We start from the raw sequence: 144,179 nt of genomic DNA on the forward strand, positions 1-144,179 counted from the left end.
TTCTGCCGCTAGTTTAAAAACGGTGGTGTCTAGGAAATCGACTTTCTCTCTACTCGTGATGGCCTTCACTGTTACGGAGGGGTGATGTGTGTTCAGAATTTGGATGAATTCTTCTAACTCTCTCTCAGAATGTGTCCAGGCACCCCAGCTGTCATCCAGATATCTGTAGAGGCACATGGGTTTTATGGGACATTTCGGGAAGACTGTCTCTTCCCACTTTGCCATGTATATGTTGGCATAGGCTCAGGCAAACTTCTTTCCCATTGCCATGCCTTTGACCTGTGGGTAGAACTCATCATTGAATTCAAAGTCAATTTTGTCAGGCTCAGCTGGAGGAGTTTGATTGAAGCCTCATCTGCCCTCTTCGGATCTGGGTATTTCTGTAAGACCTCTCTGACTGCCTCTATGCCCCTGTCTCTATATTTGTGTATAGGCTTTCAATGTCCATGGTGAAAAGTATGGTGTCAGGGTGTACTGAGAGGGAATTGACTAGTTGGACGAAGTGTCTTTGATGTAACTGGGGTGTTTCTGTGACAGTGGATTGAGGAAGGAGTCAATGTATTCTGCTATCATGTAGGACTCACTGCCACAGTCAGACACGATGGGCCTTCCCGGAGGTACTTCTCTAGGTACGGTCCAAGTGTCAGGCTGCTTGTGTATTTTGGGGAGAATGTAAAACTTTCTCGCGCGTACTTGTGTCCCTGACAGGTATTCAAATTGTTTCTGGTTGATGCGCCTACACCTTCTGAGCACCTACAAAACGTCTTTAATCTCCTGCTGTGTTTCCAAATACATGGGCTCTGTCAGTTTAGTGTAGTGTTCTGTGTTGTTTAACTGTCTGTGTGCCTCTGGTAGGTATTGCTGCCTGTCCATGATGACAATGTTGCTCCCCTTATCTGCTGGTTTAGGGTTAGGGTTAGGGTAGGGTTACCTTGTAAGCCTCTTCTGCACCCTGTAGAGTGTTTGCATCCTTCCTGTAATGAGGCAACCAGAATGGAATGCAATATTTCAGATGAGGCCAAATCCCAAATAACTCTCCCCATTTCCTGCCTAGTAATCTCATAAATTTTCCCTGCTCTAATTTAATACTCTCCCGCAAACTCTATGCTTATCCTTATCTATTGTTATTTTAAAACTTATCGAATTGTGGTCACTGTTCCCTTACTGTTCTCCCACTGAAAGGTCTGTCACCTGGCCAGGCTCATTACCCAATACAAGGTGCAGTATGGCCCCTCCTCTTAATGGACTAGCTACGTATTGATTAAGAAATCCTCTTGGATGCAGCTAACAAAATCTGCCCTGTCTAAACCTCTTGCACTAAGGAAGTCACAGCATGGCTTTGTGAGGGGCAGGTCATGCCTCACGAGCTGGATTGAATTCTTTGAGGATGTGACAAAGCACATTGCTGAAGGTAGAGCAGTGGATGTGGTGAACATGGATTTTAGTAACGTGTTTGAAAAGGTTCTTCGCGGAAGGCTTATTCAGAAAGTCAGGAGGCGTGGGATCCAGGGAACTTGGCTGTGTGGATTCAGAATTGGCACGCACATAGAAGACAGAGGGTGGTTGTAGATGGAGCGTATTCTGCCTGGAGGTCGGTGGCCAGTGGTGTTCCGCAGGGATCCGTTCTGGGACCCTGCTGTTTGTGATTTTTATAAGTGACTTGCATGAGGATGTGGAAGGGTGGGTTACTAAGTTTGCTGATGATACAAAGGTTGGTGGCATTGTCGATAGTGTGGAAGGTTGTTTAGATTACAACAGGATATTGATAGAATGCAGACCTGGACTGAGAAGTGGCAGATAGAGTTCAACCCGGATAAGTATGAAGTGATACACTTCGGGAGAACGAATCCGAAGGCAGAATACAAGGTTAATGGCAGGACTCTTAGCAGTGTGGAGGAACAGAGGGATCTTGGGGTCCAAGTCCGTAGATCCCTCAAGGTTGCCACGCAGGTCGATACGGTTGTTAAGAAGGTGTATGGAGTCTTGGCCTTCATTAGTCTGGGGATTGAGTTGAAGAGCCACGAGGTGATGTTGCAGCTCTGTAGAACTCTGGTCAGACCACACTTGAAATATTGTGTTCGGTTCTGGTCGCCTCATTATAGGAAGGATGTGGAAGCTTTAGAGAGGGCGGAGAGGAGCTTTACCAGGATGTTGCCTGGATTGGAGAGCATGTCTTATGAGGATAGGTTGAGTGAGCTAGGGTTTTTCTCTGTGCAGAAGAGGATGAGAGGTGACTTGATATAGGTGGACAAGAGGTTAAGAGGCATACATCGAGTGGAAAGTCGGACTTTTTCCCAGTGCGACAATGGCTAACACGAGGGGCCATAATTTTAAGGCCTCCCCCTGCATGTACCCATCCAAGTGTTTCTTCAATGATTCTGTTGTATCTGCCCCAACCACTTCCTCTGGCAGCTTGTTCCATATAATCCAGTTCAGAAAGTGGTACAGGTCAACCCTGCCACAGAGGCAGTTCCAATGATCCAAGAACCTGAAATCGCTTCCAAATGCCTCTGAAGCACCACTATCATGTCCAGTTCCACCACCACTGGCAACACATTCCAGGCACCTGCCACTTACTAAAAACACTTGCCTCAAATCTCCTTCAAACATTCTCCCTCTCACCTTAAAGCTACACCCTTTAATATTTGACATTTCCCAATTAGGAACATTTCAGGAGGCATTTAGAAAGGCACATGAACAGGCAGGGAATGGAGATACAGAACATGGGATTCATTTCATTTGGCACACTGATCAGTACAGAAATTGTCATCAAAGGGCCTGTTGCTGTGCTGTGCTGTTTTATGGTCTGGATAACAATGTGCTCCCTTTTGTTCTTCCAGTCAAGAGCAACAATTTCATATTTTCCCCATGTTACAATCCATTGACCAGAAGCACAAGTTACTGCACACATTAATATATAACACAGACAATTTTATCAAAGTACATGTAGGAATCACCAGGCACACCAGTCTGGCAGAAGGAATAGTAAGAAGAAACCCCTCCGAACACAGTGGAATGAAATGTTGGAAGTGGAGTTCACTATACATCCAACTAAACAGGAATGATGTCATTTTTCTGCCGTTTCCATAGCAGAATAAAGGATCTTCAGCAAAGATCCTATGCTACCATCCAATGACAATCTTTTTTAAAGCTTTGATGCCTCCTGCACATAATTCCTGAGGGCAGTTATTTTCTTTCAAAAAGTCAGGAAAGATTAGCGCCATAAAAATTGAAATCACCAAATCATGTGTTGAAACCATGCTCACAGAGGAATATAGGGTGCAAGATGCAATTCACGGAGTCCCGGCTTTTTCATCGCAGCTAGCAATAATTTTGGGTGTACAGTTTGTACAATTTTAAGAGTTGTGTAAGAACTTGCAAGTGTTATCTCCTTCCTTAGCAGGGGCACCTCAAGTAGAGAAGCTCCAGAATGGCCAAATAGGACGTCATGGCATGGGAGATCGTCACCCAAGGGTGGAGATGGGGGAGGGGGAGGTGGGTGATAGTGGGCTGCCTGCGACCAGCGTTCTCTGCTCGGAAACAAAACCTTACCAGAAACATTCTGCGTCTTCCAGTCTGTTGCAGAAAACTCCATCATCTTCCTCTATGGTGAAGCCACCAACAACAGTTCAGATAAGCGGCGCCCTTTATCAAGAGACTGAGGATGGCTTCATTTTCCAATCGAAACCCACTTGGCATTCTCCAATCCCCCAAGAGAAATGTAAAACTCAGCCGACACCAATTGAAGTCACTGCTCCGTCGCCAGAAGCCTCAACGTGGAGTTGGGTCGTGAATGGTTTGGTCTACAATTCGATTTTATATACGGAAATGCAGATCGCATTCTGTGATCCATTTCAATGATATGGGGAAGATAATATTGTGATGCCCCACAGAGAATCCAGGCGCTGAAGTTCCATTACCACCACAAATTAAAAATTAATCATTGTTTATTAACATAATTATTTGGAAATATCGTGCATGGTGTCCATTTTAAGTATGCTGCTGGCGATCATAATCTCTTTAACATGTAAAGGCACAGTCACGAAGGGACATCCAGATGGAAGGTCTCGACCCGAAAAGTGGATTGTCCGTTTCTCTCTGCAGCTTCCGCCTGGCCTGCTGAGTTCCTCCAGAAGTTTGTTGTTTTGCGAAATAACAGACGACATTCTTCGCTATCTATGTCATGCACCACAGAAACAGACCCTCCAGCCTAACTGGTCCACACCGACCAAGATTCCAGTCTGAGCTAGTCCCATTTGCCTGTGTTTGGCCCATATCCCTCTAAACTTTTCCCATCCATGTATCTGTCCAAGTACCTTTTAAGTGTTGTTAATTTACCTGCCTCAACCACTTCCTCTGGCAGCTTGTTCCATATACTGACCACTCTCTGGCTAAAAAGGTTGCCCCTCAGTTTCATATTAAATCTCTCCCCTCTCACCTTAAACCTATCTCCTGTAGTTCGTGATTCCCCAACCCTGGGAAAAAGACTGTGCACATTCACCTTATCTACGCTTCCCATGATTTTATGCAACTCTATAAGATCACCCCTCATTCTCCAATGCTCCAATGGAAACAGTCCCAACCTGCTCAACTTCTCTCCATTACAGTCCCTTGAGTCCTGGCAACATCCTTGTAAGTCTCCTCTGCACTCTTTCTAGCTTAATGGCATCTTTCCTATATCAGGGTGAACAAAACTTAACACAGTATTCCAAGTGTGGCCTCACCGATGTCTGATACAACTGCAACATAACATCCCAACTTCTATAATCAATGCCCTGACTGATGAAGGCCAGTTTGCCAAAAGTTTTCTTCACTACCCTGTCTACCTGGTGACATCACTCCTAGGTCCCTCTGTTCTGCAACACTCTCCAGAGCCCCACTGTTCACTGTGAAAATCCTACCCTCATTTGTCTTCCCAAAATGCAAAACCTTGCACTTATCCAAATTAAACTCCATTTGCCATTCCTCAGCCCAGTTACCCAACTGATCCTCTGTAAATCCTGATAACCATCTTCACTGTCAACTACACCACCTATTTTACTGTCATCTGCAAACTTACTAACCAAGCCTTGTACATTCTCATCCAAACCAGGTGGCAGATAGCAATGGCCCTTGCATCCAGCCCTGGTGAACACCGCTAGTCACAGGCCTCCAGTCTGAAAAACAACCTTCCACTATCACTCTCTGCTCCCTATCATCAAGTCAATTGTGTATCCAATTAGCCAGTTATCCCTGGATCCCATGCAATCTAACTTTCCACGGCATCCTACCATGCAGAATCTTACCAAAGGCCTGACTAAAGTCCATATAGTCTACCGTCCTGCCCTCACCGACCTTCTTGGTTATTTCTTCAAAAAACTCAGTCAAATTCGTGAGACGTGATCTCCCACACCAAAGCTGTGCAGACTATCCCGATTCAACAGCTGTCTTTCCAAATGGTTGCATGTCATCCCTCAGAATCCACTCGATAACTTAGGTACCACAGATGTTAGACTTACTGCTCTATACTTTCCAGGTTTTTCTTTGCAGCCCTTCTGAAATAAAGCCACAACATTAGCCACCCTCCAGTCTTTTGGCACTTCACCCATCACTGACAATGATGCATATATCTCAGTCAGGGCTCCCGCAATTTCTTCTCCAGCTTCCCACAGTGCTCTTGGATATACCTGATCAGGCACCGGAGATTTATCGACCTTCGTACATTTTAAGACATCCAATACCTCCTCTGCTGTAAATGCAGACTATCCCCAAGACCTCCACATTAACTATCTCAAGGTCCGAGGTCTTTATGTCCTTTACCCTGGTAAAAACAGAGGAGAAATATTAATTGAGGAACTCACCCATCTCCTGCAGCTCCACACAAAGATGCCCACTTTGATGATTGAGGGGCTCTATTCGCTCTCTAGTTACTCTTTTTTCCTTAATTTACATAAAATCTCTTTGGATTATGTTTAATCTTCTCTCCCAAAGCTATCTCATGCCCACTTTTTGACCTTCTGATTTCCTTCGAGTACACTCCTGCATCCTACACTCCTCCAGGGATTCACTTGATTCCAGCTGCCTGTACCTGACCCGTGCTTCCTTTTTCCTGAAGAGTATCAATATTCCTCATCATCCAGGGCTCTCAGTGGGGGTTTCCCTCCCACTGTTATTGATGGAACACTCACTCCACCTCATCTATTTCCTGCACTTCTGCTCTTACTCCATTCCCCCCGTTCCCCCCCCCCCCCACCCACCCAGGGAGAACAGAGACAGTTTCCCTGGTCCTCACCTATCATCCAACTGTGCATCCAGTACATCATTTTTCACAACTTCTGCCAGCTACGTCATCCCGCCACCAACTACATCTTCCCCTCCCCAACCCTTTCTGCTTTCCTCATGGATCATTCTCTCTGTGACTTCCTGGTCCACTCATCCCTCCCCACCCATCTCCCTCCCTCCACAGGCACTCTCCCCTGTAACCGCAAGGGGCGTTACACCTCTACACCTCCTCCCTCACCACCATCCAGGGCCCGAAACAGCCCTGTCAGATGAGGCAGTCTTCCATAAGCATATCCTTCCGTGTTAGTTATTGCCTCCAACGTGGCCTCCTCTACATCGTGAGACCAGACGCAGACCGAGCGACTGGCTTGTCGAGTACCTTTGTTCCATCCACAATGGCAGGCTGGATCTCCCAGCTGCCAGCCATTTTAATTCTCCTCCCCATTCCCACACCAACATATCTGTCCTTGGCCTCCTCTAAATTAAATGCAAACTAGAAGCACAGCACCTTATATTCCCCCTGGGTAGTCTACAACCCAATGGCATGAACATTGAATTCTCCAACTTCCGGTAAACTGCTCCCCCTCGTCCCCTTTCTCTCTCCTCCTGACCTACCCAGCCCCATCACCTCGTCTCTTTTCCCTCCTCCACCCTCTCCATCTGCCCATCACCCACACACCCCTCCCACTGATTCCCTTCCCCCACCTCCCACCACCCTCCCTCTATTCCATGCTCCACCTTCCTCTCCTGTCAGATTCCATCATCTTCTGCTCCGTATATCACCTCCCAGCCTCTGTCACTATTAGAGACCTAATAATGCATTTTGTAGATGGAACAGCTGCAGTTATGATGAGCTGCTGGCAAACCTTTAGTGTCATATGAAGGATAAATTGCTGTGAACATGAACATACGAATTAGAAGCAGGACTATGCTACTTGATCCTTTGTACCTGCTTCCCCATTTATGAAGGAAAACCTGCTGTTCTTGGTGACAATATTAAAACACTAACTAACAAATATTTATATATGCTCCAAGTTGTCAATGCTTCTGCCAAGTGAAATAGGTCTTTATTGTTTGCTGTGGTCAGGCTCCTCATAATTTTATACACCTTGGCTAAATCTCTCCTTAGTCCAAAGAACACAAAACCAGCTTAGATGTTCTCTCTTCTTCACTGTCATTCTCCAACTTCAGTAAGGCCCTCCAGTGCAATCATGTCTCCCCTGTAATGTGTGACCAGAATCGTACGTAGTACTCAACATATAACAAGGGTTGTGTACAGTTTGACCATAACCTCACTGGTTTTATATTCGTTAATAAAAGAAAGCATTCCTTTTGCCTTTTTAACCACCTTATTGTCATGTCTTCTTCCCTTTAAGTTGCTGCGGAAAGAATGGGGTTTATTCCAAATGAGCGATCTGGAGTCTCAGAGCACAGAAACAGTCTCTTCAGCCCACCATGTACATGCTGCCCATTTTATTCATCCCATTTTCCTGCATTATCCGTAGATTTCAATGCTTTGGTGACTCAGGTACTTATTTAGATACGTATATGTTGTGACAATATCTGCCTCCACCACCTCTTCAGGCAGCACATTCCAAACTCCAAACATCCTCTGTGTGAAAAAATTCCCCTTCAGATTCCTGCTAAACCTTTTGTCTCCGGTCGCCCCATTACAGGAAGGATGTGGAGGTTTTGGAGAGGGTGCAGAAGAGGTTCACCAGGATGGTGCCTGGATGAGAGGGCATGAGCTCTGAGGAGAGGTTGGACAAACTTAGTTTGTTTTCTCTGGAGCGTCAGAGGCTGAGGAGAGACCTGATAAAAATATATATAATTATGAGAGGCATAGATAAGGTAGACAACCAGAGTCTACCTTATCTATGTCAAATACTGGAGGGCATAGCTTTAACGTAAGAGGTGGAAAGTTTAAAGGAGAGGTGCAGGGCATTTTCTTTTACAGAGAGAAGTAGGTGCCTGGAACATGCTGCCAGGGGAGGTGGTGGAAGCAAATATGATAGTGATGTTTAAGAGGCATTTAGACAGGCACATGAACAGGCAGGGAATGGAGGGATATAGAACATGTGCAGGCAGATTGGATTAGTTCAATTTGGCATCACGGTAGGCACAGACCTGGTGGACCAAAGGGCCTCTTCCTGTGCTGTACTGTTCGATGTGCTATGATATCTGGAGTGCACTGCCAGAGGTGATGGTGGATTTAGATACAATTACTACATTTAAGAGGCATTTAGATAGACACTTAAATATGTCAAGGCATTGAAGAATATGGTCCGAATGCAGGCAAATGGGATTAGAGTAGATGGGCAAAAAACAAAGGTTGGCATTGATGTGGTGGGCCAAAGAGTCTGTTTCAGTGCTGTAAGGTTCTATGACTCTATGACTACCGCCTCCGCTCACACCAATACCACAACTTGCAGGGCAACTTAATGCTGCTCAGTTGGCCTATGCCTGTCAGACTCCCCCAGTTCTCCCACTACATCCCCAAAACCCCAGATCCCCAGTTTCATTGAGCGTAACAATTGCTAATCCCACAATAGGATTAAATTAAGCATCTTCCTATCATGGCAGAGTGGTAGGCCTTAGGTGATATGAAGGCCTCAATTATTCAAGCAACTTAACACCAAGGGAATCAAGAGACTACTTTCGGCACATGGTCCCAACATAGTATCTGTGGCATGAACAGTATACAGTAATACGGTAGGCCTGCAGAACAAAGCCTGTCACCTTGGTAACGGCTGCCATTTTATTTGGATGTTATACAAATGTGAAGACAAGCTTCCAAAATAGATCAGCAATCTGTAGGAGAGTACATAGAATAAATAGCAATGGTAAAGGGAGGTTTGTTTCAAGTCCAGTTAACCCTATACCCACCCTCCTGCAGTTTCCATCATGTTTGGTTCAAACCATCATAGATCAGGCAACCGCTGGCTATCGCCATTGAGGTGAGTCAATATCAACAGGATTTAAATGGTTGGTGACTGCTCAAGAAAGTAAAGGCCATTGGAGACATATTGAATGGTGGAATACAGAAGGTTCCTGCAGGTTATACCTATAAAGACAGAAGCAGGCCACATGGCCATTCAGGTCTATGTCAAACATGAGGAACGGCCACTAATCCTATTCAACGGTGTCACACTTTGCAGCTGGGCCGATGTTTTGAGCCTAGAAAGAAAAAGTAAAAACCATGAGGTGCGATCTGAGAAAAGGTCTGGGCAAATATGACGTGATATATAAAGAATACAGAATATGAAATATTAAGGACTTAGAGTGAATGTCTCTTCAAACTTTCTGCAGTGTTCCATCAAATATTTCCAGTGCACAGGCAGCGTGGGTTAGACATAGAGTGAAGCTCCCTCCAACTATCCCGTCGCACACTCCACGGGCATGGGTTAGACACAGTGTAAAGCTCCCTCGACACTGTCCCATTAGACTCCCAGGGCAGGTGTTAGACACAGAGTAAAGCTCCTTCTACACTGTCCCATCACACATTCCCAGGAAAGGATAGCATGGGTAGTTGATTAGGGACACCTTATTCCAATCAGTGTGTAGGAAGCTGCACGACAGAATGTGGGAGACCCGGGAGCCAGAGAGAGCAAATCTGTTTTGACAAAAATAATAAGAGCTTTTCCATGACTAAAGAAAGGCCCAAGCTTCTCTCTTCCATTGTCAACCCCTATTAACATTGTTCTTCAGAGGGTCCTCTTCTAAAACTAAGTGGGGTGGGTGTGATTCCTGACCTCATCTTCCCTCAACAGTTCGGGAGCAGTTCACTGAGAATGAAGTGCAAGGACAACTGACCAATTAACCCACGTGCAGTACCCTCCACAGGGAGAAGCTATCTGATGAAGCCCTCCTTCAGGATTGGGAATACTCACTCATTTCTCAGGAAGAAAGTAGCCTTCTCTATGTTTTGGAAGCTGCAACAATGGCTGAGGAGCTGATATAGAGGATTGGCCTGTACAGGTGGCTCCTATGCACTCTGCACTTCCTCATCAGCCACCTCACAGCAAGGTGGGTCCTCAGTCAAGTTCTCTCTGCATTGGGACCAGGAGTAGATGGCATGGTTACATGCAATCAGTTTTTGAGTGGTTCGTGCACCATGAAGCTGCCTGCTATTTCTGTCACCTAAATGCGGTACAAATGGTTGCAGCCTCTCTTTGTAACGAGTCAAGTACCCCAGGGATCAGGCCTTTGTCCTCCGTTATTTACTGCGCATTTCAGTCAGAGGAATCAAATGGTAGATTATTATCTAAATGAAAAGGGACTGCAAATGTGTGAAATTCAGAGGGACATTGTGCACAAATCACAAAAAGTTCACAAGCAGGTCCAACAAATAGTTAAGAAGGCAGTTGGGCCTTTATTACAAAGGGTTAGAGTTTAGAAATAGAGAATTTTTGTTACAATTGTACAGGGTGTTGGTGAGGCCACACTTAGAGTACTGTGCACAGATTTGGTCTCCTAATTCTTGGGATAAGAAGATTGTCCTATCAAGGAGGCTAAACAGGTTGCATCTGTGTTCCTTGAGAGTTTAGAAGAATGAGGGGTGACCTTACTGATACATGTAAAATCCTAAGGGGCATGACAAGATAAATGTTGATATGCTTTCACTCATGGGAGAGTGTAGAGCACAGTACGTGTCCTTTGGCCCACGATGTACTGCCGACATCTAAATACCTACTTCATGATCAATCTAACCCTTCCCTCCTACACAGCCCATAACCCTCCATTTTTCTTGCATCCATGTGCCTATCGAAGAGTCTCTTAAATGTCCCTATTGTATCAACCTCTACCACCATGCTTTCAGGCAGTGTGTTCCAGGCACCCACCACACTCTGCGTAGAACACCCACCTCTGACAACTCCCCTTTCCTCCTCTGACCTTAAACTGATGTCCTCCGATACTGGCCATTCCACCGTGGGGAGAAAGTGCTGGCTGTCCACTCTATCCGTGCCCCTCATAATCTTATACACCTCCATCGTCACCTCTCATCCTGCATTGCTCCAAAGAGAAAAGCCCTAGCTTGCTCAACCTTTCCTCATAAGACATGTTCTCTAATCCAGGCAGCATCCTGGTAAATCTCCTCTGCACCTTCCCTAAAGCTTCCACGTCTTTCCTATAATGAAGCGACAAGAACTGAACACAATACTCCAAGTGTGGTCTAACCAGAGTTTTATAGAGCTGCAACATTACCTCGCAGCTCTTGAACTCAATCCCCTGACTGATGAAGGCCAGCACACCATACGCCTTCTTAACCACCCTATCAACTTGCGCGGCAACTTTGAGGGACCTATGGACGATGACCCCAAGATCCCTCTGTTCCTCCACACTAAAAGAATCCTGCCATTAACCTTGTACTCTGCCTCCAAGTTCATTCTTCCAAAATGTATCATTCACACCTTTCTGGATTGAACTCCATCTGCCACTTCTCCACCCAACTCTGCACCCTGTCTATATCCCGTTGTAACCTATGACAACCTTCTACACTATCCACAACACCCCCAACCTTTGTGTCATCTGCAAACTTACTATCCCATCCTTCCACTCCCTCATCCAAGTCATTAATAAAAATCACAAAGAGCAGGGATCCCAGAATAGATCCCTGTGGAAAACCATTAGTCACTAACATCTGGGCAGAATACTCTTCATCTGCTGCCATCCCCTGCCTTCTCTGTGCAAGCCAACTCCAAATCCACGCAGCCAAGTTTCCATAGATCCTATGCCTCATGACTTTCTGGATGAGCCTACCGTGGAGAACCTTGTCAAATGCCTTACTAAAGTCCATTCAGACCACATCCATTGCTCTGCCTTCATTAATTTGTTTTGTCACCTCCTCGAAAAACTCAGTTAGGCTCGTGAGGCACGACCTGCCCCTCACAAAGCTATGCTGACTATCCCTAATAAGACCATGCTTCTCCAAATGCTGGTAAATCCTGTCTCTAAGAATCTTCTCCAATAGCTTGCCCTCCACTGACATAAGACTCACTGGTCTATAATTCCCAGGATTATCCCTATTACCTTTCTTGAACAACGGAACAACTTTTGCCATCCTCCAATCCTCTGGTACCACTCTTGTGGCCAGAGAGGACACAAATATCATCGTCAATGTCCCAGCAATCTCTTCCCTCGTTTCCCATAGTAACCTGGGGTATATCCTGTCTGGCCCTGGGGACTCATCTATCCTAATGTTTTTCAGAAGCTCCAATACTACCTCTTTCTTAATGTCAACATGCCCCAGCACATTAGCCTGTTCTGCGCTGACCTCACATTCATCAAAGCCTCTCCTTAGTGAACACTAAAGGACCTCCCCTACCTCCAGACCCACTTCCCCCTTTATCCCTGAGCGGTCCTACCCTCACTATAGTCACTCTCCTGTTCTTCATGTACATGTAGAACGCCTTGGGGTTTTCCCTAATTCTACTCACCAAGGCCTTCTCATGTCCCCTTCTAGTTCTCCTGACTCCCTCCTTAAGCTCCTTCCTGGCTACCTTTTAATTCTCAAGAGCGCTGCCTGATTTTTGCTTCCTAACCCTTAAGTATGCTTCCTCCTTCCTCTTGACTTAATGTTTTACCTCTCTTGTCAACCATGGTTCCTTCACCCTGTGATCCTTTCCCTGGGTCAGTGGGACAAACCAATCCAGAACCCCATATGTGTTCCCTAAACAGCCTTCACATTTCTGCTGTGCATTTCCCTGAGAGCATCCATTCCCAATTTACGCCCCTGAGTTCATGCCTAATACCATTTTAATTAGCCCTCCCCCATTTAAAAACTTTCCCATATCATCTGCTCCTGTTCTTGTCCATGGCTATGCTAAAGGTCAGGGATTTGCGGTCACTATCTCTGAAATGCTCGCCCACCGGGAGGTCTGTCACCTGACCTTTAGCATTGCCATGGACAAGGATGGCTGACGTATTATTCCATACATAAGTACATCAAGGTAGTAAAAAGGAAACAGAATGCAGAATATTGTGTTACAATTGCAGAGAAAGGGCAGTGCAGGCAGACAAATAAAGAGTAAGAGCTTCAGTGAGGTACACTGGGAGATCAAGAGTTCAAGTTTATCTTTTACCATATGAGAGCAGCTGATAACAGAGAGATAGAAGCTGTCCTTGAGCCTGGTAACATATGCTCTCAAGCTTTTGTATCTTCTGGCCAACAGGAGAAGGGAGATGAGAGAATGATTGTGGTGGGAGGGGTCCTTGGTCCATGGTCATCGATCTGTTCTTGGACCTGGTCAGGGTGGCCATTCATGGATCCAGAAAGTAGACGGTCAGGGACTCTGCCTGTATCGACTGCCTGCCCCTCTTGAGGTTTGATTGATGCCTGAATGTCCCTGAAGAGTGAATATGCAGTGTTGCAGGCTTGCTGCAGCCCTTCCAGGACAATAGGCATTCCAGAAACTCTGTGCATTCTGGACATCAAGAGCACTTTCATTTGTTTCTTTTTCTATTAATAAAGCTCCCTCCACACTGTCCTGTCAAACATTCCAAGGGCACAGACCAATGTTACATTCCCACACCAAGTTCTTTTGTTAAAGGAAATGCAGACACAAGAGGTCGCAGACGTTGGAATCTGGAGCAACAAACAATCTGTTGAAGGAACTGCTGCAGCTGCTTGCCCCACTGACTTCCTCCAGAAGATTGCTTGTTACATGGAAATGCAAGTTTTTATCCTTCCTTACAGCTGTTCATAGGTACAGGTGAATGAAAACAGCTGTCTGTTGATCCAGGTTGTAACTGTGCACCTACCAGATATCGGATGTTGTTCAGAGATGGATGTCCTGCACATCATCTTCCAGACTCTCAACCTCTTCTTTCAGCACTGCAAGAGAGTTAGACACTGCCAGTTACCTTTCTTTAATCCAGCTCATTTCAAATTTCTTACCTACAGTGTTGCTATTACCACTCCTTTGGGGTTATTAAGCTGGCAGATCCTAATAAATGGCACTTCCCTGAAGGCTGATCTAAAGGAAACCACAAGTTATTTCTCAATCTTTATATGTTAAACAGCCTGCATCCACACCTGCTGAGAGTCTCACCCCTCCAGCACTCTCCTGACATGCCTTCCTTTTTCAACCCTCTGCAGCCATCTACCTCAGAGTTAGGTTGCTCCTTGAAACCATAGTTTCAGTTTTGGTTATCGACAGGCCAGACTTGTTCCAGCATTCTTCTCTAAATAGGAGAAGTAGGTTTCGATAAGCTGCTAAATTAACTACAACCTAACTTCCTTGATGGTAACCTTTAACTTAAAGAGCAGGTCAGCTCATGCACACTCATTTGGAAAGCTAACAAATTATTTGTTCTTTGTGAGGGGAAATGTATAAAAAATTTGTGAGGTGATGCTTCAGTTACACAGGGGATTGATGAGACTACATCTGTATACTTCATACAGTATTGGTCTCCATATTGAAGGAAGGATATTAATAGATTGGGGAATCAGTTCAGAAAAGGTTTATTACCCTGATACCTGGAATGGGCAGGATGTCTCAAGGGGAAAGGTGGTCCAAGCTAGGTTTATATTTGCTAGTATTTAGAAGCTTTTTTGAAACGTATAAGATCCCGAGAAGCCTTGATAGATCTATGTGGAGAGCATATTTCGTCTTGCAAGAACCTGCAGCTCAGGGTTCCTATTTAAAAATGAGGGGTAAAACAGAAACAAGGTGAAATATTTTTCTCTCAGAAGGTTGTGAGTTTTGGCAACTCTCATGCAAAGGGCAGTGAAAGCAGAATTGGAATATCTTGAGGCCAGAGACAGATAGTTTCTTGGTAAGCAAGAGAGTGCAAGGTTATTGGGACTATATGGAATCGCAGAATTAAGGTTACATTCAGATCAGCCACGATTTTATAAAATGGCCAGGTGCCCTACTCCTGCTCCTATGTTTATGCATTCATAAATATCAATCTCACCACATCAAACGGCTACCCTGGCGCACTACGAATGTAGCAGTTAGCATAATGCTTTACAGCGCCCGCGACCCAGGTTCAATTCCGGCCACTGTCTGCAAGGAGTTTGTATGTTCTCCCAGTGTCTGCGTGGGTTTCCTCCAGGTGCTCCGTTTTCCTCCCATGTTCCAAAGACATACAGGTTAGGAAGTCGTGGGCACGCTACATTGGCGCCGGAAGCGTGGTGACATTTGCGGGTTGCCCCCAGAACACTCTATGCAAGAGATGCATTTCACTGTGTGTTTCGATGTACATGTGACTAATAAAGATATCTTAACTTATCTACAAAATGACCAGGCTATCCCAACAGCTCCTCCCAAACCCACAATTTCTCCCAGCAAGGACAAGGGCAGCAGACGTAAGGAAACGCCAAGCCCTGCAAGTTACCCTCCAAATCCATAGCTCTCTGAAAGTGGTGACGCAGGTGGGTACAGTGGTGAAGAAGGTGTTCGGTATGCTTGCCTCCATAGACCGAGGCATTGAGAATAAGAGTTGGGACGTCATGTTGCAGTTGTACAAAACATTGGTTGGACATTTGTACTTGAGTATCGTGTAAAGTTCTGGTCGTCACACTACAAGAAAGTTGCAGTGGCAATAGAGAAAGAATCACAGAGTCATAGAGCAAAACAGCATGGATACAGGCCCTTCAGCCCAATGAGTCCATGCTGACCACAGTGCCCACCCAGCTAGTCCCAATTTCCTGTGTTCGGCCCATATCCCTCTTAGCCCTGCCCCTCCATGCACCTATCCAAGTTCATCTTAAATGATACTATTGTACCTGCCAAAACCTCTTCCCTTGGCAGCTCGTTCCATATACTTACCACCCTCTACTTGAAAAAGTTGCCCCTCAGGTCCCTTTTAAATCTTTCCCCCTCACCCTAAATCTATGTCCCCTAGTTTTGGACTCCCCTACCCTGGGGAAAAGACTGTTACCGTCCACCTTATCTATGCCTCTCATAATTTTAAACATTTCTATCAGATCGCCACTCATTCTCCCACGTTCCAACGAATAAAGAGCTAGCCTGGCCAACCTCTCCCTCTAACTCAGGCCCTATAGTACTGGCAACATCCTCATAAATCTTTTTCCGCACTCTTTCCAGTTCAACCATGTCCTTCCTATAACAGGGAGACCAAAACTGTACACGGTATTCCAAATGCGACCTTACCGACATATTGTGCAACTGCGACATAATATCCCAACTCCTGTACTCAATGCCCTGACTGACGAAGGCCAGCATGCCAAACGCTTTCTCCACCTACGACACTGCTTTCAACGAACTATGCACTTGTACTCCTAGGTCCCTCTGTTCCATTACACTCCCCAGTGTCTTACCATTCCTATGCTGGTTTGGTTTTTCAAAATGCATCACCTCACATTTACATGTATCGAAATCCATTTGCCACTCCTCGGCCCACTTCCCCAGCTGACCAATTCAACTCTGTAATGAATGTTAACCTTCTTCATTACCAACAACACCTCCTAATTTCAAGTAATCCGCAACCTTCCTGATCAAGCCTTGTGCGTTCACAGAAAGTGCAGGAGAGGTTCACCAGGATGTTGCCTGGAATGAAGGGCTGTAGTTATAAGGAGAGATTGGATTGGCTGAGTCTATTCTAACCAGTACATAGAAGGCTTATGGGTGACCTGATAGAGGTTTATAAAATTATGAGAAGCATGGATAGGACAGATAGTCATTTTCCCAGGGCAGGAGAGTCTAGAAAAGATAAGTTAAGATATCTTTATCAGTCACAAGTACATCAAAACACACAGTGAAACGCATCTTCTGCGTAGAGTGTTTTGGGGGCAGCCCGCAAGTGTCGCCACGCTTCCAGTGCCGACATAGCATGCCCACAACTTCCTAACCTGTACATCTTTGCAATGTGGGAGGAAACTGGAGCACCCAGAGGAAACCCATGCAGACACGGAGAGAACGTACAAACTCCTTACAGACAGTGGCTGGAATTGAACCTGGGTCACAGGCGCTGTAAAGCGTTACGCTAACCGCTACACTACCGTGGCACTAGAAGGCACAGGTTTAAGGTGAGGGGAGAGACATTTAAAGGAGGTCTGAGGAGTAGGTTTTTCCACACAGGGAGTGCTGAATATCTGGAATGAACTACCAGAGGATGTAGTGGAGGCAGAAACAATTGCAACATTTAAAGGTCACTGAGGGATATGGGTCTAATGTGGGAAAATGGAAGAAGTGTAGACAGGCATCACGGTCGGCATGGATGAGGTGGTCTGAAAGGGCCCACTTCTGTGCTTCATGTTTTTATGATTCTATATCACCTTTCTTTCATTATTTCTGGGTCTAAATCCCGGAACTTCCTCCCCAACAGCACTAAGATAACACCTTCACAACACAGAGTGCAGGAGTTCAGGGCAGTGGCTCAGCCCTGAGGGCTCTCAGTGATGTGACGAGCTGCTAAACTGATTATCCAGCTGTTTGCTGTATCTTGTTGTCTGCATATATGCTTCCAATATTACAACTGTAAAGCCACTTCAAAATTGCTGGCTTATCAATATTGCAAATGAATGAAAATCAGAGGGGTTAGGTTGCAAATATATAAAGTACAAGTGTTCTTGTGCGGGAGTAACAAAATGTTAGCAGGCAGGTGCAGCAAGTAGTTGGGAGGCAAATGGCATATTGGCCTTTGTGGTAAGGGATTGGAGTTTAGAAATAGGGAGGTGTTGTCAAAGCCACCCTTCGAGTACTGTGTACAGTTTTGGTCTTCTTAGTTAAGTGAGGATATACTGGCAATGGAGGCAGTCCAAAAAAGATTCACTGATCTAATTTCTGGGATGACAAGGTTGTCCTTTCACAAGAGGCTAAAGAAGTTCTATCTGTATTCTTTGAAGTTAAGAGAACGATGGGTGACCTCTTAAGATCCAGAGAGGACATGACAGGATGGAGGGCGAGATGTGTCCACTAGTGGGATAGTCTTGAATGTAGGATGCAGTTACAAGATTTGGGAATGGTCATTTCAAACTGAGGTGCATAGGAATTTCTTTATGTGGAGGATGGTGCATCATTTGAATTCTTTACCTCAAGGGTTGTATGAGCTAGATCATCAGAGATATTTAGAGGAGTGGGGTACATTTTTCAAACATCAGGGAAATTAGAGCTTTGGAGAACTGGCACACAAGAAGAGATGAGGCCTGAATGGTGAGACAGGCTAGTGGGGCCAAGTGACCTCCTATTTTCTTGTGTACTTCATTAACTGCAGAGTGCTTTGGGATCACTTGAGGACAAGAAAATTGCTACTTAATTATAAATCTGTGCTTTCCCTCACACATCATCACTCTCCTGGTATCTGGGCAAGTGAGCAGCAGTTGGCCAAATACTGTGGGGGCATTTTGACTTGGTCTGTTCTGCATTCTGGCTCCATTCCCAGGTCCTGTGCGTGAGGGGGGGGGGGGGGCGGGGTGGTGAGGGGTAGGGGAATAGTGGGGAGGGCCACTCTCCAGTTGGCAGGACTATTGACCCAAGCTGATGACTAGCCCCTTACAAAGTCAACAGGAAGCTTACAGGTTCCTCACAACCATCAACCCAAGATGGGTCAATATCCTGGAGATCAGTATGGGGGTTCAGCTATTTCATGCATCTCAGTTCCACACACCATCTGACAACTCCACAGCAAGGCGAGCTCAGTGGTGCAATGTGTTAAGATGTAGACTCACAGCTGCAGAGTCCTGAAACCCTGATTTCTGGCACTATGTGAAGTTTGCACATGGTCTTCCACATGGGTTTCCAGCAGTTCTGTGGTGAGTTTAAAGAGGAAAGGATCGAGAGACGAGATTCCCCTCCCTCGCTTTCCAACCCTCCTTACTCCTGCCGTTCTAACCAACTGCAGCTCATGGTCACATGGCACACTGCCACCCTCTGGTGTCAATGATTGAAACTACAGCTTGAGCTCAGACAGGTTGCTGGAGACAGAAGAGACTGCAGATGATGGAAATCTGGAGCAACACACAAAAAGCTGGAGGGACTCAGCGGGTCAGGCAGCATCAATAGAAGGAAATGGACAGTCAATGTTTCAGGTCGAGGCCCTTCATCAGGACTGGAAACCTCTGAGATACCCAGTATAAAATGATGAAGGGAAGATGTGGAGCAAGAACTGGCAGGTGACAGGTGGATCCAGCTGAGGAGGCTGATAAACAGGTGAGGTGGGTGGGGGGAGAAGAGTGGGAATGATGTAATAAGCTGAGAGGTGATAGATGTAAGTGACAAAGGGCTAAAGAAGATGGAATCTGATAGGAGAGGACAGTAGACCATGGAATAAAAGGAAGGAGGGGAACTGAAGGGAGGAACGTGTGGGTGATGGGCAGATGGAGAGGGTGGTAGAGAGGATTGAGAAGGGGTGATGGGCCGGTGGGATAACGGAAAACAAAGGGGGGACAAAGGAGAGTGGTTACCGGAAGTTAGAGAAATCAATGCTCATACTGTCAGGTTGGAGACTACTACGGCGGAATACGAGGTGCTGGTCCTCTAATCTGCACCTCGCCTCAACTTGGCAGTAGAAGAGGCTGTGGACAGGCATGCTGGTGAGAGAATAGGAAGTGGAATTAAAATAGCTGGCCACTGGGAGATCCTGCCTGTTTCGGCGGATGGAGCGAAGGTGCTTGACGAAGCAATCCCCCAATCTACGTTGGGTCTCACCGATGTAGAGGAGGCCACACCAGGAGCACTGGATGCAATAAATAATACTGATGGATTCACATGTGACAGATTGCCTTACCTGGAAGGACTGTTTAGGGCGCTGAATGGTGATGAGGCAGGAGGTGTAGAGACAGGTGTAACACTTTGTGCGTTGCAGGGATAAGTGCCTGGAGGGACATTGCTGTAGAGGGACGAGTAGATAAGGGAGTCATGGAGAGCACTAGCCCTGCAGAAAAAGAGAGGGGAGGGGAGGGGATGTGCCTGGTGGTGGGATCCCATTGGAGATGGCAGAAGTCGTGGAGAATGATATGTTGGATGCGTAGGCTCGTGAGATGGTAGGCAAGGACTAGGGGAACTCGATCCCTGTTATGTCTGGGGGGGTGGGATTGGTGGGAGGGCAGACATGTGGGAAAAAGAAGATATACAGGTGAGGGCTGCATCAATAGCAGTGGGGGAGAACCCCATTTTCTGCAAAGTGAGGATATCTTGGCTTTTTACATCATTCCCATTCTCCCCCCTCCCTCACCTGCCTATCATCCCCCTCATCTGGAAACACTCAGCACAACAGACAAAGAGAACCAGTTAAGGGTTCAATCTGGGACTTTTTTTTAAAATCAGAACCAGGAATGAGAGAAGACAGATTGTTAATAGTTGCCTTTTCCACAGATGCTGCCATAACTGTTGAGTGTTTCCAGCATTTATTGTTTTTTTTTCAGATTTCCTGAGTCTGCATTTTAAAAAAAATAATTTACTGTTTAACCTCGATGTCCCACGGATGCATGGCCAATCATAGGCACCTCACCTTCAGAGTCAGGAGTTGAGTGTGTGGCAGGAACGCTGAAAGATCTCCTGAGCGCAGGAGTCGGACTGTCCAAGCTAATACTCTTGGTGCGTTTCCGACACTCCTTCACCAGCAGGTTCTTGCACTGTTTGTGACAGCTGATTCCACAGGCTGTGAACACAAGACAGTGAAGGCTAAATATCAATGGCAGCAAACTCCCCTCACTCTCCCCCCTGGTCAGACCATCCTGAAGAGCACCGAGAACAGCTCTGGACTCCATGTCTTAGCCAGGAGAGATCATTCTAGAACTTAACTTACAAAGAGAGATCCCACATCCTGAGTTGTATTCCCTGGATTTTCAAAGGTTAGGGGGGAATTAAATGGGAGCTTCTGGAATTTTAATGGCAGCTGACAGGCTGGAAGGAGAGAAACTCTTCCCATTGGTCAGTAAGTCTTCAACTGGGAGGCAGAGTCTGGGAATTAGAGGCCAGGTTCCAGGAGTGAAGTCGGGAAATAGTACTCGAAGCAGAGCACGGAAGGGAGTTGGAATTCACTCCTGCTGATGGCCATTGATGTCATGCCAGCAGTTAACTTTAAACCTGAGACCAGCAGATGCATGTTAACCAAGGGGACTGAAGGACTGGGGAAGAGACGGGAAAAGGGATGAGGGCCCAGATCATCTGTGACCTCACTGAGTGGCAGAACGTGCATGAGCAGTTGGATGATGTCTTCGACTTGGCTGGATTAGATCTATCCCAGGGATTCACTCACCTTTACACTTGTAGCCTTGTTTGTATAAACCCCAGATCTGTGGGAGGAAATAAGAGTATATCAACATGAAACAAGGCACCTTGTGTAATATATGACTAAGTCTGTACAGTGTGTGCCACCTACAACGCAGACTCGGGTCAATGAGGTAAGAAGAGACGACCACTATGAAGGGTAGTAGGCAATCCCTATGGCTCACTCCCAGGGTTAGCTGGAGTTAGCCAGGCCGCCCATCTATCACTCTGGGACTTGACCCTTAGTGAAAAGAGCTGGGACTGTGCAAAGTGTGGCAGGTGGGCTCCAAACTCCCCCAGCCCTGAGAAGCTCACTGCCCTCTCCCTCAAACTCAGGAGCCCTTAACATATTGCAAGCAGCCTGCCTGAGAACTCAAGCAATGCAGCTAAACGTACAAAGCTCTTGCAGTGATCACAGAAGGTGGGCTTCAGGTAAGTGGTCTCCATGAAGTTATGAATGAATCCCATCTTGCAGTTGAGAAGTGAGTTTGCCTGCTTGAAGTACGTTATCATCTCATCTCTGCTGATCTGACCATCTCTGGAAGACAAACAGAGAAACCATCCAAGTATAGTTAGAGTACTCACAAAAGACCCAGGCTCATTAACAAGCCTGTCAGTTTCCCGTCAGCTATCTCCTGTCACAGGAACAGCAGGACACCATTCAGCCCTTCAAGTTGGTTCCACTATTGAATGAGATCATGGCTGGTCTTGGTTCCACTGAACTAAATGACCCTGAGAACGCAAACTCTCATCCATGTGACTACACAGGCACTTTATTCCTGAGCCCTGTTACCTTTTCAAGGGAATTAGGTAAACTCTTTCCTTCCCTGTCCCCATCCCTAACACATTTATCTTACCACTGCCTTCCTGCCTCAGTGGGATCTGCCAGGACTAAAGATGTGCAGTTATCCACAGTGTGGATGCTTCACACATTTAATGAATGGAGCCTTTACAGAATTGGGAGAAATCTTCCCCCTCACTGAGGTCTCATATGGGGTGAATCCAGGCCCTCTATCAACCCCTTCCTGTCCCCTCCGCACTGATTTCAGATCAGCAGGCGATGGAGGTCCTACTCTACAGGGATCTTGCCCTTTAGGTCCTGTTGGGCCTCAGTGGGCCCTCCCCCAATCACGGTACTTCCTCACACTGATGGGAGGATTGTCTCCTCCAAGGTTCTTGTGCCAAAAATGTTCCCCAAAACTAAATCAAGTAGTTACACACAGCCTCCACCCAGTAAGGATAGAGGTGACTCACATGTTATGGCCATATGGGTAATGGAAATTCACCCTGACACAATTCGTAAATCACTACCCAAAAATTTTGAGAAACAGAATAAAATTCATGGGATTTCTGTGAAAAAAATAAACGACTTTTTTCCAGCTTGCATCTCTTGACACATGCACAGATGTGTTACGGACATTATAGACAGTTTTCTCGGAATGCAACCCCTCCATTACGTGGGAGTCAACCCACACCTCTCTCTCAATTCTTCTCTCTCTTCCTCTCTCCCTCTGCTGTTTATCCAACTTCCCATTGAACCCTGTTCACCTCAGTTCCTCCTGAGGGAGTGAGTTCCTCATTCTGCCCTCCCCACTCCACTCTCCAGGGAACAGGGCTTTTCCTGAATTCCCAGTCCAATTTATTAGTGACAATCTGACAGTTATGGCATTAGGGTCACAGTGATAAAGTTATACAGCATGGAAACAGGCCCTTCAGCCTAATTCATCCATGCTGACCAAGTCGCCTACCTGAGCTAGTCCCATTTGCTTGCATTTGACTCATAACGCTCTGAACCTTTCCTTTCCACGGACGTGTCCAAATGTCTTTTGTTGAACAAAATTGCAACATGCGAGAAATAAGGACAATGCAGGTGACAGCAAATGACCAGTACTCACTTGTTCTCGTCCAGAACACTGAACCTGTCCAGATAGGGGAAGTTGGAGGATATGATGTTAAACTCTTTCTGTGAGATGTAGCCATCTTGGTCAACATCAAAGTTCCTGAAGACAGACTGGAGCCAGTGAACAGTAGTGAGGGGGTAAAAAGAGAAGAGAGAATATCAGACAACTCCAAATGGATCCAGGATAAAAGCACTTTGAAATGTGACCCTACCAAAGAGATACTCCCGTCAACCTGTACACTTCTCTGTAAACACACCCAACAACCTCCTTGCATCTGTAATTCTTCCAGCACCTACGGTCCTCCCTGTCCCTGTAACCCCTTACAGCCCCTACACACCTCCTCCAGCCCCTACACCCCTCCATATCTCTGAAACCCACTCCAGCCCCTAAACCCCTCAATGTCTGTATCCTCATGCAACTGGCACACTCCTTCCTATCTCTGCAAAGGCTCACATTTAAAGATTGAGCCTAGGAACAGTTATACATTTCTTTCTTGGGCAGAAGGGAAAGGGTTAACCATGGCTTACAAAGGATATTATTAGATCCAAAGAGGAGGCATATGAATGTGCAAAACAAAAGCTGTAGACCTGAGGATTTGCTGCAGTTTAGAATTCATTAAAAAAAGGACTAAGAGTTTGTTTAAGAGAGGAAAAATAAAGTATAAGCACAAACTTGCAATCAACATAAAAGTGGACTATAAAAGCTTTTACGTGCATAAAAAGAAAAAAAAGTGAGGATAAATGTAGATCCCTCACAGTCAGAGATGGGAGAATTTATGCTGGGATACTTTGGTCTGTCTCCACAAAAGAGGACACAAATAATGTCCCTGAAACACAAGGCAGCCAAGAGTCTAATGAAAGGAGGAGTTAAAGGGAAGTTCGTACTAGTGAAAGAACCAGTGCTGTGGAATTTAGTGGCAACAAAAACAGACAGATCCCCAGGGATTGGTAACCTGTGTCCCAGAACACTAACAGGGGTAGCCACAGAAAAAAATGGATGCATTCGTTTGTCATTTTTCAAAATTCTACAGATTGTGAAACAGTTCTTGCAGGTCAGAGGGTGGCAACTGTTACCCTCCTGTTTAAAGAAAGGGGACAGCAAACAGTAAATAGCTTTCAGTCTAATGTTCACAGCAGGGCTATGATAAAAGATATGATAAAAACAAATTTAAAAATATCAACAGGATTAGACACATTTTTGAGGATGTAATGAAAACAAAAAAATGCTGGAGACACTCAGTAGGTCAGGCAGCATCTGTGGAAAGAGAAACAGTTAACAATTTGGGTCTGTGACCCATCATCGGAACTAAGACCTGAAATGTTAACTGTTTCTCTCACCACAGATGCTGCCTGACCCACTGAGTGCTTCCAGCATTTTCTGTTTATATTTCAGATTTCCAGCAGCTGCAGTATTTTTGATTGCCATTTATTTCTGAGGATGAAACAGGTATCTGAGATAAGAGAGAACCAGTGAACGTTGTGTATTTGGAGTTTCAAAAGGCCTTTGATAACATTTCACAGAAGAGTTTCGTGTGCAAAATTAAAATGCATAGAATTGGGGGTTAACACATTGGAAGGATCTGGAAATCGTTGACGGATAGGAAACAGAGCAAGAATAAATAGGACTTTATGATGATGGGGGGTGGCAATAGTGAGATAACACAGGTGTCAGTGCGTGGACCACAGTTATTCACAATACCAGTCAATGATTCAGATCAGGGAAGTCAATGTAATGTTTCTAAGTTTGATCATGACATGAAACTGTGTGGGATTGAGAGTTGAAAGGACAATGCAAAGAGGTTTCAAGTGCAGCAGTATAAATATGATGTTATCCACTCAGTAGACAAAGAAAGGGAAGAGTAATATTTAAGTGGTGATAGGTCGAGGGATGTTAATGTGCAAAGTACCTGGATATCCTTATATACTAGTCATGGAAAGCAAACACGTAGGTTCTGTGTGCCGTTAAGAACAGTATATTGACCCTCATTACAAGTTCTGGATACAGAAGCAAGAAAATCTTATGACAGTTATACAGGGCTTGGTGAGACCACACATGAAGTATTGTGTGCAGTTCTGGTCTCCTTACCCAAGAAATGATGCAGTTGGCATAGAGGGAGTGTAGCAAAGGTTCATCAGACTGATCCCCAGGATGGTAGGTTTGCCAAATGAGGAGAGATTGAGTTCATTAGACCTGTTTTTTTTAACAAAACATTTAGAAAAATGAAAGGAGATCTCGTTGAAACATACAAAATTCTGACAGGGCTCCACAGACTTTTTGGGGTGGATGTTTCTCCTAGTTGCAGATGTCTAGAACCAAGGGAACAGTCTCAGGGTACAGGTAGGAGATCTTGGATCAAGCTGAGGAGAATTTCTTCACCCAGAGGGCGGTGAACCTGTGTAGTTCTCTAGGGAGACTGTGGAAGCCAAGTCACTGAATGTATTTAAGAAGAAGGGAGATAGATACCTGGACACAAAAGCACCGAAGGATCTGGGGAGAGCACAGGAATTGGTATTGTGATGGGTCAGTCAAGATTATACTCAATGTTGGAATACACAGGAAGGGCTGAATAGCCTCGTCCTGCTCCCATTTTCTATCTAACCCCCTGCAGCCCCTACACCCCTCCCTATCTCTGTAAAGCCTTCCAGACCCTACACCCCTCCCTATTTCTGTAACCCCCTCCAGCCCCTACATCCCTCCCTATCTCCATAAACCCCTCCAGACCCTACACCCCTCCCTATCTCTGTAACCCTCTCCGGATCCTACATCCCACCTAATCTCTGTAAACCCTTCCAGAACCTACACTCCTCTGTAACTCCCTCTGGCTCCCACACCCTACCTCAGTAACCTCCACACCCCCCACCACTTGGCCCCTACACCCCTCCCGATTTCAGTAACTCCTCCAATCTCCACAATCTCTTCATTCTTCCAGTTTGGGCTCTTGATCACCCTCAATTTTTTTTGCTTTGCTAGTCTCTTCACATAATAGTCCCTCATCCTAACCCTAACCCTCATCCATAGAACCATGTTCACAAATCACATCTCAATCTCTCCAAAGTTGTCGCCTCTAAATCCTAACACTCACCTCCCTCAGCCACACACGGACTTCATCACCCAGGGTCCTGCTCCTTGAACATTTAGCTCCCTGCTCCTGCATTCACTCAGTGTTATGGTGCAGACTTGGTACAGAAAGCTTCCTTACCTCAACCATCTTGTAGATGTGCTTGTTAATTAAGTCGGGGTCAGTTTTTGGTTTGACGGCTGATGCCCATTCATCAATCACTGAGGGTTTGGGTGGAGTCGGACTGGATGGCTAGGGCAGAGAAATGCTCATTAGTTCCAGGGACCTATTACTCAGGTAAACCCCTGAGCCAAAGGCTGGAGTAATTGTTATTCTTTTAATCATTTTGACTGATGTCTCTCTCTCTCTTCTGATGTGGCTCAGTGTTGGATCTTGCTGTTGACATGTTGGTGAATTAAAGGTAGTTGATAATAAGGGTAGTTGATAAGGACCAAACCATTAAACTAATCCACAAGATGATAAGAGGCATAGATCGAGTGGACAGTCAAGAGATTTTTTCCCCAGGGCGACAATGACTAACAGGAGGGGACATAATTTTAAGGTGATTGGAGGAAGGTATAAGGGGAATGTCAGGGGTAAGTTTTTTTTTACACAGAGAGTGGTGGGTGCGTGGAACGCACTGCTGGCAGAGGTTGTGGGGGCAGATACATTAGGGACATTTAAGAGACTCTTAGATAGACACATGAATGATAGAAAAATAGGGGGCTACGTGGGAGGGAAGGGTTAGATAGATCTTAGAGCAGGATAAAATGTCGGCACAACATTGTGGGCTGAAGGGCCTGTACTGTGCTGTAGTGTTCTATGTTCTAATAATTTGCCAACCATGGATGAACTTACTCCTGCAGATTTTGTCACAACTTCCTGTCTCCAACCATCCCACCTCTGGACTTTCACCAATGGTCACCAGATACATAGAACATAGAACACTACAGCACAGTGCAGGCCCTTCAGCCCACAACGTTGTGCCGACATTTTATCCTGCTCTAAGATCTATCTAACCCTTCCCTCCCACGTAGCTCCCCATTTCTCTATCATTCATGTGTCTATCTAAGAGCCTCTTAAATGTCCCTGTCCTACCATTAACTCCACCTCCCCCATAGCTAATGGAAAACCACTTCATTGCATGGTTTGATAATTCTGAACTAATCAGTGATGTGGTCTTTCATTCCTCCCTCCAATATTTTGGAATTTAGAAACAAATGCATTCAAAGAAAATTTAAGGGAAATATGCACAAGTTTCTCGAAAATAAATCCTGTTTGTTTTCCCCATCTGTGTCCTGGAGATGAACCTTCCATGTCTGCAGTTAAACCCTGCGTCACTGCTAAAGGATGAATGTGTCTAAATTTAACATTGTTATACTTGTTTTTCATTCATGGACGCAGGCATGGCTGGAAGTCACAACATTTACCACTCATCCCTGACTGCGCCGTGAGAAGGTGGGGGTGAGCTGCCTCCTTGAACCGCTGCAGTCTGTGTGGGGAAGGTACTTCCATGGTGCTGTTGGGGAGGGAGTTCCAGGATTTAGACCCAGTGAAGGTGAAGAAAGAGTGATATTTTTCCAAATAAGGATGGAGTGTGGCTTGGGCTGACCTTATCTTTCTACACGCTGAAGGTTGTGGGTTGGGCATGTGCTTTCAGAGATGTTTAGGTGGTGGGAGTCTGGAGTCAGGGGGGTGGACAGGGTGGGATGGGCCAATCAAAAGGACTGTCTCGTCCTGAATAGCATCAGGTTTTTTCATCACTGAACTCTTCCAGACGAATAAAGAATATTCCATCACACTCCCGACTTGTGCCCTGCATTTGGTGAAAGGCTTTAGGACAGCAGGATATCCGGCCTCTGACTTGCTCTTGCGGCCATTTTATTCAAGTGGTTAGTCCAAATGAGTCAGTCAATGGTTCAATGTTTAATCCAGGTTGACAGGGGGGTGGGAACCTGAGCAGTAGGGAGGCAGATGAGGAATTGGGGGGCAAATACTGCAGTCAACAAGAGCAAGCTAAGTAAAGGATATGCAGCATCATGGCAAAGGGAGAGGAAAGACCACTGGTTAAAACCACATTTATTTCAATGTTGGAGGCTTAACAGGTAAGGCGGATGAACTCGGGATGTGAATTGTCTCTGGGGACTGGGATATGATAGCCATAACAGAAACATGGCTGAGAAAAGGGCAGGACTGGCAGCTCAGTTTTTCAGGATATAGATGCTACAGGTGTGACAGAGGTACAGGTAAGACAAGATTGTCTTTTTGATGAGGGAGGACATAACAACAGTCCTTCGAGAGGTCTTCTTTGGGGGGGGGGGGGGATTGTCCAGTGAGGCTATATGGGTAGAACAGAAACAAGGAGATGCTCACTTTGATGGTACTGTATTATTGGCCCCCCAGTAGTCAGCAGGAATTAGGAAACAGATTACAGACAGCAGTAGGAATAATAGTGTTGTATCAGTGAGAGATTATAACTTCCCTAATATTGACTGGGCCACCCATAGTGCAAAGGGCTTGGATGGGGTGGAATTTGTTAAATGTGTCCAAGAAAGTTTCCTTAGTCAATATATAGAGGGACCTCCTAGAGAGAGAGCAACACTGGACCTCCTCTTAGGGCATGTCACCGGTGTCAGTTGGGTAGCACTTTGGGACCAATGATCATAATTCTATTTGTTTTAAAATAGATATGGAGCAAGATAGAACGGGTGCACAGGTTAAGGTCCTAAACGGGAGCAGGGCCAATTTTGGAGGAATTAGGTGGGATCTTGCAGAGGTTGATTGAAGTATGTTTGCTGGTAAGGTGATGACTGCTAAGTGGGAAGCTTTTAAAAGTGCGATATCAACAGTCCAGGGGCAGCACATTTCTGTTAAAATGAAGTTTGAGGAGAGATATCGAGGCTTTGGCCAGGAAAAAGGAGGAGGCATACATTGGGTTTAGGCAATCGCAAACAAGCGAATGCCTTGATGCTTATAAGATGTGTAGGAGCGCACTTAAGAGGGAAATCCAGAGGGTAAAAAAAGAGCATGAGATGGATCTTGCAGGCAAGGTTAAGGAAAATTCCAAGAGTATATGAAGAGTAAAAGGGTGGGTAGGGAGAGCATAGGTCCCCTTAGAGATCAGCGTGGCGGTCTACGTATGGTGCCACGGGAGATGGGCGAGATGTTTAATGACTGCTTCTCATCCGTTTTTACTATGGAGAAGATCATGGATGCCAAGGAACTGAAGCAAATGAGTTGTTATGTCTTGGACCACTTACGAATTATCAAGGAGGAGGTATTGGCAGTCTTAAAGTACATTAAGGTGGATAAATACCCAGGGCCTGACCATCCTCAGACCTTGTGGGAAGACAGGGAAGAAACTGCAGATGCCCTTGCAGATATCTTTAGCCACAGGTGAAGTTCCAGGAGGTAACTAATGTGTGTACCGTTATTTAAGAAGGGCAGCAAAGACAAGCCAGGGACCTACAGTCCAGTGAGTCTGATATTCATGGTGAGTAAGATACTGGAGGGGACTCTGAGGGACAGGATCTACCAGGATTTGCATTGACAAGGTCTGATTAAAAACAGTCAGCATGGCTTTGTACATGGGAAATCATGTCCGTCAAATCTGTTAGAGTTTTTTGAAGATGTGACCAAGAGGATAGATGAGGGCAGGGAGCAGCATTGTGTATGTAAACATTAGCAAGACCTTTGACGAGGTCCCGAATGGTAGGCTAGTCTGGAAGATTAGGTCGCATGGGATCCAGAGAGAGCTAGGTAACTGGATTCATATTGGGCTCGATGATGGGCAATAGAAGGTGATAGTAGAAGGTTGTCTCTCGGATAGGAGGCCTGTGACTGGTGCGCCACAGGGATTGGTGTTGGGGATTTGGTTGTTCGTGTTTTATATATATATAAAAATAAATGATTTGAATGAAAATATACAAGACATGATAAGTAAGTTTGTGGGTGATGCTAAAAAAGATGGTATCACAGACAGTGAATAAAAATAACAGGAGCTGTCGATCAGCTGGGTAAGTGGGCTGAGGAATGGCAAACAGTCCTCAATCCAGATAAGTGCGAGGTGTTGCATTTTGGGATATAAACTAGTGTAGGACAAACAGTGAATGGTAGCGACCTAGGGAGTGTTGTGGAACAAAGGGACCTGGGAGTACAAGTACATAGTTTGCTGAAAGTGGCATCACAAGGAGACAGGGGTGGTGAAGAGGGTGTTTGGTATGTGGGATTTCATCAGTCGGAGCTTTAAGTACAAGAGTTGGGACATTATGTTGCAATTGTACAAGACGTTGGTGAGGCCACACTTGGATTATTGTGTACAGTTTTGGTCACCCTGTTATAGGAAGGACATCATTAAGCTAGAAAAAATTCTGAGGAGGTTGGGAAGGCGAGGTCTTTATTCCTTGCTGTGTGGGAGCCTGAGGGGTGACATTAAAGAGGTGCATACAATCATGAGAGGCAAAGATAGGGTGAATGCACACACAGTCTTTTTCCAGGGAAAGGGAACCAAAATCAAGAGGGGAGATTTAAGGTGAGAGGGGAAAGATTTAAAAGGGACCTGAGGGACAACCCCTTCATGCAGAAGGTGGCACATGTATGGAACGAGCTGCCAGATGAAGTGGTTGAGGCAGGTACATTAACAACATTTAAAATATATTTGGATAAGTTTACGGATAGGGAAGGTTTAGAGGGATATGGGCCAAATGGAACTAGCTTAGGTGGGCACCTTGGTTGGCATGGATGAATTGGGCTGAAGGGTCTGTTTCTGTGCTGTATGACTCTGACTCGAATGGGGACTGTCCAGGATGCTGATGATGGGGAATTGGCATTGGCATTGCGAATAGAATGACAAAAGGAGGTAATTAGGTTCTCTTATATTGCAGGTTTCTGGCACAAATGTTATTGTTATTTCGTTGGTCAGCACTGGTTGGAATGTAGCTCAGATCTTGCTGCATACAGACTGGAGGTAATTAGATGTTGCAAAGTAGGATGACCATTGAAATCATCAGAAACTACTTTCTTCTGATGATTACTGGGGTGATTCAGACGTAATTGGTACTAATTTCACTGGGCATGACGGACAAGGGGTGACAGATTGCAAATTGTTTTTTTAAATCAGTACTCACTGTGGACTTTGAAGTGCGAGGTTCCCTTAACAGAGAAAGTTTGTAGATCTCGTCATCTGTGTGGTACTGATCAAGGGAGACCTGTAAAGATATTGACGCCCACTGTTTGTCAGAAGACTTGGTATTGATTTCCTCAAGATCAGTGAAGGTTCAGCTGCAATTTAACGTAGTAGTGAGGAGTGTAGATAGGAATAGATCCCTGCTCTCACTGGTATCAGCTGCACTCACCTCTACACATTGAACAACCTTAATTTCTCAGGCTGAGGTAAATAGATACTTGATAAGTGGGACCACGAAAGGTTACCAGGGGTGGACAGGAATGCAGAGTGAAAGTTACAAACAGATCAGTTGTGAACCTGTTTAATGTATCCTCTTGCCCCATAACACCTACATCCTTGTGCTCCTCCAAATTTGGGATCTTGCATACATTATTCCCGTTACTCTGCCATTGGTGGCCATGTCTTCAGATGCCTGGGAACTGAGCACTGGAAAACTCTCTTCCCTTTCGTCCTTAAAACCTCCCTCTCTGACTGAGCATACCTATTTGTCCTGTTATCTTATTGCAATGGGAAAGATCAGGTTTGATGCCAACTTTCCATTGCCAAGGTTCCTGTGGGATAGTTTTGCAGCTGTATAAACGTTGCTGCTATTGGAGATGTTATGACTACAGCTCAAGGCCACCCACCGTCAGAAGGTTGACAAGGTCCTTGTTGGGCTCGATGGGTGGAGCAGTGGCCTGCACCTGGCTCAGCTCATTCAGAATGGTGTAGAGCTGCTGCATCTTGACCACGTTGATCCGACCCTCCTCGCACCAGTCAGGGAGTGCCAGGTGCACTGCCAGCAGGTCCTTCAGATGGACGCCAAGGATGGGAAATTTGAAACCAGACCCTTCTGCAAAATGCTTCCGGTAATTTCCATAATTGCCACAGGTGGTGACCAGCTCTGTCAGCTCATCTGAAATCTGAGAACCACAGACAAACAGGTCAGTAACGCTGAACTAAAGTTAAAGAGAAGCCACTGTTAATCATGTAGCTGGTGAATCTGTAAGTAATCCTGTCCCCTCACCTTTATGACATCAGCACTGATGTAGTGGTACGTCTCCTTCAGACGCGAGATCGCACTGTGACTCAAACCACCGATGACCGCCATCAACGTGTTGTAATTCTGCAGTTGAAGGAGTCTCTGTAGGGAAGAGAGGCCAAAGAGAGGGAGGAGCAGAATATTCATCATACCTCCTATCCAGCATGTTTTCTTTTAATTTTCATTCATCAGATTTTGTGGGCTTTTTGTTTGTTTGCTTTTTAAATGGATGTATTTTGCACACATATTGTATTATCCTTGTTTTCCAGATTCAATCTAATCCCTGCAATGCACGTAATCCTAGAAGGATTGATTAGGTCAGATTTAGAGTATTGTGTGCAGTTCTGGTTGCCCCATGATAGGAAAGATGAAGAGGCTTTTGAGAGGGTGCTGAAGAGGTTCACCGGGATGTTGCCTGGATTAGAGAGTATTAGCTTGAAGGAGAGGTTGGACAAACTTGAGTTGTTTTCTCTGGAGCATCAGGAGGCTGAGGTATGACTTGGTATAAGTATGTAAAATTATCAGAGGCATAGATTGGGTAGATATGGGTGGAAGTGTCAAAAACTAAAGGGCATAGCTTTAAGGTGAGGGAGGGGGAGTTTAAAGGAGATTTACGTGGCAAGCTTTTTTTTCGCAGAGTGTTAGGTGTCTGGAACATGCTGCCGGGGGGTGGGGGGGGGGGGGCTAGTGTGAGCAGATTTGACAGCAACATTTAAGAGGTATTTAGACAGGCATGTGAACAGACAGGGAATGGAGGCATATAGACCATGTGCAGGCAGATGTGCAGTTTAAATTAGCACCCTGGTCAGCACAGACATTGCGAGCCTGTTCATCTGTTCAACAGAACAGAACATCAGAACAGATCAGGGCCTGTTCCTGTGTTGTATTATTCAATGTTCTTATGTTCTATGTATGTCTCCAGCCAGTGCACTCCATCTCCAGAGACATCTGTGCATGAATGTAACAGCTCCTTCAAATACTCGAAGAGGGCCTGCATCTCAATTGTTTTCTGTACCTGGAAAATGGATGCCCTCAGACCATACAAATGGCAGGCAGCCCTGGCGCTCATGGACCACTTAAAAACCTGTTGCATGGCACTGCTCTGCGCAGCACCCTCCACCCCAGGTCCCAATGTAAATGGGAAGGGATCCTGCACAGAGAGACCTCCGACTGGGCATCTCTTCACCACCAGATGGCATATGAGAGTAAGGATGGGAGAGCGTGCAGCAGCAGTCTATACAACAAAGGCTACGGAACAGCATTTCCAACAGGTAACTCCACCAATGGGAGATCAGATTCTGAACAGGCTGCAATGTACGATTCTGACCAGGATTACCCCACACTCTGGAGCCTCTTGACACCCACTCTGATGGGACTGCTGGATGCTTTCTTATAGAACACTACAGTGCAGTACAGGCCCTTTGGCCCACAATGTTGTGCTGACATTTTATCCTATATAACCCTTCCCTCCCACATAAACCCCTATTTTTCTAATCATTGATGTATCTATCTAAGAGACTGTTAAATGTCCCTAATGTATCTGCCCCCACAACCTCTGCCAGCAGTGCGTTCCATGCACCCACCACTCTCTGTGTAAAAAACTTACCCCTGACATCCCCCTTCTACCTTCCTCCAATCACCTTAAAATTATGTCCCCTCCTGTTAGCCATTGTCGCACTGGGAAAAAGTCTCTGAGTGTCCACTTGATCTACGCCTCTTATCATCTTGTACACCTCTATCAAGTCACCTCTCATCCCTCCTCTCCAAAGAGGAAAGCCCCAGCTCGCTCAACCTATCCTCATAAGACATGCTATCCAATCCAGGCAACATCCTGGTAAATCTCCTCTGCACCCTCTCTAAAGCTTCCACATCCTTTCTCTAATGAGGTGACCAGAACCAAACACAATACTCCAAGTGTGGTCTGACCAGAGTTCTATAGAGCTGCAACATCACCTCGCGGCTCTTGAACTCAATACCCCAACTAATGAAGGCCAACACCCTATACGCCTTCTTAACAAGCCTATTGACCTGTGTGGCAACCTTGAGGGATCTATGGACATGGACCCCAAGAACTCTCTGTTCCTCTACACTGCTAAGTGTCCTGCCATTCACCTTGTATTCTGCCTTCAAATTCAATCTCCCGAAGCGTATCACTTAACACTTATCCGGGTTGAACTCCATCTGCCACTCTTCAGCCCAGCTCTGCATTCTATCAATATTCTGTTGTAACCTACAACAATCTTATACACTATCAACAACACCACCAACCTTTGTATCATCAGCAAACTTACTAACCCACCCTTCCACATCCTCATCCAAGTCATTTAAAAAAATCACAAAGAGCAGGGGTCCCACAACAGACCTCAGTGGAACACCACTAGTCACCGACCTCCAGGCAGAATACGCTCCATCTACCACCACTGTCTTCTATGGGCAAGCCAATTTTGAATCCACACATCCAAATTTCCCTGGATCCCATGCCTCCTGACTTTCTGAATAAGCCTTCCATGAGGAACCTTATCAAATGCCTTACTAAAATCCATGTACACCACATCCATTGCTCTACCTTCATCAATGTGCTCTGTCACATTATCAAAGAATTCAGTCAGGCTCGTGAGGCATGACCTGCCCCTCACAAAGCCATGCTGACTGTCCCTAATCAGCCTATGCCACTCTAAATGCCCAAAAATTCTGTCTCTAAGAATCTTCTCCAGTAATTTGTACACCACTGAAGTAAGACTCACTGGTCTGTAATTCCCAGGGTTATCCCTACTTCCTTTCTTAAACAAAGGAACAACATTTGCCACCCTCTAATCATCTGGCACTACTCCTCTGGCCTGTGAGGACGCAAAGATCGTCGCCAAAGGCGCAGCGATCTCTTCCCTAGCTTCCCGTAATAACCTTGGATATATTCCACCTGGCCCTGGTTACTTATCTATCATAATGTAGTTCCAGCACATCCACTTTCCTGAGATCGACATGCCCTTGCATATCAGTCTGTCGTATGCCATCCTCACAAACGGCAAGGTCTCTCTCTCTCTCTCTCTCTCTCTCTCTCTCTCTCTCTGGTGAATACCGAAGCAAAGTATTCATTAAGGACCTCCCCTACCTCCTCCGACTCCAAGCGCATGTTTCCTCTTTTATCATTGATCGGTCCTACCCTCACTCTAGTCATCCTCTTACTCTTCACATACGTGTAGAATGCCTTGGGCTTTTCCTTGATCCTACTTGCCAAGGACCACTCGTGCCCCCTTCTAGCTCTCCTCAGTCCATTCTTAAGCTCCCTCCTGGATATCTTGTAACTCTCCAGAGCCCTGTCTGATCCATGCTTTCTAAACCTCAGGTAAGCTTCTTTCTTCCTCTTGACAAGATGTTCTACATCTCTCGTCAACCACAGTTCCTTCACTCTACCATCCTTACCCTGCCTCAATGGGACAAACATATCCAGAGCCCCATGTAAGTATTCCTTAAACAACCTCCACATTTCCACTGTGCACTTCCCCAAGAACATCTGTTCACAAATTATGCTCCCAAGTTCCTGCTTAATAGCATCATAATTCCCCCTCCTCCAGTTAAATACTTTCCCATATTATCTGCTCCTGTCCCTCTCCAAGACTAGGGTAAAGGTCAAGGAGTTATGGTCACTATCTCCAAAATGCTCTCCCACCGAGAGATCTGAAACCTGATCAGGCTCATTGCCTAGTACCAGGTCCCGTATGGTCTCTCCTCTAGTCAGCCTGTCCACAGACTGTGTCAGGAATCCTTCCTGTACACACCGAACAAACTCTATCCCCTTTACACTAAGGAGGTGCCAATCAATATTAGCGAAGTTAAAATCACCCATGACAACAACCCTATTATTTTTGCACCTCTCCAAAATCTGCTTGCCGATCTGCTCCTCAGCATCTCTGCTGCTATTGGGGGTTGGGGGGGGGGGGGGGGTTTCTGTAGAATACTCCCAATAGAGTGATCACTCCCTTTCTGTTTCTGACTTCCACCCACACTCAGTGGACGATTCCTCCAGGACATCCTCCCTTTCTACAGCTGTGACACTGTCCCTGATCAGCAAAGCCATTTCCCCATTTCTTTTACCTCCACCCCTGTCCCTTTTGAAGAATCTAAACCCCGGAATATCCAGCAGCCATTCCTGCCCTTATGACAACCAAGTCTCTGTAATGGCCACCACATCATAGTTCTATGTACTTACCTGCGCTCTAAGTTCATCAGCCTTGTTCCTGATACTTCTCTCATTAAAGTAGACACACTTCAGCCCATCTGACTGACTGCAATTTTGCCCTTTCAACCGCTTATCCTTCCTCACAGTCTTTCTGCACTCTGCATCTACTTGTACAGTAAATGAACCAAGCTCTGACCTATCACTCTGGTTCCCATCCCCCTGCCAAACTAGTTTAAACCCTCCCCAACAGTTCTAGCAAACCTGCCAGTAAGAAATGGCCCTCACTCCACCATCCCGACAACTGGCTGCCCCAACATCCTTTAGCAGCTCGTGGCAGGTGTGGTTTGTCACTCTGACTGGAGGTAATAATGCTCCAGGCAACTCCTGCTGATGCCCACCACTGGAAGCTGTGTATGTCCCTGCAAGCAGCGCCCCTGGTGGAAGAAATACATTGCCAGTGGATGCTATTTGGGGGATGCTCTATTTGTATAGCCCTGCAGGGTCTGAAGGCAGAGAGTCTCCACCTGGGTTCGGACGTACACCAGCAACTGACTGTCCTCCTCAATCAGATGGCTCAGGACTGTGGTAGAGACCCGGTGCTTCCTCTTGCCCCGGAAGAAATCTACCAGCTTCTTCTGGATTGTGGTGACAAAAGCAGGAGTTGAGACCATAATGACCAACCAGTACCACAGCATAGTGGTCACCAGTTGGCCTATGACCGCCACTTGGCCTCTGTAGGAAAGCACAGGACAGTCCTCTCCAGCACCCTAGCTGAGTGACTTTCACCTCCAGCCCCTGCCAGTTTGCCAGCAGACTTCCTTGACAGGACTCAGAGGGGGTGCACGGTGCTCCATTCAAATGGTCTCATTTCCCCCAACGAGAAGTTCACCCACCACTCATCTACCATGAGGTCTTTAGTTATGCAGGGAGATTAGACAGGTTGGGATCGTTTTCCCTGGATTGAAGGATGCTGAGTGGTGACCTGATAGAAGTGTATAAAGTTAGGGCAGATAGTCAGAATCTTTTCTCATTGTATGGGTATCAAAAACACGAGGGCATAGGTTTCAGTGAGAGGAAGGAATTTTACAGGGGATCTGAGGGGAAAGTATTTTTTTAAAACAGAGTGGTTGATATCTAGAACACACTTCAGGTATAATCAAAGGATTGATTATTATATAAATAAAGTTACTATGCTTCAGAGGCATTTAGAGAGGCACAAATAGGCAAGGTTTCGAAGGATACAAATCCAATGCAAGCAAATGGAATTTGCAACTCAGCGGGAGTTGCCTGGAACATTATTACCTCCAGTCAGAGTGACAACAGCACTCACCACCAGCTGGCAATGTAGGTAGGTAGAAAAAGGTCGGCATGGACAAGGTGGACCAAAGGGCCTGTTTCTGTGCAGTATGACTCTATTTCTATAAAAGACCTTGAAGAACTCATGCATCTATCACCAGTCAAAAGTATATGTGACCATGAGGACATTGTATAAAGTCAGACCTGATCCACAAAGTCAGACCTGATCCACAAAACGCAGTCTGAACCCAAATGTGCACGAGTCCTGAAAAGGTAATCACAATTACTTTCTCCTTTCTGGTCAAGGGAGAGAAAGACAACTGACATACTAGCCCTTATGGGAGTGGTGAAACAGGTCACCAATCAGATGGATATTTTCCTGACTGGACCAGCCCCAGACCAAGTGGATTAAACTTGTGTCCAGATGGATGCACGTGGGCCCGACAATGATCTTGTAATTTGTGCTTTGGTGGATGATCGGGCGCCAGCTTCTTAAAAGCAGAAAAGGTCCATTTTGGTACCAACAACATAGGCAGGAAGAGAGAGGAGATCCTGCAAAGTGAATAGAAGGAGTTAGGCGGAATGTTAAAGAGCAGGGCCTTATCCTGCTCAGGATTACGACCTGTACCACATGCTAGTGACAGTAGGAATTGGAGCATAATGAAAATTATTGTGGCTGGTGAAGGAAGAAGGTCTTCAGCTACTTGGAATCCCTTCTGGGGAGAGGTGACCTATACAAGAAAGACAGGTTGCTTTTGAACTGGAGGGGACCAATATTCTTTCGGGGAGATTTGCTGGTGCTACTTGGGAGGGTTTAAACTCATCTGGCAGAGGGATGGGAGCCAAATAAGTCAAACATAAGATGAGAAAGAAGAAGAAAATATAGAGGTTAAAGCAAGCAGGTCCAGCAGTCAGGACAGTCAGGGCCAGGACAGGGAGGTCCAATAGGCTAAATTGCATTTACTTTAATGCAAGAAGATTCACAGGCAGAGCATGGATTAGCACACATGGGATAGTGATTTTATGGTTGCAGGATGGGCAGGATTGGCAGCTCAATGTTCTGGGAAACCGATGCTTCTGGCTTGACAGAAGTGGAGTAAGACAGGAGGGGGAGTTGCACGCTTGGCTAAGGAGAACATCACAACAGTGCTTAGAGACGATATTGCCTGGGGAACATCTAGTGAGGCCATTTGGGTAGAACTTTGATGGGATTATACTATAGGTCCCCCACTAGTCAGCAGGGATTAGAGGAGCAAACATGTATGGAAATCACAGAGAGGTGTAGGAATAATAGGGTTGTAATAGTAGGTGATTTTAATTTCCCTAATGTTGACTGGGATTGCCTTAGTGCTAAGGGTTGAGATGAGGCAGAAATTGTCCAGTGTGTCCAGGAAAGCTTTCTGAATCAATATGTAAGTGGCCCTACCAGAGGAGGTCCTATCAGCAGATTGTCCCACAAATCCCAGTCACCCCAAACCTCTGCAGCCTCAACCTGGTGGAATTGGGCCACCGTCTCCTTCCACCACCTACCTGGGCCATGTGGACAAATTTGGTGATGACCTCTGCTCTCTGCTGTGGTGTGTGCATGCTCAGAACCATCATTTGCACCCACTGGGAGACACTGTTGAAGAGACTGATGAACCTCTCCAGGATCGGGTTGTCCTTGGTACAGCCGTGCTTCGCAAAACTGTGATAATCCTGGAACTGTGTAGGGAATGGAGAGAGTGCAGTGCCAGTCAGTAAAGGAAAAGAATGCATTATGCCTATAGAGATTAAAAATCCTACTCCGCCACATGAAATAACGTGCCTAAATTAACGTGGTGCTGTGGAACCTCAATTAGTGGGAGGAGGTAATTACAATGACAAGTGCTGTTGTAAATAAACACATCAATTTGTGTCAATCTAATGCCTTTAATGTAATTAAATGACTCATGCTATTTTACAGGAGTGTTATCAAAACAATCTTCAACCTTGGCCAGTTTTAGTGAAGCTTGGTCAAAGAGTTGAATTCACCAGAAAGGTCCCAGACCTGAAATGCTAACTTTCTCTGTCAACAGGTTCTGCCTGACCAGCTGTTTCCAGCAGTTACTATTTTTATTTCAGATTTGCAGCATCTGCAGTTTTTGTTATTTTGTTTCTGAAACATTACCTGTTTCTCTTTCCACAGGTGTTGCTTGGCCTGCTGTTTCTGGCATTTTCTGTTTTTATTTCAGATTACCAGCATCCAGAGTGTCTTTTGATTTCCTATTCTTCCTACCAAAGTGGATCCCGCAAATCATAATCTGTCTGTTCTTTGCATGTCTATTTAATTAAACTACTTACATATCTTCAAAGCATCAACGAACTTGGAATTTCTGGAGTTTTCTGAGCAGCCTTACGGTGCCCAACAACCTAACAAGTACTTATATATCACATATTGCAACAAGTGGAGAGCTGAAGCTTCCTGGACAGTCTTTCATGGAATCCAGAAAACTAGGAGTACGTTGAAACAACCCCCTGCCCCCAAACTAATGACAGAACCTTTGATCACATGCTGGACATTTCAATTTATAAACAACATAAGGTCCCCTGTCTCTCTTCAGAACTACCTATGCTCTCTGGGATTTGTCAGCCAACCACTTCTCCGATTCTCAATGTCCCTTCTGAGGTGTGACTGCACAGTACAAAACTAACTCTGACCGTGGTCTCAGCAGTTCAGAGTCAGTATGCAGCAAATTCACCATGGCGGAAGACACAACAGCAGTGAAGGAGATGCGTAGGAGTAGAAATCTATTTCAGTCGAAGCAAAAGACATTTATTATTGCATTTATATTTCAGAAGACGTCAAACTTCACTCAAAGGTCAGCCTTTCAAGTCTGGTGACAGACCAGGTTTGTCGCTTTAACTAGCATAATGAATGTGCCTCTCATAGAGCAGCAGAAAACAGCAAGTTTTCAAAATGTTTTCTCATCATATTGTCTAAAATGGGAAACAGGATTTTGTTTGGTATGGAGAGAGTAAGGGAGCAGTATAAATTGATGGTGCACCTTGGTATTAAAATGGCCTTTGCTTTAAATAACCTCCTCTGGCCTCATTTCTGGACAAGTGCTGTTCTTGGAACAGAATTGACAACTTCGTGATACTGAATGGTTGAATGCAGAGCACAGGTAACTTGCAAACAAAGGCTGAACTTTCCAGGTGCATTTTTCCAACTTACAACACTTCACAAGTAAAGAAGTACAATTCTGAAGTGTGGTCTCTGAATATTGCAGGAAGTTTGACAAAAACAAAACGTAGCCACAGCAAGTTACCACAGACAGCAATGTGCTCTTGACCAGATACTGTCATCTACTTTTGTAATGAAAACAGAAAATGCTAGAAAACTCAGCAGGTCAGGCAGGATTTGCGAAAAAGGAAACAGTCAATGTATCAGGTCAAAGACCCTTCTTCAGAACTGAGAGAGAAAACACGACAGTCTAAGTAGTAAAGATGGCGTGGGAGGGCAATGGGTGGAGCAAAAGCAATATCTGTAATAGGGTGAAATAATGTGGCCATGAAATAGACAGAGAAGCTCCTTTGTGTGTGTGATGTTGTGAAGTCTAGGTGATATTGTATAGTCCAGCCCACTGGGACAAGCCCAGCAGACAAGAATATACAAATAAAAAAATGGAGAGAAGAATAGCAAGAATGAATGGTCAATCCTGATAAAAACAGGAAGAAATAGAAAATTATCTGAAGTTGGAGATTACCTGCAGACTTCAACAGGCCCAGAAAAAAAAATGAGGTGTGGTTCTTTGCACTGGACCTCAATGTAACATTGCAGGAGGCCACAGACCAATAAGTCTGAGTGGGAGTAGGGTGGGGAATTAAAATGGCAGGCAACTGGACTGAGCACCAGTGCTCTGCAAAGCAATATGTTGCTTGGGAGTAAAATATTGGCCCTTCTGAGAATTCACCAATATATCTGAGGAATAATTTACACCCACCACAAGAAGGTGCTCCACAAGTGACCATCACATTCAGGCATGAAGATATCCAGCCCTCCACACAGCGAGCTTCTCATTCCCGGGTCACTGGGGACAAGGCTCAGTAAAGTGGCAGCATTGCCCTCACCTTTAGGAGCTCTGCTAAAATGGGTTGAGTGGCATTGATATTGTAGCATAATTGGAAACACATGACCCAAGTAAGCTTCAGAAAGGAGCAAATCAGAAAATCCCAAATTGCTGCAGTGTTATTGAAGAAGATATGACGACATGAAACTATAATTAACCCAACGAGAAGAAGGTGGTTCTTTGTCAAGTTCAGCAGAAGCTCAGTGTGAGATACACTTAACTCCAAATCAAGAACATTGGTTCAAATCCCACTCCAGAGACTTGAATGTGAAAATTCAGGCCCATATTCCAGTGCAAATACTGCTGCACTGTCTAAGATGTTGTGTTTCAGATGAGATGTCAAATCAATTGATCTGGAATAGGTTTGTGGGGCATAGAATCACTCAATGATATTTGACTTGGTAACCGGTGACTCAATGGCCCTGCCTGCCATATTCAGTTGGGAAGAGTTGCTCCATGAAAAGAGTATCCCAGAAGCTGGGACAGAGACAGATTCTCACCAGGATCCGACAGAATGATTTGTATTCCAGATAGGTCAAGTGTTCAGCCAACTCCAAAGGTCCCAGATGGTCAAAAAAAAGGGACATTTTCCGCTTCTTCTGTGTCACGTGGTTGCGTTGTGTGATCTGCCTCTTCCACTCAAATGAAGGTCTGCAAAAGAGCAACCAAAGAGAATGAGTGGTGGTAAAATCAGCCAAACTGTACAGCTAGAGACAGCCATATCAGATGCTCACCTTGGCAGACTGCCACCCACATCTCAGATTTATCGGACTCTGCACCCCAGAAACATTCTCCCCATTTCCTCAGCATTTGCTTCTCCACTACTACGTCTCCCTCAATTACTTCAGCACCCAATCTTCAAAAGTATTCTCCCCAGTTTCTGCACCTCACTGAAAACTTTCTCCCCAAGTTCCTTCCCTCTTGCAGCCCAAAAGATTTCTCCCCAATTTCTGCACTGGTTCCTCCATGCCAACTTCCATCCCTCCAGTTAAACATCTTCAGATACTTTTCATCTACTTACTGGGTTTCCCAACCATCCCATGACACCACTTGCAGTGACCCCACAGTGATCTCCCAGAATACAACCTGCCCCCAATTCTGCTTACACCTGGGAGATGTCCACCAATTGGCTGTGTCTCCGGTGTCCCTCCCGGCTTGCTGTATCCTGGAGCTCCTTCATCTGCTCTGCCAGGCCACTGTCCAGGTTAAACTCCGCTGGGAACTCAGAAATCCAGAAACTACCAGGGTTTTGGGGAATGGGATTTGCAGAGGAGGGGATGGAGAAGGGTGATAGAGTGAACGGGGAGAGGGAGAGAAGAGAAAGAGGCAGTGAGACAAATGGTGAGAAAAGTCAAAAGTCCTGAGATAAACACAAGATTCAAACTGATCCGTTATCTCAACCCAAATGCGACACAGTCCCAGCATGGACTGGACAGGCAGAGAGCACAATGATAATCCAGACCCAGTGGGGGAGGGTCAGTGCCTGGGAGCTTCCCCCTTCCCCCCCACCACACTGTGGTGAGACAGTCTCTGGGTCCCACCACAGTGTGAGGGGTGGAACGCAGAAACTGTCTCACCACAGTGTGGGGAAGGGGATCCCAGACACTGTCCCACCACTGTGTGGGGTGTCCCAGACTGTCCCACTACAGCGTGGTGGGGGGGATTCCCAGACACTGCCCCACCACAATATGGGGGAAGGACTCCCATACTGTCCCACCACAGTGTCTGTATTTTTTTATTCCAAAATAAACTTTATTCATCATAAAAAACAAACTATATACAACAATAAAACAGTGCAAACCTTTACATTCGTGTACAGATCAAATCATTAGCGTTACCTTTTTATTTTTATAAAACAAACACAGCACCGATGCCACGTGTGGCTCCCTGGGGTACTACCCCAATCCCATATTCACAATATTTAAGGGGCTTCCTCACCTGACCCCGCCCCTCCCTCTCCAGTGGCGGAAGAACCCTAAACTGTAGTCCTTCCCCACCAAGCCCTTGCGTTGGATGCACCCAGCTTCAGTGCGTCCCTCAGCACATACTCCTGCAGCCTGGAATGTGTCAGTTGGCAGCATTCCCCTACGGACATCTCACAGTATTGGAAGACCAAAGGCGTCTTTCACAGAGCTGATGACCTTCCAGCAGCAATTGATGTCCGTCTCTGCGCGTGTCCCCGGGAGCAGCCCATAGATCAGAGAATCCTCTGTTACACAGCTGCTGGGGATGTAACATGACAAGGGCCCTTGCATCTTTCGCCACACCCTCCTCGCAAACCCACAGCCCACCCACACTGTGTGAATGTGTGTGTCGGGGTGGGGGGGGGGGCGGGTGGGGGTCATGGACACCCTTCCACCACAGTTTTGGGGAGTATGGATCCTGTTCCACCACAAAGTTAGTGCAGCTTACAGACATCATGTGACATCGTTCCCTACCTCACTCCTCACTCCCATCACTGTGCCATACTTGCTGTGAATCCAATGTACAACAGTGACATAGAATCACATTTACTGTTTTACTGTGACCAAAATCAACACCTGTCGACCTTACCTGACCAGCTGACATATTTTAAGTTGAAGAATCTTTGAATCTGAACTGCAGGCATCACGATATGTACTACAATTAAGGAACAGAAGCAGTTACAGTAAATCTGGCTCTAAGTGTCTTGTCACACATTCCCTGGGCAGTGACAGCACCCATTCGAGGGTCCTGTGGACTTACTCCACAAGGCATCACTCAGACCACATTTGCTTTCCCCATTACAGAGGAAATCATATTGCGAGCACCAAATGCAGTCAATTGGAGCCTGCAGGAACGCCCTGAGCTTCCTGTTGCCTGCTGCTCTAAATCCCCATCCCTCTCCCACTATAACCTAACAGACTGTGGTCTCCTGCACTGTTATACTGAGGCCCAACACAGGACCAAGCCCTCTTATCTTCCCTCTGGACAATGTTCAATTCAACAGCTTTTCCTTTCCTTTCAACAGCTTGGGCATTTCCTTTTTATTTTATCAGAACTGTCCACTTCTGCAGTAGGTTAGCCAACAGTAACATCGGCTCAGTTTTTCTCTCTCCATTAGCACAGTCTGACTTGTTGGACATTTCTGACAGCTCTGCAATTTGCAAACTTTTAAGTTTCTATGTCTGTGTTCTCTCCCCCACTTCCCCCATTCTCTAACCACCCACATTTCACAACTTGTAAGTTCCTTTGTTTGTGTTCTCTCTCTTTCTCTCTCTCACTTTCTCTCTCTCTCTGCTATCATTGCCTCTCAGCAGATAATTTCATCAGCAACTTATCTCAACAGCAACCCTGGCATCATCCAAACCTACCCCTCTCCTCACCTTCTCTGCATTTAAAACTGGTTCTCATGAAGGGTCTAGGTTCTGAAACGTTAACTCTGTTTCTCTTTCCAGAGATACTATTTGACCTGTTCAGGAATTCCAGTATTTTTAGTTGTTAATTATGCTCCTGGACACCCAGGCTACTTGCCATTTCTGTGGCCTGTTCCATGTACATATTGAAAATGTGAGGTTGTGATCCCTGGCTCCTGATGTTTTGCTGCCCAATGCGAAGTTGGGTGGATTGGTCAAAGCACCCCTTCTTCCCCCAAATCAATCTGCTTCTGGGCTTGGTCAAGGTTGTCAGTTACAGATCCCGGAAACATGCTGTTTAAGGGTTCACCTATCCCAATCACTTTCCCTTTTTCTGTGCGGAGAACAACAGTTTGGTTCTGTTGATTTTTAATACAGTTATTTTAAAATGCAAGTAACGTAACAAAGCAGACAGTAAATGTAGGCCAAAAAACAGATTAGTTGCAAAATAAAAGATAGCTATAGAGTTAGGCATCTCCTGGAATCTGTTTCATCCCATGGAGGACTTCCCTCCTGAGAAGGATCATGGTGAGTATGGCTGACATTTCTGCTCATAAATTGCTCAAGAATCTGATCCTTGGTGGAGTTTCTATCACGCTGGCAGTTTCTCTGTGACAATGGTCTTCGGTCTCTCGCCACAGTTGAGATTCAAGCCTCGATCCATACAGTTTTTTCTTGGCTATTAATGCAAGTTCCACTGTAAGCCATAATGGCCCAGGCTGGGAAGGAGGAGATTGCCTGAAGCAGCTCGGTGTGAGACTTTGACTTTAGTTTCCTGCACCAGCTGGTTTAGCAACTCGCTGATGTATTTTCATTTGAGTTATTTTTGCACTCAAAAACCAAGGTCTATCTTTATCTGTCATAGATGGAGAGTCTGTGGACACATGCATATAAGAGACAGAGACACTAAGGACATGCGATAAGTGTGAGATAGAGAGTGGGGGATTTGAAAGAGAGAGACAGATTGTGTGTGGGAAAGAGAGAGACAGAGAGAGAGAGAGAGAGAGAGAGATGTAAGCAAGCATGAGTGAACACGCTGGAAGAGAGTCAAAGTCGGAGAGTCAAAGTCAAGTTTATTGTCATGTGCATAAGTACGAGTATGCACAGCTGCAATGAAAAACTTACCTGCAGCAGCATCACAGGAACATATATAATCAACATATAAGAAGGGAAAGAGAGTGACTGAGGGCAAATGGTAAAGGTGAGAATGCCTAAGAGATGAACTGTCAGTGAATTCATCTGAAAGGAAATGAGGGAGGGTGTACTGTGGCATGTACTCCTATCTCCATGAGTGTGTCTCGGTATACGTATGAGGAGAAAGAAATGGCAGCCTCAGGATTATGCAGCAGGTCTGATTGGGAGCATATGGACAAATGGAATTTAATGCAGAAAACTGTGAGGCAATTAATTTCAGAAGTGCAACAGCAAAGGAATACACAATGGGATAGCAGGAAAAAACACAAAAAGAAATGAAACAGGAGCAGGAGGAGATCATTCGGCCCTTTGAACTTACTCCACCATTCATCAGGATCATGGTCGATCAGCAACATTTCTCTGCAATGATCTCATATTCCTTAATTCCCTTAATGTCCTGAAATATTTCTACCTCTGTTTCAATGAGGACAACAACTGAGACCAACAGTAACCTGGGACGGAGAATGTCAACTGTGGGGTGTGAAAGAAGAGCGACCTTGGAGTGTTCATCCGCAGCTCCTTAAAGTTAAGAAGACAGGACAATAAAGTGGTTAAAAAAGGCAGAAGGAATGTTTTTCTTTGTTAATGAATATAAAACCAGTGAGGTTATGGTCGAACAGTACACAACCCTTGTTATTAGTTGAGTACTAAGTACAATTCTGGTCACCACATTACAGGAGAGACATGACTGCACTGGAGAGGGCCTTACTAAATTTGGAGAATTATTGTGAAGAAGAGAGAATGTCTAAGCTGGTTTTCTTTGGACTAAGGAGAGATTTAACCAAGGTGTATAAAATTAAGAAGAGCCTGACCACAGCAATCAAAAAGACCCTGTTTCCCTTGTTAGAGGGGTTAACAACTTGGGGCATATACTGTATGCATTTGTTAGTTGGTGCATTAATATTGTCACCAATAACAGCAGGCTTTCCTTCATAAATGGGGAAGCAGGTACAAAGGATCAAGAAACCAACTCTCGCTTCTAATTCATATGTTCACGCTCACGACTACTTATCCCTCATACTACACCAAAGGTTTGCCACCAGCGCATCATGGCTGTAGGTGTTCCATCTACAAAATACATTATTATGTCTCTCCTTGGTCATACACTCAGTCACAGTGGCCATGATAATACTGTAAACCACCTGTTACACTAATATCACTCAGGGAAAGAAATCTATCTTAAATTTGGCTTCACCCACCAAGGTGCTTCCTTTTCGGTTCAGAACCAATTGGGAAAATTGCCAACAAGTCCACAACTTCCATACCTCGTGAATGAATAAATTTAAAAAAATGCAGGGGTGAGGTCAGGGGTCAGCTGGAGCCCATTTACCCTCAGAAAAGGATATAATTTGAGGAGCTTTCCCACCAGGTCTGCCGACGGCAGATACCATTGATGCATCAACAAGAACATGTGTGGGAGGGTTGCGTCCTTCAGCTTTCCGCGGTCATCTTGAGGGAAAGAGAAAGAGAAAGAGTTAAGCACACAGCCCTGCGTCTTGAACCACCTTGGAGCACGTTACATTGCCTCCAGCTTTTCTTCTACTTCACGACACTGTAGCCGTTGATGACTTGACAAAGGTGGCGGTCATTTCGAATGAAACGTGATCTCAGAATTGAACAATTGGTTCATCTGGCTTATCTTAGTTTGGCCTTGGTTGAAGTCGAAATGTTGGCCCCAGTCACGAGGAAGAACCTCTCTGCTCAACTTCCAATGTTTCACCTGATCCAGGATATGGGCAGGCACGGTAGTGTAGCAGTTAGCGTAACGTTGTCACAGCACCAGAGACCCAGGTTCAATTCCAGCTGCTGTCTGTGAGGAGTTTGTTCATTCTCCCTGTGACTGCGTGGGTTTCCTCTGGGTGCTGTGGTTTCCTCCCACATTCCAAAGGCATACGGGTTAGGAAGCTGTGGGCATGCTATGTGGGCGCCGGAAGCGTGGCGACACTTGCGGGCTGACCCCAGAACACTCTACGCAAAAGATGCATTTCACTGTGTGTTTCGATGTACATGTGACTAATAAAGATCTTACCACAATTATTTGCCCCATTGAGTCTGTTTTCCCTATTCTAGTTAACTTGTGCATCCCAATGCCATTGTCTGACTTCCTTTATACATATCCAATTCTCTTCCTCTCTCAAAGAGACCGTGTTTCTCTATCTCAGCAGTAGCGTGGACATGATACTACCTCTTCTCTGTTCAAACTCTCAACCAACAAGGTGTGAGTTTAAATTCCACTCCAGATTGGCTCTCCTAGTGTAGGCCTGAGGGAAGTTATATATCTTCTTATAACATCGAAAAAGGCCATTTCAGCACATCAGCTCTATGCCGCCTGTCAGAATATTCCCATTGCCTATTAATCTTCCCTGCAACTATTCTTCCCACGGTCACATCAATTCCTCCCAGATTCCACCTCTAACCCACACACTAGGGGCAATATACAGTGACCAATTAATTTACCAACCTGCATGTCTTTGAAATGTAGGAGGCAAGTGGAGTACTCAGAGGAAAATGTGCAGACTCCGCACAGACAACACCAGATGTCGGGATTGAACCCAGGTCACTGGAGCTGTGAGGCAGCAGCTCCATCAGCTGCACCTCTTTGCCACCTGTGCTGCATTATCTATTAGAAGAGGCGATGAGTTGGAGTACAGGAAGGAGATAGAGAGCTTAGCGGTATGGTATCATGACAACAACCTTTCCTTCAATGTCAACAAAATGAAAGAGCTGGTCACTGACTTCTGGAAAGGGGGTGGTGTACATGCACCTATCTACATCAACGGTGCTGAAGTCGAGAGAGTTGAGAGCTTCAAGTTCCTGGGAGTGAACATCACCAACAGCCTGTCCTGGTCAAATCACGTAGATGCCACAGCCAAGGAAGCTCACCAGCGCCTCTACTTCCTCATGAGGCTAAAGAAATTTGGTTTGTCCCCTTTGACTCTCACCTACTTTTATTGATGCACCATAGAAACCATCCTATTTGGATGTATCGCAGTTTGGCATGGCAACTGCTCTGCCCAGGAGCTCAAGAAACTGCAGAGAGTTGTAGACACAGCCCAGAGCATCACGGACATCAGCCTCCCCTCCTTGGACTCTTTACCTCTCGCTGTCTTGGTGAAGCAGCCAGCACAATCTAAGACCGCACCCACCCAGGTCATTCTCTCTTATCTCCTCTTCCATTGGGTAGAAGATACAGGAGCCTGAGGACACGTACCACCAGACTTAAGGACAGCTTTTATCCCACTGTGATGACTATCGTATGGTTCCCTTATAGGATGGGATGGACTCTGACCTCACCATCTACCTTGTTGTGACCTTGCACCTTATTGCACTGCACTTTTTTTGTAGCTGTGACACTTTACTCTGTACTGTTATTGTTTTTAGCTGTACTACATCAATACACTCTGTAATGCCTCAATGCACTCTGTACTAACCTGATGTAACTGCACTGTGTAATGAATTGATCTGTATGATCGGTATGCAAGACAAGTTTTTCACTGTACCTCAGTACAAGTGACAATAATAAACCAATACCAATACAGCTGAGGCCCGATCAGGCCTCTGATATACAAAACGTTCTGTAGCCACTATTGGAAGGTGAGTAGAAAGTTTGACCAAGTGCCAATATTTAATCTAGAACCAGTCACTGAAAACAGATCAACTCATTGCTAGTTATGGTGTGCAGAATGAGCAGTCTGGTTTCCTGTGACTTCTGCACTTCAAAGTATGAAACATTTGGGAGGTCATTTGAGGACAGAAAATGCGACAACTTTCCTTCATGACATTGACATGCAACATGTGTGGTAATTCAAGACACAAATAAGTTAACACCAGGAGTGTGAGAGAGAAAGGGAAGTGAGAGAGAGAGAGAGAGAAAGAGAGAGAGAGAGAGAGAGAGAGAGAGAGAGAGAGAGAGAGAGAGAGAGAGGTGAATACAAACAACCTTTGATCAAATTTCATCTCACTCCATCCTCTTCTTTGAAGAGCATTACTGACAGAGACTGTTAGATAGCAACAAATCAGGTCATTGTTGCCTTGAGGATTAGCTTTTGATATGGGTCTGAAGTAGAAATATAAAGATTATCGGGTTCCTTTAATGTAAGAGGTATTTCTTTGTAATTATAGCTAGTAAAATATCTGAGGCAGGAGTGAAAGTAAATTATATTTCTTACCAGTAGAGCCATTTTGTGAAGAAATGCTTATTTAACCCACTTGTACTGATTGCTACAGCCAGGGGCAACTGCAACATTTAAAAGACACTTGGACAGGTACATGTATGGGAAAGGTTCAGAGGGACATGGGCCAAATGCAAGCAGCTGGGACTTGCTCAGTTAGGCAACTTGGTCAGCATTGACAAATTGGGTCAAGGTGTCTGTTTCCATGCTGTATAACTCCAGGACTCCATGACTAGACTGTGTCAGCTTACTTTCACTTCTAGTCCCAGGAGCTTCAGAACAGGGTTATCAAACTAACTTTAACTTTGAGACCTATCAGGCGATATTGGGGCAGGTGACCGATAACTTGGCCATGGAGGGAGGTTTGAAGCAGGTGAGGATAGCAGAAAAGAGCTGGGGACCCAAGTAGCTTAACGTGTCTGCCAGTGGTGGAGCGATTAAATTCAGGGATGGAGAAAGGTTGGAATTGAGTGGTTGGAAGTTGGAAGGTTGTAGTGTTGGAGGAGGTGATGCACATCAGGAATGGTGAGACTGTGGAGGGTTACAGATGAACTATTGAATGAAGTGGTTTGTAGAGTGCCAATCAATCCTGCCCCAGTGAGAGGTAATGTACTAGAGGACAGGAGAGAAGCTGATCAGAGGGCAGGATGGAAAAGAGGTGGATGGTTTCACAAAGCTAGTTTGGAACTGAAAATGGAATCAAAACATTCAGCTCACCAATTTCTCTGATACACCCCTCAATCACTTCATCGATGGTGGCTGACTTTACGGTCTTCAGGAACTCTGATGGCTCCTCCTCTTTCCCAGACATCTCAGCTGTTTATCCCAGAGGTCAAGTATCCAGACAGGTGGAGGCTGGGACCAGGATCAAAGTTCCCTCCCTTTCAATGTCCTGCAAAAAAAGTTTTTGTTTTCAAATTTAAGCAAACGAACAAAACGTAGCAAGCAAGAAGGGGATTGCTTCTGATGCAAGCTTATCTGACACTTTCTCCTCATCTGCTAGCCTTAACCTCAAACTGAGAATAAGGCTTCAAAGCCTCTTTTCCTGATGATGGTGACCAAACTTTTGAAGGATTCAAAGTTGGACTCAATGCATTCTTACACCAAGAAGTGAGAAGGGAAGGAGTGGATGGGGATACAGAAACCTGGAGAGAGAGAGATCCTCTGTGATACCTAGAAGAACTCAGAAGGTTAAGGAGCATCTGTGGAGACAAAAAGGATGGTCAATGTTTTGGCTCAAGACCCTGCATCAGGACTGAGAGTGTAGTGGGAAGGTGGAAGTGAGAGGAAGGGGTGAGACTGAGGTTGGTAAGTGATAGGTGAAACCAGATTGGGGGGTGGGGGTGTTGGATGGAATGATGAGCAGATGGAGCCAGGTGAGAGAAGGGCACTGTCGAAACATTGCCGGTAGATGCTACGTTGAAACAGATAAAACATAAGTTTAAGATCAGAGGCAAGAGATTTAAAAGGAACATCAGGGGCAGCTTCTTCACGCAAAGGGTGGTGCGTATTTGGAATGGGCTGCCAGAGATAGTGGTTGAGGCGGGCACGTTAGCAATGTTTAAAAGCCATCTAGATAAGTACATGGATAAGAGAGGTTTAGAGGGCTATGGTCCAAACGCAGACAGATGAGACTAGCTCGCTGGGCAACATGGTCAGGATGGACAAGTTTGGCTGAAGGTCCTGTTGCCATGTAGTATGACTCTATGAGGAACAGTCCCTTTGGCCCACCATGTCTGCACTGACCATGATGTCAATCTAACTAATCTCATCTGCCTGAACATGGTTGTGTCCCTCATTTTCCTGTCTGTTCACGTGCCTGTCTAAATGCCTCAAACATTTCTATCGTATCTGATTCTACCACTCTTGTGTAAAAAAATAACTTGCTTTGCACATCTCCTTTAAACATCCTCTCGGCTTAAACCTACCCCCTCTAGTATTTGACATTTCTGCCCTGGCGAAAGGACTCTGCATCTACCCTATCAACGCCTCTCAGAATTTTATATAAGGGGGAAAAAATATTTTGAAGATGGAACCAGGTGAGGGAGCGTAGAGACAGAGACTGGTAGGTGATAGGTGGAACCAGATAAGGGAGGGATGATGGACAGATGGATCCAGGTTGGAGGAGCAGATTGGAAAGATGAACCAAGGGAGAAGAAAACCAGGTGGATAGATGGGCTGAGTGAACTAGGTGGGGGAGGTAATGAGACGGGGAGAAATGGAAAAGGTGAACAAAGGGAGAGAGAACCTGGGTGGGCTGCTGGAAGTGGAAAAGGAACACAGGGTGTGGGTTACCCAAAATTAGAAAATTCAGTGCTCATACCATTGGACTGTAGTATACTCCAGCAGAATATAAGGTATTTTTCTTCTAGTTTGCTTTTGGCCTCACCATGACAACGAAGAAGGCTGAGGACTAACTGGTTGATGTGGGAGTGACAAGGGGAGTTGAAATGCCATGCAACTGATGCAACTGGAAACTCAAGGTGGCCATTGTGGACACTGCAAAATGGCCACCTGGTCTAACTTTGGCCTCACTGATGTAGAGGAACCCACATTAAGAGCACCGAATGCAATAGACCAAGGTTGGAGGAGCTGCAATGTGAATCTCTGCTTCATCTGGAAGTTTAGGTGGTAAGGGAGATGAAGACAAGTCTTGCACCTCTTATGGTAGCAGGTAACCGTTCCAGGGAATGGAGAGGGGTGAGTGGGAAGTGAATCACAAGGGAGTAGACAAGGGAGTCACAGAATGGTCCCTGGGAGAGTAAAAAAAGAGGGCAGAGGGTAAGATGTGACTGGTGGTGGGATTTTGTAGGAGCTGGCGGAAACAGAAAAACATAAAATGGATGTGGAGGATATTGTGGTGAAAGGTGAATTCCAGCATCTGCAGTCTTGTGCTTCCTCTGTGATATCACTTTCCTATCCCACCCGACACTGCAAGCTCTCTACCAACCAAGTAGAGCAGATCAAAAGACATTCCGCAGTCTAGAGATGGGCCGATCAGTCCCTCATATCTTCATTGACTCTGTTAAAGCAATCCAACTACCTTGCCTGATGTGTTGAGTACCTCCAGCACTTTTTATTGTTATTTCAGATTTCCAACATCTGCAGTTATTTATGTTTTTGTTAAAGAAATCTGTTTTTGTTTATTCATTTATGGGATTCAGAATTTCAAGCAAAGCCCACTCTATTGCCCAATCCTTATTGCCCCTTGAGCAGCTGTAGCTGAGTGATTCCTTGAAACCCTGCAGTTGGTGTGGTGAAGATGCTCCCAAAATCCTACTGAAGAGGATTCAGACCCAGCAACAATGAAGGAACGGTGATATATTTCTAAGCCAGGATGGTGTGCAACTCAGGGAGAACCTGCAGGATGATGTTCCCATGCACCTACTATCTTTGCTCTTTTAGTCGGTAGAGATTGCTCAGTAACCTGACGTGTTCGGGATCAATGCTAATTGATGACCTTTTGCCATTATCTGCTCAACTAAATTCACTCTGTCACAACTCTTCATAACTAAAATAAACTTGATCAAATCCCAGTTGAAATTTCATCAGATAAAACCTGTGTGCATCTTATATTTTATCCATATCTCATCCACAAAAAGCATCTTCCACTTATTGTGAAGTGTCTGAGCCCAATTCTTGCTGAAAAGTCCCACTCAAAGAAGAACTTCTTGCCATGAATGACCCCAATGCTGGCATCACCTCCATCATATTTAGCGTGTGTGATGATATCATCAACTTATGGAACAACCATTTCACTGACAGAAATTGGATCATAAGGTCAGGTAACTAATGGCCTTTGTTATTAAAATAGGGAGTACATCACAATGAAAGCAGTGAATCCTGCTTTATTTAGAGTGATCCCACTGGGACATTGCTCTAATGCTTTATAAATTCCCTCCAGTCATTATAATGTATTAAAAATCTCATTGCTGCATACAGATTGAGGTTACTGAGCACTTCTGCTCTCTGATACTTTGATAATGCAACCGTCTGAGGAATATCTTCATATGGAGGACAATGTGCTGCGATCCTCTCCTGCATACTTTCTGCAATCTCCCCATCAGTATGCCATAGAGAGAGCTCTTTGATATTGTTGGCTCAATTCCCATGAGTTAGCACACTAAGGTCTCAGAAGTGGAGACAAAGAGATTACGGATGCTGGAACCTGGAGCAACAATCTGCTGGAGGAGCTCAGCAGGTCAGGAAGCATCCGTGGTAGGAAAGGAATTGTCAATGTTTCAGGTCAAAACCCAGCATCAGGACCACTGATCCATGGTCTTGACTCAAAACGTCGACAATTCTTCCCCCCCCCCACCCCCCACAGATGCTGCCTGACCCGCTGAGTTCCTCCAGCAGATTGGTTGTTTGCTAAAGGACCCAGAGGTGTGCCTGTTCAATCATGCTGATCAACATTAAATGGCTCTTAAAGGAACAAAAGCAGGATAACTATTTCTTAAAGAAAGATGTCCCAACTTCTTTGTTTTGGCAATCCCTGATTTAGTGTTGGGACAAAATATATAGTGTCCATTTAGCCCACCCAAAATGGATGAAATCAAAATCCTAGGCACTCTCATCAACTAACGAAGTTTCCCACAACTGTCAGTCACCTTGTGAAACTTCCCTACACCTGCTACGGCTCAGTAGGTACCCTCCTGTACCTTTGAGCCAAAATGTCATGAGTTTGAGACAACATTTGGCCATAAACTCCCAGAGCAGAAAATAGGAGTCTTTCAGAGGAGATGTTAAACTAAACCCTGCCTGTCCTTTCCATACAATATAAATGTCTCACGGGCTTTATTGAAAGAAGAATGGAGAGTTCTACCTATTGTTCTGCCTTGATAGATTTCCCACAAACAACATCACATTAGCTGGCCATCGTGACTAGCGTTTGTGAGAGCTTACGGTCACAGAGACATTGAGAGATACAGTCATCAAATCATAGACATAGAGTTATACAGCACAGAAACATGCCAACCCAACTCATCCATGCCAACTGTGAAGCCCATCTACGCTAATCCCATTTGCCTGCAAAAGCCCTGTATCCCTCTACTCCTTCCCTATCCAAATACCTGTCCAAATGCCTTTTAAACACTGTAATTGTATCTGTGTCGACTATTTCCTTTAGCAGCTTGTTCTATATAACCACCACTCTCTGTGAAAAATTTACCCTTTCAGCCCCCCCTTTAAATTCTACCCTCTCATCTCAAAGCTATGGCCTCTAGTTTCAGACTCCCCCACTCTCTGAAAAATATCCTTATTATCTACCCTATCTATGCTCCTCATAATTTTATATTCCTCCATAAGATCACTCCTCAGCCTCCTTCTTTCTAGTTAGAATAAACTCAGTCTGCCTAATCTCTCATTAAAACTACGGCCCTCCATTCCAGGCAACATCCTGCTGAATCTCTTATACACTCTATTTCTATCATATCCTTCCTGTAGGATGGCAACAAAAACCACACACAATACTCCAAGTGCACCCTGATCAATGTTTTGTACAGGTGCATCATGACATCCAAACTCTTATATTCAGTGCCTAGTCTAATGAGGGCAAGCATTCCAAATGCCTTCTTCACTAGCCTAACCACTTGTGTTGCCATTTTCACAGGGCTATGAACTTGTACCATAATATTCCTCTCTACATCAACATTCCTGAGGCCCCTGCTATTTACTGTACATGTCCTGTCAGTGCTGATGTTCCAAAATGCATCACCTCACACTTATCTGGATTAAATTCCACCTGCCCAAATTTCCAACCGATCTGAGTCTCTCTGAGCAGCTTCACAACTTCTTCGCGATCTACTACTCCACCAATTCTCGTGACATCAGCAAACTTACGAAATAGTCTATCTACACTCTCATCCAAGTCATTTATATGTTTGACAAACAACAAAGGTCCCAGCACCGATCCCTGTGGTACACCACTGGTTACAGACTTCTAGTCAGAAAAACACCTCTCAACTACTACCCTCTGCCTCTGATCACCCAGCTAATTTTGGATCAAGTTTGCCTCAAACCTTGGATCCCATGTGCCCTAACCTTCTGGACAAGCCTACGGTGCGGGAGTTGGTTAAAAGCCTTGCTAAACTCCATGTGAACTTCATCTCCTTCCCTTAGTTACTTTCAGAAAACAAACAGATTAGTGAGACAGGATCTCCCCTGCAAAAATCCATTTTTGGCTCCTTCTTATCATTACCCACCTTTCCAAGTGAACAGAAATCCTATCCCTTAGAATTTTTTCCAATAATTGCCCTACCATTGATGTAAGGCTCACCGGCCCTGGGGATTTATCTTCCTTAATGTGTGCACTTCCTCCTTCCTGATATTGAGAAGTATTCAAATAGCATCCTGCCTATATCCATTGGTTCCACATGGATTTCCCTTTTGGTCCTTGACCCATTCTTTCCCTGGTTACCTGGTTGCTTCCACTATTCTTATAAAAAGGTACAGCACAGAAACGGGTTATAGAACATGGAACATTAAACACAGTACAGGCCCTTCAGCCCACAATGTTGTGCCAACATTTTATCCTGCTCCAAGATCTATCTAACCCCTCCCTCCCACACAGACCCCCATTTCTCTATCATTCACGTGTCTAAGGGTCTCTTAAATGCCCCCAATGTACTGTATCTGCCCCACAACCTCTGCCGGCAGTGCGTTCCACGCACCCACCACTCCCTGTGTAAAAAAACTTACCCCTGACATCCCCCTTATACCTTCCTCCAATCACCTTAAAGTTATGTCCCCTCGTGTTAGCCATTGTCGCCCTGGGAAAAAGTCTCTAACTGTCCACTCGATCTATGCCTCTTATCATCTTGTGCACCTCTATCAAGTCACCCCTCATCCTCCTTCACTACGAAGAGAAAAGCCCCAGCTCGCTCAACCTATCCTCATAAGACATGCTCTCTAATCCAGGAAACATCCTGGTAAATCTCCTCTGCACCCTCTCTAAAGCTTCCACATCCTTCCTATAATGAGGCGACCAGAAGTGAACACAACACTCCAAGTGCGGTCTGACCAGAGTTCTATAGAGCTGCAACATCACCTTGCAGCTCTTGAACTCAATACCTTCACTAATGATGACCAACACACCACATGCCTTCTTAACAACCCCTTGACCTGTGCGGCAAACTTGAGGGATCTATGGACATGGACCCCAAGATCCCTCTGTTCCTCCACACTGCTAAGAGTCCTGCCATTAACCTTGTATTCTGCCTTCGAATTTGATCTCCCGAAGTGTATCATTTCACACTTATCTGCGTTAAACTCCATCTGCCACTTCTCAGCCCAACTCTGCTTTCTATTGATATCCTGTTATAATCTACAGCAACTTTCTACACTATCCACGACACCGCCAACCTTCGTTTGATCAGCAAACTTACTCACCCACCCTTCCACATCCTCATCCAAGTCATTTATAAAAATCACAAAGAGCAGGGGTCCCAGAACAGATCCCTGCGGAACACCACTGGTCACCGACCTCTAGGCAAAATATGCTCCATGCATACGGTTTCTTCAACTCACCGAGCCCGTGCTGAACATCGACTGTCCATTTGCATAAATCCCATATTTTCTATTGTCCTCACCATCTCATCAACTCCCCCCAGATTCTACCCCTCATCCACACACTCGGGGCATTTTCAGCAGCCGATTAACCCACCAACCCGCATGTCTTTGGAATTTGAGAGGAAACTGGAACATCTGGGAGAACTGGAGGTCAGGATTGAACCCAGGTCACCGGCACTGTGAAGCAACTGGTCTACCAGCTGTGCCACCTTGTCACCCCTGGTGCTCTGCTGTACACAGATTAGCTGCTATGTTCCAACAACCACTAAATCTCAACAAAGCATTATATTCGGCATAAACAATTTCAGATAACCTGAAGGTATGAAAGGTGCTGTGAAAATGCAAGCTCTGTGTCTTTCTCATGAGAGCAGTAAACAAAAAGTGGAAGAGGTACATCGGTGTCTTGACCCAGGTGGACAGTGCAGGCTGCCTCAAGTGCTGTCTTTCTGATGAAATGATTCAAGAGTCAAAGCAAGGAAGTGTTACCAATAACAGTTCTGTCTCAAAATGGCTTTCAAAATAAAAACATTCTGTGAATATCTAGCTAGCACAATGATGCACTTTTGAGGGATGCGATCAAATAATTGCAAACCCTTTGATTGCTGGGGTAATGCCCGAGCTAAGATTCGTTAAAATTGAGTGGAGTGTGCACAGTTCTGTCTCTGCGTCACACTCACACTCTCTCTCTCTCTCTCTCTCTCTCTCTCTCTCTCACTCACACACACACACCTACTCAGGACAGGTGGAATCTTTCCATACCACACAGAGATGTCGAAAGGTTAATTCAGGATGCAGGAAGCTCACAGTGAAAGCCGCTGCAGTTCACAGTAAAAGGCGAAGGCCTCGAGGATGGCTGATTATCTGACTCCTGATGTGCACAGTTTCCTTCTGATCAAGCAAGCCTGCTTCATTTGAATCCTCACACACAGACCACATGGGAACCGTGTCCCACTTAACTGCAAACAGAAACTGTCAGCAAGACTTCTGAACCAGACTTGGGCCCTAGAATCCTGATTCCTCCACTTCTGTCCTCCTATCCAGTGGAGCTGATCCTACTCCCCAGTGCTGGGGCTCTGACTGGGAAGCCCTATCTTCCAACTCATTCCTTGATAAAGGGTTAGCTACGTTTTCTCCACCACCCTAATGGCTTGTTCCTCCTTCTCTGAGCCATTCAACCAAAAAAGGCAGTGAAACAGATTCTATGCAATCCCCTCTTACCCAAAACTCACCAAATTTGCCAAGGGAGGGTCAACCTATTGCAATCAGAATTGCTTCAACTTCTATCCTTCTCTGTTTACAACCCTCTACCTCTTTCTTACCAACCACCACCCTTAGAGTCCACGCCAGGCACAGCAGCAGTCTATGAGCCAGTGGGGAAAAACTATGAGGGCCAGTTCACTCTGGGCTGAGCAAGGAGCTGCATCAGTTGGTAACACAGTTGAGCTGCTGCCTCACAACGCCAGAGACCCATGTTCAATCCTAACCTCTGGTGCTGTCTGTGTAAAGTCTGCCCATTCTCTGTGACCACATGGGTTTCTCCTGGGCGCTCTGGTTTCCTCCCACATGGTTGATGGGTTAATTGGTCGCTGTATGGGTGAGTGGTAGAACCTCAGGAAATCTGATGGGAACAGAGGGGAGAATAAAAATGGATGGGATTAATGTAGGATTAGTGTAAAGGGGTGCTGGTCAGTGTGGGTTCAGTGGGCCGAAGGTCCTGTTTCCGTGCGGTGTAATTCTACAAGTCTATGATTTGGTCTAGATTCTGTGCTGGTACCCAAAAGCAAAATATGGGTTGAGAAAATTCTACTCCCCATCCCAGTAACAAATGATCCTCTGATGGTTACCCTCCTCTCGTCTGCAGGGCCAGATAGATAATTCACCCAGGACCCTGTTGCCCCGGGTCTGAACACACTCACCAGTTTCCCCTTATGCCACCTACCCGTCCCCACCATAAGGCCATTTTGTTTTCAGATCTCTCCCTATCTCCGTAAAGTTCATAGGCTATACAACACTCCAGGCCATAGAGTCACAGAGATATACAGCACGGAAACAGGTCTTTCGGCCCGTTGAGTCCATGCCGATCGCCAACCACCCATTTACATTAATCCTACATTAATCCCTTTTTTATTCCCATCAACTCCCCCCAGATTCCACCCGTCACCCACACACGGGGGGCGATTTACGGTAGCCAATTGATCCACCGACCTTTATGTCTTTGGGGTGTGGGAGGATATGGACCACCTGAAGGAATCCTGTACAGTCACAGGGAGAATGTGGGAACTCCACACAGAAAGCACCCAAGGTCAGGATTGAACCTGAGTCACTGGAGCTATCATTGAGGAGAGAGGTGGGGAAAGCTGCTATATTTGACCTTAAGGTTCTTGAATTAAGAGGGAAAATTCAGATCAAATGGAGAGGAAAAAAGGGAGAGGATTCCTGACTGGAATCCCAGCACAGCATAGGCATTTTGTCCATAGGTCCCTGGAAGTGTTGATACAGGTGGATAGGGTGGTGAAGAAGGCATTTGGTGTGGTTGCTTTCATAGGCTGAGGCACTCGGGTATAAGAGTTGGGACATCATGTTGCAGCTGTACAAAACATTGGTTAGACCACGTGGAGTATTGTGTACAGTTCTGCTTGCTGCAATACAGGAAAGATTTAGTAACAATAGAGAGAGTGCAGAAAAGATTCACTTAGGTCACCTTTAAATCTTTCCCTTCTCACCTTAAACCTATGCCCTCTGGTTTTAGACTGCCCTACACTGGGAAAAAGACTGACTGTCCACCTTGTCTATGCCCCTCGTGATTTTATAAACCTCTATAAGGTCACCCCTCAGCCCTCAGCCTCCTTCACTCCAGGGAAAACAGTTCCAGCCTATCCAATCTCTCCTTATAACTCAAGCCCTCCTGTCCCGGCATCATCCTTGTGAATCTTTTCTGCACCCTCTCCAGCTTAATCACATCCTTCCTATAGTATGGTGACCAGAAGCGCACACAATACTCCAGGTGGGGGCTCAGCAATGTCTTGTACAGCAATAGCATGACATCCCAACTCTTGTACTCAGTGTCCTGTCTGATGAAGGCAATTGTGTGATCTGCCTTCTTCACCACCTTGCCGCCACTTTCAGGAAACTATGTCTCTGTACCCCCTAGTCTCTCTGTTCTACAACACTCCCCAGGACCCTGTCATTCACTGTGTATAAACCAGGGCAGGATAACTTCCCAAAATACATTGCTTCACACTTGTTCGAGCTGAAGTCCATCTGCCATTTCTTGGCCCACGTTCCCACTTGATCAAGACCCTGTTGTAATCTTAGATAATCTTCTTCACTGTCCACTATAGCACCAATTTTGGTGTCTTTGGCAAACTTACGAATCATGCCACCTACATTTTCGTCCAGATCATTAATAGATGTGACGAAGAACACTAATCCACTTACCAGCAATCTGCCTGTATAGCCTTCTAAACCATGGTGATTCAAGTGTTTTCCCAGATCTATCTTCAATGCTGTGAGAGTCACTGCTCCCACTGCCCCATCAGGCGGTGTGATCCAGATTCCAACCACTCTCTGGGTGAAAAAATTCTTCTTCAGATTCCCTCTAAACCTCTTACTCTTCACCTTACACCATATCCTCTGGTCTTAAACACCTCTGCCACGGGGAAAAAGTTTCTTATTTCTACCCCATCTATACCTCTCAATGTTGAACATTTCTATCAGGTTCCCCCTCAGCCCCCTCCGCTCCAGGGAAAATAAAACGCAGCTGGGTGTTTTAACAGCCAGTTCCACATTATTTTGTCAGGGTTTTCATTCTGCCTAGCATTTTTTGTTTCAGCACAAAATCTCTACAAATGACATCAACAGAAGTGCAATTTACAAAACTTCCCGCCATGAGATTGTCAACTTCAGAGTTTTCTCAAACCGCGTTTAGAGTCATAGAGCAATACAGCACTGAAACAGGCCTTTTGGCCCAACTCATCCATACTGAACAAGATGCCCATCTAAGTTTGTCCCAATTGCCTGCATTTGCCCCATATCCCTCTAAACCTTTCCTATCCATGTACCACTCCAAATGTCTTAAATGTTATTATTGTACCCGCCTCAACCACTTCCTCTGGCAGCTCATTCCATAGACCCACACCTTCTGCATGAAGAAGTTGCCCCTCAGGTCCCCTTTAAATCTTTTCCCTCTCACCTTAAACCTGTGCCCTTTAGCTTTCGATTCCCCAGCCCTAGGAAAAAGACTGTGTGCATTCAGCCTGTCTCTGGTCAAGTGAGAAAGGAGGCATATTCTAGGGAATGAGGTTGGTGTGCAAGGTTTTGGTAGGAGATGGTGATCAGAACATAGTAAGATTTAGGTTAGCTACAGAAAAGGAGAAGGAGCAATCCCCAGAGTAAAAATAATTAATTGGAGGAAGGCTGATTTCAATGGGATGAGAGTAGATCTGGCCCAGGGAAATTAGAACCAGGGGTTAAAGGCAAAACTATGACAAACCCTTGAAGGAAGAGATGGCTCAAGCACAGCTGAGACACATTTGCTGGAGAAGCAAAACAAACACACAAATCCTGAATTCCCTACATGATGAAAGAATTACAGAGGAAGATGAAGCAATGAAAAACTGCTCAAGACAAGTGTCGGGCTGCAGATATGAGCAAGAACCAGGCTGATTACAAAAGAATCAGAGGGGAAGTGAAAATAAGAAAGGCAAAGAGAATAGAGGAAAGAGCTGCCGATTTAAATGAGAATCCAAAAGGCACAAAAATAGTGGAAGGATAGTTCATGGAGGAGAAAGGCCTATTAAAGGCAAAACCAGAAACTGTGCATGACTGCTGAAGGGATCATGAAGATACAAAATGAGTACCTTATATCTGTCATCATCAGGGAAGAGACTGCTGGAAAAGAATGGCATTGGAGGATAGATGTGCTGCAAATTGATAGCATAATTATATGAGAAAAGTTGGCTGACCATAAAGCAGATAAGTCACCAGGACTGGATGGGATGCATCCTTGGTTTCTGAGGGAAATACGGGTGGAAATTGTGGAGGGACTGAGCATATCTTCGGAAGCTGGAGTGCTGTCAGAGAACTGGAGAGTAGCAAATGTTACTTGCATGCTCAAAATATGGGGAGCAAGGATAAGCCCAGTGACTTCACACCAGTCAGTTTAACAAGTCATGGGAAAGCTTTCAGGAACATCTCACAGGGTCACCAAAGATAAGATAAGATATCTTTATTAGTCACACGTACATTGAAACACAAAGTGAAATGCATCTTTTGCGTAGAGTGTTCTGGGGGCAGCCCGCAAGTGTCGCCACGCTTCCGATATGCCCGCAACTTCCTAACCTGTATGTCTTTGGAATGTGGGAGGAAACCCGAGCACCTGGAGAAACCCACGCAGACACGGGGAGAACGTACAAACTCCTTACAGACAGCGGCCGGAATTAAACCTGGGTCGCTAGCGCTGTAAAGCATTACGCTAACCGCTATATTTTCCTAGAGGAAAATGGATTAATTAAGCATGCCAGCATTGATTTGTTAAGGGCAAATCATGTTTAACCAATGAGATAGCTTTTTTCGATAAAGTAGTGTATAGAATTGATGAGGGTAATGCGGTCAATGTGTCGTAGATGGACTTCCAGTAAGCTTTTGATAAGGTACTGCACAAGAGGCTTATCAACAAATTTGAAGCATACGTCATCAAAAGGACATTGGTAGCTTGGAATGAAGTTGGTTCAGGAACAGCCAGCACAGTGTTGTGGTGAATAGTTGTTTCCTGGGCTGGAGGAAGGTGGCCTTTCCCAAGGATCGGTGTTTGGGCCATTGCTTTTTGGATCTATATTAATGACTTAGAACTGTAAGTCACAATTTCTAATTTTGAAGATGACAGAGAATCTGAAGATGGTGATAGATTGCAGCAGATATAAACAGGCTGAATTGGTAGATTCCTGTCAGATGGGACTCAATGTCAAAGAATGTGAGATGACAGTTTAGCAGGAAGAATAAGGAGAGGCGATATAGATTAACCGTTCTAAAAGTGGTGGAGGAGCAGAGGGACCTCGAGGTATGAGTGCACAAATCACTGAAAGTGGTAGGGCATGTGAGGAAATGGTTAATGAGACATACACCATGTGGGACTCTATCAAAAGAGCCATAGAGTGTAAAAAGAGAGAAGTTATGCTGAACTTTTATAAAATACTGGTCTAGTCACAAATGAAGTATTGTGTTCAATTCTGGTCACCTCATTGTAGTAAGGATGTGAGGATATTGGAGAGGGCCCAGAAAAGATTGATGAAAATAGTTCATGGAATGAGGGACTATAGTTGCAAGCATAGATTAAAGAGGCTGGGACTGTTTTCTTAAGAGAAGGCAAGGGGAGATTTGATAGAAATGTATAAAATAATGAGTCATAGAGTCACGCAGCACAGAACTGGGCCCTTTGGCTCATTATGTCCATGCTGATCATCAAGTACCCATCAACACTGATACCATTCACCAGCATTTGGTCCATAGCTTACTTTGCCTTGATGATTCAATCCAGATACTTGTTAAATGTATGAGAGTACCTGCCCCCACCACCTACTCAGGTGGTACATTCCAGATTGCAACCACCCTCTGTGTGAAAAAAAATTCCCAGGACCTCATCTAATGCTCTTATTCTTCAAAATCAGAATCAGATTCATTATCACGGACTTAAACGACATGAAATTTGTTGTTTTGCGACAGCAGTATAGCAAGGATATATATATATATATATATATCTATATTAAAAAATCACATAAATAATGCGGAAAAAAAACAGAAAAACAAGATAGTGTTCATGGATCGTTCAGAAATCTGAAAGCAGAGGGGAAGAAACTGTTTCTGAATCTTTGAGTGTGAGTCTTTAGGCTCCTGTACCTCCTCCCTTCACCTTAAACCTATGTCTTTTGGTTTTCAACATTTCCTCTCATAATTTTGTATCCCTCTGTAAGGTTCCCTCGTCAGCCTTCTCTGCTCCAGGGAAAACAAACACAGCCTCTCCAGTCTCTCCTCATAACTGAAATACTCATTCTCAAACAACATCCTGGTGAGTCTCCTTTGCAACTTCTCCAGTGCAATTGCATCCTTCTTATAGTGTCGTGACTAGAACTGCACACAACACTCCAACTGTGACCTAACTAACATTTATAAGGTTGTACCATGACCTTCATGCTCTTTTATTCTCTGCCCTGGCTATTGAAAGCCAGCAACCTACAGACCTTCTTCATACTGTGTTTCATCTTTAGGGATCCATGGACTTGCAAACCTGTTCCTCAATACTCCTTAGAACCTTACCATTCATTGTATATGTCATAACCCTTATTAGATGTCCCAAATGTATCAACTCACGTTTAGTGCAATTAAATTCCATCTGCCATTTCTCTGCCCAACTTACCAGCTGATTAGTATCTTTCTGTAGCTGGAGAATACCCTCCTTACAGCACCACTAATTTCTGTGTCATCTGCAAATTTACTAATCATACAGTACCTCCACCATTCATATTTAAAGCATTAATGTATATGTCAAACAACATGGGTCAAAGTACAGGCTTCCAATCACAAAAATAACCCTCCATCATCATCTTCTGTCTCCTATTATGAAGCCAACTTTGGAGCCAATTTGACAACTTGCCTTGAATCCCATGGGCTCTAACCTTTTGACCATCTTTCCATGTGTGACCTTGTCAAAAGCCTTACTGTTATACTGAAGCTACTGCACTGCCCTCATCAATGTTTTGTGTTACTTGTTCCAATAAACTTAGTCAAATTGGGCAGACATGATCTCCCACTAACAAACCCAAGCTGACTATCTCTGATCAATCCCTGTGTAGATTAACCCTGTCCCTCAGAATTTTTTTCAATAACTTCCCTACCACTGACATTAGCCTGTATTAGGTGACTAGTCCCTGCTGCCTTCTTGAATAAAGGTGCCACATTGGCTGTTCTCTAGGTCTGGACAGGGAGGTATACTGGGAGGCAGTTTCCTTTGGTCACAACTATAAGATAGGGGAAAGAGAAGTAAAAGTAACATGGGAAAAAAACTTGCTTATGCCACATTTGGTTGGAATCTGGAACATGCAGATGTAGCGAAGGGAGGTTCCATTGCGGCCTTCAAGAGGAAACCGTATGATGAATTAAAAACCTTCAGTAGTTAGGAGGAAGGGCTGGGTGGTGGACTGAGGGAGTTACTCCGCAGAAAATGGCAGAGACTTCTTCTGGACGTGATGTAGTAGGGTGACATTGACTGGAGTGGCACAGTGGAACCATTGTCTCAGGACACCAGAGGCCCAGGTTTGATCTTGACCTTGGGTACTGTCTGTGTGCGTGTTCTCCCTGTGATTGTGTGGGTTTCTTCCAGGTGGTCTGGTTTCCTTCCACATCCCAAAGATGTTAATTGGCCGCAGTAAATTACCTCTAGTGTGTGGGTGAATATGGGGAGAGAATACAAGTGGGAATAATGCAGGATTTGTGTAAATGTGTGGTTGATGGTCAGCACAGACTTGGTGAGCTGAAGGGCTTTCTGTGCTGTATCTTTCTATGACTTTATGGACCTGGCAGTCTCTATAGAGAAGTTGAGACTGTGCAAGTTCTGGTGACGCGCTCAGTGTCCGCCGGACTCTAGTTATTTGCGGAATCGTTGAATGAACTGAATCGTGCGCAGTTTAAGTTGAGAGAGGAGTGCATGCCCATGCGGAGGCAGTTCCAATGATCTGAAAATCTCTGAAGGATGTTACAACAGGGATAAGCTTATTAATGCCAGCAGTCAGAGTGTGACAGGACAAACTGAGAATCAAAAGCCTAGGAGACGATCCAAGTCAGAAGGCATGTCCGTTTCACAATAGGGTGACGGCAGGAAAGAAGAAAGGTCTGATGACAACAGGAAGTCAGAGTGGGCATCAGGATGGAACTCAATGCAGAGCTTTGAGAAGTAACCAGAGATTCTTGTGACTGAGTTGGTGGTGTCAGTAAAGTAATTAATACAATGTGTAAGTGACGTATAATTTATTTTAATTGGGCTCTGTTTTGTTTTAATTGTGTTCTTTCTTGCATAACTTTGTATAATTTATGTTTGGTTGATGTTTTTCTTGAATGTTGTGTCTCTGATGCTACGTGTCTGTGAGGCTGCTGCAAGTAAGATTTTCATTGCACCTGCGCAAGGTTAGATAGTTCAGCTGGTTGAGTGGTGTGGCAACAACCTCACACTCAACACCAACAAGACCAGGGAATTGATTGTGGACTTCAGGAAGGGGAAGTCGGGAGAACACACACCAGTCCTCATTGAGGGGTCAGTGGTGGAAAGGGTGAGTAGCTTCAAGTTCCTGGGTGTCAATATCTCTGAAGATCTATCCTGGGCCCAACACATTGATGCAATCATGAAGAAGGCATGCTAGCGGCATTACTTCATGAGGAGTTTGAGGAGATTTGGTATATCACCAAAGACCCTTGACAATTTCTATAAATGTATGGTGGAAAGCATTCTGACTGGTATGGAAGCTCCATTGCACAGGAATGCAAGAGGCTTCAGAGGATTGGAGACTCAGCCAGCTCCATCATGGGCACAACCCTCTGTACCATCAAGGCCATCTTCAAGAGGCAATTCCTCAAGAAGGCAGCATCCATCACTAAGAAGCCTCACCATCTGGGACGTGCCCTCTTCTCATTACTACCATCAGGGAGGAGGTACAGGAGCCTGAAGATCCACCCTCAACAATTTAGGAACAGCTTCTTCCCCTCTGCCATCAGATTTCTGAACAGTCCACAAAACCACGAACATTAATTTGTTATTCCTTTCTTTGCACTATTTATTTTGTAATTTATAGTAATTTTTATGTCATTGCACTGTACTGTTACTGCAAAACAACAAACTTCACGACATATAAGTCAGTGATAATAAACTTGATTCTGATTCTAATTCTGATACATGTACTTGTGCATATGACAACAAACTTGAGTTTGAAACTTTAAATTTAATTTTATGTTAACTTACGTTTGTATTGTTTGTAATGTACTCTGCCGCTGCTGCAAAAAGCTAACTTTCATGGTATTTATACCCTGTGTATGGATGCCTATGACAATAGACTTGAACTTGACAAATTTAACTACTGTTATTATTGGTAAGAGTTATTAGCTACTGCGTTAATTTTTATTTCGACAGTTCAGTGCATACAGGTGATAGCAAGTAGACAGTAATGTAAAGCAATGCATTTAAAGCCAAGACAACAATTATTCTGAGGCAACGATTGCTGACAGTATGTGAGACCAGGTGCACAAGGCTCATTGGGGAAGGCTCACTGGAATTACCAGTGCCGGGAGTGCATGGTTCACCGGTGGAGATGAGCAAATTGAAGAGGACTGAGAAATGAAGCAAATTCATGGTTGACTGAATTTATAATTGTAAGTATTGCAATTGCACAATTTATAATGAAAATCAAAAAAAAAACTGCAGATGCTGGAAACCTAACATAAAAGCAAAAGATGCTGGATCTGCTCAGCAGGTCAGGCTGCATCTGTGGAAAGACCCTCCATCGGAACAGGGCCCATTGTTTCATTTCAGGTGTAAGAGGTTTAATCAACTGTATTAATTTATTTCCTTTTTAAAGGGAAAGCAATGTAATGTGTAACCAGATACTATGTTTAGTGGAGAGTTGCAGCTTTCAACAGAGGTTGTTCTGTTCATAGTTCCACCTCTGCTCATTTGCTTATGCAAGCAGCAATGCAAAGGACCCTATAGATACTACAAGGATGTGAACTTGATATGCAGACAACAACGTTGGCTTGGCAATCAGAGACAGAGGGCAATGGTTTTTGTGATTAGATGTCTGTGACTAGTGGTATTCCACAGGGATCGGTGCTGGTACCCTTGCTGCTTGTAATATACTTGAATGTGGATGTACGAGGCATGATCAGAAAATTTGTAGGTACAAAGATTGGTGGAGTTGTTGACAGTGTGGACGGCAGTCTTAGGCTGTTGATGTGCTGGTGAAATAGGCTAAAAAATATCAGATGTTTAATCCTGATAAATGTGAGGTGATTCATCTTGGGAATATTAATGAGGCTAGGGCATACACCATCAAAGGTAAGGTTCTAGGGAGAACAGAGGAACAGGGGAACCTGGGTGTGCAAGTCCAAAGATCATTGAAGATGGCAGCACAGGTTGACAACGTGGTTAAGAAGGCACTGGAATACTGGCCTTCTTTAATCAGGGTATTGAGTATAAGATCAGGGAGGTTATGCTCCAAATTTATATAATGTTGGTCAGAACTCAGCTGGACTTCTATTCACCACATTATAGGGAAGATGTGATTGCACTGGAGAGGGTGCGGAGGAGATTCACCAGCATGTTGCCTGGGATAGAACATTTCAATTATGAGGAGAGATTGGAGAGACTGGATCTGTTCTCCCTGGAGTGGACAAAATTAAGAGATTATGATTGAGGTATATAAAATTATGATAGGTACAGACAGGGTAGACTGCAAGAATCTTTCTCAAATATCAGAGTTGAATAAAACTAGCGGACATAGATTTAGGGTAAGGTGTAAAAGATTTAGGGGAGTCCTGATGGAGACCTTCTTCACCCAGAGAGTGGCAAGTATCTGGAATACTCTGCCTGGGAGAGTGGTGGAAACAAAGTCACTGACAGCATTTAAGAAGTGTCTAGATGAGCACTTGAATCACCTAGGTATAGAAGACCATGGGCCAAGTGTTGGAAGATGGGATTAATATAGATGGGTGCCCAATGGTCAGTATGGACATTTTGGGCCAAATGGCCCGTTTCTATGCTGTGTGACTCTCACCGTCATTTCAAATCCCTCCATGGCTCCACCACACTCCATCTCTGTGGCTTCTTCCAGCCCTAAAATGTTCCTTTTGTTCTCCCCTCTTCATCTCCAATTCCCATTGTTGCCATGTCTTCAGCTGCTCGAACCTGGAATTATCCTTTTAAAACCTCTCCAGCTTTCTCTCCTTAAAACTGACCCTTTACCTAGAATTTGGTCACCTGTCCTAATACAGTAAAACTCTGATAATCCCCTACCATATTGTTCGGAAATCATGGTGGATCGACGTGTGGCTCTGAGTTTTCCTCCCTCCCTTTACACTCACCGGGGTCCCATTCCCGCACTCCTTTTGAACTCACTGGGGCCCATTCCCATGCTCCCGTTAAACTCATTGAGCTTTGATTCCTGAACTCCCCTTAAATTCTCTCAATTCACTGGAAAATTTATTAGACTACTGTGTAACATCTAAAAAAAGTGAATTAAAAATGTGTCAGTGTATTATGAGAAGTAATATTCAATAGTTTTGAAAGTCTGCAGGGTGTTGGATTAGAGTCATACAGATGTACAGCATAGAAACAAGTCCTTCAGCCCATCATGACTATGTCGACCATCATGCCTATCTGTACTAATCCCACTTTCCTGCATTGTCTATATCCTTCTATGCCCTGCTCATTCAAGTACCTGTCCAGATGCCCCTTAAATGTTGTCCCTGTTCCTGCCTCCACCACCCCCTCCGGAAGCTCATTCATGAGACCATTTACTCTTTGTGTGAAACATTTACCCCTTAGATCTCCTTTAAACCTCCTTCATCACAAACCTATGCCTTCTAGTTTTAGACACCCCTACCATGGGAAACAGATTCTGACTATCTACCCTATCTATGTCTCTCATAATTTTATACACCTTATCATGTCACCTCTCAGCCTCCCTTGCTCCAGGAAAACAGACCCAGCCTATCCAATCTCTCCTTATAAATCAAGCCCTCCAATCCATGTAACATCCTTGTGAATCTTTTCTGCACCCTCTCTAGCCAGTGAAACATTTACTCCTCAGATTACTGGAGTTTTACTGTATTTCCTTAAGAGAGACAGTGTCAAATTGTTTTCGATTACACTGTGTGGCAGTCTGGGAATGTTACTGCCAAAGGTGCACCATAAATCCATGTTGCTTTGTTTCTCATAGGATGGGGTGAAGGAACTATCACACTGAGGTTTGCTCAAACTTCATGCACTCACTTAGCTCACAGTGAAAACCACTTCCTGCCTCTAGGGTAAAGCAGGTGTGGGGACTGGGTTGAAAGCTGAACATCAGACCTTCACTAGTTATCTGGCTAATTGCTCCACCTGGTAAGACAAACAAGCTCTCTTAAAGGATTGACTGGGAATTTCCAGTTTTTACCAGTCCAGTTTTTCAGAAGGCTGAAACCGTTGTTAAGTCACATTCACCTGACAATCATCACTCAAGGACAATTGCTAAAATCCCACCTATCTACTCCCTATCATTCCTGTAAAAACAAGAGAAAGTAATTCAAAGTTCAAAACTAGGTCAGGGCCACTCTGTAAGATATGGAATATAGAACATAGAACACTACAACACAGTACAGGCCCTTCAGCCCACAATGCTGTGCCAACATTTTATCCTGCTCTAAGATCTGGCTAACCCTTCTCTCCCACAGAGCCCTCCATTTTTCTATCATTCTTGTGTCTATCTCAGAGTCTCTTAAACACCCCTAATGAATCTGCCCCCAGAACCTCTGCAGGCAATGTGTTCCATGCACCCACCACTCACTGTGTAAAAAAACTTATCTCTGACATCCACCTTATACCTTCCTCCAATCACCTTAAAATTATGCCCCCTCATGTTAGCCATTTTCACCCTGGGAAAAATTCTCTGACTGTCCACTCGACCTATGCCTCTTATCATCTTGTACACCTTTGTCAAGTCACTTCTCATCCTCCTTCTCTCCACAGAGAAAAGCCCCAGCTCACTCAATCTATCCTCATAAGACATGCTCTCCAATCCAGTCAGCATCCTGGTAAATCTCCTCTGCACCCTCTCTAAAGCTTCCACATCCTTACTATAATGAGGTGACTAGAACTGAACACAATGCTCCAAGTGTGGTCTAACCAGAGTTCTATAAAGTTGCAACATTACCACACGGCTCTTGAACTCAATACCCCGACCAATGAAGGCCAACACACCTTATGCCTTCTTAACAACCCTATTCACCTGCACAGTTCCTCCACACTGCTAAGAGTCCTGCCATTAATCTTGTATTCTGCCTTCAAATTCAATCTTCCAAAGTGTATCACTTCACACTTTTCTGGGTTGAACTCCATCTGCCACTTCTCAGCCCAGGTTTGCATCCTATCAATGTCCTGTTGTAATCTACAGCAACTTTCAACACTATCCACTCCACCACCAACCTTTGTGTCACCTGCAAACTTACTAACCCACCTTTCCACGTCGTCATCCAAGTTATTTATAAAAATCACAAAGAACAGGGGTCCCAGAACAGATCCCTGCAGAACATCACTGGTCACCGACCTCCATGCGGAACAGGCTCCATCTACCACCACCCTCTGTCTTCTATGGGCGAGCCAATTCTGAATCCACACAGCCAAGTTTCCCTGGATCCCATGCATCCTGACTCAGAGGATACCTGGGGTATGTTTCCCTAACCAAAGACTATGTGTCCCAGCGCTGCATGTGAGGCAAATCTCAATATTAACCCCATAATCCAGATTGACACACACCCTGTGTCAGCACTGTACCCTATCTCCTTTATGTGAGACATTAAATCAAAACCCCGTTGACCGTGTCAGGTGGTGATAAAATGCTCTGCATTCACCAGTGGAGCAGCTTGCTGTGCACAAATTAGCTTCTGCCTTCCCTAGATCACCACAGTGCCTTCACTTGTTGGATACTGGGGTGTCTGAGATGGTGAAAGTCACTTTAAAATTCTTGCTTTTCATTCACTTTCAGTGGCTGAGCCAAGACAGAGAGAATCCAATCAGGAACAATGGGGCACGGTCACAGGGTAGGCACACTTTAGGTTAATCAGGTCTGGGGTGTCTCAGTGACCAGACGTGAATCTGTTATGGCTGGACAGACAGTTAGTGTGCTTGAAGGCCAAGACACATATTCAATCAACATTCACTGGGGGGAAAAATGACAAAATAAATAATATCAATCATCAGAAAAATTAAAATAACCAGCTATTAATGTTCACTAGACAGTAGCATTGTTCTCCTGCGAGAAAGTCCTCTCCCACGCCTCACAGCTGCTCTCAAAATGTCAGTTACTCTACCCTACCCTGCAATCCTGACCCCACACCCCCAACCACCCTTGACATGAACATCTGTCTTCATGGAGTCCAGTTTAAATATGACCTTTTCAAATTCCTGGCCCAGCTCTTTCCAATAAATGAAGGGGAGAGCAAAGTTAACATGTGCTGTGCCTGTCCTGAGAGTGTTTGATGGGATAACATTAAGGGAGCTTCACTCTGTGTCTTATCCATGCTGAACCTGCCCGAGGAATGTGTGATGGGATAATGTAGAGAGAGCTTTACTACATATCCAAACCATGTTTTCCCTGCCCTGGGAGTGTGTGACAAAACGAGGTAGAGGAAATTTCACCCTATCTACCCCTGGGAGTATGATGGGGTAGTGTAGAAGGAGCTTCACTCTGTGTCTAACCCTTGCACTGGGAGTGTGATGGGACAGTATAGAGGGAGATTCACTCTGTGTCTAATCCTGGGAGTGTGTGATGGGACAGAGTAGAAAGAGCTTCAAGTACTGTGACACAAGACTGATCAACAGCAGATCTGTTTCCTGTATTTTGTTCAGAGTGCCCCAGCAGCAGGTTTCGATTTGAGCCTTATCAGGACTACAGCGTTTTCTCAGTTCCTGTCCTATAGCCGTTGTTATTTCACTGAGTGACATTTCTGTACTGATAAGTATGCTTTTCTGTTGGGCCCTGTTCAACCACATCAGCTCGGTCTAACGTCTATATCACTGCCTCAAGAGCCTGCTAAGCTGTTCAATTCCTCGTCCTTCTGCTTTATCCCCCGGAAAACATGGAACAGATCCCTTGCATACTCAAATCGACAGTCACAACTGACTGTACTCCCACACTGCCTCACATTCACTCTTGCACTTGGATACACAACTAACCTTCCCCTTGCACATGCATCACAACCATACTGGCACTCCCACTGCCATACCACCACTCATCAACAAAAGCTCTCACGCCAACATCTCCCTGACTCCTTGCTGGGCTATTACTGGACAATGAGAGAGCAAGCAGTGGTGACTGGCCCTACACCCCAAACCTCACCTCCATAGATTCATAGGCCTAGGGCTGACTAATTCAACTGCTGTGTTAAAGACATTTCTTCTGAGCTTTGGAGACATGGAGGAGTCCACCTCCAAGATCCTGTCTGTTTGTTACAAGACAGGCTGGGCAACAGGTTGACAAGGAAGGGTGGGGAAGGAAATAGAGCAGGAAGGGCAAGGTCATCAAAAATTTGTTTCCTTAGCAACAGCCTGACCTTGCTGATGTTGTTGGAGAGACGGAGCATGGTGTGTGGGGGTGTGCATAAGCAGGAAACCAGTTGCGGTCTCCACTGCACATTTGTGGCTTAATTACTGAAGTCAACGCCCAGTGTACTTTCAGTACTGGGAGGTAGGTCCTCAGCTTCAATCTCAGGCACCTGCTGAGTTATCTCTGATCAAACCCAACAGTAACTACCGTTACTGTCAACATCACATTTGGGAAAACTCACACAATGGAGTTTTCTGTGTAAACCATGGCACGTTAACATCTCTCTCCTCCTGGGTCAGTTATCCACAGATCCTACAAGCTAGCAGAACAGACATATGGGGATACCTTCTTTCATTAGCCAAGACATAGAATATAAGAGCAGTGAGGTTTGGTTCAGACTGTATACAATGCTTTAAAGAGCACCAATACTGGTTAGTCTGCACCGTATCACAGGTGCTCCCTCTGTCTCACCCTTCTTAAGACATGCTTCCTTTCTAACCTTGCTTTATTCTGGTGAAAGGCTAGTGCCTTGAATTGACAACTCATTTTCTCTCTCCACAGGTGCTGCCTGACCTCCTGAGGATTTTCAGCATTATCTGTTTTATTTTAACTTCCCAACATTTGCAGGTTCTAGCCTTAAAAATTAGGCCACAGCATGAGCGCTGTGCACAGTTCTGGTCACAACATTACTGCAAAGCTGTTACTGCACTGAAGACAGTCATGTAAAATGCAGCAGATAGCACTGCTGCCTCATAACCTGGGAGATGTGGGTTTTATCCTGACCTTGGGTTAAGGTTAGGGTCTGAGATTTTGTGGGTTTCCCCCAGGTGCTCCAGATTCCTCCCACATCCCAAAGATGTACTGATAGTTTAATTAGTCACTGTAAATTCCTCTAGTGTAGGTAAGCAGCAAAAGAATCAAAGTTAATGGGCATGTGTGGGAAGGGATAAACTACAGGAGAACAAGGAAACAAGGAGAGCTTCAACATGACTGATGGCATTGTTCTGCTGGGAGGTAGCAGGGACCCAATGGGCTGAATAGCCTCCATCAGCATCACGATAAGTAAAATAGATGTGTGAGGATGTTGTCAAGACTGGAACAAAATAGATATTAATTGAGATTGTCTCAGTTCAATTTATTTTCTTTGGAACAAAGACAGGAGAGACTTGTAATTGAGGTCTACTTGGGAGTACTGTACACAGTTCTGGTCACCACACTGGAAGGATGTGGTAGCAATAGAGAAAGTGAAGAAGGGATTCACCAGGATGTTGCCTGGAAGGAGAGAGTGGATAGGTTGGGTTTACATTCACTGGAACGTCGGAGGCTGAGGAGTGATCTTGTGCAGGTTTATAAAATCATCAGGGGCATAGATAGGATGAATGCAGTCAGTCTTGTTCCCAGGGTGGGAAAGTCTAACCCTCGAGGGCATTGGTTTAAGGTGAGAGGAGAAAGATTTAAAGGGAGCCTGAGGGGCAAATTGGAGGTGGGTATATGGAATGAGCTGCCAGAACAGCTGGTAGAGGTGGGTACAATTACAAATTTTAAAAGCCATTTTTGCTCCAGGGAACCTATCCAGTCTCTCCTGACAACTCAAATCTCCAGTCCCAGTGATTCTTTATTGCAGCCTAGTAAGTTAGTAGAAGGATTGGACAGGGGATGAAAAAAAATTTTTGCCCCAGTGCTATAGATCTGGAACTCACTACATGAATACATGGTTGAAGCAGCAACTTGGATTTGAACTTGAAGAGCCATGACCTGCAGGACTATGGACCCAGTGCTGTAGATTACTTATCACCCAGCATAGATAAAATGGGCCAAATGGCCTCTCTCTGTGTTGTAGTTCTTTGATATCACAGGGTCGATGATCAAAATTTTCATCGCCCCTGTATCCCTCAGTCCCTTCATCCAGGATTGTAATCTAGCCTCTCACAGACAATTTGGTCAGCACAGACGAGTTGGGCCGAAGGGCCTGTTTCTGTGCTCTATGACTCCATGACTCTCTCTGACCTGTACTCATTGAACCCTTTTCCCTTTTTATTATTGTATGAATAGTTTTGCATATTCAGCACAAATTACCACTGCTGCTGGAGTCTCAGCCTCTCGGGTGCTGTTCCTTAGGATAAAAAGTCGGCCCCCTCACTTGGATGAGGTGGGGGAGTTTGGAGAAGGACAGGCTTAGTTGAGGTAAATGGGGAGGATGAATTACTGCCCTGGTCCAGCATTTGCCTTAACCTATCTTGTGGTGGCGTTGTTTGGTAAAGACTCACATATTTTTAGCTAAAGATGAATTGGAAAATGGAGTTAACAAACTAAAGTCATCCAAGACCTGAGGTCTAATTCATTCCCCATACGCAAGTCATATTATATCCTTACTTTAACAGTCCCATCAGGAATTCCTACCTCCACATTTAGAATGGAAATTCCCAATGCAAACCTGTCACCCTACGATGACACCATGACACAATTACATAGGATATTCCCATTCTAAATTTGGATATCAGCATCCGGAATATGTAAAGGTCAGGGCCAACGTCAACATTATTTATAAAGGCATAGAGCTAGACTAACTGATGGGAGTGCAGGGATTCGGGCACAGGGCACTGGGATGGGCAATTCTCTGCAGTGTCACACTTTGTGGCGATCAGGGACGTTCCTCCCTACTTACAGTGCACCCATGGTTGCAGTCCCCTTCCCCCACACACCTCCATCATCCTATTTATCTATTTTAAATGCAGCCTCTGGCCACAGGCTGATACAGCTGAGTCAAGAGGGAGTCTTTTGCAAGTGCATATGATTGCAATATTTATTGGAAGGAGATCTAAAAACGGAAGCCAAACGGGAAGGCAACAAGCCGTCTGATATATGAGCACACTGACACGGAGGCAAGGGATATGTTTGACAAGCTGGTTGAATGTTAACTTATAGATTCAAAGATTTATTCAGCTCGGAAACAGGTCCTTCAGCCCAACTCATCCATGCTGACTAAGATGCCTATCTACACATCCTATTTGCCTGCATTTGGCCCAGATCCCTCTAAACCTTTCCTATCCATGTACGTGCCCAAATGTCTTCCAAATGCTGTTTCTGTTCCTGCCTCTACCATCTCCACTAGCAGCTCATTCCATATACCCACCATCCTCTGTGTGAAACATTTACCCCTTAGATCCCCTTTGAACCTCCTCCCTTTCACCTTAAACCTATGCCCTCTAGTTTTAGGCACCCCTACCATGGGAAACAGATTCTGGCCATCTACCCTATTTGTGCCTCTCATAATTTTATATACCTCTATCATGTCACCTCTCAGACTCCTTCGCTCCAGAGAAAATAGACCTAGCATATCCAACCTCTCCTGTTAACTCAAGTCCTTCAGTCCAGGCAACATCTCTGTGAATCTTTTCTGCACCCTCTGTAACTTAATCACATCGTTCTTATGGAGTGGTGACCAGAACTGCACACAGTACTCCAAGTGCAGCCCAACCAATGTTTTGTACAATTGTAACATGATGTCCCAACTTTTATATCCATTGCCTCAGCCGATGATTGCAAGCACGCCATACACCTTACTCACCCGTGTTCCCATTTTCAGGAAACTATGTACTTGTACCTCAAGGTGTCTCTGATCATTAATATTCCCCAGGACCCTTTTGTCATTCGGTATCTATGTCCTGGTCTGGTTTAACTTTCCATAATGCATCACTTCGCATTTGTCTGAGTTAAATTCTATCAGCCATTCCCATGCCCACTTTCCCAGTTGATCTAGATCCTATTGTAATCTTCACTGTCCATTTACTACAGATTTTGGTGTCATCTGCAAACTTACTAACCTCAGCACGTATATTTTCATCCAAATCATTAATATATGTGACAAACGACAGAGGCCCCAGCACTGATCCCGGTGGCACACCACTGGTCGCAGATCTCCAATCTGAATCACAACCCTCCACTACCACCCTCTGCCTCCTACCACTAAGCAAATTTTGTATCCAACTTGCTATCTCACCCTGATCCCATTATTCTAACCTTCCAAGTCAGTCCACCATGAGGGACCTTGTCAATTCCCTTGGTCACCTCCTCAAAAATAATTAAAAATATGTGTGAGATACGGTTTCCTGGACACAAAGCCATGCTGATTACCCTGAACCAGTCCTTGCCATTCCAAAGGCAGATTTATCCTGTCTCTCAGAATCTCTTCCAGCAACTTTCCCGGCACAGATGTCAGACTCACTGGCCTGGAGTTCCCTGACTTACCCTTGCAGTTCTTTTTAAATAAAGGCACAACATTAGCTGCCCTCTTGTCTCCCAGACTTTACCCATGGCTAACAAATACAAAAATCTGACAGGGCCCAGCAATCTCCTCCCTTGCTTCTCACAATGTCACACTTGTCAGGCCCCTGGGATTTATCCTCCTTTAGTCAGCACTCATTTTCCCACAGATATCCACATCCCTTGGTTTCTTTCGAATCCAAAAATCCATCAAGTCCAGCCTTGGATATCCTAGTGACTTGAGTTCCACACCTTCTGGAGGTGAGAATCCCAAAGGTCCCCACACATCTGGCTGAGGAGATTCCTCGTCCTCTCTGTCCAAAACGTCTGACGCCTGATCCTGAGACTGTGTCACTGGTTCTAGACTCAGCAGCCTGGGGAACAACCTCTCAGCACCCACCCTGTCTGCCCCTCTCTGTTTCACTGAGATCACTGCTTATTCTGTCAAACTCCAGTGAGTCAGTCTTGGGGCAAGGTGAATTTTGACAGTATGAGACAGGAGCTAGGTCCTTGAAGGGCCCGATTCGCTCACTCATTTTGGTTGATTAGAGTAGGTTGTTTACAGGCAAAGGGACCACAGGCAAGTGGGAGGCTTTAAAAGGAGAGATAGTGAGAGCTCAAGGTCTGCATGTTGGTGGGCAAGGCTGGTAGGAGTAGGGAACCTTGGATTAGGAGAAATATTGAGGCCTTGGCCAGGGAAAAGGAGGCATGGGTCAGGTACAGCCGCTGGGATCAAGTGAATCCCAGGAGGAATATAGGGGATGCAGGAGTGTACTCAAGAAGGAAATCAGGAGCGCAAAAAGGGGTCAGGAGATAACTTTGGCAGAGAAGATTAAGGAAAATCCAAAGCAATTTTATAAGTATATTAAGAGAAAAAGAGTAACTCGAGAGAAGAGGGCCCCTCAAAGACCAAAGGGGACATCTTTGTGTGGAGCTGCAGGAGATGGGCGGGGTCCTTAATGAATATTTCTCCTCTGTTTTTATTGTGGAGAAAGACATAAAGACTTCCAAACTGGGAAAAATAAATGGGGGGGGGGGGGGGGGTCCTTGGGGATAGTCCACATTACAGTAGAGGAGATGCTGGATGTTTTAAAAGGTATGAAGGGAGATAGATTTCCAGGGCCTGACCAGGTTTATCCAAGAACACTGTGGGAGGCCGGAGAAGAAATTGCAGGAGACCTGCTGAGATATTTGCACCATATATATGTTAGCCACAGGTGAGACGCCGGTAGACTGGAGGGTAGCGAATGTTGTGCCTTTAATTAAGAAAGGCAGTAAAGAAAAACCTGGGAACTATAGGCCAGTAAGTCTAACATCTATGGTAGGTAAGCTACTGGAGAGGATTCTGAGGGATAAGATATATGTGCATCTGGAAAGACAGGGTTTGATTAGGGATAGTCAGTGCAAACATGATGGGCTGAAGGACCCATTCCTGTGCTGTACTGTTCTATGTTCTAAACTTGGGATAGGACTTGCTCACCTGCTCCTCTTCAAAATGTTGTCGTTGGATCTTTTATGTATGACCACATAGCAGACAAGGCCTCAGTTTACATCGCATTGCCACCTCTGACAGTTAGGCACTTGTTCGGTATGCAATGCCAGTGTCAGATGGATTATTTGCTCAGGTTTTCTGTGTAATCCCAGTCCAGGACCACAGGGAGGATAGTGGAGCGGTGTTATGTGGAGCTTGTGAGCACCTTTGTTAGCTTGGAGACACCAAGAATGGGAGAGACCATTCAGCCCCTCTTAAGTTACCCACTCAGTGAGGTATGAGTCTCGCCTCTTCACTGCGAAGTCAAACTGCATTGCAAATGCAGGGTCTTAGTTTTAATAGTTTCCCACAGTGAATAACTACATCTTGATTAACAAATACATTTATGTTTTCTTCTGGTATGAACCCTTATCTGAGCCCACAGTTTCATTAAATCTTTTGCTAAGCCACTGATTTATTGCCCATGTATGCAAGGAGGAAAGAGACAGTATTCTCTTTTACGTCAGTCTGAATGTGTGGGCTACTCCAGAGAGACAGCTCAAAAGTCCAGGCTGACATTCCTGTGGCACAGAGGTGATGTTACCTGAACATTATAACTTTGCTCTCTTGGGAACTTACTGTGCAAGAACTGGCTGCCACCACCCCTTCATTACAAGAGTGACCAAGCAACATAAATCATTGATAACTAAAATTCTTTGCAATGTCCTGAGATCCCGAATTATGCTACAGAATCACAAGTCATAGACATAGAGTAATACATCACAGAAACAGGCCCTTCGGCCCAACTTGTCCATACCAACCATGATACCCACTGAGCCAGTCCCATTTGCTTGCCTATGGACAATAACCCTCTAATCCTCTCCTATCCGTGTACTTATCCAAATTCTTTTAAATGTTGTTATTGTACCTGTCTCAACCACTATCTCTGGCAGCTCATTCCACACACCCACCACCCTCTGCAGGAAGAAGTTGCCCCTCAGGTCCCTTTTAAATCTTTCACCTCTCATTTTAAGCCTGTGCCCTCAAGTTTTTAGTTGCCCTACCCAGGGAAAAAGACGTGTGTGTTCACCCTATCTACACCCCTCTATGAGGTCACCCCTCAGTCTCCTACCTTCCAAGGAATAAAGTCCAAGCCTGCCCAACCTCTCCCTATAACTCAGGCCTTCGAGTCCTGGCAGCATCCTCGTAAATCTTTTCTGCACTATTTCCAGATTGATGATCTCCTCCCTATAACAGAGCGATCAAAACTGTACACAATTCTCCAGGTGGGGTCTCAACCAAGTCTCGATCAACCGCAGCATAACATCCCAACTCTTGTACTCAATGCCCCGACTGATGAAGGTCGTACATAAAATTGTCAGAAATATTTTTTAAACAAAATACTTAAACAACAGTAAGCATTTAATCCTGAATTCATCAGTTAGACAAAAATACATTGCAATGATATTGGTCGGATTGTAAGCAAACACAGAGGATTCCTACCCCAAGATTGAAATTCTTTGATTCCAGGCAAAAGAGTGCTTTCCATAACCGCAATAATAAAAAGTTTCCGAAATAAATTGATACTTGATGGATTTTATTCCAGCTCAGTGTCCTTGACTTGTGGTGATTTATCCAAACTGTTCAACACTCCAACTGCACTCTACGTGCTGGCAGCTCTCAACTCCACCCTACCACAAAACCACTTCTTCACAGACGTCCTGAATACAGCCTCTTAAAAGGGCAATGCCAGTCACAGGCCTGAGTACAGTTATCAACTGGCTTCACTCCTAATGTCTTCCTGTCTCTGTTTCACGACAATAACATTCCGATCACACTTGATGTCTCACTCTGACATGAAGACCTAAACCTAGGGATTTTGTAAAACTGTGGGACCCACTTCAGGCCCAGAATACAATGGGCAAAAATTGAGTGGCTTTTGTCACATAGAATCTGAGGAAATATTAAAGTCAGGGGTGTGGGGTGTATCTGTGTGTTACAGTGAGGAGTGTGGGGTGTATCAATGTTACAGTGCAGGGTGTGGGGTGTGTCAGTGTTACAGTGCGGGGTGTGGGGTGTGTCAGTGTTACAGAGATGGTTGCGGAGTGTGTCAGTGTTATAGTGAAGGGTGTGGGGTGTGTCATTGTTACAGTGAGGGGTGTGGTGTGTATAAGTGCTACAGTGAGCGGTGAGGGGTGTATCAGTGTTACAGTGAGGGTTGCGGGTTGTGTCAGTGTTACAGTGCGGGGTGTGGGGTTTGTCAGCGTTACAGAGATGGTTGCGGAGTGTGTCAGTGTTATAGTGAAGGGTGTGGGGTGTGTCATTGTTACGGTGAGGGGTGTGGTGTGTATAAGTGCTACAGTGAGCGGTGAGGGGTGTATCAGTGTTACAGTGAGGGGTGTGGGGTGTGTCAGTATTACAGTGAGGGTTGCGGGTTGTGTCAGTGTTACAGTGAGGGGTGAGGGGTGTGTCAGTGTTACAGTGAAGGGTGAGGGTTGCATCAGTGTGTTACAGTGAGGGGTGTGGAGTGTATCAGTGTTGCAGTGAGGGTTGCGGGTTGTGTCAGTGTTATAGTGAGGGGTGTGAGGTGTGTCAGTATTACAGTGAGGGTTGCGGGTTGTGTCAGTGTTACAGTGAGGGGTGAGGGGTGTGTCAGTGTTACAGTGAGGGGTGAGGGGTGTGTCAGTGTTACAGTGAAGGGTGAGGGTTGCATCAGTGTGTTACAGTGAGGGGTGTGGAGTGTATCAGTGTTGCAGTGAGGAGTGCAGTGTGTATCAGAGGGTTAAAGTGAGCGGTGTGGGTTGTATCAGGGGTGGGTCTGGGGTGAATCAGTGTTACAGTGAGGGGTGTGGGGATGTATCAGGTTTGCAGTGAAGGGTGCAGGATGTGTCGGTGTTACAGTGAGGGGTGTGGTGTGTATCAATGTTACAGTGAGGGGCGCGGGGTGTATCAGTTTCACAGTGAGGGGTGGGGGTGTGTCTGTGTTACAGTGAGGGGTGCGGGGTGTGTCAGAGGGTTACAGGGAGGGGCGTAGCATATTTCTGACTTAACTGCACCATCCTTGCTGCGTCACGTTCAGTGTCTGTGGGTTGAGCCACGAGGTCTCGAGTCAGTAGGTTGCAGGTAAAATGTTCACTCCAGAGACTCGAGCACTACACTCCTGATGCTCCCAATGATGAGACAGTGCCGCACTTCCAGAAGTGACAACTTTCAGACAAGATATTAACTGGAAGTCTGACTCCTCGCCATGTCTGTGCTGCAATATTGTGCTTGGTTCTGAACCCTTCATTTTCGGATGTATCGTTGGAACCTGCAATGAAGGTTCACCAGAATGACTCCAGAAGGAAAATTAATTTAGAAATTTAGGCCAAGCATTTGCTATCAAGAATTTAAAGATTAAGCAGTGACCTAATCAAGATGTTGTTCTGGTGATCTGCTGATGTGATTGGTTGGATTATGACGAGTATATAATGAAGGTTACAGCCGAAATAGTCAGCTCTTCCTTGCACACAAGACATCAAAATCTGAAACCCTCTACCCCAAAAAGCCCGGTAGCCAAGTGAACATTTCCAAACAGATTTTGTTGGTCAATAGTTTTAAGGGATAAGAACAAGGCTAGTGAGTTAAGATTAGAGAGTCATGATCCAAGTAAATGGAGAACAGGCTGGAGGATAGAGCAGAACAGTGCTGTCAGAAACACACAGGCTGACAATGGGATATGGATGAGAAGGATAATCCGGATTGCATCCTGGGATCTCAGAAGTACAGAAAGACAGGAGAAGCCATGGGGTGTCTGTGGAGCAGAGAGTGAGTGAATGTTATCTCATCCAACAGTAACTTCTCACAGGATAGTCATGGTGATTAAAGAAACATTGTTGTTTTACACTTCTGGTGTAACCTTGAACTCAATATTCAGAAAATCAGCTCAAACAATGGCAGTCATTATTTAGAGTCAGTGAGTGCCGAACATCTCACCCAGAGTAAAGGTGACAGTGGTCCCTACTACCAAAGATGAATACAGCAGGGGTCTCACTGACACCTCATAGATTCCATGATACCCAGTAGGTCAGCATCTAACATCCCAAGAACATTTTCAGCATGCTGATAGTGGAAAGCTCCCTTTTCCTTGTCCTCTCACTCAGAAGACAGAGAGTCATAAGCGTCTTCAGTTCGAGTCCACACCAACCATTAAGGGGCCATTTACACTGACGCTAACTAATCTCATTTTATTTTCCCCACATTCATCAGATTCTAATACCACCTCTGCTCTAGAGACGATTTACAGTGGCCAATTACTGTGCAAACCAGGTCGTCTTTAGGATCTCTGGAGCTGGGAGGAAGTGGCCCTACTAGTTGTGTCACTGTGTTTCCCAGAACAGGTACAGCATGGGTTATGTAAATGGAAATAGGAGGAGTTGGCCATTCAGCCCTTCAAGCCTGTCAGAATTTTACACATTTCAATTAGATCCCCTCTCACTCTTCTGAGCTCTAGTGAATAAAAATCGAGTTGACTTACTCTCACCTGATTGTGTGGGGTTTGCACGTTCTCCCTATGACTGTGTGGGTTTCCCCGAGGTGCTCTGGTTTCCTCCCACATCCCAAAGATGTGTAGATTGGTAGGTTAATTAGCTGCTGTAAATTACCTCGTGTGTTGGCAAGTGGTAGATTCTAGGGGAGTTGATGAGAATGTGGGGACATTTTGGATTAAGACAGGATTCATGTAAATGGATGGTTGATGGTCAGCATCGACTCGGTGGGCCGAAGGGTCTGTTTCCCTTCTGTAATGGTGATTTAATGACCTGCACATGAGCTGCCGGTTATAAATGGAGGTGTGTCACCTCACGCAGTGAACAAACTCCCTGGTACTTTGGACATGACTCAGCTCTGAGAATGTAGGAGAAGCAGATATTTTGTAATTAAATGGGTTAGACATAGAGTAAAACTCCTTCTATGTCGCTCCATCAAACATTCCCAGAAAAGGGACAGCACTGGTTAAAGATATCATGGGCCTCCTTGCACTCAGTGGTAGCTTTACTCTGTATCTAACAATTGCAGCCACTGACCTATGAACTATTTTTTTTATGTCATAGAGGAAAATTCCCCTTATGCATGCACAGAAACTGTCTCTGAGACAGACATAGGCTTGACAGAAAGAGAAAGGAGTGGATTATTCCCTTTACCTGATGCTTGCTCCCTCTGAAGAGTGTTGGCATTGAGAAATACGTGTTGTAGAGTAGGTGGTTATATACTGCTGCCTTTTCCCCAATGCCTCTTCTAACTGTAAATGAGCTTATCTTACATTTTGTGTCTTTGACAATAATTTCCTTTTGTGTCCTGATAACATGTTCATATTTGTTTTGTCTACTCATTCGGAAAGGGAACATTTGTGCAAACAATGTGACCAGCTGAATTCCTTCAGCTTTCCATCTCCTGAACCATACTATGAGCATGGTTTAAAAGTCACTCTGGCAGATAAAATCACATGTTTCTCCAATAACAAACATAACCTTCACCTCAGCTGATGTGCACACTCGTGCAATCAATTCAAAGGCCCATCAGACTGTAGCTTGAACCTTCTGGGTCAAATTTACCATCTTGGTTACTCTGTCCAGATCTACGCACTCTCCTTTATCTGTGCCTGGAATACGTGGCATCTGGAAGAGCACTATCCACAGTGTTAAATTCTCATTCACGTTTGCCAAACCCTGAATGGTCTCTCCCTTCTCCTCCTGAGCCAACAAATCTCCAACACCTCCACAGTCCTCCAGAACTGGTCTCCTGTACACCTCTGATTTTAATCACTCCACCATGGTAAGCGGAGATGCTGATGTTTAGAGTTTCTCTCCCTTAACCTTTCCATCTGCCTCTCCTATATAAGAAGCTCCTGGTTGTTTTTGGCCACTGTTTTAGTCCCATCTGCTGTAGTTAGAGTCAAGTATTCCTTTGAAGCACCTTGGAGGTTTTATTAAAGGCACTATTGATTTCATAAGCTGTCTGAAACCGGAGCACTTCAAGCTCTGGAGAATTTATGGATATCTTGATCTAGCTCAGTCACTCTTCGAATCATCATCTTACACCCTGGGTTTGATCACTCAATTGCAGGTCCATGTCAGCAAAGTCAAAGTCAAGTTTATTGTCATATGCACAAGTCCATGTGTGCATAGCTGCAATGAAAAACTTACTTGCAGCAGCATCACAGGCACATAGCAATGGATAAGCAGCATTCACAAGGAAAACATAAATCATACACAATTTTTACAAGAAAGAACACATTTACAACAAAGAAAACATTTATTTTAGTGCAAAGAATTCAAAGTGCTCATAGTGTTGCTAAACTGTAGTGATTAGGGTTGTGCTGGTTGGTTCAAGAACGGAATGGTTGAAGGGAAGTAACTGTTCTTGAATCTGGTGGTGCAGGACTTCAGGCTTATGTACCTCCTGCCTGATAGTAGCTGCGAGAAGATGGCACGGCCCAAATGGTGGGGATCGTTGATGATGGACGTTGCCTTCTTGAGGCAGCACCTCCTGTAGGTACTCCCGATGGTGGGGAGGGATGTGCCCGTGATGTATTGGGCTGAGTCCACTACTCTCTGCAGCTTCTTACATCACTGCGCATTCAAATTGCCATCCCAGACCATCATGCAACCAGTCAGGACACTTTCAACAGCAGATCTGCAGAAGTTTGTTAGAGTGTTCGGTGACATGCCGAACCTTAGAACACCATCAGACAACCTGAACTATCTTAGCAGTTCTTTACTCATCAGTCCCTCTTCTCAGTTGCTGAAGATTGATAATAACTCATTATGTCAGCCGGGTTTTGTGGCTGACATATTTGCTCTCTCCTCTGAATGAAGTGGTTTGAATCATGTCATATATTTGAGGTTAAAAACAGGCCAACACCTCCGTGGAGATCTGTGAGATAACTGGAATGCCAAAAGTACCATCTTTTGGTTAAGGTCCAGTCTGGTCTCAGATGCTGGTCAGATTGGAAGAACCTGGTGTACCAAGGCCAACATCTCCCAACCTTCATTCCTGAAAACATCAAGTCGAGTTTATTGTCATGTGCACAAGTACGGTGAGGTACAGGTACAAGGAAAGCATCATAGGCATGTAGATTCAGACAGCATACAGAACATAAATTATACGTCTCGTCACAGAGTAATACAGCACAGAAACAGGCCCTTTGGCCCAACTCGTCCATGCCAACCATGGTGCCCACCAAGCTAGTCCACTTTGCCCACATTTGGCTTATAATCCTCTAAACGCCTCCTATCCATGTACTTATCCAAATGTCTTCTAAATGTTGTTATTTTACCTGCCTCAACCACTTCCTCTGGCAGCTCATTCTATATATGCATCACCTTCTGTGTGAAGAAGTTGCCCTTCCGGTCCCTTTTAAATCTTTCACCTTAAACCTATGCCCTCAAGTTTTTAAGTTCCCTTTCCCTGGGAAAAAGACGATGTAGGTTCACCCGATCTATACCCCTCCTAATTTTATACACCTCGACAAAGTCACCCCTCAATCTTCAACATTCCAATGAATAAAATCCAAGCCTACCCAACTTCTCCCTGTAACTCAGGCACTCGAGTCCTGGCAGCATCCTTGTAAATCTTCTCTGCACTCTTTCCAGTTTAATTATGTCCTTCTTATAATAGGGTAACCAAAACTGTACACAATACTCCAAGTGCAGTCTCATCAACGCCTGACTGATGAAGGCAAATTATACATAAATTATAGAAGACAGTGGAAAAAAAAGACAGACTGCACAAAACAAGACACTAGCACAAGAAAAAAGTTAATTGGAGACATTTCCATGGTAGTGCAAACAGTGGTCTGTAGCCTTCTGTTGCTGAGACCGGATTAGGGTTATGCAGGTCGGTTCAAGAACCTAATGGAAGCAGAGAAGTAGCTGTGGTGTGGAACTTCAGGCTTCTGTACCTGAACCTGGTGGTGTGGAACTTCAGGCTTCTGTACTTCCTGCCTGACAGTAGCTGTGAGTAGAGGGCCTGACCCGGAGGGCGGGGATCCTTGATGACAGATACCACCTTCTTGAGGCATCGCCTCCTGTGGATGCTGTCAGTGGTGGGGGGGGCTGTGACCATGATGGATTGGACTGTGTCCACTACCCTCTGCAGCCTCTTGCATTCCTGTGCATTGGACTTGCTTTATCAGGGTGTGAGGCAACGAGTCAGGTTATTTCCAACAGTGCATCTGTAGAAGTTTGTTCGAGTACTTGGTGGCATGCGAATCTGATTAAGTTTCTAAGAAAGTAGAGGCCGTAGCGTACCTTCTTCATGATTGCATCTATGTGCTGAGCCCAGGGTACGTCATCTGAGATGTTAACAGACAGGATTTGAAGCTGCTGACCCGCTCCACCTCTAATACACCAATGAAAACTGGCACATGGTCTCCCAACTTCCCATTTCTGAAGTCAACAGTTAGCTCCTTGGTTTTGTTGATGTTATGCATGAGATAGTTATTGCGGCACTCTCAATCAGGTGTTCTATCTCATTCCTGCATGCTGACTCATCACCACCCGTGATTTGGCCAACAACAGTGGTGTCATCGGCAAATTTGTAGATGGTTTGGAGCTGTGCTTAGCCATGTAGTTGTGGGTGTAGAGAGAGTAGAGCAGGGGGATAAGCACACAGTCATGAGGTGCACCTGTATTGATGGTCAGTGATGATCCACTCATTATCACATTGTCATTTCTGGGATCTTGCTGTACACACATTGATTGCAATATATTTCCTACATTACAGCAATGACTACACATTAAAATCCTTTCATTATTACGAAGTGTTTGAGTTGCACTGATTCTCATCATCTTTTATGGAACATAGACCTTTGGCCCATCACGTTGTGCTGAATTAAGTTACTGACACCTAATCCCTTCTGCACACGGTCCATTCTATGCACTCTATTCTCTGCACATCCATGTGCCCATCTAAGAGCACCTTAAACGCCTCCACCACCACCCCAGGCACCCACCACTCTCTGTGTAAAAAAAACTTGTCCTCCTTTGAACTTACCCACTCTCACCTTAAATACATATTCCCTAGTATTAGATGCCTCGATCCTGGGAAAAAGATACCGTCCAATGTTGGTCCTGTGAAATGTCTTGGGGCATTTTTGTTGCGTTAACTGTGTTTTACAGACACAAGCTGCTGTCGTAATTCCTGCTGTTTCAACTGTGTCCTTGATATTTTTAACATCCAATGAGAAGTCTGAAAGGGCTGAACCTTGTGGTAGTGCGGGTTAGGATCAGGTTGGGACCTGTCCTTGGGATAACAGAAAGTCAGTGACCAACCTCCCCCCATATTTCATCAGCCATAGTCACGTGATTGCCCTTCCTGCGGTCAGGGACACCTGAATAGTCTGGCAATTCCTGCTCACAGCCCTCTCCAAATGCGGAGTTGACCACCCTCCTCATCAACGAGCTGGCCTCACAATGGACCTTGTGCACAGAACATCTGGGTGAGCCAAGTGCCTGACTAGAGCTGTGAGATAGGTATCCACGTCCAAAGTATTCCCTTCTCTTTGGTGAATATTGACACCAAGTACTCATTTAAGACCTTGCCCACATCCTCTGCCTCCAAGCACATATTTCCACCTTTATCCTTGAGTGGTCCTACCCTCTCCCTAGTTATCCTTTTGCTCTGAATGTATGAATAGAGTGCCTTGGGATTCTCTTTAATCTTACTTGCCAAGGACTTTTCATGGCCCCTCCTGACTCTCCTAATTCCTTTCTTGAGTTCTTTTCTAGCTTCTTCATATTCATCAAGGGTCCTGTTCGATTTTAGTTTCCTAAACCTTACATATGATTCCTTTCACTTCTTGACTAAATTTACAACCTCTCCCATCATCCAAGGTTCCCAAACTTTGTCATCCTTTCATCGTAACTGAACTGTAATCTTAACATTTCTCCCTCCATAAGTGCTACTGACTGGCTACAAACTCCCAGCATTCTGTCTCCTTTCACTGGGAGTGACACTGGCATCACATGAGGGCCTGCTACTAACAAACCAAGGTGGAGCATATACTGGGAGTAACACTTGCAACTTTGGAATTTATGAGGAGACTTTGGACTGGGGCAACCCACCAGGCTCCAGTAACAGTCCTTTGACAGAGGGTGTCCTCAGCAATGTTTATCTCTCAGCTGGAGTCATTAAACAACAGGACATCTGGTCATTATCACAGTGGGGATTGTGGGAGTTTACTGTGCTCAGATTGCCTGCAGTGTTTCCCACATTTCAACAGGAGTGCCTTGGGATCTCCCGAGTTCTTCAAAAAATGTTTGTACAATCACTGGACAATCAGCCAGGAAATGGCCTCAGGATGTGCAGGAGAGATACCATTATCGATGACAGTAGCAGCAGAATATTACAGCCGGGTCACCGAGCTGTCCATTATCCAAGCACCAAACAATCTGTTGGAGGAACACACCAGGTTGAGCAGCATCTGTGGGGGGGAAGGAATTGTCGATGTTTCTGGTTGAGACCCTTCATCAGGTCCAGTTCTAACCATGATGCCAATCTAACTGATCCCATCTGCCTGCACAAGGTCCACATCCCTCCATCCCTGCCTGTTCATCTGTCCAATTGTCTCTTAAACATTGTTTTTGTGTCTGCTTCCACCACCTCCCCTGGAACCCAGTTCCAGGCACCCACCACCCTCTGGGTAAAAAAAACTTGCCTCATAAACCTACTTTATACTTTCCCCCTCTCACCTTAAACCGATGTCCTCTAGTATTTGACATTTCTGTCCTGGGAGAAAGATTCTGTCTACTCTATCGGTGCCTCTCATAATTTTATAAACTTTTATCAGGTCTCCCCTCAGGCTCTGCCGCTCCAGAGAAAACAACCCAATTTTGTCCAACCTCTCCTTATTGCTAGTACACTCCAATCCAGGCAGCATCCGGGTGAACGTCTTCTGCACCCTCTCCAAAGCCTCCACATCCTTCCTGTGATGGGACGACCAGAACTGCACAGTCCAATTGCAGCCTCAACAAAGTTTTGTGCAGTTGTACACAACTTCCCAATTTTTATATTTAACACCCAGATTGATGAAGGCAAGTGTGCAATACACCTTGTTTACCACCCGATCTACTTGTGTTACCACTTTCAAGGAGCTACAGACTTGCACCCCAAGATCCCTCTGTACATCACTGCTCCATTTACGGCACACTTTCCTCTTATATTTGACCTTCCAAAGTGCAACACCTCACATTTGTCTGGATTAAACTCCTCTGCCATTTCTCCACCCAAATTTCCAACTAATCTGTATCCTGATGTATCCTTTGACAACCTTCCCCACGATCCACAACGCCACCAATTTTCATGTTGTCTGCAAACTTACTAATCAGACCCCCTTACACATGCTTCCTTTTTACCTTTACCCAGCTCTTGATATTCTTTGATGTCCAGGGTTCCTTGGACTTGATGTCTTCCCCATTATAGGAGCTCTAATAATTTCACTTCTGCATAACTCCCACCTGTTGGATATAGACCCACCTCCTGGATATAGACCCACCTCCAAGTCACTGCTCCCAGTCTATGTTGCCAGGTCCTGTCTTATATCGGCATTGGACTTTCCTCAATTCAGGACCTTGCATTCTAGTCCATCTTTATCCCTTTCTGCCATGAAACTTTATGGTCACTAACTCGAAAATGCTCTCCCATTGCTGGAGATCCCACTGACTCTCCAACCACTTGCCTGACTTCCTTCCCTAAGACAGCATCTCTACTGAAACTGTACACAACACTGGATAGACAACATCTTGAACACTGCATATAGTTTTGGTCACTTGATCAAGACAAGAAAACTGAAAGAATTAGGAGAATAGTGAATGGTATGGAAGGACCACAAAGCATCTGATGAGATCGATAAGATTCTTCACAAAGTAGACAGGATGATTTCCTTCATTTGACAAGAGCAGTGAGATTGTGCTGGGACAGTACCCAGCACTAGTTAGACCATAGTTGGAGCACTGCAAACAGTTCTGGTCACATTACAGGAGAGATGTGACTGCTCTGGAGGGGATTTACGGGAATGTTGCCAAGACTGGAATAATTTTAACCTTCTACAAAGACTGGACAGGCTGGGGTCATTTTCTTTGGACCACAGGAGGCCAAGGAGAAACTTAATGACATTTATTTCATTCAATGAGGGTGAATTATGTCCTGGAAAGGTGGGAGATGGTTAGGGTTAGGGGATCTTTCCTACATTTAAATAGCCATTGAAGGAAGGCAAAATTAGGGTGGGTGGTTCAGTCTGGAACAGCATGTACATGATAGGCCGAATCACCCCCACTCTTGTCATATATTTTCTATTATTCTATCTCCACAATGGACTATCTCATGCATGGACATCAGATATAGGAGTAGTAGCCCTATAGTGTGCAGGCCCCTCATGCCTGCTCTCCCACTCACCAAGATCATGGCTGATCCTTCACCTCAGTGCTACTTTCCTGCACTGATCTCATTTCCCTCAATTTCCTTAACATCCAAAATTCTCTCCGTTTCTGTTTTAAATATATTCAAAAACTGAGCTACTCAGCCTCTTGGGTAGAGAATTCCAAAGATTCACTACTCTCCATGAATGGAGCAAGGTGAGCAAAGGGAGCAATATATTGTTCATAAAACATGTCTCGGGTGAATAGACCGTCTTTCCACCTGCCCTCATTACCTCTTCATTCTACCTTTATTGCAGGATACCTATCTCCCCTGTCTTGTTTCAGGAGTGAAACTCCTACATGCAGAGATTTGAAACAACAATCAATACCAGGTCACTTATTAGGACTAAAAATGGGATTGGTAGATCTTCATTTGCCCATGGTTTAAGGGATTTGTGGGAGGGCAGTCAGGTGGGGCTCGGTTACAGAGCAGCCATTATTGAATTGAATAGTTACAATCTGAATGGTCTCCATTTGTATTAAACTGACCCATTGAAGGAAACTTCTTCAATTATAAAGTATTTGGAGAAAGAAAAGTCCGGGATAAATTTGTCCATGTGATCAACGCATGTCTCTGCAAACATTAAAAAAAATACTTTAATTCCAATCCTGCTGTCCCTGGATCCGAGATAATTTACAGAATTGTGGGCAATGCCGCCACCTGCTGGCCGTAACCGAGTGGGCCGCACAGTACCGCCATCTGCTGGTCGTGGACGGTTCTGCAGGAGCTGCTTTTCTGCAGAGTCAGAGAGAGAGAGAGAATGCAAGACAAAGGGGGGGAGGGTAGAAAAAGTAAAAGAGAGCGGGGAAAGGATGTACTGAGAGGAACCAAAGACAAAACTGAAAGAGAAAAAAAAGGGGTTAGAGACCAAGGGTAGAGAAAGGAAGAGGGAGACAGACAGAAAGCAAGGTCGGAGGGAGGAATTGGGGGGAAAGGAGAGGTGGGAGAGGATACTCAAGGATAATGAGAGGAGAAAACGATTAGAGCAGTTTAGGAGGGAAGAGAAGGATGAAGAGATAGTGGAGAGGTTATAAAGTTAAGGGAGAGGGAAAAGGAGCAAGGGAGTGTAAGGAGTGGTGAAACTAGTAAAAGACAGAGAGTGAGTGAGTGAGTGAGGGAGGGAGAGAGAGAGAGAGAGAGAGGAAGTAGGAAAGATGGAGAAAGAGAGCGGAGAGAGTTTCACCTGATCTCGGATCACAGGACACCATGTATCCTTCCCAATCCCTGGTCCTGAATTCCCAACCATTGGGAATATCTTTTCTTCACCTCATCTGCCCAACCAGATCATTTAGATTTAGGGCTCTAGGTTTGGATTGAACTACTTCACTTTCCACCTGAATGAAGAACTTTATCAGGTACAAGAAGGAGTAGGCCACTCGGCCCCTCAAGCATGCACCACTATTCGTTATGTTCCTGGCTGATCTGCCCTAGGCCTCAACTTTTCTGTGCCTGTTCCAGATAGCCCAAAATTACTCAATCTTTCCAAAAAAAATTAACCAATTCTTCTTTAAATTCTCCGAATAATCCAGCCTCGACAGCCCTCTAGAATAGAGAAATCCAGAAGTTCACCTTTTGCAAGTAGAAATTCCTACATACCTCAGTTTTAAATGACCGCCCCTAATTTTTTAACAATGTTACTTCACTCAAGAATGTAACACCAGTACATCCCACCTTAAATAAGGGGACCTTAACTGTCCTCAATACAACAGCCTCAGCAACACCCTGTAGAACCCAGCACTGTCCTCAGTACTCCAGCCTCAGCAACACCCCGCATAACCCAGCACTGTCCTGTACTACAGCCTTACCAACAGCCTGTATAACTATAACAATACTTCCCCATTTCTAAACTCCAACCCCTTTGCAATAAAGGCCAAGATGTCATCTGTTTTCCTAACTATTTGCTGCATCTGTCTGCTAACTTTTGTGATTTGCATGCTGGAACACCTAGATCTCTTTGAACTTCACTGGCTTGTAGTTTCTTTCATAGATATGATGTCACACAGCACAGGAACAGGCCCTTCGGCCCACCATGTCCATGCTGACCTTTTTGCCCATCTACACTGATCCCATTTGCCCACAATAGGACTGTATCCTTCTACGCCTTGCCTATTTAAGTGTCTGTCTAAATGCCTCTTGAACATAATAAATGTTCATTTAGATAATAATCTGCCATTTGATTCCTCTCACTGGAGTGGGTGCAGAGGGGGTGTATGGGAACATTGCCCCACATTACACTCTATTTGTCAAGTTTGTACCCAGCCATTCAACTGGTTGCAGTCCGAATATCCTCATCACAATATGCCCTCCCACCTATTTTCCTGTCAGCGTCAAACTTGGATACGTTATACTTTGCCCCTCCTCCAGGTCAATTACATAAGTAGTAAATAATTGAGGGCTAAGAACTGATGATTGGGGCACTCCACCAGTTACACCCCCCGGCCTGAGAAAAATCTGATGTTCTGACTCTCTATCTTCTATATGATAATCCAGGCTAACACACTTCCCCTAACACTGTGGGCTTTTATCTTGTGTAGCTTCTGGAAATCCAAAACACTGCATCTACATCTGGGGCACGTGGAACAGTCTGTGCTCCAGCTCCCCAGGTGGCATCAATGACTACTTTGGTGCTGCTCCCCATACTCATGTAGAACTTAACAGTTTCATTACTTTTGCTGTCAATTTCCAACCTTCCTTCATGTTCACAAGGTCAGTCTCTGACTCCTTCCTTTTGTGGATCTCTCTGTATCCATCTCAGGAGATAAGCTAGCTACTAACATCCATTGTAAGCTTACTAGACCCCACAGCTATCTCAACTACTCTTTGTCCCACCTGCCTCCTGTGAAGAACATAGGACATTACAGCACAGTATAGGCCCTTCAGCCCACGATGTTGTGCCGACATTATCCTGCTGTAAGATCTACCTAACCCTTCCCTCCCACATAGCCCCCTATTTTTCTATCATTCATGTGTCTAAGAGTCTCTTAAATGTCCCTAATCTATCTGCCCCCACAACCTCTGCAGGTAGTGCGTTCCATGCACCCACCACTCTCTGTAAAAAAAAAACTTCCCCCTGACTTCCCCCTTATACCTTCCTCCAATCACCTCTCGTGTTAGCCATTGTCACCCTGGGAAAAAGTCTCTGACTGTCCACTCGACCTATGCCTCTTATCATCTTGTACACCTCTAGCAAGTCCCCTCTCATCCTCCTTCCCTCCAAAGAGAAAAGCCCCAGCTCGCTCAACCTATCCTCATAAGACTCTATACCATTCTCTCAGTTCCTCCATCTCCATCGTATTTGCTTCAATGATGAGTCTTTCCATACAGGTGCCACTGAATCATCTTCCTTCTTCCTGAACCATAGCTTCCCCTCTACCATCGTTAACAAAGCCCTTGGCCACATCTCATCCATTTCCTGTGCCTCTGCTCTCACCCGATCTCCTCCAAGACAGAACAAGGATTAGAGTTCCCCTGGTCCTCACCTTCCATCCCATCAGCCTCCACATTCAACATATTGTTCTCCACAACTTCCACCAACTTCAAAAAGATTCCACCACCAGACACCCCCTTCTCTTCTCTTCCACCCTCCCCCCACCAACCGATTCAGCATTTCACAGGGGCTGTTCCCTTCATGACTCCCTGCTCCACTCTTCCAACCCCACCAAACACTCCTTACGCCACTTTCCTCTGCAACCACAGTCGAGCAACACTTGACCTTTTACCTCTTCCCTTCCCACCATCCCAGGACCCAAACTGTCTCTCCAGGTGAAGCAGAGATTCACTTACACTTCTTCCAACCTCCTGTACTGCATTTGGTGTTCACAGTGTGGTCTCCTCTACACTGGAGATTGGGTGATCACTATGTAGAGCACTTGCATTCAGTCCACAGGGGTGACCCTGAGCTTCCCATTGCTGCAGGTGGATGAATTGGGCTGAATGGCCTGTTTCCCTGCATGACTCCGAGAAGAGCAGACTGGCCTCAGAAGGGGAACATTCACTGAACATAAATTACAAGGCCAGGTTGGATTAAACAAATTAAAGGGGTTGACCTAAGTAAGGACTAAGATAATTAATGAACCTGCTCCTTCTGATGTGGGGAATCCAGAACAAGAGCCTGAAGCAGCATCAGGAAGAACTGCTTCCCAGAAATGTTAATGGGAAGTGGCAGGACTTGCCACAGTTCCTCTCAAAACAGAGACTGCTAGAGTTTTCAGAGAAGGGTGCCATAGAATGTGGAGCAAACTACCAGATGGATGTTATCCAGGGTGGCAGATCAGTCTGGAAGGGTTGGATGCCTGATCCTGTTCATAAAGAGATGAACAAGCAGCTCATATTTGGAGGAACAGGCAGAGACTATGTTGAATGGAGACACAGGAGACTGCAGATGCTGGAATCTGAAGCAACAAGCAATCTGCTGGAGGAACTCAACAATCTGCTGGGGAAAGAAATTGTCAACATTTCAGGTTGAAACCTTGCATCAGGATTGAGTATCAAGAAGGTACTTCTGAGCATCTGAGGATCAAGTCCTGGTGCAAAGTCTTGACCTGAAACATTGACAATTTCTTTCCCCCCACAGATGCTGCTTGACCCACTGAGTTCCTTCAGCAGTTTGTCCAACCTCTCCTTATAACTAATACTCTCTAATCAAGGAAACATCCTGGTGAACTTCTTCTGTAGACTCTTCAAAGCCTCCACATCATTCCTCCAGTGTGGTGACTTGAACTGCACACGGTACTCCAAAGGTGGCCTGACCAAAGTTTTATACAGCTGCAACATGACTTCCTGACTTTTGTACCCAATGCCCCAACCAATGAAGGCAAGCATGCCATACACCTTTTTTTACCACCCTATTAATTTGTGTTGGCACTTTCAGGGAGCTATGGACTTACATCCCAAGATCCCCCTGTATATCAATGCTCCTAAACGGTTCTGCTATTTACATTGGACCCCCTTACATTGGACGTCACAAAGTGCAACACCTCACACTTGTACAGATTAAACTCCAGCTGCATTTCTCACCCATATCCACAAACTGATCTATATCCTGCTGAAGCTTATGACAACCCTTTTCACTATCCACAACTGCACCAATATATGTGTCCGCCGCAAATTTACTGATCAGGCCATCTATGTTTTCATCCAAATCGTTTATGTATATCACAGACAACAGATGTCCCAGCAGTGATCCCTGTGGAACACCACTCGTCACAGACCTCCAATCAGAGAAACATCCCTCCACCACTACCCTCCGTTTTCTATGGCCAAGCTAATTTTGAATACAATCTACCAAGTCACTGTGGATCTCATGTGCCTTAATCTTCTGGAACAGCCTACCCTGGAGACCTTGTAAAATGCCTTACTAATGTCCATGTAGACAACATCCACTGCCCTATCCTCATCAATCATCTTCGTCACCTACTCAAAAATTCAATCGTCCATAAGACATGATCAGCCCCACACAAGCCCATGCTTTTCCAAATGCAAGTAGATCCTATCCTTAAGAATCCTCTCCAGTAGCTTCCCTACCACATGTGAGGCTCACCAACTTATAATTTGCTGGAATTATACATGCCATATTGTCCTTCTTAAACAAAGGAACAACTCTGGCTACCTTCCCGTCTCTGATACCTCATCTGTGGCTAGCAAGGATACAAAGATATCTTTCAAGGCCCCAGCAATCTCCTCTCTTGCTTTTCTCAAAAACCTGGGATAGATCCTATCAGGCCCTGGGGACTTATCCACCTTACTGGTCTTCAACAGACCCAATACCTCCTCCTTCTTGATATCAAAATGTCCTAGAATATTAGCATACCTCACAATGATGTCACTACCTCAATATCCTTCTACTGATGCAAAGTACTCATTTAGTATCTCGCCCTATTCCTCTGGCTCGAGGAATAAATTCCCTTCTTTGTCCTTGAGTGGTCCTACCCTCTCCCGAGTTACCCTCTTGTTTCTCTGTATGTATAAAATGCTCTCTGTATGAAAAGAGGACCCCTTTTAGCCTTCCTGGTTCCCCATTTGAGTTCTTTCCTGCTTTTCTTTATATTCCTGAAAGACTGTCCGATTTCAGCTTCCTAACCGTTTGCTTCATTTATCTCTTTTTAAAATGGAACATAGAACACTACAGCACAGTAGAGGCCCTTCGGACCACAATCTTGTGCCGACATTTTATCCTGCTCTCAGATCTATCTAACCCTTCCCTCCCACATCCCCCCCTATTTTTCTATCATTCATGTGTCTACCTAAGAGTCTCTTAAATGTCCCTAATGTATCTGCCCCCACAACCTCTGCCGGCAGTGCGTTCCACGCACCCACCACTCTCTGTGTAAAAAACTTACCCCTAACATCCCCTTATACCTTCCTCCGATCACCTTAAAATTATGTCCCTCCACGTTAGCCATCGTCATCCTGGGAAAAAGTCTCTGACCGTCCACTCGATCTATGCCTCATCATCTTGTACACCTTTATCAAGTCCCCTCTCATCCTCCTTCTCTCCAAAGAGAAAAGCCCCAGCTCACTCAACCTATCCTCATAAGACATGCTCTCCAATCCAGGAAACATCCTGGTTAATCTCCTCTGCACCCTCTCTAAAGCTTCCACATCCTTTCTACAATGAGGCAACCAGAACTGAACACAATACTCCAAGTGTGGTCTGACCAGAGTTCTATAGAGCTGCAACATCACCTTGTGGCTCTTTGAGTTCAAGAGCCACGAGGTCATGTTGCAGCTCTATAGTACCCTGACTAATGAACACCAACACTCCATATGCCTTCTTAACAAGCCTATCGACCTGTGTGGCAACCTTGAGGGATCTATGGACGTGGACCCCAAGATCCCTCCGTTCCTCTACACTGCTAAGAGTCCTGCCATTAACCTTGTATTCTGCCTTCGAATTTGATCTCCTGAAGTGTAACTCCATCTGCCACTTCTCAGCCCAGCTCTGCATTCTATCAATGTTCCGTTGTAATCTAAACAACCTTCTACACCATCCACAACACCACTAACCTTTGTATCATCAGCAAAGAGCAGGGGTCCCAGAAGAGGCCCCTGCAGAACACCACTGGTTACCAACCTCCAGGCAGAATACACTCTATCTACCACCACTCTTCTATGGGCGAGTCAATTCTGAATTCACACAGCCAAGTTTCCCTGGATCCCATGCATTCTGACTTTCTGAATAAGCCTTCCATGAGGAACCTTATCAAACGCCTTACTAAAATCCATGTACCCCACATCCACTGCTCTACCTTCATCAATGTGCTTTGTCACATCCTCAAAGAATTCAATCAGGCTCATGAAGCACGTCCTGCCCCTCACAAAGCCATGCTGACTGTCCCTAATCAGCCTATGCTTCTCCAAATGCCCATAAATCCTGTCTCCAAGAATCTTCTCCAGTAATTTGCCCACCACTGAAGTAAGACTCACTGGTCTGTAATTCCCAGTGTTATCCCTACTCCCTTTCTTAAACAAAGGAATAACATTTGCCACCCTCCAATCATCTGGCACTATTCCTGTGGCCAGTGAGGATGCAAAGATCATCGCCGATCTCTTCCCTCGCTTCCCGTAATAACCTTGGATATATCCTGTCCGGCCCCGGTGACTTATCTATCCTAACGTTTTTCAATAGTTCCAGCACATCCTCTTTCCTCACGTCGACATGCCCTAGCGTATCGGTCTGTTGTACGCCATCCTCACAAACGTCAAGGTGTCTCCCTCTGGTGAATACCAAAGCAAAGTATTCATTAGGGACCTCCCCTTCCTCTTCTGACTCCAGGCACGAGTTTCCTCTTTTATTCCTGATTGGTTCTACATCTCACGTCAACCACCGTTCCTTCACTCTACCATCCTTACCCTGCCTCAACGGGACAAACCTATCCAGAGCCCCATGCAAGTATTCCTTAAACAACCTCCACATTTCCTCTGTGCACTTCCCAAGAACATCTGTTCCCCCAATTTACGCTCCCAAGTTCCTGCCTAATAGCATCATAATTCCCCCTCCCCCAGTTAAATACTTCCCCACATCGTCTGCTCCTGTCCCTCTCCAAGGCTGTGGTAAAGGTCAAGGAGTTATGGTAACTATCTCCAAAATGCTCTCCCACTGAGAGATCTGAAACCTGATCAGGCTCATTGCCTAGTACCAGGTCCCGTATGGTCTCTCCTCTAGTCGGCCTGTCCACAGACTGTGTCAGGAATCCTTACTGTACACACTGAAGAAACTCTGTCCCATCTATCCCCTTCACACTAAGGAGGTGCCAATCAATATTAGGGAGGTTGAAATCACCCACGACAACAACCCCGTTATTTTTGCCCCTCTCCAAAATCTGCCTCCTGATCTGCTCTTCAGCGTCTCTGCTGCAATTGGGGGTCTGTAGAATACTCCCAATAGAGTGATCACTCCCTTTCTGTTTCTGACTTCCACCCACACTGACTCAGTGGACGATTTCTCCGGGACATCCTCCCTTACTACAGCTGTGACACTGTCCCTGATCAGCAAAGCCACCCCCCCCCCCCACCTCTTTTACCTCTGCCCCCGTCCCTTTTGAAAATCTAAACCCCGGAATATCCAGCAGCCATTCCTGCCCTTGCGCCAGCCAAGTCTCTGTAATGGCCACCACGTCATAGTTCCATGTACTTACCCACGCTCTAAGTTCATCAGCCTTGTTCCTGATACTTCTCTCATTAAAGTAGACACACTTCAGCCCATCCGACTGACTGCAATTTTGCCCTTTCAATTGCTTATCCTTCCTCACAGTCTTTCTACACTCTGCATCTACTTGTAAATGAACCAAGCTCTGACCTATCACTCTGGTTCCCATCCCCCTGCCAAACTAGTTTAAACCCTCCCCAACAGTTCTAGCAAACCTGCCCGCAAGAATATTGGTCCCCCTCCAGTTCAGGTGTAACCTGTCTCTTTTGAACAGGTCATATCTTCCCCATGTAGAATGTTTGCAGGGTCCTCTGTGTACTGTATGCCCCCACAGATGACAGTATGATTAGTAATTAAAATATTGATTAACAGGTAAATGTTAGACCAGCACACAGGGGCAGTTCCCTTGATCTTCCTACTGTGGCCCTGAAACCTTTTATGTCTCAGGGATTTCAAGAACGCTGATGTGGACTCGAGCTGAACATTTCAGTGGACAGTTGGCACCTCCAACAATGCGGCACTGGAACCGTTGGGTTGGACGGTGAGAGAACATAATCCACTGGCAAATTTCTCCTTTTGGAAGCTATGCTCATTGCACCATTATTCCTTCATGGGCACCTGATATTTTAATAATTAAACACTCAGGTAAATTTAGATGAAAGTTAACAGCATTATTCCAACAAACACCACTGCCCATCAGTAATAATAAATAGGCTCTGGTAACATCAACATTCAACAAACAGACTGCATATAAATGAGATACATACAGGTCAGCACCCTAAGGGCCGTCCTGATTCAATTACCTTCAGTCACAAATTGCAGTGACCTGCAGATTTTCCGAGCACTACAAGTCCAGTGTTCTACAGCAGCCTCCTTATTGGGATCACATGCTGCATCAGATTGGAGTTCTTGTGCTGTCAGACATGCTGAATTGTTTTCTGTCCTGATGCAGGGAGGTGAAACATCGACACATCCTTTCCCTCCACAGATGCTGCCTGACCCGCTGAGTTTCTCCAGCAATTTGCTTTCTGCTCCAGATTCTAGCACGTGCAGTCTCTTGTGTCTCCATGCTGAAGTATTGTCCTTCTTACTGGAACCCCATCTCCTGCTGCTCTCTTTCGACGACTCTCCAGTTCTCTCCCATCCCTGGAGGCAGCTTTGTCTCACATCCTCTGTATGCTGAAATGTTACTGAACTTCACTCTGAGACCCAGGCTCTGATCCCCCTGCCTCCAAGTTCCACATCTCCCAACCAGCAGAAACAGTTCCCCTCAATTCTCATAAATATCTTAAGTCATCCCTTAACCTGCTAAAATCCGGGAAATACAACACAAGATTGAGGAATCTCTCCTTGGAGTCTACCAAAGTCCACACTAAGCTCTTCTGATGCCAATATAGCTCCCTAAATAGTCATGGTGCTCCTGGTGTGGACCAACCAAGGGTTTTGTATCAGAGGGATGTAACTTCTACCCAATTGTACCTCAACCCTTTTGCTATAAAGGCCAGAGTTCTACTAACCTTTTTGGAGCTGTTCATGACATTTCACTGATCTCCATACATAGTCCTTATGTCTGTTTGGTCCACCCTCTGTGTCAGTTGGGAAGCTAAGCTCACTCTTTGGACGGGCGTGCACCTGGCACACTCTGACCAATTGATGATGCGAGTCCATTAGAATCCATCTGATAGACTGTGGGGTGAGGCTGATTGGATGGTGGTTGAGGCCCCTGCTTTAGGATCACCTCTCATTTTCCTAAACTCCAGTGAATGGGACCAAATCTAGTCAACTGTTTCTCGTTCAGCAACCTGAACCTTCCTTGCACGGCCTCCTTTAAAAGGAGGCAAAAATGGATGCGGTCACACCAAATGCTCTGCAGTTGTAACAAGTCTCGTATTCCATAGTACTTGCAGTCACCATCAAAAGGTCTCCTTACCCTCTTGGTTACATGTTGTGAATGCAGGCTAACTTTCTGCACTTATTGTGCAAGCTTGCCCGGATCTCCCTGAACACCAGCATTCAATAATTACACACCATTTAAAGAACATTCTGCTCTTCGTTTTCCTGCTCTTTCCAACAATTCTTCAGGCTAGTGTATGATGACAGGCAAAGGGAATGTGAAGATTTCACAGCCCCTGAAGGACAAGCTTGTAGCAATGAATTTAATTGATCCAAAATCACCCTCTAAAACCCCACTTCTTATTGCTGTCAATTTCCCACATTAATAAGTATGTGCAAATAACAGACCTAGATATCTGTAAATCTTGAAATACCTGCCTACGCAGTGATATTGTCAGGAAAGAATACATTCAGAAGCGGGACAGAGTAGCTTTATTACTCTTATCAAGTCAATATTGGTGATACAAAGGCAACATAGAATTTATGCTTTTACATGGATGGGGCAGGGATAAAAGTGAATGAAACCAAGTCATTTGTTATTTGATCATAGCTGACATTTTACAAACTAATTGTTAAGTGGTTAGTGTATATAATAGCACGTTCTGGAACTTCTCAGCAAAAGAGAGCTGTGTAACAACTTAGGTTATTGTGTATATTATGCAAACTAAGGTCATAAGTATTGAGAGTTTTTCCTCATTTTGCTGCATTGAGGTACAGTTTAATTGTAATGTCAGTGTATTGAGGATTGTTTCAATATTTGTATTCATGGAAATCACTTTCTGATAAACAGCTCATATATCAAATAATATTGCATTTGTTTACAGTCTGGTCTGCCACAAGATGCATATGAAATTGCAAGAAAAATATTAGAGTATAGCCAGGGTTTGCAGTGATTAAAGGTAGGCTTGAAGATGAAAATATTTTAAACAAAGAGGGGTGACAAAGCGATGCAGCTAGTGGAGCCATCTCCTCACAACACCAGGGTTCAATTCCAACCTCCAGTACTGTTTGTGTGGAGTTTGCATGTTCTCCCTGTGACTGCGTGGGTTCCCCCACAGTTTCCTCCCACATACCAAAGACGCATGAATTGGTAAGTTAATTGGCTGCTGTAAATCACCCCTAGTCTGTAGGTGAGGGGTGGAATCTGGGAGAATTGATGAGAATGTGGGGAGAATGAAAAATGGAATTAACTAGGATTAGTTTACTGTGTGGTTGGCGTGGGCTCAGTGGACCAAAGGGCCTGCTTCTGGGCTGTATCTCTCTATGACTATGAATCAAACAATGGATAACAGTTCCCACATTGTACACCATTGGCCAAAGCCAGTGAACATGGAAAACACGGGCTCCAACCGAGGACCTGGGAGCTCAATGTGAATACGTGATCAGCCTCCCCCATTTCCAATGGAACTGTAAGACATACTTTGTGAAGCCTATTTGTAGGGGCTCCAGCTTATCGGTAAACTTTGCTTTACCAGCGTGGTTGTTTTATCAAGCAGAAAGAGGCAGCCAGTGACTGTAAATCTCCACCTTCCTCCTTCTGCGGCCTTCGTCTCCCCAGGAAGAGATAGTCTGTGAGTGAGTGAAGGCTGAAGTCCAGGGTGGGATTTGGCACAGCAGGGCAATAGACTGTGAAGAACCTGGACTATCTTGGCTGAAATTTATGGCACAGTCTGAGGCCATTCAGCCCATTGTGTCTGTGCTTATCAAAGAAGAGCTACCTCTCTTCCTTCTCTTGGGCAGTTTCCTGTTGGTTATGAGCGTCCAAGTATTCATCCAAATATGATGACCATTTCTCCTCCAGATCCCCACTGCTCTGAGTAAAGATTTTCCTCACATTCCCTTTAATGCTTCTACTAATGACCTCAATTCTATTCATTACCTTTTGTATTTCAGGCAGCCAGCATCTGCAGTTTTTTTTTAAGTTCTATTTATATTAATTCCCCTCTAGTTATTGTCCTCTCTGGCCAGGAGAATGGGTTTTTGCCGTTCACACCATCTAAACATTTTAGAGTTATATTCAACTGATTTCAATTGCCCCTCAGTCACTGCTGGAGGGGTATTCCCGAGCTCTAGTGACACCCTTGCAAATCTCCTGCACTCTTTCTAGTATTGTCCCATCGTTCCTTTAATCTGGCAACCAGAACCTTACACAATGACAAAGAATAATTCCATCACCTGCAGCCCTTTGGTTCCGCACCTGTCATCTCTCAGCCTCTATTATCTCCACCCATCCCTCCCCCACCTGACTCCATCTGCCAATCAACCCCTCCTCATCTGGATGCACCTATTGCTTGCCAGCTCTTTCCCACCCCTCCCCTCTTTATACCAACTAACACTCCCCCGCACACTCTCAATCCAGATGAAGGGTCTCGACCCAAACTTCAGCTGTCCACTCCCCCCACAAATGCTGCCTGACCCACTGAGTTCCTCCAGCAGCTCACTTTTTGGCTCCAGATTCAAGCAACTGCAGTCTCTTATGTCTCCAGTAATCCATTTATTTGGGCTATTCATTTATCCCAAAAATGGCTTCAGAAGGACAAAGGATCTGATCAACATTCTGGCAATGAATTTGAGTAGTGGCTATAGAGCCAGCTGGTGTCTCATGAAAGGGAAGATTTTCCAGAGCATTTATACCGTAAACCAAACAGCATGGAAACAGGCCTTTCAGCCCAACTTATACATGCCAACCAAGTTACTTGAGCTAGTCCCATTTCCCCGTGTTTGGCCCATATCCCTCTAAGCCTTTCCAATCCAAGAACCTGTCCAAATGTGTTTTAAACGTTGTGATTGTACCCACCTCTACCACTTTCTCTGGTGGCTCGTTCCATATGCCCACCATTCTGTGTGAAGAAGTTGCCTTTAAGTCTTTCCTATTTCACCTTAAATCCTGGGAAAAAGACTTACCAAGTCCCTCATGATTTGATAAACCTCTATAATGTCACCACTGAGTCTCCGACACTCCAGGGAAAAAAAGCCCCAGCCTATCCAGTCTCTCCTCATAACTCAAGCCCCCCAGTCCTGGTAATATCCCCGTGATTTTTTTCTGCACTCTTTCCAGCTTAATGACATCCTTCCTAAGCTAGGAGGCCAAAACTGCAAACAGTACTCCAAGTGTGGTCTCACCAACACCTTGTGCAGTGGTAACATGACTTCCCAACTCTTGTCCTGACTGATTAAGGGAAGCATGCCAAACATCTTCACCACCCTGTCTACCTGTGTTGCCACTTTCAGGGAACAATGCACTTGTACCCCGAGGTCTCTGTGTTCTAGGACACTCTCTGGGGTTCTGCCATTTCTTGTGCAAGTCCTGCCCTGGTTTAACTTTTCACTTGTCCGGGGTTAAATTTCATCTGCCATTCCTTGATCCACTTTCCCAGTTGATCTAGATCTTGTTGTAACCTTAAACAACCTTCTTCACTGTCTACTGTACCACCAATTTTGGTGTCTTTGCAAGATTACTAACCATGCCACCTACATTCTCATTCAAATCATTAATTTTGAGAACTACAATGTGATCACTTCTACCGGAGCTCTGTTTCAACAATGTTGGCTCACAGATAAAGACATAGGGACACGACCACAATACTTCCTGTCCTACTCTCCAGTTCTACAGGATCTTTCACATCCACCTGAGAAAGCATGTGAACTTTAGTTTAGCAACTTACCTGTAAAACAATACTGCTGACAACTCACTTTTCCCTCAGTGCTGCAGTGTCTGCTGGGACTTCCTGCTCAAACCTTTGAAGTGGAACTTGAATCCACAACCACTGAATCAGTGGGTTAAATACCCACAGCTGAAACCCAACGACTGGGAGTAAACACCCTTAATGAAGCATGCACATGCCAAGGCTAATTATCAGCAGAATCATAAGGTGGCTAACAGTTTTCCGTGATAGCAGGATCAATAAAATTCTTTAGAGACGGAGGTCTTTTCCATAGTAGTCTATGTGACTCCAGTCCCACAATAACCTCAAGGTTTTGGTCACTGATAGCCAAAGCCCAGATTCCCAGATGGTTCCTTCCCCTGACTGCCACAGCCCTCCACCCACTGACTCCAGACTTAGTCCCAGATGGTGCAGCATGCAAAGGAAAAAAATCACAGTCGTTCAGTCACACCCAGGATCACTGAAGTCAATGACTGTAATGATCAGTACACCATAAGTTCTTTACACAGTTGGAATTCTCTCATCCACCAGACTGCCGTTGCTCATTCATCAACGGTAGCCATAGCTGAGGCTGGAAGCTTCATGGACACTAAGGAATTAGGAGCAAAGGGGACTAGTGTGAAAGTGGACATGACTGAGGAGCACCCATGGTTAAGCAGGCTGGAGGGGCAGAATATCCTCCTCTCTCGCCCATTTCTTATGTTTTTGCTTCTGAGCAACATTAATGAAACACTGAGTGGTCTTTCCATCTGAGATAGAAGGTTGTGGCTTTGAGATTCATTCCAGGGTGTCGGCCTGGATTTTGGACAATGCTCCTAGTGCAGGTGTGTGGAGATGCTGCACTGTCAAAGGTGCTAGGTTCAACTGAGACTTTGGACTCCCCTCTGAGATATTAAAGGTTCCCTTTACACACAGTTCAAAAAGGACATGAAATGTTAGAGCAGATAGTGAGGTGGACGAGGATAACGGTCATGCAAAGACTGCATGTATAGACAGAAATCAAAGGTTTGTACATGATAGAAATATTCTCAGGTGCATCTATTTCAATGCAAGGAGTATTGTAGGTAAGGCAGATGAGCTTAGGGCATGGATTGGCACGTGGGATTATGACATTATTGCTATTAGTGAGACTTGGTTGCAGGAGGGGCAGGACTGGCAGCTTAATGTTCCCGGGTTCTGTTGTTTCAGACGTGATAGAGGGGGCGGGATGAAAGGGGGAGGAGTGGCATTACTAGTCAGGGAAAATGTCATAGCTGTGCATGGACAGGACAGCCTGCAGGGCTCGTCAACAGAGGCCACATGGGTGGAGCTGAGGAAAGGGAAAGGTGTGACCACACTAATAGTACTGTATTATAGACGCCCAATAGTCAGAGAGAATTGGAGGAGCAAATCTGCAGAGAGATAGCAGACTGATGTAAGAAACAGGAAGTTGTAATAGTAGGGGATTTTAACTTTCCACATATTGACTGGGACTCCTACACTGTGAAAGGGCTGGATGGCTTGGAGTTTGTCAAATGTGTTCAGGAAAGTTATAAAGGTACCAATGAGAGAGAATGCAATACTTGATCTCCTATTAGGGAACCAGACAGGTCAGGTGACAGAAGTATTTGTAGGTGAACATTTTGGGTCCAGTGGCCATAATTTCAAGTTAATTATGGATAAGGATAGGTCTGGTCCTCGAGTTGAGGTTCTAAATTGGAGAAAGGCCAATTTTGTGGAAATGAGAAAGGATCTAGGAAGAGTGGATTGGGATTAGTTGTTTCCCGGCAAGGAGGTGTTCAGTAAGTGGAAGGCTTTCAAAGGTGAAATTTTGAGAGTGCAGAGTTTGCATGTTCCTGCCAGGATTAAAGGCAAAGTTAACAGGCACAGGGAACCTTGGTTTTCAAGGGATATTGGCGATCTGGTTAAGAAAAAGAGAGAGGTGTATAGCAGGTATAGGCAACTAGGAACAAATGAGGTACTTGAAGAGTATAGAAAATGTAAGAAAATACTAAAGAAGGAAATCAGGAAGGCAAAAAGAAGACATGAGGTTGCTCTGGCAGATAATGTGAAGGTAAACCCAAAGGGTTTCTACAAGTATATTAAGAGTAAAAGGATAGTAAGGAAAAAAATTGGTCCCCTAGAAGATCAGAGTGGTCATCTATGTGTGGAGCCTGAGGAGATGGGGGAGATCTTAAACAGTTTTTTTGCATCAGTATTTACTCAGGAAACTGGCAATAGCAGATATGGAAGGAAGGGAAACAAGCAGTAGTGTCATGGAACATATAGAGACTAAAGAGGAAGAGGTGCTTGCTGCCTTACAGCGAATAAAGGCAGATAAATCCCCCAGGCCTGACATAATATTTCCTCGGACCTTGAGAGAGACTAGTGCAGAAATTGCAAGGGCCCTGGCGGATATATTTAAAATGTCCTTAGCCATGGGTGTGGTGCCGGAGGACTGGAGGGTAGCTCATGTTCTGTTGTTTAAAAAAGGCTCTAAAATAAACCAGGTAATTTCAGGCCAGTGAGCCTGACATCAGTAGTAGGTAAATTATTGGAAGGTGTTCTGAGAGATCAGATATACAAGTATTCAGACAGACAAGGGCTGACTAAGGATAGTCAGCATGGCTTTGTGCGTGGTAGATCGTGTTTAACGAATCTTGTAGAGTTTTTTGAGGAGGTTACCAAGAAAGCAGATGAAGGAAAGGCTGTGGATGTTGTCTGCATAGACTTTAGTAAGGCCTTTGACAAGGTCCCACATGGGAGGTTAGTTCAGAAGGTTCAAACACTAGGTATCCATGGAGAAGTTGTAAACTGGATTTGAAATTGGCTGTGTGGGAAAAGACAGAGAGTGGTAGTGGATGCTCGCTTCTCAGACTGAAGGCCTGTGACTCGTGGTGTGCCTCAAGGAACTGTGCTGGGTCCATTGTCGTTTGTTGTCTATATCAATAATCTAGATGATAATGTGGTAAATTGGATCAGCAAGTTTGCTGATGATACTAAGATTGGAGGCGTTGTGGACAGTGAGGAAGGCTTTCAAAGCTTGCAGAGGGATCTGGACCAACTGGAAAAATGGTCCAGAAAATGGCAGATGGAATTTAATGCAGACAAGTGTGAGGTGTTGCATTTTGGAAGGACAAATCAAGGTAGGACATACACAGTAAATGGCAGGGCACTGAGGAGTGTGGAGGAACAAAGGGATCTGGGAGTTCAGAAACATAATTCCCTGAAAGTGACGTCACAGGTAGACAGGGCTGTAAAGAAGGCTTTTGGCATCCTGGCATTCAGAAATCAAAGTACGGAGTACAGGAGTTGGGATGTTCTGGTGAGGTTGTATGAGACATTGGTGAGGCCAAAATTGGAGTACTGTGTGCAGTTCTGGTCACCTAGCTATCGGAAGGATATCGGCAAGATTGAAAGAGTGCAGAGAAGATTTACTGGATTGTTGCCGGGTCTTCAGGAGTTGAGTTTCAGGGAAAGATTGAACAGGTTAGGGCTTTATTCCTTGGAGTGTAGAAGAACGAGGGGAGATTTGATAGAGGTTTACAAAATTATGAGGGGTATAGACAGAGTAAATGTGAGTAGGCTCTTTGCACCTAGACTAGGAGAGATAAGTACGAGAGGACATGGCTTTAGGGTGAAAGGGGAAAGGTTTAGGGGAACATTAGGGGGAACTTCTTCACTCAGAGAGTGGTGGAAGTGTGGAACGAGCTGCCATCTGACATGGTAAATGTGGGCTCACGCTTAAGTTTTAAGAATAAATTGGATAGATACATGGATGGGAGAGGTCTAGAGGTTATGGACTGGGTGCAGGTCAATGGGACTAGCGGAATAAAGTTTCAGCACAGACTAGAAGGGCCGAATGGCCTGTTTTCTGTGCGGTAGTGTTCTATGGATAACTTGTCACAGAATCATAGGAGTTGCTGCATGGAAGAAGGCCATTTGGCCCATCGAGTCCATGCAGGCTCTCTGCAAGAGCAATGTGGCTGGTTCCATGCCCTACCCTCTTCCTACTGCTCTTTGTTTTTCTTCCCCTTTGAAGTTCTTGTCCAGCTGCCTTTTGTTCACCCCAATTGAATGGTTCCTCTTCCAGCCCCAACAATTGCATTCCAGACCCAAACACTTGTTTTGCCAACATCAGGGCACCCCCTCATTCAGTCCCATCTGTCACCTAAAGTGATTATTAAAGATCCCACAACTAACACCACTATGAAGGATTAACTGCTGTTTGTGAGACATTACTGTGCACAAATTAGCAGCTTTGTTTCCTGTAACAGTGACTACACTTTGAGATGTCCTGAGATCCAAGATACAGTTTATAAACTGCAAGGACCTCCTTCTCGGCTCGACTTTGCCAGAGTACATGTGCATGGGACAAGGAAGCATCCTTTCTGGTGAAACTATTGTATCTGATGTTGGATACAAGTCTCGGAACTTAACAACAGCTCTTCTTAATGCCTAATCTTTCTCATCAAACTTAAGAAAAGTATAACTCCAAGGATTTCAATTTACCTCTAGTTTATATTGGACATTTCAACCAGATCAGTTTCAAAACAAACCTTGAAATCACATCATCAATGTGGAGGCATCAGAGAATGTCTCAACACAGCAAGGGAGACAGAACAGACACTGTCCCATCGACGTGGGAGCATCACAGACTCCATCCCAATATTGGCATTCAGTCTATCAGATGGTAAATAATAGCAAATAATAAGTCCCAGCCTGTACGAAGTATATAATCAATTGTATTTCCCTCTGGTAGATTTACACTTATGGGAGGCAGTCACTAGTAACACTTTACAATAACATTGAGTACATGAAGATATATGAGATATCACACATTATCAACAGCTCAACCAATCATTTCATAACCTGGGGGCAGAATATGATAGAAAACAATCTCCTTCCAATCCTGTGGCCCAGCTGGGCAAAAGACAAATATCTAGTCGTCATAAACGAGCCTTAATATCAATGACCAAACTGTACAAAGCACAAGGTGTGGGAGGAGAATGACACACAAACTTTATTCGTTGTTTTATTTTTGGCTACTCGGTTGTCAGATTGTTGGTGCTTTGAAAATGGGGCAGGAGGGCCTCCACGTGGATGCATAAGTTGGGGAACTCGGTGGCTCGCCTTTACCTCCTGAAATGGATTCGGTTCGCCAAGGTCCGGTCGTACAACCGCGGCTAAATGCAATACATATATATAAAGTTCTTGGTGGTGTGCAGGGAAGGAGGGAGGGGTAGGGGGACGGGAGAGGTTGTGGGTGGGGGTTGGTGGGTTCTCAACTTTTCTGATATTTAACCAAAGAACTGAAAATGGTTCAAGTGACGATACTATACAGTCAGACAATGTCACACACACTGGGTCCACAGTGTTTCCTCCACCCGCCCAGAATGGCATCTCGAGTCAACACAACTGGTGGAAAGGAAGTCGAAAGGTTTATCACTCGGTAAACATTAGAATTTCTTCACAGTTCTAGAAACCACAGGAGTACCCAGAGCCAATGTTTTCTTGTGATTCTGGGGAGAGGACGCGTCCCCACGTTGACGAGGTCCCTCACGGACACGTTGCCCAAAGTGTGAAGAGTCACACCCCAACCACCTTACCACCACACACAGGCAGTCTGTCGCGGCGTTGTAGTGAGTGCCACGGGGTGGGCGCCTGAGGCAGGAGGCGTTATCTGAAGGGACTCTCCGCCCGCTCGCCCGCCTGCTCTCTGCAGGGCTCAGCAAAGTTCTGATGCTCCGCGTTGTCGCCGCAGTCGGGCGGTCCTCGGCTGTGAGCCGGTGTCCGGGTGGGCTTGTCCCGGGACAGCCGGAGTCTGCACTCCCTGCCGAACCGCCTGCAGAAGGCCGTCTCGGAAATCCCAGGGATTGAACAAAAACAGAATCGCCACACATTTGTACACGGAAAACAGAATCCAGAGCGGCCCGTGTCGGGGGGGGGGGGGGGGGGGGGGCGGGGGGGGGGGGGGGGGGGGGGGGCGGGGGCGGGGTGAAGAGGGGAAGGTGTCGGGGGGGGGGGGGTGAGGGCGGAGGGAGGAAGCCACACCGGCTGGTCCCGGGCCACCGAGCGAGGTGGGTGGGGGTGGGGTCTTAGCCAGTCGTTCACAGCGGCCCCGCCCTCTCCGGGGGACAGTCTCCCGCTGTTCGACCTCGGGGCAGGGTGGGGCGGAGCGGGGAGGGGTCCCAGCGACGGCTGACTGGAGGTGAAGGGGGAGTAGAAAGGCTCCCCCTTCCCAGCGGGGTGGGGATGGGGAACGGGCAACCAGCAGCGTGACCTGGGTCTCCCCCGCCCAACCCCAACGCCGGGGTAGGAAGAGGGCGCAGAAGCCTCACCCACGCCCCGTTCCCGAAGTCCGGCCGCCCCCCGCCCCGCCCGGGCCTCAGACGTAGTACTCCTTGTCCTTGTTCCTCTTGGCCTTGCCCGCGGCCTTGGCGGCGGCCGGCGGCTTCTCCTTGACCAGCGCGCCGTTGCTCTGCGCCGAGTTGCTGATGTAGTTGCGGCTCTGGTCTACCTGGTAGGAGCCCTCGTCGCGGTTGCGGTACTTGTACATGGCGTAGAGCAGGATAAGGATGCAGAGCGCAGCCGCCGCCACGATGCCGACCACCATACCGGTGGTGCTGCTGGACTCGCGGATCACCTCCACCGCCCCCGGGGGTCCCGCCGCCCCGGCGCCCGGGCCGCTGGGGTTGGCTGTGGGTAAATGGTGAAAGCCGGGGCCGGAGGTTACTGGGGGCCGCCTCGCCTGCTTCTTGCTGAGGTGTTCGGTGGGGAGAGGGAGCAGCGCTAGGTCAGGGTTGGGTTTGGGGTTGTCGCGGGTGTTGAGCTTGCCGGCGGGCAGCTTTCGGATCATGTCCGGGGAAGAGGAGGTGGAGAGCGGGGCGTCGGGGGAGGCGCTGGCGCCGCCGGGACCCTTCGGCCCCTTGCTGGGACGGAAGCCCTTGGACTTGGGGAGGGAGGGATCGGCGCCGGCCAGGAGGGTGCGGTCGGTGACCAGGGGGAAGGTGGCGTAAAAGTCCTCATCGTCGGTCGGGGGGAAACTGGAGTCAAAGACTTCTCCGGAGCCGTAGCCGGACACCACCATCACCTCGTCGCAGTCGTCGTCCTGCTCCAAGAGGCAAGGAGAGCCCAGCTTGGAGGTCAGGGTCAGCGACTCTCTGGTGGTCTCCGCGGCCGTGAGCAGGGGCCGGTAGGTCGGGGGCGGGGGCACGAAGGGAGAGCGGGTGATTATCGCCGGCATTTCCAGCGCATCCTCCGTGATTATGGGCAAAATGAGCTCGCCTCCTACAACAGAAAAGAGAAGCAGGGAACAAGTCAGCGGCGAGAAGTGGGGAGACGGCAACAAAATATTCATCAACTGCGAGAACAAATTACTCTTCATTTAACACTACTCGCTGCTTCGACGTTAAGTACACTACAATATCGTTCTCGGTCTTTTACTTAAACATTTAAATGCACATCAAGTTTCCACGACTACAGAAAAAAAACTTATCAGCTTTTTTAAATAGGCTTTAAAGATGTTTTTTTTTGTTTTTCGCTCTCTCTTACAAATAGACGCCTAACGCATGTCTTTTAGAAAGAAAGTAACAGATCACGGAATACAGGCAACTTACATCAACAAATTGGCCGCATGATTATTGCATGAAGGAAAACAAAATTACAAAAAGAAAGTTGCATAAGAATTTCCTGGGACAAGATCAACTCTTTTAGCTACAGATTCTGAAACTAATTCTTTCGTTTTCTTTTGTTAAAAAAAACAATGCTTGATGTTGAAATGAAAGTTTCACAGTTCTTATTTTCATCCTTTTTTTTTCCCTGCCCAGCCCTCTCCGCCGCAGACTGTCCAGTCACACCTCAGCCAGGGGTCCCTTCCAGGTTCCGCGCTAACTCCCTCCCGCCTGTGCCGCTCGCCGCTCAGCGCAGGGCGCCGCCACCAACATTTGAGCCCAGCTATCCCCTCCACAAGAGAGGCGCCCCACTGTGGGACACCGGGTGTTGCTATCAGGATCGATGTGTTCAGTAGGGAACGGGGCACTGAGCTGGTGCCGTGTGTGTTGTTTACCTGGTGGTGTGTGCCTGTGGGAGGGGACACTGGGGAGACCTTGTGCTGGTTTGGTTTGGGAATGGTTTGAGCTGCTGGGATTCGCCTTCAGAGGCCAGGATGCCAAGGGTCACAGCTGCTGACCCGGTTGGATTATAAACACGGCGGTGACATTGTTTGGTTCCCCGAAGCCCGAGTTGTAATCGATGATGAACTGTCCCACCACTCTCGAAGGGATTGATGACCATGGTACAAGGTCTGGTGGGCACTAGGTTTGTCACTAGGTAACTCGGGAAGGGCCGCGTCCCCTTCTGGTATCCATTCACGACTTCCTCCTCTGGTGAAGATGCGGACTTTGCTGTGGATTTGCACGCACCAGCAGATCGCTGCTCTCTCGCCTCACACAGCGAATACTGTGGAGAGCATCGCAAATGTTCTGCAACCTCTACAGTCTCCGGCGCTGTCTGTGTGGAGTTTGCACGTTCTCCCTGTGACTGTGGGTTTCCGCCGGGTGCTCCGGTTTCCTCCCACATCCCAGCAACGTGCGGGTTGCAAATTGCCCGCTGGAAATTGCCACTAGTGTGTGTGTGTGAGTGGTAAAATCTGGGGGGAGTTGATGGGAATGTGGGGAGACTAGATTACAGGGAAAATTAGCGGGAGGACGAGATTGCTGTGTGAGCCAGCATTGACTCGATGGGCCGACTGACCTCCTATGCCATAAAGAAAAATGGAAAAAAAATTCCACACATGCATGATATTCCACTCATCCGCACCAGTGCAGGTACAGATGTACACGCACTGGACACACGCACCAGCGCTGGCACACAGGTACGTACACCTTTCATCAAAGAAAAAAAAACTGCACAACAATAAAGTGCAAGAACCCCCGACTTGTACCAATGCTCACACCCAAATCACTTATTCCCCCGGCTAAGTTTGTGCTTAGAATTTAAAAAAAATTAAAAACCTTCCCCACAAAAAAAGGACGAAAATTCATTGTCAAAGCACACATATTTACAGTTAATATAGAGGAGCGGTGTAAGATGAGGCACCACCTTCAATATTAGTATGTTGGATTCCAAAATCCAATCCACATGACCTGCACCCATTCCTCATCGATCAGAACTGGAAAGATTAGTGAACCCCTCACATCCACGGTAGGTACTGAAGAGGTTATACATATCGAGAGAGGATTCATCAGGCCGGGCTCCATGAGGCTTCTCGAAGATTATTGTAGGTTGATGTGGAGAACTTGGGGGCAGCACAGAAATGGGGGCTGCTGATCTAATCTCACCATCGGAAGCTCAGGAGAAGATTCTTTCCGGGAAGGGTGAGGAGATGTGGAGTTCACTCCCACAGGAAGAGTCTGAGAGTGTCAAGAGGAATGGTGATGCGTGGGAGGGGACTGACATGGACCAGAAAGGCCGAATGGTAATTTAGGGCTGTAGGTGCTCTTTGTAACGTTATTGGTGGGAATGTGTGGTTGGCAGCTCCGTCTCACCCATCACCGCTCCCCTTACCCATCTGACACCCTCCCGCTGTTCACCGGGTGAGATCGAGTTCCACATCCCCAATCCGGCTTCACCAGGTGGTCAATTTCTCGCAGTTGAGGAGCTGGGGTGAAACATGGAGGGCGGGCGGCGAGAGGACAGGGGTCAGGTGAACCTTGACACGCACCCAGGTTGAAACGGAACAAACCTGAAGATCAGTTGAGGCGGAGGAGCTGTTAGGACTCCGAGGGGGTGGGGGGTGCACGAGGAGGTAGGAGGGGAGATGCGGGCTTGATGTGGATTTATGGTTCCGGTACCTCTCGGAATCAGTTGGGCTGGCAGCTGGTTATTCTCTGCTGGGATGAGCAGAGGGACAGGGACTCAGCACGTTGCTTGAAATCCACCCAAAGTAGGCTTTCTATACAGAGACCGCAGGGAGTGCCAACAGCTTCCATTTGTATCGTGCCTCCAGTGCAGGACAACGCCCCAAGGCGAGTGACCAAACAAAATCTCACAGCAAACCGAGCTGACCACGTCAGCCGTTACCACAGCTGCCAATTGCCGAGCGACGCGAATCGGGAAGGCACAGGCAAAGATCTTGGAGAAGTGCCGGGGATGAAGATTACAGAAATTGGGAGAGGTGTAGGGGTGGGAGGAGGTTACACCCCTCCCTGTCTCTGTAACCCCCCGGGTGTAGGGTCCGGAGACAGTTACAGAGACGTGGAGGGGTGTAGGGGCCGGAGGGGGTCACAGAGACAGGGAGGGGTGAGACCATGAAGGGATTTGAATACAGGGATGAAAATTCTAAAGCTGAGGTGCTGCGTAACTTGGAGCCTGTGGAGAACAGCGAGCATTGGGTGAATGGTGGCACGAGGACCCAAGAGCTGATGTGAAATGTGTGACTCGCACCTCTGCACAGATGAAAACAAAAACGTTCTGTCTTTCTCTGGAATGACCCGGGAATTTTATTCAGTGCAACATCTTGTGAAGTAGTTTGTGGCCCTCCCTCTCCCTGCATAACCTTTCAGCGACCACTGATGGGAGATATGTCTGATCTATTTTGAGGGAGTTGGCTCTGTGGATGTGGAGGGAAACTTACTCTCTCTCTACTCTCTTACCCAATGCACTGGTGCTGTGTGCAATATGTCTGGTGGAGGATCAGTCATTCTAAACAGAGGTCAACAGATTTCCAGAAAATAGCGGAATCAAGGGATGTGGGGAAAGGGCGATTAGCCATGCTGCTGTTGAGTGTCGAGCAGATGAATGAACTGCTCCTGCTCACATTTCGCCTGCACAAGGTTAAATGTACACGGAGGTGATGTTTGGGGTGGAGTCTGAAACCCAAGACTGATCTTATGCCTATCACCATTCACTGCTGGAGAAGGCACCAGTGGCCCATATGTCACAGTAGCAGGAGCAATCAGTGTTTCAGTATAGGAGGACATGCGCCAATGCCATACTTCACCTTGGGTTATGATCCTTTAGAATTTAATTTCCTGAATTTTTAAAATCTCTGTGTTCATTTTGGGTCAATCACACCTAGTGTAGTGCCTGTATTCACTCTGCATTGCATGTCTATCCGCTGTTGCTGTTTCATTGCTTTTGCCACAGATTAAACTATTACATCTGGTTTACAGAAACTCTATAGACTTTGTCCATTTCTCTGTCCTTAGATATGAAAGCTGATGGCCATGAAATTCAATGGGGATACTGGAGGGAATGACTGACCGGAGATTCAGTGGACTCAAATGATGGGCTTAAGCAGGAGAACTGGGGAACTAGGAATGGACTTTGACATATGATTCAGAAAACTGGATGGACAGTGGATTAGGGAGATAGACTTTGACATAGTACGGGATCAAACGATTGAGCTTTGATGGGTTGTATGGGAATCAAAGGGTTTGACATCTGTGAGTGAATTAGGAGATGAACAATGGACATCACTCAGACTGATAGGAGTGTTAGAAGGGCTTTGATGGGAACATTTTAGGAATAGGAGGAGGCCATTCAGCCCTCAAGCCTGTCCAGCATTCAATGAGATCATGAGGGATATTCTACCTTGACTCAATTTTCATGTCTTATATACCCATATAATACCCTTAAATATCCAGAAAATTATCAATCCCTGAGTGCAGTTGTGGGACTAGAGGCTCAGAATCGATGAGTGGATTAGGAAATAAAAGGAATGTTTTAATGGAGAAATTAGGGACAAGAAGGATGGGCTCCTCTGGATGAGGTACTGACTTAGCTGGGAATGTTTGGAGATAGCTTCATTGCTGAGGCACCATTGTTCATGTTAGTGAATCACGCCTTTGTAGGGACAGAACACTTACCAGAAGCTCAAGGGCTTAAACATTTTAGGATGGGAATGAGCACAGGACCTGTGGACTTTTCCAAAAATTTTTACACCATATTTGAAATATCAGCCATCTTTGTTTGTTGATGAGGTTTACAGCACATTGTAGATCTATATACCAACAAAATATCTTGTTAAAGAGGGGGAGTAACTGAAAGTTCAAATGTTGGTTATGCACCAGTGATCACCGAAGACGAAACAGCAAGCTTCATCATGTTTTAAAGCCCGGTTGCTTGTCTTTCTGCCCTGGAGATTTGAAATTCATTAGTTTAAAGGCTCTGATCTGCTTAACTGGGAAGTTTCACCTGCTCCCCAAACTGGGGAGGTAGTGGATGGAAACAATATGAGACAGTTCCGCAACAAGAACCACAAGTTTCACCTGCTGAAGAATCTCCTTTCACCTCTGTTGCCTGAAATTGGTGCTCTTAGAGTTCCTGGTTGCAGCTACAGCAAAGATTTTTCAAAGTGAATGGGTCAGTCGTAACTGGTCAGTTGGAATTCTCCAACCGTCCTTCAAAGTCTTCAGTCCCAGCACCAGTGCTGTAATTACTGATACCTCTCCCTCCCCTCACCACTTCATATTTATCTCCAATCCCTTGGTCTCTCTGTCCATCCAACTCAAATCCCTCAGTCTGGGTTCCTCCAGTCTTTCAGCCCATGTACCCCTCTCTCTCTAATTCCTTGTTCTGTCTGTTTATCTTCACTCCCTCAGTCTTTTCCTCTTTCTCCAATCGATATGTATATCCCTTGAGGTCAAATTAATGGCAGAACGTACCCAAACACATGGACACTCTATCACACTCATACATCCCAGATCACTCTTGTAACCCTCTCTGATATACCCCACACCATTCCTTGTAATACCGTCCGATACACTGCTGACTGTAACATTCTCTGATTCAACTCACACTGCTCACTATATTACTTGTATCTTTCTCTAACACACCCTGGGCTCAATGTATCATTCTGTAACATACTCCTGTGTACTCCACATCACAACTCTGATATATCAAGCACACAGTTCACTGTAACACTCACCTCACACTGAAACACTCTCTGATATACATAACACTGTTCATTGGAACAGTTTCTGATAAAGCTCAAAAACTCACTCTCATATACTTCATATCCCTCACTTCATCACTTGGATATATCCCACACTCTCGCCATAATAACTCTGATCTAGGCCACACCTTTCACTGTAATGCTTTGATATACCTCACACCCCTCCATATCCCAATTACTTACCAAGTCAGTCTCTGGTAAACCCATCAGTCCCCTGAAACTCACTGAAATAGTCAGACATGCCCAACAACCCTCATTACAACTCTTTGATATAACCCACAATCCTTAGTGCAACATTCTCTGATACACTACACACCCCAAACTTTAACATTGTTTGATATACCCCTTACATTTCAATGACATACCCTATAACATTTAGAAAAATTGTCCGATATAACCTGGTTTCTGACATACATTCTTGCATTCTTCTAACACTCTGATAGAGCACACTAACCCTATTGTAAAATTTCCTGATATATCCCATGCCAGTGACTTTATCATTCTCCAGACCTCTCATCAAAACACCGATCTGGCAACATCCTTCAGTGCAACACAAATATATCAACCCCTCAGTGTAACATGCCTTGGTATACATCATCCCCTCATTGTAAACTCTCCAATATATGCCATGCATTTCATCGTTACACATGATATCCCCACATCTACACCGTAACAACTTCTGAAGGACTCCACAGCAACAACTTAACGGTTTGATACATTTGCTTGTCATTTCCTCACTTTTCAGTGTAACTAATATACCTACTGATGTAACTAATAACTCCTCACCCCATCTTCTGATACAGTCTGTTTCTGTAACTTTCTCCGATATCCCTATAACTCATATTTTAACACATTGAAACACTTCACACCCTCTCGAAGCGCGAGAGATCTGGTGTAACTCCCAACCCTCACTGAAAAATTCTCTGACATTGTTTGATATATGGTGCACCTCTCACAGTATCACTCTCAGATATATGCTACATCCCTCATTGTAACATTCCTTGATATATACCACACTCGCTAATATACACTGCACCTCCCATAGTAACATTCTCTAACATACACATCACCATCTGCAAAATCCTATGATACAGTCGACACCTCTGGTGTAACACTCAGATGTATCCCACTCTTTCGAGAGTAACACAGTCACACTCTGATATAACCCTCAACCATCAGTGTAAATCAATGCTCAAACACACACCTCACTGTAACAAATTAATACACCCCGTATCCCTCACTGTAACACTGATACACCCCATACCTTTCAGTGTAACACTGATACACTCCCCACTTCTCACTGTTACACTGACACACCCCACACCCCTCAGTGTAACACTGACACACCCCACACCCCTCAGTGTAACACTGACACACTCCACACATGTCACTGTAACACTGACACACCCCACTCACCTCACTGTAACACTCATACACCCCACACCCACCCCTGTAACACTTATACACCCCACACCCCTCACTGTAACACTCTGATACACCCCACACCGCTCACTGTAACACAGTAATATACACCACATCTCTTCTGCAACTTTTGGATGTAAATCATCACCCTCCTGCAATGCAGGAAACATCTATTTGTTCACAGTAAGTGTCCACAAACAGCACTACCATAATGACCATATTTTTCTATAGAGATAAGAGTTATATAGCACGGAAACAGGCCCTTCAGCCCAACTGGTTCATGCCAACAAGATGCCTATCTAAGCTAGTCCCATTTACCTGCATTTGGCCCATAACCCTCGAAACCTTTTCTATCCACGCACCTGTCCGAGGGTCTTTTAAACGTTGTAATTGTTCCTGCTTCAACCACTTTCTCTGGCAGCTTGTTGCACATACCTACCACCCTCTGTGTGGAAAACCTGCCCCTCAGGTTCTGTTTAAATTGCAACTTTCTCACCTTAAACCTGTGCCCTCAAGTTTTAGACTCCCCTACCCTGGGAAAATGACTTTGGCCATTCACCTTATCTATGCCCCTCATGATTTTATAAACCTCTATAAAGTCACCCCTCAGCCTCTGACACTCCAGGGAAAACAGTCCCAGCCCATCCAGCCTCTCCTTACAACTCAAGCCCTGGTAATATCCTTGTAAACCATTTTTGCATCCCTTCCAGCATAATGACATCATGTTCAGTTAGCTGAGGCATAAACACTGTTAGGTCTTCCCTGCTTTCAGTTTTACAGCACGGAATCCTTTTCTCACATTCATTCGAGAGCACAAACCAAGACTGATCAGCATTGTATGTCTTTCTGGGTGGGAATGGAAATATAACCCAGCACTCATTTAAGAATAAGGTGAAATGATCTGCTGGCCGGAGTGTGTGACTTTATGTCTCGGTGAACGAGACTCCCTGCTTACACTCTTCAAATCTGCTCTGTATTTATAATGTTTAACTTCACAAAATATTCAGACCACAGTCTCTCTCTCATCTCTGGATCCTCACCCAACCCCGATTAACTACCTCATAGCAACACAATCACGCCAACAATTGACACCAAGAAGATAGCAAGACTTGGCTGGCCAAACTGATTCAGTGTTAAGAATGTCATGTACAGTGGCTTTACAGTGGCTCGGAGAGGGATCTCTGAGGCACAATTCTGATTGTTGGGTCCCAGGCAGCTGAAGGCATGGCTGTGTCAAGGAATGAATTCAAGGGATTACCCTTGACCTTCATCGGAGGAATTCAGACCCCTTGAAATTAGTTGGAGATAGTGGGAGCACCTGGGCGAAAACTTTTTAGAGGTGGTTCTATTGGCTTGTCTCTCCTCCCATCCTGCTCTCTCCCAGGGACTGTACATCAGGGCGTAGTTGGCAAATCACCCAGTGTTTGGGTATTCATTAGCTGATGCAGCAAGTAAGGAGGTCCATTGGTCCTTGTCTCGCTGCAGGCTCTCAGACTTTCTGTGGTCACCATTTCTTCACCCCCTACCATCCGCACCAAGCCCAACCCCTCATGGCAACAGTGGCCACCTAGTCTTAGCAAGGCACTGACACTAATTATCCTGATTGAACTGAAGAGGGAGGGGGGAATGTTATTTTTTCCCTGGATACACAACTCCGTCAATTCACCATGACAGTTCCTGCACTTCCACTTGGGTAAAGTCAGGTGTAGGATTGTCACCCTCACTGGGCAACTCGGGTGTCAACCATGGCTCAGTTAGTGTCTTCTCTCTTTCTCTGAGTTGTACGGTCGTGAATTCAAACCTTAGGTCCCGGATGACTTTCCCAAGGTGGTGCTGAGGAAACACTGCATTATTGGACAAGCCATCTTCTGGATGAGACATTAAAGAGAGGCTCCATCTGCTCTCTCCGTGATCTTACCACCACTATAGGAAGAAGATTGTCCCACTGGGGTCCTGGGCCAACATTTATTCTTTAATCAACATTGTTGAGAAAGCTGATATGTCATTACGACACCACGGGGGCTGATAGTGTGCAAATTGGCTGTGGCATTTCCCAACCACACACTCTTCATTGGCTCTAAAGGCTTTGGGGCTGTAATAAGACGATGAATGGGGTTGGGGAATTATAATCCTTTCATTCCTGTAGTCAGAGAAAAACTGCAAGACCACAGACAGAGAGCTTTCATTGGGAGCTTTATGAGACCTTGATTGGGTAATAATATCGGGAAGCACTTTTCCTGGGAAATTTAACAGTTGCAAGCCAAGAAGTAATTAGCCTTGTCAGTGCATACACACACAGGCTCTCTGCCAGTGGATAGATCAGGAAGCAAAATTGATGTCGCAGTCTTGTTTCTATGCTGTAAAAACAGCCCGAAGCCTTGATGTGATAAAGGTTGCAATGGTTTTTCTCGTCTATAATTTAGTTTGTTTTCCTCAGTAATAAATTTATGACTCCAGTGCAAGGATGAGGCTATGCTGGACAGCTTCACCCCCTCAGAAGCTGCATCCAAAATCTCCATTTCTTGTTCTCTTCACATTTCTAGTGTGTGAAGTCTGTTTTTGCTTTTTCTGCTTTGTTCCATCATTTCACCAAGCTTCCTCCCATAGATCTGTGACAAGGGATCCAGCTGTGAACTGTCCTCTGTTAAAAATCATCCAGTCCCTTGATGCAGGCTGTTCCAGAAGGTTATTATCAAACCAGGTATAGGGTTGAACCCAAGAAGCCTCAAAAGCTCATCAGAACATAAGATCCAGCAGCAGGAGTGGGCCACTCGGCCCATTGAGGCTGCTCCGCCAATCAGCAACACCGTGCCTGATCTACCTCGGTGCCTACTCCCTGTTTCTTCTGATTCCCTTAAATACAGGAATCCAGCGCTCTCCGATCATCGACTGCACAACAGTACAGCACAGGAGCAGGCCCTTCGGCCCACAATGTCTGTGCTGAACACGGTGCCAAATTCAACTAAATCCCTTCTGCCTGCACACGGTCCACATCCCTCCATTCCCTGCACATTCACGTGTCTGTCTAACAGCCTCTTAAACACCTCCATCGTATCTGCCTCCATCCTCACCCTCGATAGTGCACTCATAGGCACCCACCGGTCTCTGTGTAAAAACTCGTCCTGCAAAAACTAGGAAGGCATAGGTTTAAGCTGAGGGGGGAAAGACTTAAAAGAGATCTGAGGGGAAAGTTCTTCACACAGAGGGCGGTGGGTATATGGAATGAGCTGCCAGAGGAAGTAGGTACAATTATGATGTTTAAAAGTGTACGTGGATAGGAAAGGTTTGGAGGGATATGGGCCAAGGGATCAGTTCAGGTAGACAACTTGGTCGGCATGGATGTTGGGCCAAAGGACCTGTTTCTGTGCTGTATAGATCTATTGAAAATGTATTGAAAAAAAAAATTTCCTCACCTCAGTTGTAAATGGCTAAGCCCTTTGTCTGAGATGTGATCCCTAGTCCTAGAATTCTCAGCCAGCGGAACTACTTTCCTGCATCCAGTCTGTCAAGTCTAGTAAGAATTTTGAAAAATTTGAAGATCTTCTCTCATTTTTCTAAATTCCAAAGAATATGGGCTTAACTACTCAATCTCTCCTGAAATCCACCATTCCAGGAGATATTTACCATTTCTGCCAGACATCCTTCTGTGACATTGGCTCAGTTTTTCTGTCTCCATCAGTACACCCTGACCTGCTGGGCACATCCCACAGAACAGCTATTAGCAACACATAGCATCGACAAAGAAGCAGAATCTGCTTCTAACTGCACAGTAACACAGTTGGTCTCACCTTATCACAGATATTCCCTTTGTTCTCCCCATTCCTTCCCCAACTTATTTGCTACTGAAAACTCACTGACTTTCCCAGTTCTGATGAAGGGTCCAGGACCTGGAGAGTTATCTGTGTTTCACTTCCCACAGATGCTGCCTGACCTGCTGACTATTTCTGGCATTTTCTACTTATTTCTGCCTTCTGAGGAACCGGTCCAGTGAGCCTTCACTTCATTCCCTCCATGCAAGTACAACCTTTTATAGGTAAGGAGACCAAACCTGTCTGCAATTCTCCAGGTGTGGCCACACCAAGGACCTGTATAATTCTGGTAAGCCATCTTTACTCCCATGCTCAAATCCTATCAAACTGTTACTTATTTCACCTACAAGTTGGCCTTCAGTGACTCAGTCCGAGAACTTAGTTCGAACGAATATCTTAAAGGAGGAGAGAGAGAGGCTGGGAGGATTAGGGAGGGAATTCCAGAGCTCGGGGCCCAGGCAGGTGAAGGCATATCACTAATGATGAGGGGTGAGAATTAGGCAAGTGTGAAAGGCCAGAACTGGAGCAGAGACCTGCAGTGCTGGAAGAGGTTCCGGAGATAGGGAGGGGTGAGACCATGAAAGTATTTGTAAACAAGAATGAGAATCTTAAAATCAAAGCACTGAGCCGGTGCAGAGTGAGTTAAGACATTGGGGCAGATTTTCAGATGAGCTGGTTTATGGAGTGGGAGGAACAAGAGGCCAGCTAAGAGTGTATTGGGATACTCTAGCCTGGAGATTCAAAGCCATGGATGAACCATTCACTATTAAAGAGTAATTGCTGCCTCTAGGAGATATTGGCCATGAAATCTTTAAATAAATGGCCCCACTCCCCCAAGGTGTGAGATCAACCCCAGTTCTGACCACTGCCTGTCCAGGCCACAGGTCCCAGCCCTTTCTCCAGGGCTTTGCCTTTAAGCAGCGCAGAGGGAGGCAAGGTACAGGAGGAGGCCATTCAGCCCCTTGACCTGACACGGGACTGGAAGGAGGTCAGTCAACTTATCACACAGGGACAGGGGGGTGACTCAGACCCCTTCAGTCTGTCAGTCAATTGATTAAAGCACATCAACTAGTCCCTCAGTTCCAGGTACCTGCATTTCTTTTTTGTTCTTTGCTTAATAAATTCAATCCATTGCAGTCTGGAAATTTTCAGTTCCCCATCCAGCCTCAACGGCTTTTGTTTTGGAGGGAGAGACTTGCAGAATTGGACCCTTTCCAATATTAACCAAGGACACCACAGAGAGCTCCCCTATCTGACCTGGACTGCACTCTCAGTGCATTCAGACAAAATATTTTCTCTACCCATCCTATCAGCAACTTCCATCATCTTCAACACCTTGATTGACCAGCCCTAAATGCAGTGAGAGAATACAGGCCAAGTCACAGAATCATACAACACAGAAACAGGCCCTTTGGCCCACCATGTCCATGCTGACCATCAACCACCAACCTACGCTCATCCCATTCATCAGCATTTGGTCAGTTGCCTTCTACGCCTTGGCAATTCAAATGCCTGCCCAGATATTTTTTAAGTGTTATGAGAGTCTCTGCCTCCATCATCTTCTCAGGCAGTGTGTTCCAGAACACAACCATCCTCTGGGTAAAGAAATTCCCTGATCCCCTCAAAACCTTTTAATTCTCAGTTTACTCCTGTGCCCTCTGGTCTTAAACATCTCTGCCATGAAGAAATGTTTCTCTTACTATTGACCGATCTGTTCTTCTGAAAATTTTGTATAACTCAATCGGGTCCCCACTCAGACTCTTCTGCTTTAAGGAAAATGAACCCAGTATTTCCAATCTCTCCTTGGAAGTCCAGATTAATCCAAGGTCTCGGCTGTCGACTGTCCAGTTTTCTCCACAGACGCTGCCTGACCTGCTGAGTTCCTCCGACACTTCGTGTGTTGCCCCAAATTAATCTGATCTCTCCGATGGGAAGTGGAGATCCCACAATGTTTTTGGAAGAAGCATTTTCCCATTCCTAGGTCACCTCCCCATCTAATCCCATCAAAAATTAACTAAAGGAACAAACAGGCCATTTAATTCTCATGTTATCATACAGTGTGGACATTAATGGTAAAAAGTAACAACAGTCAGAATAATAATTTGAAGAGTTGGTTTCAAAATCCCGTCTAACATCCTGAGGTTATGAAACAGTGCAATAACTAAGTGCTGGCACTCTCATCTCTGGCTCATGACAGTTGAGCCCATTGTATCCAGGCCAATACTCCCAGTCCAGTGAAGAGGAGGTGCTGCACTGTTGGAGATCCTGTCCTTCAATTAGGCATTTAATTACTAGTTTAATTAGTTTGGCACAACATTGTGGGTCGAAGGGCCTATTCCTGTGCCATACTGTTCTATGTTCTACATTCTATGTTCAGATAACAGGTCGACCCTGAAAGATGGAGATACAAATTCTGCAGTCATGGTTGGAAGAGCAGGGAAACCCATCCTGGCATCTTGGGCCGATATTTATTCCTCAACCAATATGATTAATGAGATGATCTTGCAAATTATCTCTGGGTGCTTGCTGTGTCCACACTGGTTGTGGGTTCCCTTAAATCACAATTAATAACTGCACTATTTCTGGAATAAACATAAAGTGCTGGAAAGACTCGGCAGGGCAGGCAGCGCCCATGTCAGGGTCATTGACCTGAAATCAGACCTTTGCTCTTCTCTCCACACACGCTGAGTATTTCCAGCACCTTCCGTTTTATTTCAGATTTCCAGCATCTGCAGTATGTTGATTTTCAGAAGAATTATTTCATTGGCTGCAGAGAACATGTGCTAACCCGGAGGGTTGAAAAGCATTACAGAGGCACAACTTTCACGTTGCAAGTTTGTACCAAAGAATGCAGAACATGGGTAAGGTCTCCACGTAGATTTCCCATTGCCTCCAAACAAGAAATCTTTTGAAAAAGATCAATATTCATGGTGCTTAAAAAACTACTTAAGGCAGCAACTGATATTAAATGGGAACCATTGAATTACATGCTGGGAGCTCAGAATTATTAGATTACACAGATAGGTTTATTAGATTTGAGGCTGGGAATGCACTATACTATGGCTTTATTACTTTTGTGATTGAGAACGTTATTAAATTGGCTTAGAAATCTTTGTTACATGGCTGAATATGATTATTGAATATAATAGCTCATGATAAATGTGCCAACGGAACTTGAACACTGGCTTTAATGACTGTCAAGATGGCATCAATGGGCATTACTGCTGAACACACCTGAAAAGACGGGGAGATTCAGGGGAGTGATGGGTATGGAGGACACAGAGAATCCAAGTTTGGAAGAAGTGCAGTCAGCAGATAGCCACTCAGACCCCTGAGCCAGCTCTGCTATTCAGTGGGATAATGGCTGATCCTTTACCTCAACTCCCACCTTCTCAACTGATCCCCGTATCCCTCAATTTCAGAAATGTTGGAAAACCTACCAATCCCTACTGAGTGGTATAGAGAATTCCTAAGGCTTACACTCTTTGAATGAAGAAATGTCTCTTCATCAAAGTCCCAAATGGCCAACTTCTCACCCTCAGACTGTGGGCCAGAGCTAAGGAGAAACAGTCCTTTAGAATCTCTAAGGATGTTATATAATCCGATCGTCTCTCATTTGTCCATATTGCTGAGAATATTGTTCCATTTTACTCTGTCTCTTGAGCTGGGGCGCTCTTTCTTCTCAGGAATTAAGTTAAAGGATTCTTCTTCTACCTTTGTGGGAGGGAGTTCCAGGATTTGGACTCCGCAACAATGCAGGAGTGGCGATATATTTCCAAGTTGGGATCCTGTTGGACTTGGAGAGGAACGGCAGGTGATGGTGTTTGGTGGTAGAGGTTGAAGGTTTGGGAGGTGCTGTTGGATTAGCCTGGCTGAGGAACTCCAGTGTATTCTCTAGATGGGTTACACTACAGCTACAGTAGACCAATGGTGGAGAGAGTGAATGTTTAGGGTGGTAGATGGGGTTCTGTCCAGTAACCTGCTTTGTACTAGATGGTAGGAGTTCTTGTGAGTCGTTGGGGCTGCACTCAACCAGGCAAGTGGAGAGGGTTCCTTCACACTAAAAGCCTTGGGGTGTCAGGAGGTGAAATGCATGCGGGGAAGGACTGCTTCATTTGCTGAGGAGTTGTGAATGGAATTAAACATTGTGTTCATCATATTAAAAGTTGGCTGGTACGTATATTGTAACTTACAAGTCAATTTAGGTGATACTGTGTCATGATATATCACATGAAGATTAGTGCACTATGCACATTATAAAATGTATGACGTGGTTCTGTATGTTACATATTAGTTGGTACTGTATACATCACACACATGCCCATTGATACAGTGCAGATATAATAACAGGCTGTAGTTGGTACTTTCTGTGTTATATAATGAGGTACTGTATATATTGTACAACAAAACTGTTGTTACTTTGCATCTTAATTGATACTGTGCACGTCCTGGAATAAAACAAAGCCAATACTTTATGCAATACAGGAACTCAGTCCTGTGTATTTAATGGAGAATGGACAGTTGTGTCCATGAGCTGTTTGGTATGGTGTTAGCTTTCTCATATTTCCATTCGGCCCATCAAGTCCAGGCCAGCTGTCAGCACAATCCCATTCCCTGTAACTCATTTTCTCACACGTACCCATGAACATCATCCCCATTCCCCTATCATCCACCTGCACTAGGGGCAGTTTTCAGTCGTCAACTAACTTACCGACCCGTGAGTCTTTACCACCCAGAGGAAACCCACATGTTCACAGGGAGAACATGCAAACTCTACACAGACAGAACCCGAGATCAGGATCAAACCCGGGTTGTTTGAGCTGTGAGGCAGCAGCACTAAGAGTGCTGCCCCTATTCTGCTATAATATTCACAATAGAAAGCCAGAAAGGGCAGGAAAATGAACGAGGAATGTTGGTCAGACATGATCCTCTTGAATGGCATTGCAAGCTCGAGGGGCAGAATGGCCCACTCCTATTCATCCTTCTTATGTTCCTGTGTGCATATTATGTTGAAGAAGCAAGTTGTTGTTGAGGTGGGCTTATACCACATATATTCCTCAATATGGAGTGGGTTCTGTCTATGTGATATCGTGCAATGATATACGTTAACTGATAGAACTGTGGACATCACAGGACCCAAAGGGCTGAGAATGTACATATTCGAAAGGAGATATTTTACATTGCATATTATTATGATGGATCGATTGTGAATAAAATGCAGACCTTGTCCTTAGTGTATCCTGTACCACAGGAAATTGACACGGCAGATTTCTGGGGGTTGAAGAGTCTTACAAAATGGAAACAGTCCCTTTTGTCTACCAGGTCAGTGCTGACCATCAAGCATCCGATTTATTCTAATCCTGCAATAATTTAATTTCTTTTCTTCCCGCATTCCTATCATTTCTCTCCCGATTCGACCACTCACCTGCACACTAGAGGTGATTTATGGCAGCCAATTAACCTACCAACCCACACGTCTTGGGAATGTGGGAGGTAAATGGAGAACCGGGGGAAACCCACACGGTCACAGGGAGAACACGCAGTCAGCACCAGAGATCCTGGGTCACTGGAGTGGTGATGGAGCAGCTCCATCAGTTGTGCCTCTGTGTCACCATGTCAGTAATGGGCAGCTGGTTCTGTACAATATGGCCAGTTATTATGCATTTTATGTGCTATGAAGAATGCGATATTTCACGTTTTGCAAAATACGATGGTAGTGTACATCATGTTAAATTAGTGAGAAGAGGTTATGTACACTATAAAATAACAACAATGATGTTCTATGTAAATTTGCATCATCTGATATTGAGGAATCAGTCTGGTGGATATTAAATAATGAAATAGATACCATGTGTATTATATAATCAAATGTGTTATACTAGAGGTCATAACCATGAATGATATAACGCAAGCAAATTGTAACGTGTATATTGTGTACTAAAGGATACTGTGTATATTGCTTAATACAGAAGGCTTGGAAGTGATATAAAGCAACTTGGTAGTTGCATATTGTATAGCATTGCAGGTTGGAGCTGTGCAAATCATACAAATTCAAGAGGTGGTACATTGCAGTCTTTCACAAGATAACATGTATTTCAGACTACCTGAGGTAGGTGGTACTGGGTGTAATCATGTACTTTATGAGAAAGCTCTGATGAACTTTTGTTGAACATTGATATGGGCAAAACTACAGCACTGAGTTTAATTCTAGTCATGACAGGAGAATGAATAGAATCAAAGGCATCTGGAGTGCAATACCTGACAAGGTAAGGCAGGCTGATTTGATCAGGGCTTTCTAAAGGGAAGTGAATCATTGCTTGAAAGAGGAAAAATTGCAGGGCTACAGGGAGAGAGCAAAGGAGATCTCACAAAAAGCCCACACAGATGTCCTTTTGTGCTGTTAAATCTCTGGGAGTCCGTGATTCTTGGAAGTGAAAGGATCGTGAATGAGTATGGTGATATAATGCAGTAACCAGTTCTGTTCATATTACACACTGCAAGCAGTTGTCCCAGTGTGTAATATGGTTTAATTTTATATAAAATAGATAGAATGGCATTGTTTATTTGTAAGGTGAGGAGCCAATTGAATTTCTTATAGAATATGGTCAAAAATGAACTAATAATGAAGGGCTGGACACATTTGGGGAATATAGGCGGATCAGATGTCTACTAGTCTAGCTGGTAGAACTGCTGCCTCACTGCTCCAGAGACCCGGGTTCGATCCCGATCTCCAGCGCTGTGTGTGTGTGTGTGTGTGTGTGTGTGTGTGTGTGTGTGTGTGTGTGTGTGTGTGTGTGTGTGTGTGTGTGTGTGTGTGTGTGTGTGTGTGTGTTTGTGTGTGTGTGTGTGTGGAGTTCGCATGTTCTCCCTGTGACCTCGTGGGTTTCCCCCAGGTGCTCCGGTTTCCTCCTACATCCCAAGGACATGTGGGTAGTGGGTTAATTGGCCGCTGTAAATTGCCCCCAGTGTGTGGGTGAGGAGTAGAATCTGGTAGGAGGTGATGGGAATGTGGGAGGAATAAAATGGGGTTAATGTAGGATTAGTGTAAACAGGCAGATGACGGTCAGCATGAACTCAGTGGGGTGAAGGGCCTGTTTCTGTGCTGTCTCTTTATGACTCTAAAGCAATTTTGATACTAATACTTAATGCTTCCTTGGTGCTCTTTATATTATGCAATATAAGGATCAGGACCGTATTATACTATGTAGTATTGTGTATATGGTATGGTAGAGGGTATAGCACTATGGATATTACATATTTTGAAATATTGGTTCTGTATATACTGTCAGCATTGTGTATGTTGTACATTAGTATTCATTCCTATGTATGTTAACTAGAGGTCAAGATTGTGTATACTCATAATAAAATAGTGTTAGTACTGAAAATATGTATTAGTGTGCATATTTGTGTCCTTTATACAATACAAAGTCAGTACATCTGTGTGTGAACATGTTTTATAGTGTTAGTGTTTCTGTGTGTGCGTTATAATATGGCATCAATGTTTCACACAACCTATATAAAACAGATTGTGTGTATTATACAACACGGAATAGGTATAAGTGGGTGCATTTGTGTGAGTGAATATGTGAGAATGAATATATTAGATAATATAGTCAATGCGTATGTGTGTGTGAATCTGTACGCATTATATATGTAGTGTGTGCGTGTTACAAAACATGGCGACAATGAGTGTGTATGTGCAAGTGTTTGTGCGTGTGAATGGGTGAGTCTATATGAGAATGTGTGCCTTACATTACAGTCCAGTATGTATAGGCATCTTTGTCAATATGCTATGTGTGCATATGCGAGAAAGAGTATATGTGTGTACATTAGTGTGTGATATATTACGTCATGATGTATATGTGTCTGTGTGAGTGTGGTGTTATATAATGCTGAACATTTGGGTTTGTGTTAGTAACTGTGTTTCATATTAGTGTCAATGCTTCCTTGACCACACATGTGTGTGTGCTTGTGTGTGTGCATGTTGTGGTGTGGCATCAATATTTAAGCTTGGGAAAGGCAGGGGTGGTAGTGAGTGGAACAGTCTAAGCAATTCCAGACAGTTATCAGCTTACAAGTGTAACATTGGTACGTCAGGTAGGCGATAAGGGGGTCACTGGACTCACTTTTCCTGATAAATCTCTCCTTTAGAAGCGATCCGGGAAGATGAGTGCATCTTTCAGCAGAGTGTTGGCAGTCGGGGAAAATCGTAAATATCTGGTGAAGGGTTAAGGTCTATTCTGGACCCATGGTTTACAACAATGCAGAACAGGTGAGAAGGGAGCAGAAATATATAAAAATAACTAATTGTATAAAATAATAAAGTAGTTATGTAATACACTAATAAATAAATTTGGTGTGTAATTCAATCCAAAACTGCAGCCTTAATTCTAAACAAGAGAAACTATGAGAGCTGACTGTGGTTGTTTGTGAAAATACATTGAAAGATACAATAGTGAGTATGCAAGGGCTAGTTCTTAGAGAAGTAATGCAGAGATTACAGAAAAAATTATTCCTTTAAGGCACAAAAACCCAACAGGAAAAGTGGTCCATCCAGATCTACCAGGAGAAATTAAAGATAGCTACGTATCAATTCAAGTAAGAGGCTTATAAAGTGGGCTTGAGGATTGTAAACATTTTAGAATTCAGCAGGCATGGTCATGTAGCGGTTAGCGTAACACTTTACAGCGCCAGCGACATGGGTTCAATTCCGGCCGCTGTCTGTGAGGAGTTTGTACGTTCTCCCTGTGTCTGCGTGGGTTTCCTCCGGGTGCTCTGGTTTCCTCCCACTTTCCAAAGATGTACAGGTTAGGAAGTTGTGGGCATGCTATGTTGGCACCGGAAGCGTGGCGACACTTGCAGGCTGCCCCCAGAACACTACGCAAAAGATGCATTTCACTGTGTGTTTCGATGTACATGTGACTAATAAAGATATCTTATCTTATCTAAATGGATAGAGAAAGGCAAGATAAAATGATGAAAGGAAACATAAAAATGAACTGAAGAGCTTGTGTACGTATATGTAAAGGAAAAGACGAGCAGGACAGAGGGTTCCCTGCAGAGAGAGAGAGAGAGAGGGAGATGGGAAAAATCGAAAGGAAATAAGACGGGATTAAGGAAATGTCAGAGGAAATAAATAGCTACTTCACAGGAGAAGACACAAAAAACCTGCCAGAAATACTGGAGAACCAAACATTGCAAGAATGAGGAACCAAAGGAAATAAGTTTCAAAGGACTAAATAATTACTAAAATAAAAGCACGAGTGAAGATTAAAAGCCAGTTAATCCCAAGAACCCACTGTTCTACATTCCAGAGTTTTGAAAGAGGTGTTGATAGAGATAGTGAACACAGGTTATCATCTTACCAAATTCTATACATTCTGCAATTGTTCCTGTGGATGGGGGAGTAGCAAATGTGAGCCCACTGTTTAAGGGGCAAGAGTGAGAAAAAAGGGAAACTATCGACCCATTGGTCTAACGTCAGTGGTAGGGAAAATGTTGGAACCTACAGCGAAGGATGTAATAACAAAATACTCTAAAGGGAATTATAAGATTGAACAGAGGTGCGTGGATTTATGAAATAGTATTTGACTAATCTCCTGAAGTTCTTTGAGGATATGACTAGCAGAATAGATAAGGGTAGCCAGTGGATGTGGTGTATTTGGATTTCCAGAAAGCTTTCACTAAAATCCCACACAGGAGGTTGGTTAAGGTTAGTTGTCAGCATGGTAATATGGAGGTGGATTAAGAATTAGTTAAGAGACAGAAAGCAAAGTGTGGAGATAACTGGGTCATTGTCAAGGTGCCAGACTGTGACTGGCAGATACCAAAGGATTGGGACTTGGGTCCTATCTATTCATGGCCTGTATCACCGATTGGCTGAGCCAAATGTCACACTTTCAAATTTGATAAAGATATAAGGCCAGTTGAGATCACGAGTGGGGAAGATGTTTCAGGGGACATGGACAATGAGTGGGTGGGTTACATGACAATACAACATTATGTGGGACAATGTGAAGTCATCCACTTTGGTGTGCAAAATAGAAATGCAGAGTATTTCTTCAAGGCAAGTGATTGGGAAATGTTCACGTTCAAAGAGACCTGAGTGTCCTGGCACGCCAGTCACTGAAAGCCAACATGCAGGCACAGTAAGTGATTTGGAGGCAAATGATACATTGGTCTTAATTATGTGGAGTTGAGCACAGGAGTAAAGATGTTGACAGCAATTTTGTGTGGGACCTGGGTGAGACCACACCTGGAGGACTGAGTACAGTTTGGTCTCTTTACTTAAAGAAAGTCTGTGCTTGCCGCAGAGGGAGTGTGATGAAGATTCACCAGACGGCTTCCAGGGATGACAGGTTTGCTGTATGAGGACAGATTGAATCGACTGGGACTGCACTGTCTAGATTTGAGAAGAATGAGAGGAGATCTCAATGAAACTTTCAAAATTCTTGCAGGGCTCGACTGGGTGGCTGCAGGGAGGATGTCTCACTGCCCTGGTGAGGAGGTTCTGGGACCAGGAGTAAAAGACTCAGACTGAGGTTGGATATCAGGGACTGAGGCAGAAATGTCTTCATGCATAGGGCGCTGAACATCTGGGATTCCCCACCCCAGACTTCTGTGGAAGATGAGTCATCGTTCACTCAAAATACGGATCGATTGACTTTTGGATATCAAAGGAATCAAGAGAATATGGAGACAATGCCAGATAATGGCGCTGAGGTAAAAGGTGAGCCATAACCTTGATGAATGGTGGAACAGGTATGAAAGGCGAAAGGCCTCCTCCTGCTCCTATTTCTTTTGTTCATTTGAGGCAGGAAGCAGGAAACTGCAGGCACGTTAGCTCAACATTTGTTGTAGGGAATTGAAAGCTATTAAAGATGTTACAGAAGGGCCCCTTGCAAAATCAGGGTAATCAGGCAAAGTCAAAATGGCTTGTGAAAGAGGTCAAGTTTGACCAATTTATTGGAGTTCTTTGAAGAAGTAATGTGTGTGCTGTGGGTAAAGGGAAACTGGTGGATGTACAAAGCTGGGATTTCCAGAAGGCTTTTAATAAAGTGCAATGTCAAGATTATTGGAGGAAAGAAAAGCTCATGGTGTTGGAGGCCACTTCTCGGCTGGCTAGAAGGTTGTCTGGCTGACGGGAAACAGAGTGTCAACATAAATGGGTCCTTTTCTGGTTGGTAAGATGTCTCAAGATGTGTGCTGCAGGGATTAGTGCTGGGGCCTCATTTTTTTCACTATTGATATAAATGTCTTTTGTTTATGGCGCTAAAATTACAGGTGCTAACCACAAGGACAGGTAGGAAAGCAAGTTGTGAAGAGAAGACAAGGAAGCTACAAAGAGTTTGAGATAAAATAAATGAGTGGGCAAGGATGTGGTAAATGGAGTACGATGTTCGAAAATAAAAATAAACATTATCTAAATAGAGAAAGTTTGGAGAACTCTGAAATGCAGAAGGATACGGGTGTCGGTGAATTATTTGTAAAAAGCTAGAAGGCAATTCAGCAAATTAATGAGGAAAGCTAACAAACTGTTTTTGTTTATTGCTAGGGGAATTGAATACAAAAATAGAGAGGTTGTGCTTCATTTCCATAGGCTATTGATGAGACAATATTTACAGAACTCTGTACAGCGTTAGTCTGCTTATATAAGGAAGGATGTTAATGCATTGGAAACAGTTCAGGTGGGGTTTCGTGAACTAATTCTTGGAATAGGCAGGTTGTCTTATGGAGAGGTTGGGCAGGCTTGGCTTGTATTTGCTGGAATTTGGAGTGAGAGGGTTTGAACGAAACATGTAAGATCCTGAGCAGTTTCGACAGGGTGGATGTAGAGAGGATGCTTTCTCTTGTGGGAGACTCTAAAACCAGAGTCACTGATTAAAAGTAAGAGATCACCAATTTAGGCAAAATGTTTTCTTTCAGAGGATTGTGAGTCTTTGGAACTTCACAAGGGGTGGTGGAAGTGGAGTCTTTGAACATTTTTTGAGCCTGAGGTAGATGGATACAAGGGATGGTAGATCAGAATGTGGAATTGAGGTGACAAAAAAAAACATGGTCATATTAAATGGAACAACACGTCTGAGGGCTGAGAGACCTAGTCTTTCTCCTAATTTGTGTGTATGTGTCTTTGTGCATATATTGTGTGCATGACAGAGAACGCATTTATTTATTCTAAGCTATCAGTGTAAGTGCTTTGTGATTCTGCGTGTTTATTAAAATATAACGTGTGTGCATTTTATACCTGCTAGTGAATGAGTGTGTGTATTACAACAGTGATTCTTTCTGTGTGTGTGTGTGTGTGTGTGTGTGTGTGTGTGTGTGTGTGTGTGCGCATGAGGAAGAGAGAGGATGTTTATACTTGGTTACCCAGTGGGCACCAGGTTTATGTTACACCAGTTACACAACACATGAGTCAATAGCACAGGTGTTGCTCCAACAGGAAATCTAATCCCTCTCCTGATATAGTTCAACTAACTCAGCAGAGAATGGTGGACCTTTAGCACTCACTGACAGCAGGAGAATGTGTCTGGGTTCTGGACAGGCACCCAGACTGTTTCTGTACCCTCCTGCTCTGACTGTGAAGGGACTTGCAGGAGCAATGGAGGGGGGAAGCTGCTGCCCAACAAGTAGAACACTGGTGCATAACCAAGAAAGAAAAAGGAAATCAGGTCGACCAAGCTAGTCAAAAGGGGGCTTCCCCCTGTTACCAAACTCACCCGTGCTGGGCTCGCACTCTTGCAGGTCTTCATCATCACTTGGACACTCAGCAGAGGCCACCAGAATGTCATCTGTGTTCTGAAAGAGGGAGGACAAGATCATTTTGAGACTCAGAGATCAATAGTGCATGCAGTGAATTTTTCTTGCAGTGTGTTAGTGTACTTTCCAATTCAAGTCCCACTGCATGGACCTGCCATGGACCTCAGCACTCCACTGAGTGCTGCCACCATCCGAGGTTCTCACTTTCCAATGAGACATTAAACCAAGGCCTCATCTGCCCTTCGGCTATAATGTCCCAAGGAAATGACTTGATGAAGTGCTGGTGATGCAGAGACTACAGGAACCTGGAGCAAGAAACAACCTGCCAAAACTTTGATAATCCCTCTCACCCACAGATGCTGCTCGACCCTGAGTTCCTCCAGCAGATTGTTTGATGAAGTATCGGTGTTCTTACCTGCACCCTGCTTTCTTCATTCCCCAACCGCCCATCGTTCTATCTCCTGGCCAATGTTTATACCTCAGCCAATATCATGAACAAAGTCAAACCACATGACCACATAAACATATTCTTGACTGTAGGAGCTTGCTGTGCATAAACTGACTGCAGCATTTCCTACATTTCAACAGTGGCTCCTGGTGAAAAACACCTTGAGACATCCTGAAAGGAATGTGAAAAGGGCTATAGAAATGCGGGTTCTGATGGCTATTTCCATCCTAGTGTTGCCTCAATGACAACTCTCCAACACCAACCCATTCTTCTCCAAGAATGCTGCTGGACAACGTCCCCTTCCACTTCCTGTGCATTCTGACTTAAAAACCCAGATCAGCGTCACCACCTTTCCATTAGCATTGTCTTCACTCCCCTGTTTTTACCCCAAGCACTTGGACTTTCTAATAAAAAAGGTGAATTCAGTAGCCTGATGTGAAAACAACTCCTTGTGACATTGCTGTAGTGTCAGCTGAGTGTGTATACTGTTTCGAGGCTTGCACCTACAGCGAAGGTCAACGTCCTTAGTTATGATGCATTGCCAATAACACAAGCTACCTGGTGAGTGGTGGTGCTTCTGTGAGGAAGGCAGTGCCGGAACCTCCACTATCCTGGTCCAGGACCACACCAGCCTCAACTCACTCCTGGGGAGTGCAGGTGCATGTGTTTGTTGGTTGTGCTCCAGTATTTTTCTTCTCTCCCACTGGCTCCTTGGGACTCCCAGTCAAATACTAGGAGCAGGTGTACGGTACCAGTGGAATACGAGCAGGTCTGTGCCACATAGGAAGAGGGGGTTGTTCAGCCTCTTCAGCCTTTCCCATTCCTCTTACCCACCATGGTTCTGTAACCCTCAGTGCCCTACCCAACAAAAGTCCATCAATCTCACTTCTGAAATATTCAACTGACCCCCCCCCCCCAACCCCAATCTCAGAGCTTTTTGGGAGGGGAGAGGGGGAAGAGTTCCAGAGTTGCTGTGTGCGAGCAGGAGCTTCCCACCTGAGCAGTGGGGCTCTCATGTCAACGATCTTCCTCCTTGTTCTGCACTCTGCCAGTAGAGGCAATCATTTCTCTCGAACCTGACCACCTCCCTCAATCATCTTAAAATCTTCAGTTACATTCTGCCTGAATCCTCAACACTCAAGAGGCTACAGTCTTGCTTGGAAATTAACCTTCCATCCAGTGATAATTTTGGTGAATTTGCCTAACCTGAGCCAAGGCTGATGGCTCTTCTTGAGATGAATCGCCCAGAACATGGTCTCTCAGGTGAGGCTTTACTGAATTGAAACTTAATTTCCACCCTCTGTATTCCACCCTGAGGTCACAAGGGAAGCAAGCTGCAGGGGCAGAAAGAAAGCCATTTTATGAATGGATGCACTTCACCAGTTGTTGATGGAGAGGGTTAAGGACTCCAGCAGAGCCCTGTTACTTTCCTGTCATTCTGAAGACTTCCTTCTTGATTGGGCTGCACAGAGGGATGCCAATTATCTCTCTCTCTGCTGTGGGTCCCAAGGACACCAGGCCTCTTTAATATTGACATCTGCACAATGTTCTGCTCGCAGCCGGTATCCGTGGGGAATCCGTTCATTTCTCAGCCAGGACAGCCGGAGATAACCAGGAGCCAAACATCTTGATGCTGCTACTTCTCTGACAGGCTCATTTGCTTCCTCAGTTGACCCCCTTGACAATGCAATCTTGGCACCACTGCATGGTTGGAATATCTTGCTGTAAAAGGACGTTAATGCCAATAGCGTCCACTTCCCTCCCTGCAAATGTACCAAAACCCATGTTGTTACACTTTCCTGATTGATTTCAAGACCTTTGTCCTCTATAATGGTGATTAGAGCACAGAAACAGGCCACTTGGCCCCTCTGGAACTTCTGTTCCATGGCAACCTCTTGTTAGCTCTCCCCATTACCTTCTCCTCCTGTTCCTCTCCTCTTCGTGCGTTTATCCTTCCCTTAAATCCTTCTCACCTTGACCTCTCCCCCTGTTACAATGAGCACTACCTTCCACTTCCCACTCTCGGGGGAAAGGGCTTCCTTGTAAATTCCTGATTAGGTTAATTGGTATTTCCTGGAGATCACACATAGGTGACACCACAAGCCATTCACTTCCCAGGACTGGCATTGTTGCCCATGACCCTCACCCACCTCACTGGTGTCAACAATGCTTTGGTGGGGAGAGCTCCCACCACTGGGTTAGGATGGGGGTAATTCCACCCTCTCTCCAGAAACAAGCACACAATCTAAGCTACAATTACACTGCAGGTTAATGAGTCATTTCTAGGGCAATAACCAAGTACAACAAAAGTGACAGTCAATGGGATTATCATCACCAAGTCCCCCAACACTGAAAGTCACCATTGACCAGAGACAGTCCAGACCCATCAATGAAAAGAATGTCAGAGGTTGAGTATTCTACAGTGAATGACTCACTTCCTGACCATCCCAAAGTCCTTCGATCACCGAGATGGAATAAGACAAAACTTTGACGGAACACACTCCATTACTCCTGGATGAGTGCAGTTCCAAAAACTTGCAAGTAGTTTGATACCAAATAGAACAAGGCAGCCCACCTGATCAGCACCCATCCACCCCACTAAACACTCCCTCTCTCCACCACCGGCGCTGTGGCTGCGTGTGCACCGACTACAAAATGCACTGCAGTTACTCGCCCAGGCTACTCCGACAGCACCTCCCAAGTTCAGCACCTCCACCACCAAGAAAGACAATGGCAGCAAGTGGAGGGGAACACCACCACCTACAGATTCCTCTCTGAGTCACACCACATCATTGTTGGGGCTAAATCCTGGAACCCTCTCCCCAACAGCAGCTACATCACATGGACTGTAATGATTCAGAAAGACAGCTCACTCCCAACTTCCTGAGGGGTAATTAAGGATGGACAATAAATGTTGGCCTTCCCAGAAATGCCCACAATTTTATAAAAGCAAGAGGGCTGTTTACAGCTTTGGTCTCCTTATTAAGGAAGGATGTACAACAAAGATTGGCTGGATTGATTCCTGGGCAGAATGGTCCACTTCTCTCCTTTAGACAAATGAGAAGCGACTGCTTTGGTGTGGATTGACAGGGTAAATGCTGAGTGGCTGTTCCCTCAGGAGGGAGAGTCTGGGACCAGGGGCATGGTCTCAGATAAGTGGTAGAACACAGGATTGAGATGAAGAGACATTTCTTCCCTCAAAGGATTGTGGAATTTTAACATTCTCTCCCCGGGGTCTGTGGAAGCTCACTTGCGTAATTCAAGGTTAGAATGAATAGATTTTTGGTCTTTATGGGAAATGAGGAAGGTGGTGATTGAGCGGGAGAGTGAAGCTGAGGTAAAGGTGCAGCTATTAACATAGCTCATAGAACAGTACAGCACAGGACAGGCCCTTCGGCCCACCATGTTTTGCCAAACTAGTTAAACCAATGACTCTTATTTAATCCCTCTTCCCCACATATTGACATATCCCCTTCTTATCTGCATATTCATGTGCCCATCTCTCTGAAACGCTCCCATGCTATCTACCACCACCACACCCCTGGCAGTGCACTCCAGGCCCCCACTACTCTGTGTAAAAAAACTTGCCTTAAGCATCTCCTTCGTACTTTCCCCCCTCACCTTAAGTATATTTTATTGCTATTATCTAGTTATAAAATGGAGCAGACTGCAGTGTTGAGTGCCCAGCTCCAGCTCCTTGGCTTCCTATCTTCTACATAATCAAAGGCCAATATCCTCCATGAATAACAATCATCAAGAACAGAAGCAATCCTTTCAGCCCATCAAGCCTATGCCAGCTTCCTGTAAAAGCAAACATGCCAGTCCTACTTCCCTGCTTCTTCCCCAAGGTCCTGCTAGTTATTTTCAATCAAACATCTTTCCACTTCCTTACTGAGACCCTCATTGACTGTGTCCACCACCTCTACAGGCAATGAGTTCCAGACCATCACCACACGCTATGGATGTCCTCACATACACCTTCATGCCCACCATTCTTGGTCTGTGTCTCTAGTTCTTGAGCGATCGGCTAATGAGAGCAGCTTCCTCTAATGACCCTGTCTAAACCCATCATGACCTTGTACACTTTGATCAAATCTCCTCTTAGCATTCTTTTTCCCAAGAACAACCCCAGCTTCGCAGAATGACGGAATATTTTCAACAAAGATCTGATCATCATGTCTGTACTGGTCAAAAAACAGTCACTCCCAGCCTAACCCCACCTTCCTCCTGGTTCCTATTGCTGCAGCTCATGGCTCTTCAAGTCTGTTTCAATGTGGGGAGGGTCTCTGCCTCTTCCCACCCTGTCAGGCAAAGAGTTCCATACCCCACCACCCTCAGGGGGAGACAATTTCCCCAGCTTCCCTCTAACCATCCCACCAATCACTGTTGATCTCTGCTCCCTAGTCTCTGACCCTCTGCTGAGGGAAACTGGCCCTTCCTATCGACACTCTCCACGCCCCTCATCATTTTACACAGCTCAATTGAATTTCCCCTCAACCTCCTTTGTTCCAGGGAAAACAACCCCAGCTGATCCCATCTTTCCTCATGGACACACGTTTCCAGTATCCCGGTAAATCCCCTCTGCACCCTCTCCATTGCAGTCACATCTCTAATGTGATGTGGTGACCAGAACTGTCTGCAGTGCACCAGCTGTGGTCTGACTGGTGTTAGGCATGGTCCCAGCACAACCTCCCTGCTCTTGTATTCTGTGCCTGGAAGAATAAAGGAAAGCATCCCATATAAAGGAAGCCCTCCCACCTTAAACAGACTTGAAGCTAATGAAGGAATAGGTCCGCTCAGGAACCAAAGGTAATCTACGTGTGGAGGCAGGGAATATGAACAAGATCCCAAACAAATACTTCTCGTCAGTATTTACCAGGGAGAAGGCTGTGGAGCTGGAGAGTTAAGGGAGGGATCCACTGATATTCTGGAGCAGTGCTATAAATATTGGAGCACATTAAAGTGGATAAATCCCTAGCGCCTGACAGGATCTATCCCAGGATGATAAGGGAAACACGTGAGGTGATTGCTGGGGTTGTGACAGAGACTTTAGGACCTTTGTTAGCCACAGGTGAGGTTCAAGAAGAGCAGGGGATAGCTCATGTTGTCTCCTTGTTCAAAAAGGGTAGTAGGGATGTCTAGAAACTACGGGCTGGTGAGCCTTACATCAGTGGTAGGGAAGTTGTTGGAGAAGCTTCCAAGGGACGAGATTTATGTTAACTTAGAAAGGTAGGGACTGATTAGGAGGAATCAGCATGGTTTTGTGCAAGGGGGATCATGGCTCACAAATCTGACTGAGTTTTTTGAGGAGATGACTAGGCAAATTGATGAGGGCAGAGGGTAGACATGGTTTACATGGACTTTCATGAGGATTTTAGTCCAGAAGGTTAAGACACATGGGATCAGAGGCATGTTGGCAAACTAGACCCAAAAATTGGCTGGGTGATAGGAGGCAGAGGGCAGTGGCGGATGGGCAATTTTTGACTGGAAATCTGTCTACCATGGGGACTGGTTCTGGGACCTTGCTGCTTGTAATGTATATAAATGACTTGGATGAGAATGTAGGTGGTCTGATTGGTAAGTTTGTAGATGAC

The 144,179-nt window shown here is 45.3% G+C and overlaps 2 protein-coding genes across 4 annotated transcripts in view; both read right to left on the minus strand.

The window, feature by feature from the left end:
* Positions 1-8,977: 8,977 nt before the first annotated feature.
* On the minus strand, positions 8,978-82,228 carry LOC127586969 (RAS guanyl-releasing protein 2-like). The gene is made up of 17 exons (XM_052045025.1): positions 82,053-82,228; positions 51,627-51,801; positions 48,079-48,186; positions 44,723-44,780; positions 43,276-43,407; positions 42,670-42,820; positions 39,609-39,782; positions 32,591-32,707; positions 32,211-32,486; positions 31,526-31,606; positions 26,541-26,651; positions 23,336-23,451; positions 21,837-21,978; positions 21,430-21,466; positions 20,680-20,829; positions 14,023-14,095; positions 8,978-9,438 (listed from the first exon to the last, which is right to left on the minus strand). The coding sequence occupies exons 2-16, from the start codon at positions 51,718-51,720 to the stop codon at positions 14,040-14,042; spliced, it is 1,803 nt and encodes a 600-aa protein (XP_051900985.1). The 5' UTR covers positions 51,721-51,801; positions 82,053-82,228; the 3' UTR covers positions 8,978-9,438; positions 14,023-14,039.
* Positions 82,229-113,194: 30,966 nt separating this feature from the next.
* LOC127586968 (neurexin-2-like) overlaps positions 113,195-144,179 on the minus strand; it is a 760,879-nt gene continuing 729,894 nt past the window's right edge. For 2 of the 3 annotated variants that reach the window (XM_052045023.1, XM_052045022.1), the window contains 2 exons: positions 138,098-138,176; positions 113,195-114,479 (listed from right to left, as the gene is read on the minus strand). In XM_052045023.1, the coding sequence (XP_051900983.1) occupies positions 113,578-114,479; positions 138,098-138,176 (981 nt within the window). In that variant the 3' untranslated portion in view covers positions 113,195-113,577. The remainder of the gene's footprint in view (positions 114,480-138,097; positions 138,177-144,179) is intronic. The other variant, XM_052045024.1, reaches the window with a different exon arrangement.

This window comes from Pristis pectinata, chromosome 38 (genome assembly GCF_009764475.1).
Source record: "Pristis pectinata isolate sPriPec2 chromosome 38, sPriPec2.1.pri, whole genome shotgun sequence".
Taxonomy (NCBI): Eukaryota; Metazoa; Chordata; class Chondrichthyes; order Rhinopristiformes; family Pristidae; genus Pristis; species Pristis pectinata.

What these genes read in the sequence shown, in the direction of transcription:
- LOC127586969 (XM_052045025.1), bottom strand. Translation starts at nt 51,720, where the DNA reads ATGTCTGGGAAAGAGGAGGAGCCATCAGAGTTCCTGAAGACCGTAAAG. An exon ending in GGGGTGTATCAGAGAAATTG is followed by an intron (nt 48,187 to 51,626) that starts GTGAGCTGAATG and finishes CTTTCCCTCAAG; the next exon opens with ATGACCGCGGAAAGCTGAAG. An exon ending in TTGGTGGACATCTCCCAGGT is followed by an intron (nt 42,821 to 43,275) that starts GTAAGCAGAATT and finishes GCTCTTTTGCAG; the next exon opens with ACCTTCATTTGAGTGGAAGA.